Genomic DNA, 144,179 nt, shown 5'->3' with positions numbered 1-144,179 from the left:
GGGCATGTTAGCATAGGTTGTAGTTGATATTTAAAATTTGTCTGAAGTTGAAATGTGTTCAAATACAAATTATCTGTGTAGTGGGAAAATCGATTGGTATTAGTATAAACCCCACCAACATTAACTTGGCAAAACTTGTAAAGAAATAAGTTTGAATAGACAACCTTGCGTGGTTAGAATTTCATGTTTTCGACTGATCTTTCATTTTCAGTTATCTTGGGCTAAACCAAGTCTATACGAACGGCATACCGCATACCCATATAATAACAGCATGATTAAGGATTTGAGGGGCTAATCAGAGTGCTTTGGTGCTAAGGGGCTAATCAGAGTGCTTTGGTGCTGACTAGTGCTATAGGATGGCTGCTTGCATTTGCTTACGACATCAGTTCATTTCACCTAGCGAATCACAAATTAACATCACCATATTGAGTTCCTTTATTAGCTAGAGTACATCATTTATTCTCTTAGGCCATACCAAAATCGACAAAATGAACAAAAGACTGAAAGGATCTCATACCAACTATGTATGAGTTCATTGGGGAACTTAGGTGCAATTGGGGAACCCCTCAATCCCTTGAAGTTCGTGAATATTTTTGGGGTATTAGGTTAGGTTAGATTACAGTACTACACACAAAACCTGTATATAAAACAACCCAATCTTTCCTCTATTTCTAAACTTAAATTAATAAAGAAACAACGAAACAAACATACCCTTGGTGACAACATTTTGATTTTTCCCAAATCCATCTCTCTCAATATAGTTTAGAGAAGATTTCTTATTAGACTAGAATCAAATTAATATCAAGCAAGACAGACTTAGATTCAACTTTTTTCTAATGTTTGAAGCTCGGTAACTTATGTGGGGTTTGTAAAGGAATCTCATAAATCTTGAAAGTTGAAGTCTTTCTAAGTGTTGAACAAGGTGAGAATATTCTTGGGTCACCTAAATACAACAGCAAAACTCCAAATGACTTATGTTTGAAAAGTACTTGTAAAGTAAAGGTGTTAAAAACATCATTAGATTATGATTAAGAGTATTATAAAAAGTCAGCCCACAAGGAGACGACTGCTCACACTTCCAAAAATTCACTGCCTTTGTCAGTTGGCTGTCCTCTAAACTATTGAAGACTTTGTGTTCACCAACCTGCAAACAATTCATCCTATTCATCACATAGTGGATCCTGTGGTTTGTGATATTATTGTACCAACCAGGCAACTAGATATCCAAACCACCAACCAAGAATAGAACTACATTAGTACAATAGTACTCAAATTAAGGTTTAAGCATTTGAGTACTTGAGTAGCAAGATGAGGGAGAGGGGCAATTCAAGATTCCAAATTTCATAGTACACGAAGAAGGTGTGAACCGTATTTTGTATGAAGTTGTGTTCAGGACTTAAGGACATCTTTAACTTGCAAATTTTACTTGAAATCATGAACACGTTGTCATTTTTTCCCCAAGGGCGAAGCCATTTTCAGCTAATTAGCTCCCCGCAGTGGTAGTATGTGGGACATGAATGCCCGTCGAACTGGACCATGGTCTGGCGGCTAGGCACCAACGCCCGTCTTGCAGGAGGCCCAACACCCTGGGTCTAAGGAGAATCAAACTTAGAGGCCTCGTTCAAACTGTACTAAAGCAATGACCTAATTGATATTTGGTTCAGTGCGACCGACTGATGATGGACCACGGCATTAATTCGGAAGTAGTTCCCATGTTGAGTGTTTGTGTTATATATGGATTCACTGATCAGAAATAGTATGCTGGCAGAGTGTTTCTGTTATGGATCCACGGATAATAAATGCAACCCTGATTACGGGGCACTGCTACTAGTGCTATAATCCTATTATACTATTCTGGTAAGTTTAAGTTCTATAGTTAACATCTTGAAGAGGGTCTTAGATCACATATATCTAGTCAATGTTAGGTAAATATGTCATAATCGTCTGAGACATATATTCCCTTTTATGTGGTGTTTGTATCATTGTATGTGTGAATGTGTGTATCTGTGTTTGAGTGTCGTTTCCTTAAGATTTTAGCTGCCTCGACACTTGAGCACGTGCATGGCTTGCACCTGGTTTCTAAATGACAAACTTTTAAGTAAAATTTCTCATGTTACATTATTGTGCTTTTTTGTTTTCTGTCTGTTTGTTTGCTTCTCCAACTGGATGGTTTCCAATGTTCTTTCTGTGCAACTTGAGAGATTTTACTGTCTTACGTTTCACATGATCTGATGATCAACTGATTCTACCTTTTTTTTTGTTATGTGTCAACTGATTCAACCCATTTGATTGAAAACATTGAAATGAAAGAAAAACACTACAGCGGCCATATAATGTTTAATTTTAGTAGTTTACTACTTAGAGCATAACAGCAGATAATGTATGGAACTACGGATATAGCAAATACTAAAAAGAGCGCTACTGAGTTATTATGCACATATTACATTCCTCTGCTGCTCACCTGACTACAGCTCAACACCTTAGTCACAAGTCACAAGCACTAGCTAGCTAGCATTCTCTATGGATTCTCAACCAGCAGGAGTACCACTGTTACATGTGTGTTTGATGTGCAAAATGTTGATAGTATACAGCTGTGAAAGTGGTGATTATCATAATCTAATTGGTCACTGAAAACTACATTGAAAACATTCGATATATTTACGCAAAACAAAGTACATTGATTACTTTTTAAGGTCATATCATGATGAAGTGGCATTTATCAAACTTTACCAAGCCAAAAAAAGTATTTATCAAACTTCAACTATTTTACAACTTAGTTTTAAGTTTTTAAATCCAAATCCAATCAGCTAGTGCACGCATTAATCAGTGATAGTTTAGTGATTACTAGTGATGCATTTTACTACATACTTAATGGCTATCACTTCAATATAGGGACAGTAGCAGTGTTGTTTATATAAAGGCCAATGATTAATGTATAATGGCTGTATAAAGGCTATGATGTTAGAGTAAGCTTTGCATACATTGTGAGACTTTGTCACCAAAGACTGCTGTAAAATATCGTTAGTAGCTTAACCTCTTGCGTAGCTTATGCTAATCTATGCTAAATTAATAGTTGGAATGTATTTGTAGGTCTTGCATTAGCAAAAAGTCAGTTGAAGAACTTAAAGAGATTATATTAAGGATAACTTTAATATTGTATAGACAGTATTTCGACCCACAGAAAAATGAGTCGTTGATGAGTTTGTATGCTGCATTCGGTAGTGAGGAAAAAGCTTCTTATAAGCTTGCTTTGATTCTTTTGTGGGTTATGTGAACACAGATATCTATCAGAGATCTAGTTATAATTAGTTTTGACAATAATTTAAGCTATGGTTATGAACTAAATTGGATGAATGCACATTCTCTGTAACTCTCAGTGAGCTTTTCTTTTGTGTTTGAAAACTCAGGAAGATATCAAGTGCTTTAGTTAAGCTAAATGAAATATTTTCTTATTGATTTTGGTGGAGTATCTGCCCGCGAGTCTACTTATGTTTCCCACTTTTGTTTTGGCAGGCTTATTTATGTTTCCTATTGAGGCTATATACCCTTTCTAATGTAATTAGAATTTATTAGAATAATACATCAATTGGTTAAAGATTTTGAGTGAAAACAAAAGAGAGGGCAATCAAATTATGGGATAATCATTCCAAATGAGAAAGGCATAGAGGCTCACTTTCTTCCAACCTCATCATGTGTCATCATGCACCTTTGGACACTCTCACTTCACCCCCTTCCCAACTTTAACTTTTCACCGCCTCCCATAAACAAATAGTTTGTTATGACTGCACACTGATAGAGAGAGAGGGAAAGAAATCCATCACTTATCAGCTTATGTTATAACATTAGACTAGTAACTAAGCGGTACCCATGCTATTTGGTTTCCTATTGATCTCGTCTTGGTCACTACTATAGCTTGTTATCTTCTTTTCATGCTTCCAGTACTCCTCTGTGTGTCTTGTGGATTAAATCATTAAGGAATTAAAAGCTGAGATGCTAGAGAATATGGCAGGAGAAGCCATCCCTAATGGTTTCACTCAAAACTCGGTTGTTGTTGGATCCAATCCTCCCATCACAAAAAAGAAGAGAAACCTACCAGGAAATCCAGGCAAATATTCTCTTCTACAATAACTATCTTTTATTATAGTTCCCTTGTTTTCATTTATAGAGCTCTTACATATTTATTGTTATATTCATAGATCTTTAATTACATTTATGATCACTGATTCTGCTATGCAGATCCTGAAGCCGAGGTTATTGCCTTATCTCCAAAGACTCTCATGGCTACCAACAGGTTTCTGTGTGAGATATGTGGGAAGGGATTTCAGAGAGATCAGAATCTTCAACTACATCGGCGTGGACATAACCTTCCATGGAAGCTAAGGCAAAGAACTAGCAAGGAACCAAAGAAACGCGTCTATGTGTGCCCGGAGAAGAGCTGTGTTCATCATCACCCATCAAGGGCTCTTGGAGACCTTTACTGGTATAAAGAAGCATTTCTGTAGAAAACATGGAGAGAAGAAATGGAAGTGCGAAAAATGCTCGAAGCGATATGCAGTGCAATCTGATTGGAAAGCCCATTCCAAAACATGTGGTACAAGGGAGTACAGATGTGATTGTGGGACTCTATTTTCGCGGTAATTATGTTGATGTTTCTAGTAGCTTTTATTAATTAATGGTTCGAGTTTGTTTTAATGCACATATAAGTAGCAAGAATTGAAGATGAACAGAGATGGTTTGAATCATGTAGTTGGAGTGTTTTGTTTGTATGTTAAGTGACAGTGGCTAAGTGGTCCTCTCATCCCTCGATCTCTTCTCATCTTACTTCATATATTTGGCTTTTTGTGAGGAAAGGGGTGAAGGAAACTTATATAAGAAGTCAAATGCATTGTCGTCCTGATTCCCATGCATTATGCAACTCGATTGCTCTAATGCTCTTCTGATCAGGTTTCGTTATTGATTATTACAGCTGTTCATAGGATGAGGTGGTGCTTATTCTGACACCTTAATAAACATCACTATTATATATATTCATGCGGCCTTATTATCTTTTATCTTTCTCTTTCAGAATTAATGATATAGTTCTAAGTCTAATTAGTGTGTGTTCAATTTACTTGAACAGGAGGGATAGCTTCATTACTCATAGAGCCTTTTGTGATGCCTTAGCAGAAGAAACAGCTAGGGTTACAGCAGCATCTAACATCAGCAACACAATGAATACTGGTAACATGAATTATCATCTGATAGGAACTTCACATGGAGCTAGCATGGTACAGCATTTCTCTTCTATTTTCAAGCCAATATCAAGCAACAATGAAACAATTGATCAGACCAGACCAGGACTCTCTTTGTGGATGGATCAAGGATCCCGAGTTGGCAATCCTATTAGCAATAACCTCCAAGAATTACATCAAATGGCATCGGGAAATTCGGTGACAGTGTACTCTGATCCATTTGCTGCATGTTCAAATCCTCAACAATCAGATCATCATCAACTTAACTGGATGTATGGGAATAAGCTTTCATCAACTAATGCTGGAGAGTTGACAAGCACTTCACTTCCAATAGGTCATAATATTAAGGAAGTGCCCAGTCCTCACCTTGTAAGTGCTCCTTCTTTGTTTAGCACTCACCTCCAACCTCACCAACAAACAACTTCTGCAAACATGTCGGCGACGGCTCTACTGCAAAAAGCTGCACAAATAGGTGCAACTTCCACAGACCCATCATTCCTTGGGAGCAGCATTGGGATGAAGTCCAACAACAATTATGTTCAAGATGGAAACAAATACAATAATGCCTTGTTTAGTCTTAATGCAACATCGGATAATATCAGAACCGATCAAGAGAACTCGATAGGCGATTTCGCCTCATGGAATCAGTTGCAGACACACCCAGCAAAGCGCAGTAGAATTCAGAAGGATGACACAGAAGGAGAGCAAACAAGGGATTTCTTAGGAGTTGGTGTTCGGACCATGTGTTCGACATCAATGGATGGATGGATGTGAGTACTTGGATGGTTTATAAATAACATAAGTTGTCAATGGAATGCAGAGCTGAAAATAAAGTTGTGTTGGAGGGAGAAGACTGATTATATTATATATAAGAGAACTTTGCAGTTATAAAAAGGTGGTATGAGTGCTTCATCATGAGGGTTAAAAGATGTCTTTAGAAAATTATCAAGTGTTGTGTTGGAGGCAATGTTTTGAAAACTGAATCGGTAATCGAACTGATTTTTTTATTGAAATCGGTTCGAATTGATCTGACTGATTGATGCTTATTTAGCAAAACTTTTAATAAATTATATAATTACAAAATTGAAATGAATAAATACATGTTTCAATTTAATATTAATTGCTATTATAAATCAAAATAGAATTATTCTACAAGAAAAGCATAATAGCATTGGTTTGGAGTTTGGACTACCTTGTTTATTAGGTGTTAGGTTCAACTCTCCACATTATCAATTCAAAAAAAAAAAAATTATAATAAGGGCGATCTGGTTTTTCTCTATTTGGAACTCAGTTCAACCCCGGTTTAATTCAGCTTAGACTGAGGCCCAAGCAAAAAATTTACGTGTTCTGATCAACCCGATGTCCGGTCCAATCTGGTTTTCTAAACACTGGTTAGAGGAAGAGATCCATGCATATTCTCTCTTCAACCGGAAAACTTTTTCCTTTAATATACTTATATATATACTTGCTTTGTTTTGATAAAGGACGCCTAGACGCCTAGTGGGGGCAAAGCAAGTACCCCTTTTAATTAAACTCTATTATTGCATTGTATAATATCAATATCATGGATATAGTCTGTTCAAGCTGGACCATTTAGTTTGAGTGGTTAAAGAAAGTGGATTTGAGCTCACAACAGGGTTAACCTACTTGAATAAAATTATCACGCATACGCTAATGCAAATTTCTTCATATAGTATTCATATTGTTTGATTTTTTAATTTTTTAAAATTCTTAGTTCTTAGGCTTTATTTTTTATTTTCATTTTTACTCTCTACCAATCTCGAAATTAGTCACCCCCAAAAAACACACACACACCAAGATCCGACTGCTGCGAGTTGAAGCTTATTTGTTCATGTGAAGTAGCTTGATTATCACTGGATCTTGGTTTTCTGGGGTGTGTCTAATTCCACATTGCAACAATTAATGTGTCCTCGATAATATAATAAATAAATAAATATTAAAAAATTAAATATATATATATATATATATATATATATATATATATATATATATATATATATATATATATATATGGGTTTGTCTAGGGTGCCACTCTTAGAGTGCCACCCTTATCTCACTCTTCATTTGAGCCGTCCGATCTCGCCCTCTAGATCTCAAGATCTAATTCACCCAATTTACCGATATTTCGATATTTCATCATCTTCTCTAAAAAAAAAAACAAAAAACCGATCTTCACCAATACTCTACAGACCGATCTAACCAAAAAAAAAAAACCGAAATTTAGATTCTCTCTCTCTACGGCTCGGCTTTCTCGGCTTCTTCTTCTCATCATTTGGCAATTAGGTTTCTTCACTTGGTTTCTTCTTCTCTGACAGGTATCATTTGGCACTTCAACTATGGTCCACATTTGGTTATGGTGCTTGCCTATTAATAATGCTTTAATTGACACTTGGATTGTCATTATACCATAAAACCTTGAATTTTGATTTAATTTAGGTTGCTATGATTATAGTTATGATTAATACCCTCGTTTAAAGACGGGCGACAATTTCGTGAACTCGTCAGATTCTTCACGTCAGATTCGGCCGAGTTCGTGAACTCGTCAGATTCGCCGAGTTCGGTGAACTCGCCGTGATTCTTCATGCCGATATTCGTCCGAGTTTTGAACTCGGTCGGAGTTCGGTGAACTCTATCGAGTTTTGAACTCGTCGAGTTCGGTGAAGTAGCATATTCGGTGAACTCGCCGAGTTTTGAACTCGTCGTGATTCTCGGCCGAAGTTCAAAACTCTTTCGAGTTCGTGAACTCGGCGTATTCTTCATGCCGAATTCGTCGAAGTTGTGAACTCGCCGAAGTTCGATGAACTCGTCAGACTCGCCGAAGTTCGGTGAACTCGTCCGATTCTTCATGTCGTCGATTCTCGTCAGAGTTTTGAACTCGCCGAGTTCGTGAACTCTATCGAGTTTTGAACTCTTTTCAGAGTTTTGAACTCGCCGAGTTCGTTGAAGTAGCATATTCGGTGAACTCTGCCGAGTTTTGAACTCGTCAGATTCTCCGAGTTCAAAACTCTTTCGAGTTCGTGAACTCGCCGTATTCTTCATGCCGTGATTCTCGTCGAGTTTTGAACTCGCCGAGTTCGATGAACTCTATCGAGTTTTGAACTCTTTCGAGTTTTGAACTCGTCGAGTTCGATGAAGTAGCATATTCGTGAACTCGTCAGATTCGTCCGAAGTTTTGAACTTCGTCGAGTTCGTGAACTCTATCGAGTTTTGAACTTTCGAGTTTTGAACTCGTCGAAGTTCGTTGAAGTAGCATATTCGGTAAACTCGCCGGAGTTCGTGAACTCGTCAAAGTTTTGAACTCGTCAGATTCGCTATCGAGTTCGGTGAACTCGTCAGATTCTTCATGCCGATTCGTCGAAGTTTTGAACTCGCCGAAGTTCGTGAACTCTATCGAGTTTTGAACTCTTTCAGAGTTTTGAACTCGCCGAGTTCGTTCAAGTAGCATATTCGGTGAACTCTGGCCGAAGTTTTGAACTCGTCAGATTCTCGCCGAAGTTCAAAACTCTTTCGAGTTCGTGAACTCGTCGATTCTTCATGCCCAGATTCTCGTCAGAGTTTTGAACTCGCCGAGTTCGTGAACTCTATCGAGTTTTGAACTCTTTTCAGAGTTTTGAACTCGCCGAGTTCGTTGAAGTAGCATATTCGTAAACTCGCCGAGTTCGGTGAACTCGTCAAAGTTTTGAACTCGTCAGATTCTCGTCGAGTTCGTTAACTCGCCGTATTCTTCATGCCGTATTCTCGTCAGGAGTTTTGAACTCGCCGAGTTCGGTGAAGTATCATATTCGTGAACTTTGACTCGCCGAAGTTTTGAACTCGTCATATTCTTCATGCCGATTCGTCAGAGTTCGGTGAACTCGTCGAGTTTTGAACTCGTTAGAGTTCGGTGAACTAACATATTCGTGAACTTTGTCGAAGTTTTGAACTCTGCCGAAGTTCGTGAACTAGCATATTCGGTGAACTCGTCAGAGTTTTGAACTCGGCGAGTTCGGTGAAGTAGCATATTTGGTTAACTCGCCGAAGTTTCGGATGTTTAAGTTATTTACACCGCTTATGTACATTGGGATTTTGGTTTTTTAAGTTATTTATATTTTTAATTTTTTCGATTTATAGAAATGGAGATGAGACATCAATCAATATCGAAGAAGACGTTAGTTGGGTCTTCGCCTACTAAAGCCCCTCGCTCAAGGCACGCAAACATTAGATGCTCGTTATATAGGAATGACTTTTACAAGTATTGACGAGGCAAAGACTTATTACAAAGAGTATGGTCAACAAGAGGGATTTGAGACTCGTGGTTCGGACGACTTCTAAGCAACAAAATCAGGTGGATTTGGTTAGTGGTTGTTTTGGTTTGCTCACGGAAGGGGTTAAGACTCCTAAGAGAGATGAAGTCCGATCAAGAAATACATCAACTATCCGTGTGGTTGCCAAGCTAGAATTCGTGATAAGAAAAGAATGCATGAAGAGATATATGAGGAGGTCGTTGCTCATAATGACCATAGTCACGGTCCGGGTGACCCCATCAAGAGAATTTGCATGAAAACTAACAAACATATGCCCGGGCGTGAAGGGCGTTTGACCGAGATATTTAGTGATAAGCTTTTATCCGCATTGGGAAAGTGGCATCTGTTTTCCATGGAGAGGAAGTTGGGTTTACACGTAAAGATTGTTGGAACCATTATTATGGTTTGACCAGAAAGATGCCTAAAGAAGGTGATGCAACCGCCGGCGCAATATTTTATCGTAAGAGTGCCGAGGATCCCGGTTCTATTACGCTTATTGATTTAGATGAAAATGGGACTGCGGTGAACTTTTTCTGGGTTCATGGGAGGTCTCGATGCCGCGAGATGAATATTTCGGAGATGTTGTGTCTTTTGATACCACATATCGCATACCAATGTATATTCCATGCCTTTTGCCCCTTTTAATCGAGTCAACCATCATTATCGGTCGATTCAGTTTTGGGCGCATTGTTGCTTGATGAGACGTAAGATACATTCATATGGCTATTTAAGGCCCGGCTTGCAGCCATGGGTGGTCATCGCGCCAACCGCAATCATCATCGACCGGGGATAGAGCGATGGCAGCCATTGCCAAAGTGTTTCCTAATACTCGCCATCGCATCGTCTTTGGCATATTATGCAGAAATTCCAAGAGAAGATGTCATTTACCAAATTTGAGACATTGGTAACCGAGTTGAAGAACACTATTTCTTTTCGTGATAGGATTGTTGATTTTGAGAGAAGATGGTGTACAATCATTGAGAAGTATGAGTTGTCCGAAAATCCTTGGTTGACAGAGATATATTCAATGCGCGGAGAAATGGGTTCCTTGTTATCTCGGTGGCACCTTTTTTTCGGTATGCACACTAATCCGGGAAGTGAATCGATGAATGCTCATTATGACCGGTTTGTCAATTCGACGACCACGCTTATGCAGTTTGTACATGGTAATGAGAAGTCTTTGACTTTGCTTGCTAGGAAAGAAAGAGATTCGATTACGCGACCGAGCATAGTTCACGGATTGTGCCTAACGATGCTTTTTCATCCTTATGCATGTCGCGAAGGTCTATAATGATCTCAATATTCAATAAATTTAAAGAGCAACTAGAAAAGGCAAAGATGGAGTACAAAATTGATGGGGAACAAATTGACAGGTATGGAACCGGAAGCTACATGGTGAAATGGAGAGACCCGCTGAAGAATTCAGTTTGGAGAGTGAGTTTCGATAGAGGAACCTTAGAGGGAGACTGCGAATGCAAGTACTTTCAGTTTATGGGTTTGCTTTGTGGTCATATCTTAAAGGTTTTTATGCGCTACGAGATTGAAGAGATTCCAAACCATTTTAGATTGACGCGGTGGATGCAAAAGTCTAACACTTATAGAGCGGAGTTTGATACTGGATTTGTGGTCGGGAATGTCTCAAATGAACCTTTGAGAGTGGCTCATTCTATCAAGGTTGCTTCTCAAGTGGCTTACTATGCGTCGCATACTTTTGAGGGTTATTCATATTTTATTGAAAAGATTGGTGAAATGGCTATTGAAATTTCAAAGTTTAATGAGACTTCCTACAAAGGAGACGCAAGTTGCGAGAGCCTCGATTGCAGAGCCCGATACCTTCGGTTAATACATCACGGTTTTTTTATTTTAATGTTTAATTTGATATAAATTTAGTGTTTAATTCGGTGTTTAATTTGATATAAATATTTATTTTAATTCGGTCTTTATTTCAGCTATTGATTTTGAATCCCAACATTTCTCAAACAAAAGGGAGGGGGAAGAAGAAAGCGGATAGATGGAAATCCCCCAAAGAGATAGCCCTAAACAATTCAGGAAGAAAGTGTCACAGATGTGGACAGATTGCTAACCATGACTCGAGAAATTGTCCGGAGAAAAATAATACGTAATCTGTCGATTGTAAGTATAGATTTATTCAAAACTCTTTGATTCTAAATGTTCACTAGTTCTAATGATATTTTTATCTATCTGGCCATGGACTTCATTGATGTCTGGACTTGTTAAGAGTGGTTTAGATATGGCAGCCTTGTTAGAGTTTTATCAAGTGTTGTTAAGTTGAACTGTGTCGAGGGTTGTGTTCCATTGCATCATTCCATTGGATAGTATCTAATGTTGTCTGCTAGCTAGGCTCTAGATAGGAAACATCATAATGATAGACCGGTGCTTTTTTTGATAACTTCTTTCTCCTTTTTATTTTCAAATTTTAATATTTTGGTTTAGGTTACATTTGGGGAGTTTAATTAGACCGAAGTTCTAATCTCATTGATATTGTAGAAAAGAGAAGTATGGCTCAAGGAGAAATGGAGAATCTGGAGGCAAAGCTTTGCTTTAGGTAAAAAATACTGCCTACTCATCCGCTTCGTTTCAGCCCCTCGACTTTGCATCAATCGATCTTGATCTTTTCATCATTCTCTGCGGTTATGTTTCTGACTACCGCTACAGTTCCACAAGATGCCACAGTATCACTGCCACCTTGACTATGCACCATTCGAAGAAAGTGCGCCAAAATTGAGTTATTAGCTATAACGGAGAAATTGTCGTGAAAAGATGAGAGAGAAGAAGCGAAGTGTTGAAAGAAGGTGGAGAAGTTGAAGAGAGAAAACTTGGAGTGAAAGGCTTGAACAAGCCAAAGCTAGGTGCAGGCTATACTTGTTGCTAATTCATTCTGATGTGCTTAAATGTTGTAATACAGAACAATAATATTTGGGATTGCATAAAGCATTTTGATGTGCTTATTATAAATGTTACTGTTGTTACACAAGCGTGCCCACTTGCAATTTTGTTCCGTAAGTTGATATGATGTATTGATGCAGATACTATACCACCAGTATAATGCCAACGTTTGTCAACAACAAATTTACCTCAACTCATATGATCATCAATGAACATCAACACAAACAAACCAAACTGATAAATTGCCAAAACATCAACATCAACGATATGGACTTAGTACGGCGATATCGTTTGGATTTGAATTTGGATAAAAAAAAAAATGGCGGTTCTGTTTGGACTTTGTCCCAACGGCATGGCCAAACCGTTTGGACTTAGTCCCAAAACGGCATGGTTATTACCGTTTGGCCTTAGTACCAAACGGTGTGGCTATGCCGTTGGGGACAAAGTCCAAACGGTTCGCCATGCCGTTTGGGGACAAAGTCCAAACAGACACTCTATTTTTGCAAGTTCAAAGTCCAAACGACATGGCCCACCGTTGGCCTTAGTCTCAAACGGCATGGCCACACCGTTTGGAATTAAGGCCAAACGGTCTGGCCATGCCGTTTGGACTTTGAACTTGAAAAAAAATGGTGTCTGTTTGGACTTTGTCCCAAACGGCATGGCTGCAACCGTTTGGACTTTGTCCCAAACGGCATGGCCACACCATTTGGTACTAAGGCCAAACGGTGTGGCCATGCCGTTTGGGACTAAGTCCAAACGGTTCGGCCATGCCGTTTGGGACAAAGTCCAAACAGACAAACCATTTTTTTTTCAAGTTCAAAGTCCAAACGGCATGGCCACACCGTTTGTCCTTAGTACCAAACGGTGTGGCCACACCGCTTGAGAGTAAAGCCAAAACGGTGGCCATGCCGCTTGAGAGTAAGGCCAAACGGGCCATGCCGTTGGGGGACAAAGTCCAAACAGACACGCCATTTTTTTTTGCAAGTTCAAAGTCCAAACGGCATGGCCAGACCGTTTGGCCTTACTCTCAAACGGCATGGCCACACCGTTTGGTACTAAGGACAAACGGTGTGGCCATGCCGTTTGGACTTTGAACTTGCAAAAAAAATGTGTGTCTGTTTGGACTTTGTCCGAAACGGCATGGCTGCACGCTTTGACTTTGTCCAAAACGGCATGGCCACACCATTTTTGACGCCAAAAAAGTCCAAACCAAACACGCCATTTTTGACGCAAGTTCGAAGTCCAAACAGACACGCCATTTTTGACGCAAGTTCGAAGTCCAAACAGACACGCCATGCCGTTTTCTAATGCAAGTTCGAAGTCCAAACAGACACGACACGCCATGACGCAAGTTCAATTGCTAGATTACTACATTGCTGTAAGCATTTCAACCGATCAAGCAATGCATGGCTCATGCTCGCTAAGATACGAAATTAGACAACCAATTTGTATACAAGCATTACTTTGTTATAATGCTTGTATACAACCAATCAGATGGCTGTAATATTAAATGTTCCATTTAATATAATTGTAGCTAATTTACTCAGGTATAGCCGTATAGCGTATAGGACACATTTCTCTCTTTGAAAATTACCTCTTCTGAATATACTAAATAAGCCCCCGAGGAGAATGCCAAGCTTTCCGGATCATAATTTCAAGATGGTGACTGTTATGCTATCAAGGTCTTACTCTTATTCCTTGCCAATCTTATTAATGAATTCATCACATGAACAAGGTTGATAATGCCCCGTAATCCCTATACATCATTTGTCACTCACGGTTTAATCACCCGGAGATTGTGGGCGAAAGCATATATGGAAACATACATCCACGAGAAATAATTCAGTTATAAGACCATCGAATCGATTGTGATTACAAAACGGAAGGAAGAATTGTACTTCCATTATTTCAAAGTAAAACATATGAGTCCACAAAACTGAAGCAAAATTTTGGATTATCATATTTTTACATATTGATCAAGAACATAAAACCATATGGAGGTATCGGGTTACAAATGTCTTTATTGATAGAAGTGAAACAAAAGAACCGAAGCGATGCAGAGAAAATGAAACCACATTCACTGCAAATGACAAATGAGAGGACAACCAATAACCATTCAAGAACATAAAACCATATGGAGGTATCGGGTTACAAATGTCTTAACCCTTTTCTTTGGTAATTTACACGAATTTAAAGATAATCTTTGACAAAACCGAAAATAATGACTTCGACAAAGACTCTATCACACAACCTTTTCCCTACCAAATTTTACGCCTTTCATCATGCATATGCTATTATTATACCGCCGAGCACCCCCCGGTGCAAAGATCGCGATCAATTTCATCACCGTCCTCCATTTCGAAGCTACAAACAAAGATAACATAAAATTCAAATTTCAAATGCAAAATCATGATTTCTAAGATTTTCATATATATGCCATTGTCCAAAAATATCAAACTCATAGTTTGGGAAATTATCGCTCATGAGAAGTGGCAGGTTTCACATTGAGTAGACTAACTACACTCTAGACCCCTTAAATACATTAAGTAATTTCGCATCATGAGAAACACCATCGTTACATGACCTAATCAAGACTTAACACTATCATATTTAAGGATCGCGAATGACAATTTGCCAAACTAGCTATGTTTTCTAAGACCCTAGCAAGTCCTCAAACTTTGTCGTTATATGTCTACTAAGAAAAGATCCAACTAATGTGCTTAAAGGTGCTAAGTTCCTCCTTTTTAAGCATAAAACACTATTGTTGATGCCATTGAACAGTAGGGTGTCTATTTCAAACTCAAAAGTGGTGGTGCTAGAGATAACTAAATCATATGAAGTTAATAATCTCTATCTTTTCTCCAATTTTCCCTCTTCATATGTGTATTGTGTATGAGTTTTATCTATGTATATGCTTTCTTGGGGCCACAAGCTGCAATCCTATGCTCAACATTTTCAAGAGCAAAAAATGAAGCAATTGATGATACTAGGGAAGTGACTATATGGACACCTACATATAGGACAATGAGACTCTCCCATTCCACTCATTGCCCGTGGACACACCAAAAACAAGATATATGGCCACAAGCTGCAATCCTATGCTCAACACACCAAAAAAACAAGATATATGGCCACTAAACCCTAAACCCTAAACTAACCAAACTCAACATACCTAAATCCTATGCTCCTTCACGATATCGTCCGGCCAATGAACTTGCACCGGTCAAATTGTATGCCTCCATGAACTCGTTTCAGGCATCCTCGAATCTTGATCCCCACCCAATTGCAGGCCTTGATTGAGCAAGCGAGAAATTTCATCGACGACGGGGGTGCTGTCAAAATTAAAACACAAAACTACATTAGTATATACATTTACATTTATAAAATACCAAAACAAAACAAAACAAAACAAAATTAACGTTGTAAGATATTAACTCACCCGGATTATGATATGGAAGACTCGTAGGGAGTAGTGACTAAGATGATCGGGGTTTATCATTCTCATATGACTATTGTTTTCGTATTCAACTCATGTATCTACTAACACACTCCCATGGATAAGACGGAATGGGTCCGTTGTTCAAGTTGAATCAAGTGATTCTCGCCAATTACTCCAAAGAGGGAAGACGCAATATTAAATTTTACATCATACCCGCGTCCGAAGTAGTTCGCTACGAGCTCTTTTGGTTTTGGGGATCCGAGGGTACAAACTGCATATGACCCAATCGACGCGACAACCCTCGCAGAACATTGTCTTCGCTTTCGACATTATCAAGAAAGCATATAAATCCCTCGAAAAATGCTATTTCATCCACGGCCGTAGCTCGGACTTCAACATAGGGATACCATTCAACCTGTCAAATAGCATATGATCGAGGAAATTAATCATTAATCACATACTAATAATATTAATTAATAAATAAAACTATTTACATACAAAAATACTTACATCGGTACAAGTCATATTATCAATGGTGGCTCGGGTATACTTCAATGCAGCTGTTGTGCTAGCATAAAAAGATTGAGTAACGGAAGTACCTATTAGCACGGGACATGCTCAAATGATAGTCCTCATTTGGGTATGGCCTAAACACTGGAAGTACTCATAAATCCATGCCTACATTAATATAGACACCGAGTTAATATTGTAATAGATAGATAAAATTGACATTGAAAAGAAAAACAAAAAACTAATACCGTAGGAGAGTGAAATAGCACGAAACACCCTTCACCTTGGCACTTGTGGCAGTCCCAAGACCCCTCGCATAAGTAAGCCGGTAAGGTTGCACCCCACGCCAGAAGTCTCTCGATCTCGCAAATTTAGAAAGCGATCTCAGATAACAAACGGAACTGCAGTTCGGGCGGTCGGTGAAGGCGGTACATCCAAAGAAAAATAATGATAAGCCCTCACAAAGAACTGCACCTCTTTTTGGGTTGACGCCTTCTTCACAACAACCCCATTTTCATCACGTAAATCTTCATCTCTTACCTTCCCAAAGAAACTGCTTCATCAAGAAATCCATCCTAACTTTGGAAGTGAACTTATTGGATTTCATCTCCGTGATCTATCTTATCCATGGGTATGCCAAGATTTTTGTGGAGAAGTCTTTTTGTCTGTTCCAAGGTCAAATCAGTGTCCCCAGTCACTGCTTTGCCTCTGATCGGAACTCCTAAGAGTTGGGAAACATCGTCCAACGTGATTGTCATCTCGCCCCACGGCATATGAAACGTGTTGGTCTCGGATGCCACCTCTCCACAAACGCAGAGACCAACACGGGATCCCCGATGCCGTCAGATACACCTAAGACCAGAGCACATAAGCCGGTCCTTTGAAGCTCCACGTGAAAAGTAGAACAGTCTGAACACTCTCCTCTGATATCCCATTGTACCAACTTGTTGAGGTGCCCATGGCACTTCAACACCCCTCGCTCGCCTAAAACAACAAAAACTTAGTATTAATGTATGCACAAGTTTCGTAATACAAAATTTAAATACTAATAGACACTATATGATAATATTACCTGCCCCTCCCAAACATCGCGAGCTACGTGCACTGCATAGTCATACAATAGATGTGACACACGAGGGCCACCTCCATAAACACCTCTCTGGAACTCCAAGTCATTGTTGGACTTTCTCACAATATTCACTGGAGGTACAGGTACAGGGACTTCAGGGACTTCCTCGTCATCATCATCCTCCTCCTCCTCATCCTCCGCGTCCTCCTCATCCTCCGCGTCATCAACACCCTCTTCGTCATCTTCTTCATCATCACCTACAGCTACACTCTTCCCACGATCCATATTTACATCATCTACATCTACATCTTCATCTAAATCTAAATCTAAATCTAAATCTACATCTACATCTAAATCTACATCACTCATAATTGTTTGTTTTCTTCTCTTTTGATTTCCTAACTCTACACCACTTACTACATTACTGGGATCATCCGCTTTCCGATCCCTTCTATGGACTGATGCCGAGGTAGTTGTTGCCCTTTCTCTCTTTTTCTCAGGCTCCTCGCGACCCGAACTACTACTCCCCCCACCTAACAACTTCTTAGCACCCGTGAAAACACTTTTTGCTGCATTCTTCACATTCAGATTCTTTGTTCGAGGCATTGCTACAAAATAAATAGGAGTTAAAAATAAGACATTCAACTAATTCAAATTGTTGCAATACCAACGTGAAAAAACAAAGAACGAAATAAATGTGTGCATGCCAATCTATATCTAAGGTGTGCATGTATTTCTAGGCCATTTACTTTCGAGCTTGCTTGGCTTTCAAAATGGATTGAAGAGATAGACCTTCTTACGTTAATCTTAGGTGTTTTTGTTTAGTTGAGGAGGACTATAATGCAAAATGATCAGAAATGATGGCTGGAAAGGGAGGAGAAAACAATTCAAATGGATAGCATGCGAAAATGATCTACTATTATTATAAGAGGGGGCCCTCTTTCTTAAGTTATAGCATCGTTTGAATGGACGTAAGCGACAAGAGCTTGATTCCGACTCACTTACGTTTTGGATATGTCGGGCAAGTCCAATACGACAAAAAGAAAGAAGTTGGACCCCAAAGACCATTAGCGTTTGCATTTCATCTCAAAAAAGATGAAATAAGCATTTACCTTTTTTGCTTTGGCAAAGACTACTCGCCGCGGTAGACTTTTCTAGCTTTATTGTTTGGCTCTAAGCCTACCACTTTGAAAACCTAACCTTCGTTCGATAGAGCTAACCCCTTTGATATGAAAGTTTTCCAACCCACCCGAGAGAGGAGAGCTAGGAACCTAAGGAAATAAATTGAATTGGCTCTACATCATCCGGAACTAAATAAGCTTCGGTCTTAATTTCAATTCTAATCCGCATATAGAATTAGAACCGGGCTATCCCATGATCGCGGATTTGATCATCATTATATAGGCGTGAGAAACCACGCCTTATGACGAAAGGGGAGCATTATGTCCGATCAATACACCTCTGCAGCTCTAATTCTAATAAAGGGTGCTATGGAAGAAATTAGGCACTAAACCGAGGTTTAGCGGTGCTTATCACTCAAGACGCCGGACTCGGTCGCCGGTTCATTGGAAGATATTCTGAAAAGCTTAGTGCAAGTGTCGACCACTACACGAGCATTCCCTTACTCGGCAGAGCTTTTCAGAAAAAGGAAATAACTACGACGGATAATCTTCGTTCGGACTACACGCCAGATCTTTTCACCAAGAGCTTGTTCCGACACTTTGGCGATAAGGGAAGTACTTTGGAATGATTTGATTGGGACGCTTAGTGAGTTAATGAAGCACTTTGTTTGCATGGTTCCATCAACGCTTTTCTTGTGTGTGTTCCGAATCAATTCATAATCTATAAAGCTATAAAGAAGAGATGCCCCGTGAGAAGACTCCAGGCCACGAAGCTAACAAAAGGCTAAGGATACCCATTTAGTTGTTTGTTCTTATGCCGACTAAAGCTAGCTAGCGCCATAGCTTGAATCTCCCTAGAAATCCCCACTCGTGAGCCCCTTGACTTGGGTGTGTTAAGCATATTACTGGTTTCTTACCAAAGCCTTGGTTGGCTCAACTTTTTCTCTATCTCTAATTGCTAGACCAAAATCCCCACTTAAGCCTGCCTAGAATCTTGCTTCTGGGCTGCCCCTCTAGAGAAGTCGCTTTAAACCCCATCCCCCCTATAAGAGGTCGAATTGCTTATACAGCTAACCCGCTACCTCTCAAAGAAATCTGAGTACTTAACATTTTCGATCCCATATCGAGGAAGTGAGCCAAAATGAGCCATCAATACAGTATAGAATATATAGGACTCCCTTCTTTTTTCAGCTTAGCCACGTCGACCGGATCAATCCACTTTAGCTCAAAACTCTAATAGAGTTCAAAACTCTGACAGAGTTCACCGAATATGCTAATTCACCGAACTCTGACAGAGTTCAAAACTCTGACATAATTCACCGAACTCTGACAGAATTTAAAACTCTGACAGAGTTCAAAACTCTGACAGAATTCACCGAACTCTAATAGAATTTAGAACTCGACAGAGTTCAAAACTCGGCAATTCAAAAACTCGAATTAAATTAAACTCGGCAGAATTTAGAACTCGACGTGAAAATTTAAAACTCTGACAAAGTTCAAAACTCTGACAGAATTTAAAACTCTGACAGAGTTCACCGAACTCTGACAGAATTCAAAACTCTGACAGAATTCACCGAACTCTGACAGAATTTAGAACTCTGACAGAATTTAAAACTCTGACAGAGTTCAAAACTCTGACAGAATTCACCGAACTCTGACAGAATTTAAAACTCACCGAATATGCTAGTTCACCGAACTCTGACAGAATTTAAAACTCTGACAGAGTTCACCGAACTCTCAAAACTCTGCCAGAATACGGCATGACGAATACGACAAAGTTCAAGCTAATTAAATAACATTCAAACTTCAACGAAAATACCATTAAAGCATGAAGAATACGGCAACGAAAATACCATTAAAGCTAATTAAACTAAATACCATTCAAAGCTAATTAAATTTGCAAAATTATTACATGTACCCAATTTGAATAAAGGTTACCCAATTCGAATAAATTCACTACACAGAAGGTTACCCAATTTGAATAAAGTTCATACACGCGGTTGTCTAATGTTTTCTTCAAATACAGAAACTTGTTTACTTCCAAGTTTCTTGTTCCAAACAACAATATAAACAATTTCATACCCAATAAACGGTTAAACCAAGCGTTTTAAGCTTGTTTACTTGTTACAGTATTCACCCAATTTCGCGTTTTAAACAATTGCCAAGAATAAAGTTTACTAGGTTCAACCGTTTAAACAACATCCAACAATATACCCAATTTGTTGTTTACTAATTAAACAACAAATCAAACGAGAATAAATGTTGAAAATACCTTAATCCGAAGCTTGGTTCAAATTGGAGAAGAAGAAGCCGAGAGAGAGAGAGAACCCAACCCAATTTCGTGTTTTTGGTATTTTTTTGTTAATAAAAAACAGATCGGTCTGTTTTTTTTGGTGAAGATCGGTCTGTTTTTTTGGTGAAGATCGGTTTTTGGTGAAGATCGGTTTTTGTTGATTTTTTTTTTGGTGAAGAAGAAGCCGAGAGAGAGAGAGAATCTAAATTTCGGTTTTTTTTTTTTTGGTTAGATCGGTCTGTAGAGTATTGGTGAAGATCGGTTTTTTGTTTTTTTTTTAGAGAAGATGATGAAATATCGAAATATCGGTAAATTGGGTGAATTAGATCTTGAGATCTAGAGGGCGAGATCGGACGGCTCAAATGAAGAGTGAGATAAGGGTGGCACTCTAAGAGTGGCACCCTAGACAAACCAGATATATATATATATATATATATATATATATATATATATATATATATATATAACAACCACTATAAAAGAACAGTCTATAAACGTGTTTTAACTTTAAAACAAGTGCTAGAATCTATTGTTAGGGTTGTCATAAAAACCGATGTAGTTTTTAGAAAAGGACGGCTCGGGACATTTGTTATGCTTAAAAAACAATGATGACTTTTAACACTTGTTATTTAACGACGGCCTTCAGCCTTGGTTTCTTACAGTTCGTGGTCTACCTATTTAAAAACGTAAACAACATCCCATGGCCGTCGTTTTTGCACTATTAAAGGGAGATATTGGTTGCTTTTTTGTTATTTATTGTGCCTGCTTGTACCTGTTTTCCACCCATTCGAAAATATAAAAACAAATACTACGACAGAAACTAAATAAATGAAAACTCAATATCCCATTCATTTCATATTTCAAACTCAATATCCCAAGTAACATTTTTTTTCTACAAACAAGTCTTGAACTTGGAAAATAAAATTAAAAAAAAAAACAAAAAACAAAAAAACACAAAAACAAAACAAAAAAAAAACTAGTAAAGGTTTTAAGCCACATGCATGTCCCACTTCAATATCATTGAAGGTTCTTCCTTTAACTTCAAACAACTCACTAGTAAAGTCGATAATCCAACAATAACAATTCTCCCACCAAGATTTTGCAACTCACATATAGATTGACATGATGACGACGTTTCCCTTGGAGTTGTTAGTTGCCTACACATTGAATATAATGCACACTTGCCTACAACAAAAAAAGAGATGAATAAGGCAAAACTGTATAGAATCATGTCAAGTCATGTCAAATTTGTTAAGGATACACAAATGAGCTATGTCACATGTTTCCTTTTATGTAATATTTGTTATATATTCTTTGTTATTTTTTTCTTTTATACATAATTTGTATACCAAGATTCTTTATGTATAAGTATTACTTCCATGAGAGAAGAATACATCTAAGAGCATCTCTAGATGGATGCATTAAGATAATTCGCATTCTTCAAATTTGAAGAAATGCGTAGGAATTTTCGAAATTCCAACTCTAGGTGGACACATTCGTAGTCGCATCACCTGCTTGTTCGCATTCTTGTTCGCAAATTTGGCAATTTGGATGCGGATGCGGCGCGACATTACCAATATCGCGCGCCATTGCAAATGTAAGCCCCACAACTTTTTGACTTTGACAAGACACCACACGGCGCCAGATTTGACTGTGGCGCCACTCTAATGTCGCGTAGGGGTTTTTTTTCACTTTGCGGCGCCACTCCTAATGTCGCGTGGGTTGTTTTCAAATTATACATGGGCGACATTAGCAACTGTCGTAGCGGCGATCTTAATGTCGCGTGGGTTGTTTTTGGTAACCGAATTTGCGACCATCTAGAGTTGGTCGAAATTTCGCGACCAACTTTTTCATTCGCATACTTCAAATATGAAGAGTATGCTACCACCACCTAGAGATACTATAATTATCCTTCTCTATATGGTATCGGTTTAAAGTAGATTCTTCTTCGCTGAAAAAACCCTAGCCACCTCCTTTTCCGGCTATGTACTTTTTCTCTCTCTCTCAGCTTCTCCATTATCGGTCCAATCTCACTACTTAATTGGGTTTTCTCTCCGCTCGACGACGTTGCTGTTGAAAGGAAAGATTTATTTTTCTTCTTTTCTAATCGGTGGCTGTGGAATACCGAATATTTGTTTATCTTTCACCTTCGATCTGTCTTTTGGTAACATTTCTTTACTTTGAATCGTAACTAAAACATACTACCGTTCATTAACTTGTGCTGACTTGCTTAAGTACTTAATTATTGCTTGCCTGCATAGCTTATTGTTGGCGGCTGGTTTGCTTTGAATATTGGTTTGGCTTGGTTCTTATTGGTTGTGCTTGGTTCTTGTTGACTTTTGGTTTGATAAAGACAAGGTTCAATTCTGATTGGTATAATTTAAAGCCGTGAGGCTACCAATATTTACATAGCATCTTGCTTTGGTTCTCATTTGGCCTTTTATTAGAGCTTCTTTGGTTTATGAATAAAATCTGGACATCTCCATTGACGTGGCTAGTGGCTAGTGTATGATCAGTTTGTCACAGTTTCATCATCTCAACTATTTATTCGCCGTTTAACTGTCAATACTTTTCGTATACCTCGGCTGGACCTGATATTTCTGGACTTCACCGCTCAACTATATATGACTCTCATCACTATAGGAGGCCTCCCCAGCACTACACAGGTGCACCCGGTCTTGTTGGAGCGCTTCCAACTGTTGGATCTTGCAAACTTTGTCACTCAAGTGGGGATCTTGCTCCAAGTTGTCGCATATGTTGCCTTATTTTGCTAGATCTCAGAGCTCTGGCTCTCTGCACTCTGCTTCACGTATTAATTGCTCCGCATGTATATCATCAGGCTTATTTCTCCAGAAGCCCATATGCACTACAAGAGATGGGGGGCTTTTGCTATGAAATTATTTGCAACGCTTAGAAAGTGTAGCGGATACCATACACTAGCAACGCTTTTAAGTGTAGCTAACAAATAAAATTGGTAGTATCGGCAACGCTTTTAAGTGTAGCTAAAAATATTTCACATTTTTAAGTAAAATGGAAATGGTAGAAAATAATTTTAATTCCTTTTTTATAGTATCATCGACACTTTGGAGCGTAGTAAATAGTCAATTTTTTTTGCTACGCTCAAATGCGTAGCCAATACTCACCTAAAATAGCTTTGCCTACATTTCATTATTTGGTTGCAAATGACAAAGCTTTGGCCACGTTTTATTATTCGTTGCAAATGTTGAATAATTGGACATCATTTATGATTTTTTTTATCTTAAGTCCACTTTGAATTTTAATTTGAATTGAAGAAAAAACACGGGCTGACATCAACAAAATTTTCATATGTAAATTTAAATTTTCATATGTATAATACTATGTAAATTTACAAAATTTAATTTTACATACATAAATTGAAATTTTTTATAAAAAAATCTTATGTAAATTTAAATTTTCATATATAAAATAGTATGAAAATGTAAATTTACATAGGTAAAGAAAACTGTGTAATTTTATACTATCATATGTAAATTTAAATTTACATATATGATGACGTTAACCCGGTGTGTCTTTGAGCCGAAATTATTAATGAAAATTTGTCTTTGAGCCAAAATTATAAATAAAGATTGATGATGTCAACCCGGTTTTCTTTAAATTCAAAATTAAAATTTATGGTGGACTTGGGGCGAAATTATTATTGGGCTTTGTCCTTGGGCAGTAATCACTGATTTCTAGTATCCTTTGGGCTCGGATTTCGACTATGATAAAACTTTGTATAAATGAAGAAAAAAGACGGCAATAAGAAAGCCATTTGAAATATAATAATAATAATATATATATATCTTTTTTGGATGTTTATAATTAGGTTTTTAAGCCTAGAGGCTCGACATCTGTGCCCCTTATTATAGATAATACACTTCTCAATAGTGTTATAAGACCTGCCCCAGCCCGAAGGTTTGACCCAACAGTCTCCTAACCAGATTGGGTTTATTATCATATCATTTAAGCAATTAACCCAATGCTAAACCAATTAACTCGGGCAGTTCTCTGTTAAACTCGAATAAACTGCAATGTTAACCAGTGGGTCGAGCCAATATGGCTAATTGTCTAATTGTGCCATTTTTATAAATTCAAAAGGAAATTGCTTGCGAGCAGAGTCAAACCTTGGTTGAACTACTAACTTAGTGGCATCGTCCCTTCGCCGAGGTGACTCTCCAAGTAGGGTCTGATAACATTATTGCTTCTCGAAGCACCAAATTACGGAAATCATTCATTATATCACATTTGATATCCCATCCTGATTGATCGTTTACAAACTAAAGCTTTTAAGGAACTTGGAAGTAACTATAATCAGATATAATTCTTTCACATGCACTAAAAATTGACTCGGAAGGAAGTCAAGGAACTATATACACATAAACACACAGTAGATCACGTGTAATTATCTAAATAACTGGAAAAGTTTCGGTATACATCTTCCAGTAATTAAATAAATAAAATATTGTGAACAAGAATGAAATTAATTAGAATATAAATATTGATCTAATTCATTATTTTCTTTTAGATTAGTAGCAGGCAATTGAAACCAGGTCTTAGTGGCAAGATGGGAAGATGGACACCCCCATGGCTACCATTGCTTGCGTTGTAAATGCTACTTGCAACCCTTTTGTTCTTCCGCGCCCATTATTCATTACTTCCCGCCGCTCTTGTTTTCACTTGGCTTTATTTTTTTTTTCGGCCTATTTTTTTGTTGAAAAATCAAATGGAAAAATGGGGATAAGAAAACAAATGAAGTGAGTTACAAAAAGAGAAACAAAAAGAAGAACTAGTTAATAACACCGGCCTCCCTCTCTTCTCTTGAGTTCAGGCCCACACACTCTCTCCTCGGTTCTACTCACTCCCATCTCTCTCTGCTGAAATATCTCTTCTCATTTTGGTTTAAACATCTAAAGTCTAAAGCTTTAGATGGTTCTAGTCGGGGAAATTTAGGCGTTAAACATCCCAAAAGTCTAAGGGGTGTTTGGATCCTATTTATTTATTCTTTAAAAGTGTTTATTAGTGAAAAAACATTTTTTTGAAAAAATAAATGTGTTTGGTTTCTATTTAAAAAAAATAGTTTTTAAATCCAAAAAACACTTTTGGTCCCAAAACTTGTTTTTATGATAATTAGGTAAAACTTGTTTTTAAGTTAAAAACTATTTTTCTTTGGAAGGAAACACTTTTTGGAGCTAAAAGGCAAATGAACTCTCCAGGATGTTTTAGACTTTAGTGATTTATCCAATGATATCTTAAAATATATCGAGAAACAAGTGTGAAATCTGATTTGATAAAATAGATTTTAAGAAAAGTCACAACCAAACATGTTTATTGAAAAACTGTTTTTAGAATAAATACTTTTTCATAAAAGTGTTTTTTAAGAAAAAATACTTTTTTGAAAAAATGAGAACCAAACACCCACTAAAGCTTTTGGTTTTGATGATTCTAATTTGGTGATTTTTTTTTTTTTGCAAAGGCTGCACATTTTGGTTATATAAAAGCCGGTTTAGTCGGATCTCAAGCTAAGCTTTGTGTTCAGGTACGAATTGCTTTTGTTACCTTTATATTTTGGTAAACTAATTACTTTTACATTGTGGGGTTTGATTCCAGGAATATTTAGTTTTATTATTATAATTTTTATTTTCTTTGTGAGCTTGATATCAGGAAATATAGCTAATTGGGGTTTTTTTTAAGTGGCTCTATAACTACAAGGAAGATCAGGTTTGGCGTCTTCAACATTTTGCCGTAATTTTTTTTTTCTGGAATTTTAAGTTGATTGCTTTAATGGGTTTTGTGTGAAAGCCTTTGAACTGTTTTTAATTCAAAAGCTTCAAATTGTGTAAGTAGTTTGTGGAAGATGAGGAATAATGTTGGTATTGATTTTCTGGTTGGACTAAAGTAGTGTATGTTAGTTGTAATTGTTTCCACTTTTACATAGGGCTAAGGCCCCCCTTTATCTCCATCAGTTAAAAAACAGAGCTAGTTCCGTCCACATTCCACCACTCAGTCATTAACAGTTATTTGTAAGCATGAGAGTTTTGTATTTTTGTTTTAGATTTGTTTTCATTTCTCTTTACAAAATGAGTACCATCAGTGTATCAACCGAACAATCCTGGAGCTTCCTGGAAAATATTTCCTTTTATATTTGAGGACAATGAGTCTTTCTGAATCTATGTTTTATAGTCAAGAGCAATAAATATAGAAAATGAGATCTCTTTTGTTGTGACAGTGCTCATGGGCAGTATGTAAATCAATGCTAAATACACTTTTAAACTTGTTCGTACCATGCATCACTGTTGGTTCTCATTTTGGAGTAGATAATATATGATCTGACGTGGCCAAATTTAAGAGGTTTGCAAACGACACTCTCCATCCAGATGATCTCAAGCACACAAATCACATCTGTTCCCACTCATATCTAAGCACAAAAATTAATTCATCTCCTCTAGGCAACTTTAGACGTAAGGATGGGGGGACAGTGTTCGTGGCTGGTGCAACTGGTCAAGCTGGCATTCGTATTGCGCAGACTCTCCTGCGTCAAGGATTCACTGTTAGAGCTGGTGTGCCTGATCTTTCTGCTGCTCAAGAACTTGCTCTTCTTGCCTCCAAATACAAGGTTAGCGCAGCGCTTAATATATTTCAGATTAAGAGCTGTTCTGAATCAAACATCCCTTCTCGATATATATTTCACATTCATTTATCATTTGATTCCGCACTTGCTCAAAAGTTACAAGAAATTTCTTATGTTTAGTATTTATTGCCTTGCCTCATCGAGAGTAAAAAGAAGAGGCAAGGCAATAAATAATACTCTTAACAACTATAGAGTGAGGCAAGGGGGGAGGAGAGCAGAGGTTATTGAGAGACATGCACATGAGTCTGAACAACGTGCTAAGGAGATCACAACTTGTTTAGTTGAAATTGACCTAAGGTTTGAGGAGTTGCAGAGTTGGAAAGCTGCATCTGAATTGAAACTTGAATTTCTGATGTCGCAATTCGCCAGTTCTCATGTGGTAAGATTTAACCTACTGCATATTTTATCATCCATATTTTATACCACTTTGTTCCTTCTTTTCCAAACTTCGACCGTAGTTCCTAGCTAGTACCCCAGTAGCCCACATGTCTTTCAGAAAGAGAGGTGAGACTGGGCTGATATTTGAGATATTGAAGTTGGGGAAGAAAGGTGGTGGGCAACTTAATATTCAAAGTGGGAATTGGGTTATTGCTCTTTTTAATCTTACTAGTCATATGACTTTGTTTCTTCTTGAAGATCTTTGTTATACTTGGTGCTGATGTGAGTAGTGTGTGTTCTATTACTAAGTATATATTGCATATACAAGTTTGAATAAATTCACTTTAAGAGAAAATAGTATGGTTGTGTTAATAAATTTTAGAGTGTAGATTGACTTAATGAGGTAAGGTAGTAAGGTATGCCTTTTTTGGGTAAGCAAGTTTGAATGGTGTCTCTCTTTTAGGATTTACTATTTCAAGGTGAAATTAATGAGGAGATCACATATTTGAGTGAGTAGGAGTATAGAGTGACTTTCGAAAAATAGAAAATGAGAAAGTTGTCAAAATTAGTTATTGATAGAGGGGATGTTAATATATTTGTGCTTACAAGGAATGAATGTGTAAACTTACACCTATCTAGGTTAAGAGTATACCATTTCTGGTATTAGTTGAAATAGGGTAAAATTTTGGACCGTTGGACAGGCAAAGTGAGGTCTTAAAGGGGTCCCTATTAACTTAGTCTTTCCAATTTAAACTTATGTGGTTCCTTAATCTCATTATTTTTTCTGCCTTCTCTTTTTCTTTGGCTCTCTAATCTCACTATCTCTTTTCCAATTGCAGAGTTCAAGTCATGGGGTCTAATGTCTTAAAGATGTGAGGGAGGACTATGAGGTTCTTGGGAAGAATGAATGTTATGATTCGAAGTTGGACAAAATTTCTATGACAAGTTTAACGTCAACATTTTGGATGCATTCACAACTTTTTTGGGTTACATTTTGGATGTTGCTAGTGATAGTATTTTTGGATAAATATGGTATTGTGTATAGTATGTATGATGCATTTTGGGTGATGTTTAATTTGTGTATTTGAATTTGGAGAAGTGTATGACTTACGTTTATTTAGCTTATGGAAAAGTTTTGTTGGATTATATTTTTATTGTTTGCTACCAATTTCAAAGCAGGGGTAAATTAAAAGCAGGACAAATTTGTAAGGGCTTTTGCTATGCTAATAAGTGTGCCTAATGATGAAACAATATCTAGCAGTTCAAGTCTTTACCTACGCTTTAAAACATTGTTAAAGCCTGATATTGTATTAAACCACATACTGCTATGGCTAATGTGTAGCCAAAACCCTGAAACATAAAAACTTCCTAATCGTTTTAAAGTGTTGCTATTGTAATTTTATTTGCAACCCATAAAGAGTGTAGCAAATGTCCTATTTTTTTGCCAAAGCTCATACTTCAGGCTACGCTTTGAAGCGTTCTAATGTATTTCTATTTGTAGCGCTTTGAAGCGTTGCTAATGTATTTCTATTTGTAACACATGAGAAAGTGTAGCCAATAGTGTCTCTTACGCTACGGCTTGAAAATGTTGTAGATGGACTGCTTTAATTATCTTTGAAATGTTGCTAATGATTTTTCGGACATAAATATACATTTTATAAAATGCAATTGAAAATATTATCAACTATGCTTTTAGGTCTTTTCACCACGCTTTTAAATGTGGATAGAAGAAAGAGTATTAGCCACGCTTTTAACGTTGCCCATAAGCTTTTGTTCGCCACTATCTAGCGCCACTAAAGGCGTAGCAAATTAGATTTTGCTACGGTTTTATTTGGTATTGGCTACGCTTGCAAGCGTTGCTAAAACCCTCATTTCTTGTAGTGATGGTTATATTCCATAGCGAGTCTTATGATCATGCTTATTACTTGGATACGGGTGCCTCCACTCATATGATTGGCAACCGAACTATCTCCACTAAGCACACCATACATTGGATCTAACTTCGATGCTTCTTGGCAATAGTGATTAGCTCCCTATTACTTACATGGGTAACATGACACTTCCTATTGGGTCTTCTTAGTTTTGTCTTAACAATGTCTATGTTATCCTGTTAGAAAAATGGATTTGCACAAATCCATTGAGATATGAATGAGTAATTTATCTCCCAAGTTATCCCAAATTGAGATGAAATAGGTTTATCTTAAAACAAAGACGTAAAGTGAGAAAAACCTTTTGAAAAGAATGATTTGGTTCGAAATAGTGCATTATGTCGAAAAAAGTCGCGATCTTCGAAATGTGCACCTTTGGTTGAAATAGTGCATCATGCGAAAAAGGTGTGACCTTCGAAATAGGCGGTTGAAGCGATTAATTTTTATCCGAAAATGGTGTGTCATTTGAAACATGTGACTTTTCAAAGAGTTGCTTACTTTTTAAAAAGAGTCTGTGTGTTGTTTCGAAGAGGCACTACTCACCTATAAATAGTGGATGAATTTGGAGAAAAAGACACACCCGGATCACGAGTTCGATATTTCTCTTCTCTTTTTACGTTCTTAGTCAAATACTATGTTGTGTTGAGTATATAGAATTGAAGTGCTAGCTTTCTATAGAAGGAAATCCATTCTATCTTGGGAGGCAGTTTCCCATCAACTTTCAAGCACCGTGAAGGGAAAATCTGTCTTAAAGACATAGTGATCATCACTAGGAACCGGATTTAATAAGTGGTAAATTAAGTTCATTAGTTGAACTAAAAGGTTTGTTTGTTTGTTGAAATTAAAGGTTTGTTCATGATATATTTGTTATATCAATTTGATTTTTCTTGTTTACTTAACAATAAGTATATTTTTGGAATAAATTTCCAACAATCCCTTCTATCTTGCCAAAAACTTATTATCTATTGCTCGGTTTTGCCATGATAATAATGTATTGTGTGCATTTGAACACCACTTCTATGTCTTTGATAAATCTAATGGTTGTCTCCTCTTTCAAGGTCAATGTAAAGATGGTCTCTACAAACTACCTTAAACTTCGCCTCGAGTCCAAGCTTTACATGTGTCTCACCAATCTTCATCACTATGGCATAGTAGTTTAGGACACCCGTCTAGCAAAGTTATGTCTTTCTTAGGGTCGAATAAATTATTGTCATATGAGTTTAAGCACCTGGCGGTCTTTCTATAAAAGGGTGCGCTATGGGTAAATCCATGGCGCCTCGGTTTAAAATATCTAACAATATTAGTCTTGTTTCACCTTTTACTCTTGTCCACTCGATATTTAGCGTCTCCTATTGTTTCACATTCGGCTACAAAGTACTATGTTACGTTCAGCGATGATTTTACACGCTTTACCTATTTGTATTTTATGAAACATAAATCATAGGTGTTGATCATTTTCAAAATTTTCTTGCCCATATCAAAACTTCGATTCTCCGATACACTTCAAAATTTCCAAAGTGATGGAGGAGGGAATCGATAATAGTAACTTCAAGCAACTCTGCTCCTCCCTTGGCATCCATCATCGTTTTAAGTGCGCACATGCTAGAAACGAGAATGGTTTTAGCGAAAAAAAACATTGCCACATAAGCGATATGGCTCGTACTCTTTTGTTCATCACTAGTCATGTTCCTTTGAGTCATTGGGTTGATGCCATTTCTACCGCAATCTATCTCATCAACCATCTTCCGTCTCCTATTCTTGATTGGTCATCACCTTATTTCGTCTCTATGGAAAGTCCCCATCCTACTCGACTTACGTATTTTTGGTTGTGCATGTTATCCACATTTAGGAGCTTATATGATTAATAAACTTTTGCCAAGAACTCTTGAGTGTGTCTTTTTTAGATTGACTGCAGCATAAGGGGTACAAGTTAAGTGCTTTGACCGCTCTCTCGGCATAGTATATATATCTTGGCATGTCGGCTTTGATGAGCGGACTTTTCCTTTTCGGTCGTCTTCACCTTCGGGCTCTTCTCAGCTCCTACAGATTGGGTTCTTGTTCGGTACTTAATCCCGGCCATTGGGCCGATCCTCTCGGCCAAGTTCCTGTAGCACTCTCGCCATTGCTCTTCCTCCGGTGAGTGATCCGCTATTGTTCACCCTACAATGATTGCACTAGGTCCAGTACTTGCTCATGATCTTCCTACAGTGACTGTGCCACCTTTAATCTCTTCTCAGCCTAGTAATTATTCTCTGGCTACTAATTCAGACACTTCTCACCACCGGTATTTGTCGTTACTATAGAAGGGTACTCTTCTGATCCAGGGTCTGGACCTTCTCCTATTGGATATACTATGGTCACTGGTCACAGGGATGGCATTCACCGACTTAAGGGTTGCATTGATGGTACGGTGCGGTACCTTCTTCCTCGTGCACTTCTTTGCCCGGCTTACTTCCTCGGCGAGGAACCAGCTTGTTACTCCGCGGGCTGTTCGGTTTGAATGGCATCAGGCGATGACAGACGAGTTTAATGCTCTTTTGAAGAACAAGACATGGACTCTTGTCCCTCCTCCCAAGGGTGAGCTTATTGTACCAAACAAATGGGTGTTCAGACTAAAACTTAAATCGGATGGTTCTATTAAAAGCGACCTAAAGGCTCGGTTAGTGGTTAAAGGCTTTCATCAATAGCGACATTAACTATGATGAGACATTTAGTTCAATAGTAAAACCTATTACTATTCAGACAATATTGAGTCTGGCTGTATCTTATGGTTGGTCCTTGCGCCAATTGGATGTCAAGAATGCCTTTCTCCATGGCTTTCTTGATGTTACCATTTTTATGCGCCAATCACCTGGCTTTGTTGATCCTACTCATCCCGACCATATATGCCGACTTCATAAAGCTATTTATGGTCTTAAGCAGGTTCCTCGAGCTTGGTTTCAGTGTCTTAACACCTTTCTTCTTCATTATGGGTTTCTTCAGAGCCATGCAGATCTATTTATGTTTGTCTTTCGCCGCTCATCAGAGATAATGGTTCTATTACTGTATGTTGATGGCATTATTCTGGTTGGAAATGTTCCATCTCTGCTATCCTCCATCTCTATTCTTGGAGCAGAATTTGCGATTAAGGACCTTAGATCTCTCTCATACTTCTTAGGTATTGAGATCACCTATATTGCCAGTGGTCTTCATCTGTCATAGACTAAGTACATTGTTGATCTATTTTGGCGTTAGTTTATGACGAAATGTAAACCTTGTGGCACACCTGTGTGTGCCAAGTCTAAGCTCTCTACCTCGAGTGGAGACCCCTTACTTGATGCGACTGAGTATCTCCATCTTGTTGGCTCCCTTCAGTATTTGGCTTTCACTCGCCTTGACATTGCATATGTTGTTCATCACATTGCGCAGTTTATGAGTGCTCCACGTACTCTACATTTGATTACGGCTAAATGTATTCTTCGGTACCTTAAGGGTTTTATAGAGTGTGGCTTACTAATTCGTTGTTCGATCTCCTACTCCCTAGCCATTCGGGCTTATTTCGATGATCTTGACCGGGGGTGTCGGATTCCCACCGCTCTACCACTAGTTTTTGTGTCAATTGGGTTCCACCTTGGTTTCCTAGACTGCCAAGAAGTAACCCTTTGTTTCCGCGTTCAATGTTGAGGTTGAGTATCGATCTCTTGCTCATGTGTGTGCTGAAACTATTTGGGTCTCTCATCTACTGCGAGAGCTCCAATTGTTGGTTTTAGGCCCTATCACCTTTTTCTGTGACAACATAAGCACTACTTACATGGCTGCCGGCCAACCCAGTGTTTCATGCCCAGACTAAGCACATTGAGTTGGACTATCACTTCATTCAATAACGTCTTATTGTTGGGACTTACCGAGTCGGTTGGTTCCCTCCCACGATCGGCTAGGCGATATTTTTCACCAAAGGGCCACACAAGCCTCGTTTTCAACTTCTGCGGTCCAACCTTGTCTCTCCAGGTCAGTCGAGTTTGCGGTGGAGTGTTAAGGATACACACATGACATAGCTCATGTGTTTCCTTTTATATAATATTTGCTATATATTCTTTGTTATTTATTTCCTTTATACATAGCTTGTATATCAAGATTCTTTATGTATAAGTATTACCTCCAAGAAAGAAGAATACATCCAATTATATATCTTTCTCTACAAAATTAAATTAAATACTCCATTCATGGTATTATAAGCCTAATAACAAGTACTAAGTGTGCATATATTAAAGGATATTGATATATAACTATTTAGGTCTCGCTACTAGCATTCATAGTTCACACAAGCCGCGATTTAAGAAAGTGACACAAAGCTATGGATACTTTAGATAAGCGAGAACAACAAGTATCTTGTTGTGATATTGACCTGCACCAATTAAGTCAAAACTTGACCAAGCTCAAATTTCCTTCTTGTTCTTACACTTGAATCTTCCAATCACCCAATTATTTTAAAGTGCACAAGCATGAATACCACTAAACAAAAAGATCATGAATCATCCCATAGTTCATAGATGCACAAACTCCGTTAGAAAGAATTTAAGTAACTTATACCTAATCAGAAGTAGAAAGATCATGAATCATCCCATAGTTCATAGATGCACAAACTCCGTTAGAAAGAATTTAAGTAACTTATACCTAATCAGAAGTAGAGTTTGTAGAGAATTACATTTGTGACTATGGATCATTTCATTGTATAGCTTGCAACAAATTAACTTGTGACTACATTTCCATGTGCATCCTCTTCTCTTCGTCATTTCATGTTTCAAATCCTCAACTTGGCTCTTTTTCGGCCTTTCTCTTATATGGTTATGCAACTATGTGTATAGTCTTGGAGACACCACTGCCCAAGCCTATACCCTTTCCATCACTACACCAGATTTAAAAAGAAAAGACAAGACTACCGACGCTCTTTTTTGTCCTTTTGTGAGCACGCCCAACATGCGTCGTTGAACTCCCCGTGAACGTCGGATCACAACCCATAGAAAAAATAAATAAATAAAAAATCATCCCAAAAAAAGTTGTTTCTTCTCTCTCACAAAAATAAGAAAAATCTCGCTCCCAAATCACTCTCAAAATCCTCAATTTCTCTTCATAATATTTGATCGATCCTCAAATTGTTCTCTTCATCAAATCTACAATCTCAATCACATCAAATCTACAATCTCTTCAGGTAATTTCAATTATTTGATTTCAGTTATTATGGTTAAGCGATTAGGTTAGATTTTGACGATTTTTAATCCGTCAATGATTAATTCATATAATCTTCAAACATGTAATCAAATTTGAAATTAGTTAAACATATTAGTATTGTAATCATATTCGAAATTAGTGATTCATTGATTTGTCAGCTGGTTTTGCGTTTGGTAATGAAACCTAGATGCATAATTAAAAGTTTAGAAATTAAAAATGACCAAATTCAACATTGTGTGTGTTGATATTAGCGACAATTATTTGTTAGGCAATCACGTTGTGTAATGTCGTAATGCTAATGGCGATGTTTAGCGGTGGGAAATCTTTTTGTTTGGTGTCCTATGAGGAGGAGCTTTGGGTAATATGATAAAAATTAAAATGAAAGTTTTGTGTTTGGTAACTTGTAATCTGTTGATTTTAACCGTGATAATTATCTTTATCATACTCGATACCATAGTACAAAATATCAGGATAGGGTAATATATCGACTTCTGATTTATGGATATGTATCGTGGATATATCCCTCTATGTGGGGATATTTTACATTGGGGCATCTGTAAATATCCTGGATATATCGATAAATATCGACAAATATCAAGGATAATTTTTAAAATATGGTTTTGCGCATGTAAAAGAAAAACTCACTGAACCCAAGGAAATTGCTAGTTAATAAATAATTTCCAACGTTGCCTGGTTAATGTAATTATAATTATGTAAACACATAATTGGAAGTTCTTTTGTGTTTTGTGAATTATTGCAATTATTTAAGTATTAGTAAGATTGTAAGAAGCTAAAAGCGTAATAAATCAATAACAACAACAATGGCAAATTGACATAAGTTAACCACCTCTTTTAATGAAACCGGAAAAAGACTAACACAACAAACCCGGATACGGATTACCGAATACGGATACCATTTTTCCGGCATGATTCTCAAAAGCCTATGATCTTGTTTGCTACCAATTACTGACGAATTCAGTCATTTCAAATACAATTAATATGTTGATCTCCGAGTCCGTCACCCCTCGGTGATCACATCTTTACATGCTCTTGATGAGTCACAATGGATATGACATCCATCTTTTGAATTGCCCCTTCAACTTCGACTTTCTTGTGACATGTGCAGCGGTATACAAAACCTTGACAATCTTCAATCAATTTGGATAAATTTCAAATTCCTTTAATGGGTTGCCAAGAAAAGTCAAGCTTCAAGTTTCTTCCCCGCTCTAGCAATCTATTAATTCCTTAATTCCTTCTAAAAGTCGACCTTACATCGGTCACATACATATCGAGACATGAATTTTGTTTGTTCTTTCCAATTTCAACCGGGTTCAATATCAATTTGAACAATCTTAGCTCGGTGGCAAAAGCCTTCAATTTTATCATTAACCCGATGATCAAGTTTGGTGATATATTGTGATATCCACTATATCGTCGAAATATCTCGATATATCGATAAGTATCGGGGATATTTGCATTGGATTCTTGGAATATATCAATCCTATATTGTGATATTTATATATCCACTTTCAATTTCTCGATATATATCGCGATATTTTGTACTATGCTCGATACATCAACAGAAGACATTTGTATTTCTTTGTAAAGTTGGAGTATTTTTTGATAAATTGCCTCAGTAATGTGGGAGTTGATGAGGATCACTCCCCCTATATTTGGTAGCTTTAGAAAGGCAGTTAATTAAAGATAGTAGATGACCTGATGGGACTTGTGATACAAATCATTTCTTTTCGTATGAAGGCGGGTATTCTATGGACACTTTGTATTTAAACCAAACGACACATGTCAAGTGCCGACGGGTATCGACATAGTTATGAACAGAATGCTTATCGCCAAGTCACACGCTGTCCTTGTCCCACCAGCTTCGGATGCTCCGAATGCACATAAGTTTGGTTCTGAGGTCAAGTTCCTACTTAGCTTCATACAACATTCCATCGTGTATGGATTTGATGCCCACCATTTCTTGTTTGGTGTTTACCTGTGCTCACTGATATTGTTCTTGATACTATTATCCCTTTATGTTAGTTCATTTATCTAAATTTACTTCTTTTTCTAAATGCTATAAACATTGGTGGCATGGTGTTGAAATCATGTATACATTTAGTTATCGGTTAGATATATCATTTAAAAATTGCATGTCTATTAGATACACAGGAAAATGATGTACGAAAGAGATTTCTCATGATTCTGATCCTGTTTGTCCATCAGTTAGAGCATTATGCCTGAAATTTAGTTCCTGATATCAATACCAAAATATAGATTTCGATTATTCTACCATGATCCCCAAACTTGGTCAAATCACTAAAGAAAAAAACATACTTCATCTTGGGATATTGACATTAGTTTGAGTTACCTTGACTTTCTATTGCTATTAGTATGTTAGAAACTCAAGAAAAATTATATGTTACTTCTTGTTTTACTTAGTTTTGCTCGCATTTTGGATTAACTCTCTACTTTTTCTACCTTTTGAAAAGATGTCTCATGTTCTTTCTTTGCCTTTTGTTTTCAGTTTTTCTGTCTGTCCGGATCAAAGACTAGGAGATCATGCATGCGATCTCCTTCCAACAACATCTTTGCTTGTTCTAGTTTTCTTTATCGGGAGTGCTTTTGTTGCGACAGATTACTAACAAGTATGAAACTTCTACTTAACTATACTTATTGTTCATACCCATTGTTGAATTCCTTTTCCCTGAAAAAGTACTATGTTATTCTGGTACGTAATTGCATAAGAGGATATTCCACATATGGTTTGACATTAAGCCCCTTGTCTGTTTTTGCTTCATCTTAATAAGAAGGTTTCTTCGGTTGCAGTTTTGTAAAATATCTATTTGATAGGTCACTAAATGAAAGCAAGATACGTCAGTGGTTTCACAACCTTAGATTTACAAGCCCTTCCACTAAAATTGCCTTTGATTAACTACTTTTGTGACTAAAATTTACTGAGTTTGGATTGAATCTGCAGAAATTAACAAGATGGGGAGTACCTGACTTTGCAGAAGAATACAAGGTTTTTTATTTAGGAAAAAAAAGAAAAGAAAAAGAAGCTTGTAATAATGCTTATGGTTCTTATTAAGTTGCAACTGCCTGTAAGTTAAGTGAAAGTTTTCTTCCTTGGCGGTTTATAATATCTTTGTTGGTAGGCATTTAATAGATTAGTTTTATTCTTTCGTTGATGGCATGCTGCGATTGGAGTAGAAGTATTAGCAATATTGTAAATGTTGACTGTGTAGACTGTAGTTAACTTTCCATCTGATTAATAAAACAGTGAAAATCACTGTTATTGCGATTCAATTTCTTGGCAACTCTATTGACTATTCTGAATTAAGATCAATTTTGTTGTTGTTTGTTTGAACCAGAAAAATGCTAAGCGTTTCATGAATTTATTCGCCATTGCGGTTGGAATAAAGCAAAAAAAGAATGTGAACAAAATGGTAAAAAGGTGCTTGAGACCAACATGTTACTCCCTCTCGTTTAGGTTTGTATCTATTCTTTTTTGTGGTTTATGAATCTCTCGCACTTTATTTTGCAGTTTCCTTCAAGCGATTTTGTTATTATGGTTTTCCATTATGATGGTGTTGTGGACGAGTGGAATGACTTGGAATGGAACCATCGAGCGATACACATATCTGCTATTAATCAAACAAAATGGTAATTTTTACCAACGCGATTGAGTGAAGCTCTATTCTTTTGAATGTGCATTCTTGGATTTTGGCTTAATTTGACGTTTATGATCAACAGGTGGTTTGCTAAGCTTTTCTTACATCCAGATATGGTGGCGGAATACAATTATGTTTTTATCTGGGATGAGGACATTCTAGTTGATGAATTGGCAGAATGGTTGTGTGTATGTAGTAGGCTTTGTTATAGTTTGGGCTTCCACAAATTTTGTGTTAGGATAGAAATTGATCCAATTGAATATGGGCCTGTAATGGGCTTTCTCTGTATATAGTAGGCTTTGTTAGGCTATGATTCAGTAGATTTGGGGATAGAGAACTTTTATCGGCCCTAATTTAGCCTTTTTTAAAAAAAATTGAAAATATTATAAACGACACATGTGAAGTGTCCTAGGAAAAAAACGACTACAAAAAAAATGGGTCACCATCTGACACCAGGAAAGTGTCGTTTTTTCAGAAAAACATCAACGTCAAAGACCTATGTATAAATCAGTACAACTATCACAAATGAAAATTTTCTGGAAATCTATAAAATGATCGAATAGATAAAGAAGAGAATATTTTCATATTGATCACCGTCCTCAAACAGTGGTATTATTGGTTAGGACCAAATGGTATAACATTAAGGCTCCGTCTGGTTCACGGAGAAGTGGGGTAAAGAAAATGGTTTCCAGAAATTTGAATACTCAAATGTGTTTGGCAACCCTAGGAAAATAGAAAAGTGGAAAATAGATTCTCCGGGCATGTAGAAATGGAAGAAACCAACTTACTTAAAAATAAAATGGAAGTTGTTTTCTTTGTTTCCCTTCTCTCTTGATTAAGAAGTGTTAAGGCATAATATCTTCCGATTTAAACCTCCGCCCATCTCTACAAAGCAGTAATGTTCGCTGCTAATTGTTAGATCCTTACATGTGTTACCACGATCTGCCGCCATTATGGACGTCAAAGTTTACACACACAGGAAAAATGAGAAATTTTGGGGTTTCCAGGGGTGTGATGTAGTGTTATGCGAGGTTTGATCCAGTGGTTCGCAATACTGATCCACTTTTTGAGGGTTTTGCTATAGTGCTTTGCAAAGTTTGGTTGAGGGCTCTAGCGTAGGAGAGTAGGAGACAAAGAAATCATTTTTTTTTAACCAAACATACAAAAAGGGATTCACTGAAAATATATTCAGACAAAGTGAAATCCAGGAACTGAATTTCTTCTTGAAATAGAAATCTGTGAACCAAACACAGCTTAAGTGCCGATGCAACTTGAAGTTTTGGCAACAAAAACTGGACACAATAAGTTCATTCCACCACTACACATGCCTCTTAGACGACTATTATGCATAAGGTAAAGCCATACCAAATTATTATAGGTTAAAGCGAGAACAAATTACGTGAAATAACACCAAAAACTTGGTTGTCCAGTCTAAACTATTGTCTATGATCTTAGAACTTAAAATAATAAAGAAACTAGTGAATTTGTACACTCCACGAGCTTCGTAATCCTAAAATTAGAAAGATAAATATGTAAGACAAGGCAAGATTTTAGGAAAACTTTCATATCAGAACATTTGAACAATGACAAATTCAAGTCTTTGATGAGTACCTCCATCATTTTACACGCAAGAGTTTCAAGTGATAGATAACTGCTGAGTATGTATGTCATCCTATACATGCAAGCACTGTCATGACTTGATAGCAGCAACTTTAGATGTCTTAAATGACTTGATAGTAGTAGCTTCAGATGTTTTAAATCAGTTAATCTATCAATCAAACAGTAGGTTTTCAACTTGTCATTGCTAAAGTTTTTCATACATTCTTCCAAATGGTACACCAATTGATTATTTGAAAACTATGATATGTACACTTACTTTTTCATGTACAACCCTTATTCCTAATCTCATCCCAACTAGGAGTAATTATAGCGCGAACTTGGTAAAAATCCTAATTTTCAGCAAACTAAAAATTTTGACGCTATCTTCTAGATAGCACAACTTCTTTCCACACGTATCCAAAAGTGATGAGACTTTTTGCATTTAAAAGCTAACCCACAAACCTTACTCTTTCGTGTTTTACAAAAAATCTAACTCTCCTCCTAACTTTATGAAAACTGGGATCAAACACTGCACAGAAAACTGTTTTCTGACAATTTCTGATGCGCATAATTGTAAGCGCCCAATTTTTCGGACAATTGAATATTCAAATAAAAGAATTTGATCAAAATATTCAACCATTTAATAAACCAAGACGTGAGTGGTTTTGACTCACATGAGTCCAACTAAAACTAAAATATAAAACACCTCTTTGAACATAGCGTTCAAAGAAATTTCGACAAAATTTCCTCTGTATTTTCAATATTTCATAAATCTACAACCTGTCATAACCTGAAAATCAGATAATATACTTCCATTTAATATATTATAACCTCAGTCGTAAACCCGAATACTAAAAGATATATTGATTCGTGACACCGGCTACCTAACCATCTCGACAAATGCCAGTTAAATCAAATAGCTGCAGCGCCCCGAAACCGATCTTTTACCCAATTATCGTCATAACTTCTAATTAATGAATTCATAACTAAAGACAATTAACATTACACTAAATTATTACAAAATCACTTAAAGGGAATAAATTTAGAACAAGAAAGAGCTAAAAGAACCGCCTTAGCCAATCAGAGTACGCTTCACGTAAAATTTTCTTAGTGAGCACATACGCCTTTTCCTGTCTTCTGGGAGTCTGGTTGTCCCTGTCATTTAACATTTTCTAACACGCAACGGTAGATGGTTAACCAGTATATAATAATCAAAGTGAATTAAATTTATATGTAGCTGACAAGATTTACTTAACGGCTTACCTTTCCATTACATCGAAATGTTTGCCTTACGTTTTTTCTTTATAAAATTCCCAGCGTGCTTAATTAATTAACAAATATCTAAGAAAACACTTAAAGCGATCAGCGTTAATAACTATAGTTAGATATTATGTACTACTGAGATTAAGATCATGCTTAACACGTAGAATCATATGTTCAAACCAAATTATCTGATAATAACATATATAGAATAACCGATCCTTGTTACGAGGGGTTGGGGTTTTCCTATGGAATTGGCCGGGGTGGCCCTCATTACCCATTTAGAGATTAAGCCAATCGTAGTTTTCCTATTGGGGTGTAAGGTTCTATGGGAATGGATTAAGCCATTCAGAGAAGAAAGGCGATATGGATTCCTCACTCATGTTCTAATTAGGTAGCGTCCACTAATTAACCAATTCTCAACTTGAATCGGTATTCTACCTAGTATGTCACTTCACTTCTACTTATTCGAGGTTTTCCCAAATTTTCAAGCAAATGAACCAAAAATCTCCATACCAATAAAAGAATATTAATTCATACTATTCTAACTAAAATATAGTTACGCGAGAAAATCAAACAATAAATTACGCGTAGCCTGGCGTTAGCCCTAGCGATATGGCATATAAGTGACTTGCTCTTTGCCTAAAATGGCGAACACGGCGGCTGGTGATGGCCTAGTCGCGCCCCGTTGATATGGCTTGATGCCCCTGACCACGACGACGCGGCACCGGCGGCGGTTTGTTTGATCTTAATAACTATATATATATAAGCTAATAATTAATAATGAACTTAAGGTGAATTACACATATTGTACACTAAGAAGACACATACGAAATTAGAAGATATGGGTAGTGTCCAACATAAAGTATATTTGTTCAATACATACATATGATGCATGTCTATGACAAGTCTAAAAGTATGCACAAATTAAATTACTTGCTAACTAATGATTTTAGGGTTCACAATCCATTCAAGATAAACATGAAAATTAGGTACCGAAATTCTTCAGCCCGCCTATCTTCCAATAGCTCCTGATCCGTAGAGACCGTGAGTGCTCAAACCACATAATCAAAGTCGTTCCTCCTTTCCAATTCCCTGAGCACCAACTCTTTTTCCCCCTTAGTTCGCGAAGGTTTTCCCCTACTAGTACGTGGACTACAGGTGTGCTACTCTCTCTCTCCCCCCTGTAATAGGTGTCATCTCCTCACCAATTACTAAAAATTAGATCCTTATCCTCTCTCTTTTCTTTTTTTAGGACCGTAGGAGCAAACCCAATATATATGAACAAGCCCATATAATAGCATAAGCCTAAGTAACCAAACAAGGCCTATATAATAAAACAAACCCAATAATAGAACATGCTCAATATTAATATAGAAGGCCCAATAAATAACAAGCCCAATACAATAAATAGGCCCAATATAAAAATAACCATCAATGAAAAGCTCATAATCATCAAAGTCCACCAATACTAAACATTAAAACCCCGCCAATGACAAACTTAACCCCGCCAATGACCTAGTAATTGACCGGTTCCATTTTAATGGTCACAAACAATAAATTTGTATTATCTTTGGAAATTACCGCGTCAAATACCCATACCAACACTCGTCAACACTTAAGTTTCTACTTAATCACTAACTCAACACATAAAATGACCAGATTACCCTTCGTTAAAAATCTGGGTCATTACAGTAATTGTCAAGGTCATATCTCTTTCCACACTCATCCAAATTGAGTGAGGCTTGCTGCACTAGATAGAAGACTCTTTAAGCTTTCATTAGGTTTTGGCCTTGCACAAATCTACAAAGTATAGTGTCCTATACACTTCCTACAATACAACCTGTCCATAGTATATGTGCCAACAGTCGTCATATATTGAAGTCAGTTTTCATAATCTTAATCATGAGTATGAACTTAGGTAAAAAACATGAGATTGTACCTCTATAAGTCTAGATTCTACTGGTTTTGGAATCGACACAAAATAGTAAATTTTTTATTTTATTACCACATATTGCTCAGTTTCAGTCCCAGTTTTTACATCAAACTTCAACTTCAATTTTAGCATACAAAACGACTAGATATGAGATTTTACAAAACACGAAAGTTGTAGATATGTGTGTCTACATTAAACAGGAATTAGATTTATATACAAAAGATTGAAAACGAGTTTTCTATGCTTAAATTACCAAGAACAGTTTTGAATTCTGAAAATGAAAACCCTATAACAAGAATCCAATGAATTCACATCATTCAAAACAATTGCAGACCTATATAATGCTACCAATCAATCAATAAACACATGGTTTACTCACCAAATTCAGATGCCTAAGAAATCAAAGTGAAAACAAGCGATACACGGCTGCGGCAACAACACCCCAATTTGAAGTAGAAACCCGAAAGTACAAAAATTCAATCTCCAAATAACCTTCTTTAACTCTTGATTGTAAAATGAAAAGTTAAAAAGAGATAGAGAAGATGAATATGAAATTACAATTAAAATAACAACAATAATTAATAAGAGCGAACTGAGTTCTTCCCCTAATTACAATCAAACAAGCAACTTGAAATTCCAAAACAAGACTTTTGAAACTAAATTAACTAGAGAAAATCCACAAAAAAAATGAAACCTTGAAGAAGAAGAAGGGGGATATTCGAACTTGTCTCCTGAATCCTCATCTTGAATTCGACCTTTGAATCCTTAGCTTCAATCCTAAAACCAAAGAAGAAACGAGATTGTCTTATGAAAATCTCTATTTGTTAACAATTTGTCATATTATATCTCTATTTGTTGACAGTGTGTGAATGAATTTAATAAACAAAATCAGCAAAATTAAAATTTGTAAACTCAAAGTGAATTAATTTATAAAACAAAATGAATAATTTACACAACAACACGAATAATCAACTTAACACAACCACCAAAAGCGATCAACACCCTAGATTTCCATAAATAGAGAAACAAATTGAGATGAAGAAATAGAGGGAGTACCTGAGAAAAGTTGAGAGCCTGATCAAAGTCATAGATCTGGCCTTTGGTGTGGGGTTGAGGTGGAGAGAGATACTTGTGGCTTTGGTGTGGGGTTGAGGTGGTAGAGAGACAGCGGCGGCGTTGAGAACTGAAAATTTCTTTTTGATAGATTTTCTTTAGAAATCGGACGAGATTACTTTGCTTTTCACTGGGTATAAGGGTGGGAATGAGCCAAAAGAGAGTCCATTCACAACAAATGCAAAACAACAGCCTTTGAGTCCATTAACAACGACCATAAACACTCGTTATACAAACAAGGGCCATTAACCGTCCTTTTTGCCCCGAGGCAGGTGTCGTTTTTAGCCAAATTGGTGTAGTGAACCACCTCTACTGCAGTTGGACTATGTATTGATTTCGCAAATTCTCATTTCATTATTAGCTTACTCCACCCTCCCAAAAAATCACTTACATAAACTAGTGGTTCAAGCATATTAGAGTGGTTTGAGGATGTTGTAAGATATGATTGTCTGTTTGGGGATGTTATTGCTATATGTGATATATCCTGTTAGTGAGTGAGCTAGGTGTGAATCATTTTGAAAAATATCATGGATATTTACGAGCACTCTCGATCACTACCAAGTGGAACGGTGAAAGCTAAATCTACTTGTGTCTGAGCATCTATCCAAAAGTTCCATCACTCTATAACACTATGTAAAGTTGATCTAACTCATATTTCACTATTCTATGGTATTATATAAAAAAAATAAATGCATATAAGAAAATTAATTAATTGAATCCCAAAAATTTAAACTAATATGTAAGCTAACTATTAATAACATTTAATAATAGTATATTGGATTCAAAATATTTAATCTAAACTAATTACTTACCTGAGAATTAACCACTACACTCAACACGTGTTATGTATTGTGTTTAGAAGACACTACTTGCATATTCGTTGTGTCAGGCGCTTGAAATTGTCACTCGAAATCGTGCATTTGGTAGTCAACTATGTATGGATGTACCTCGATCAATCGATGCGGCATCCTTGGCTTCTTCAACCTCTTCATCCTTGCCAACTGCTCCCTCTACATTCTTATGTTCTTCTTCATCACCAATATCGTTTGTATATTGCCAATAGTCATCGACGAAAGGTTCAAAATTAGGATCCATTGTTTTGAAGAGAATAGAGGGTGAAAATGAGGAGAACCTTCAACCTTGGCTTTAATTCCCTTCCTTTAGCTGACTAGTGTGATTTTCCTGCCTTGCCCAAATACCCATTGGGGTATTGGGCTTTTATCCACCTTAAAAATGAGCCCAATACACCACCGCACGCGCATCAAACCTCTTCTTTTAACACAAAAAAAGTGAATCCACGCATTTCATTCCCTCTTTTGCTTTTTAAAATTCTCCTCTCCTCCTTCCTCCTCTCTCTATTCCCCCCACACTAAACAAAACCCTATAATAATAATAAATAAAAAAAAAAAAAAGATGATGCAAAAAATATTCAATCGTGGTACACCCAGTTCAAAAGAAAATAATGAAATGGAGACGTCGTCACCACAAAACCCTAGTACTAGCAGTTCACCATCATCGAATTTATTTACTAGTACTACAACTGGTACTGGACCGGCTAGACCATTAAGATTAGTTTATTGTGATGAGAAAGGTAAATTTCGTATGGATCCAGAAGCTGTTGCTACTCTTCAACTTGTTAAAGGTCCTATTGGTGTTGTTTCTGTTTGCGGCCGTGCTCGTCAAGGCAAAAGCTTCATTCTCAATCAGGTAAACCGGTTGTTTCTTTATTTTCTAGGGTTAGGGTTGTAAATTTTGCACTAATGAATGGTGGAAATTAATGCTGTAGCTACTTGGGAGAAGTAGTGGATTTCAAGTGGCATCGACACACCGTCCATGTACTAAAGGACTATGGATGTGGAGTGCACCTTTGAGAAGAAGTACTATTGATGGAACCGAATATAGTCTTTTACTTTTGGATAGTGAAGGGATTGATGCCTATGATCAAACGGTTAGTTGTTTCATTCACTCTTTGTAAAAGTTGTTAATGTGGCTGTATCTGATTACTTAATTCATTGTCTCCTCGCAGGGTACTTACAGTACGCAGATATTCTCCCTCGCTGTCCTTTTATCTAGCATGTTTGTTTACAACCAGGTTGGGCGTATCACTAATTCTTACTAATCTTTATTCCATCATGTAAAATAAATCCTACAAGCTGCTCATTTGGTTCCCCTTTTTCTTCTTTGGGTTTTTTAGATGGGTGGTATTGATGAATCTGCAATTGATCGTCTATCCCTCGTCACTGAAATGACGAAACATATTCGTGTTAGAGCCTCTGGAGGAAGGAGCACAGCATCCGAGCTTGGGCAATTCTCTCCAATCTTTGTTTGGCTTTTGAGGGTGATTATATCTTGCACCACACTTTTAGCCTTTCTTTAATTATTTCTTAGTCATATAGTTGCTCTTTATTAACCTAGCGAGTTATATTTTCACTTGTTCACATTATCGATTTGTAAATTTTTACTTTTGAGAATTCATCAAGTTATTGTTTGTTTTACAGGATTTTTATTTGGAATTAGCTGAGGATAATAGGAAGATAACTCCACGTGATTACCTAGAGTTAGCTTTAAAGCCAATGCAAGGTGGTGGAAAAGATATAGCTTCAAAAAATGAGGTATTATGTAGGATTAAATAAAATCTGCATGTGGAAATTTCTACACTGTTTGAATTTTGGTGGAGTGGAATTTTCATTTTTGGGGAAATTTTCCCTAGTGAAAACCTGACTTCTCTAGTCGCTTTATCGGATACTAAGCATCTGCCTCGTGTTGTAATTTTTTTAGTTGGACATATGATCCTCTCCCTTTTGGAGCAATTTTAATGCTATGTATGTCCAGTTGATGATGTTAATTTATTGAATATAATGACATGTAGATAAGGGAGTCAATTCGGGGTCTTTTTCCGGACCGCGAATGCTTCACCCTTGTAAGACCTTTGAACAATGAACACGATCTACAACGACTCGATCAAACATCTGTGAGTAATCTTTTTGTTTGTAATCTCCAATTATTTCTACTTTGTTAAGTTATATGAATTTATTTGGATTGTATCTACATCTCCTTATAAACCTATCTAAATTGTTTGTAGTTGGACAAATTACGCCCAGAGTTCAGATCTGGCTTGGATGCATTAACAAGATTTGTCTTTGAGAGAACTAGGCCCAAACAAGTAGGGGCTACAGTAATGACTGGCCCTATTCTTGCTGGTTTAACGCAGTCTTTTCTTGATGCTTTAAATAATGGTGCAGTGCCTACTATAGCTTCCTCATGGCAGGTGAGATATGGTTGATTATTCCTTAGTTACCACTTGACATGTTCCTCTAGATTGATGTCTTTGGCCTTAATGTTATGTGTTACATGGGTATGCTATGCAGTGGCCAATGACTAAAGCATATGAAGAAACTAATTTGTTCTTTTTATTCACTTTTTGGATTAGTGTAATGTATTTGGCGTCTTCTGTGGGAATGGTAATCTTCACTTGCTTTTCAAATTCATTGGAGGGAAAAGCTAAATAGTGTTATGACTATGTTCATTCTTGTATAGCTAGAGAACACAAGTGTTGATAGATATGTGAATACCCATTTATGATCTCACATTTGCTAGGTTTTAATAATCTTGGTAGGTTGGTACTTGGGAAGCATGAAGGTTTGCATGCGTGGCAGAAGCATAAGCAGTGCTGATATTGGTTTGCATCGGTGGATTTGATAGTTAAGGCCTTAGTTAAGCAATCTTCCCATCTAGCTACAAAAGAAGCAAAAAGCACCTAGCAAAAGCCTTGAAGACTTTGGACCACTGAAACCGAAAATCATTTTTTGACCAGATAAACTTTTTCTTGTGTAGCTGACATCAGTTAGCGGGGGGGGGGGGGGAGTGGGGGGGGGCGCATAGAAGTCAGGTGGGGCACGTGCCCTTGGTGAACTTCTAAAAGGGAACTAGTTCACTTGGATTAGTCACACAAAACAGCCTCACTGACCACCACCACTCAAACCACAAAACTAGTTAAGTCTCTCATTACCTAGACCACCACTCAAGCAGTGAAGCTTAAAAACCACTTCCTGTAATTCACACACAACTTATTCACCCCAGGTCCCACCATTCAAACTATCAAACACCAAGTGCTAATTAATCACTTCTGTAAATGGAGTTTATAGTTAAAGTTAATAATACAAAGTTGACTATTTTTGCATATGTTAAATCACTTGGTAGAATCCCATCAAAGTTCAATCTCCAAGCCATATTTTTAGAGGTAAACCAAGAAAGAGAAATAGTATTGTTAAAAAAGGTTTCTTCTGCTTGAAATTTTTGGAATGCTTCACATGTAATGTAAAAAATATTAGAAAAAATAATTTTTTTAGTGACATAATAATTAGCATTTTACTTTACTTCATTTTGATTTGGGGATTTTTTTTGTGAATTGGAGAATTTTTTTGTCTCCGCCACTGGCTGAGATGGCTTTAAAATGATGTCACTTACGCTGAGACAGCCAAGTAATTTGAGTATCTAGATGGAAAGCAGATCAAATGCGCCAGAAAACCACAAAAGCACATTATTACAGATGAAAAAAAGTTAGGTACTATTGTTTTGGGCTTCCAAAGGTTATCAGTGGTGGTATAAATGCACTCAAAGAATGTACACATCACAGCAGACAAAAAGAAAAACAGTCTTGAAAAGAGTTCTGGAACATTAGATGATTAGACCAGGAAGTTGAGGAATAGAGGCAGGAGTTTTAGCTGTAACCCTGTAGCCAACCATGATAAAATAGAAAAGTACAAAGGTTTGACAAAAAAGATACCTCCTTTGCTGGGATGCCACACTCTATTTTCACAGATCTGTAGGTCAAGAGGAACCTCAGCCTTTCAATTGGGGATGCTCTTCAAAGCCCATTCGTTCAAAGCCTCGCACAGAGCTTGGTCCAAGTCAGGGCTATCTGAGATCTAACCACGGAATCTGAAATAGGTTTAGGTAAATTTTTTTAAAACCTCAAAAATTCTAATCAGTAGAGCTGGTAATTGCGGGTGACTGATAGTTGAACTTAATGACTTGGTCCTTTTGATGCTACTACTTATTAATATTGAAAACATTTCCTACTTGAGCACTTCATTTTATATAGTTGAAATGAAAGATGATTTTGTTATTCTTTACTTCCAATACTAAAAGGAATTAATAATGGCCCCTTCTATTTTGGCAGTTTGTTGAAATGAATGTTTAACTTCTGTGTACACTTTTTGAGTTACATTTACTTTGCAGAGTGTTGAAGAAGCAGAATGTAGAAAGGCATATGACACAGCTTCTGAGGTTTATATGGCCTCCTTTGATCGCTCGAAGCCTCCTGATGAAGTAAGTATGCATTGTTTAGAGCTTCCTTAAAAAATCTTTCTGGTATCTAATGACTTATATTATAGGCTACCTTAAGAGAAGCTCATGAGGAAGCAGTTCAAAAATCAATTGCTGCATTTAATGCTTCTGCTGTAGGAGTTGGTTCGGTTAGACAGAAGTACGAGAAGCTTCTTCAGACTTTCTTAAGAAGGGCATTTGAGGTGATATTTAACGTCTTTTCCAGTAGATTTTGGCATCATTATGTTAAACCTTGAGCAGTTCATGAGGTTTTCGAAAAATAAGTCGAAAATTTGTAATGAACTTTCGGTCAAGTACTTTGAAGTTCATTTAGATAAATCATTTGTTGAACCCCCATAAAACTGATACTAAAAATTGAAAATCAGCTAAGCATGTGAACACCAAATGCAGATATTTATTTGACAAATACAGAAAAACCCAAAGGCTCATAATGAGAACCCCTCAGAGATTGATTTCAAATGCATTTTGACTGATACTGTGCACTTAAGGGAATACCTTAATTAGAAGGGAAGTTGATAATTTAACAACCTGATGTCATGTGAACTTGGACCAGTATTGAACAGCTGAGTACAGACCTTTGATTTGATAGGATTATATAAGATTTTCTAAGGTCCCACCCAAGCTCCTTTGGATTTATATTATTTTTAAATAGGTTACGCTATTGGCTGCATTGATGGGCCAATTACATTTCAGAATTAACCGCGTCAGAATTGCATCTAAACTCCTTTAAGCATGTAATAAAACGTCATGCAATGTCCACTAGCTAACTCGGAACAATGGATTTTGAATTTCCATCCTTATAGCTTTGCACGTTGTTCCTGTTGTGGCGATAACGATGCTCTACTTCTTTGTTGTGGCTTCTATTACATGACTACAACTCTATAATTTGTTTTTTTGATTTTAGTGGCCAACGATTTGCAATGTTTCTTTTATTGGTATCATCGGTACACATTTTTCAACTTGTCATTTGTTGATAAAGATTCCTCCGAATGTAACGTATATAAGTATTACATGCTACGTTGTCATATTATGAATCTTAAAGTCCAAATAAAATAATGACTTTTTAGCGAATTACAGACCCTATGTTTTAAATAAAATGTTTGGACCGTGGATTTGACTTGTTATTTATGCTCGTATGTATGGTCTTTACTATGTAATGTTGATAGGGTGAGTGTATAGTTGGAAAGCGCAGTTTAAATCGCATAAAATGCTCGTGCCTAAAATTTTTCTCCTAGAAACTGTGGCCTGATCTAAGTTAGTGGACCTGTTGTAATATTTGTGATGTTCCCAATCAGAGTTGTATACTTGAGCAATTGGAATCATGGTGATTAGTGAAATTCAAATTGTGAATTCTAAGGTTTTAATAACACTGCTACAAGCATCAGATGGTGGTTGTTATGGTGAATCAGAAGATTTTTTATGTCGTCCACAAAATTGCTGTATCATATGCTGATATTGAATTAAGTACTCATGTTGTCATTTGTTTAATCTGTTCACATTGCATCTGTATTAACTTGGTTAAACAAACAATGCAGGAGTACAGAAAGAGTGCTTTCATGGAGGCGGACGCAAAATGTTCAAACACTATACAGTCCATGGAAAAGAAGTTACGATCAGCGTGTCATGGACCTGATGCAAAAGTTGATTATGTTATTAAAGTAAGCCAGTGTTCCAATTCTTCACCTCCCCTGTTTGTGCTCAGTTATTATTCATTTCACATCCTGTACTTAGACAGCTAAGTAACTGATTGCTCAAGGGAAGATCTATGTGGAAAGATGCATGCCTGTGGTAACATACTATTATGCACTTGTGATTTCGTATACATACAGCAAGGTGCTCCTTGTTTCTTAGCAGCCAGCCAGGCCCAGCGTGAGCATGGTTTAATTAGGTTTACCAAGTTATCTGGTTGAGTGACTCATTTTCTTTTCTGAACTGTAATTGGTTTTATTTCCTTTAGAGAAAGTTGCCTTGGAAAGGTTTGAGATCATCATTTTGGTTGAGTGACTCATGTTTATTAGTACGATTTTGGAGGAAGCATTGTATTATGTTCAGAGCAACATATGCAAAATGAATATTATCATTCACACACTGATATTTGTATCTTAACTGAAAAAGTTAAAAAAGGATATAGTATCTAGCGTAAGTAGGACATGGGAGCCAAACTTTTGCAACAATAGCTCAAGATTGGAAATTCGTTTCATTAACCCATTCTGATACCGCCTAGGTGCATTGGTAGTTCTTAGTTTTCTCCCTTGTCATAGCTTTCCTTGACTCTTTTACCTTATTCTAACTTTTAGGCTCTGTGAGTCCAAGGTCCACTGACCAGTTGTTGGTGTTATATTGAAACCTTCATTTAATACCTGAAAGTAATCTCCATATTCACATAATCTTGTATTGGACCCTTTACCGGCTGTTAGTGCACCAATCATATAAAGTTTGCATCAACACTTTCATGTAAAATCCAACTCTGCATCTTTAGCGTAGCATCGACACTTACATTTTAAGTGTAAGGATCATTTTCCTTGCTCTCTAGTCCTATGAAACTCTGGTCTTTTTCTGATACCATTTTCTATGGTAGTTGCTTTATCTTTTGCATCGGTTGAGAATGTTGAAAGACCTTTTTTTGTTTCCAAATCGCCTTCTTTTGGAGGTTTTTATCAAGATATGAGTTTTATCTTGTGTGGCCATCAAAAGAACTTAATGTGATGTTGTGAACATTTAGAGGTTGTGTAACAATATTGTTGGGCAAATCCCTTTTCTTGCAAACACCATCTGATTTTGTGCTTGGTAGATAAATAATGATGATAGGATTGATAGGTATCATAAATGAGAGGGTCTATAACAATGATGTATGGCAAACACCATTGCCAGCAAACGCCATCTGATGGTGTGCTTGGTGGATAACAAACAATGATGGACATTTTTATCAAGGTATGAATTTTATCTTTTGTGTCCCATCAAAAGAACAAAATACAATGTCGTGTATGTTCAGAGGTTTTATAACAAGTTTGTTGGGTAAACACGATCTGACGGTGTGCCTGGTAGATAAATAACGATGTCTAAGTGTATAACAATGATGAATGGAAAACACCATTGCCCACAAACGCCTTCTGATGGTGTGCTTAGTGGATAAACAACGATGACAGGCAATTTTAGGAAGTAGGAGAAGTGAAAGATTCAATCAATCTTTATTGTGAGTGGTTTACATGGTTTTGGAGAACAATCATTTGTCGAGAAGATTGATATTGGAAGTAGGGATCATTGCTGGCAATACAAACACAAGTTATTATATGGGAAGATAGGTTGTATGGTCATACATTTCCTTCTTTATATGTAGAATTATTCACACATGAACTTATGCTTTGGTGCTTTACTTGTAGACAACTATAATATTTGATTGATTAAATCCCTTACGTATGAGGTGAGCAAGTGTGAGCTATTTCCTTAAAACTGTTATGGGGTTCAGGGTGGGTGTATTAGGGGTGATACTTGGTGGGTTTTGGTCTTGAAAATTAGCTACTTGTTAATAATTCAAGTGTTAATGTAATCCTTTTTCTGAGTATACTGATATATTATCTTTTTATTATCAATCAAAACAAAAACTCTCCTGTGATGTTCCAATCGGGAGTGAATTTTTTCTCTTAGCCCGTCATGGGTATACTTTCAATACATAGTTTGATGTGCACTCCAGTACCTCATTTTTCTATCTAATTTTGTTATGCTCTTTTGAAAAAGATCAATGATCCAGTTTACATGAGATAGCCTATATGGAGTGTCCGAATTCCTTGTTTAGGATATACCAGTTTGATATGTCAGATTTTTTTTAAATTATTGTTTGTTTTGTTTGGGGCGTAGTTTGTTGTCACCATACCGTTTATGTAGTTCTTTTCCTGTGACACACTAATATATCATGCTAAAAACTGTTTCTGTTAGGTTCTCGATGGTTTGCTATCTGAGTATGAAGCATCATCCCATGGTCCTGGGAAATGGCAAAAGCTAACCACCTTCTTACAACAAAGGTATGCTCTCTCTCTCTCTCTCTCTCTCTCTCTCTCTCTCTCTCTCTCTATCTATCTATTAATGTGATCAATTTTCCCAGTTTGGAAGGTCCGATACTTGATCTTGCTAAGAAACAAGTAGATCAAATTGGATCAGAGAAAAGTGCACTCATGTTGAAATGCCGGTCAATTGAGGATCGAATGGGATTGCTTAACAAGCAACTGGAAGCAAGTGAAATGAATAAAACAGAATACTTGAGGCGTTATGAGAATGCTATCAATGACAAGAAGGCTCTTGCAGAGGACTATATGGGCCGGATAACTAATCTACAGAGTAAATGCAGCTCTTTGGAGGAAAGGTGCACTAACTTAATGAAAGATCGAGACTCTGCACGGCAGGAGTCTTTGGACTGGAAAAGAAAATGTGACCAGATCTTGTCGAAGCAGAAAGCAGAAGAAGGCCAGGCTCATGGAGAAATAGCAACTCTGAAGTCTAGAGCAAGTGCCACTGAAGCTATGCTAGGTGCTGCTCGAGAACAGGCTCAATCGGCTCAGGAGGAAGCAGCTGAGTGGAGACGGAAGTTTGATCTTGCTGCTCGAGAGGCCAAGGCAGCTTTGGAAAAGGCTGCTACGGTGCAGGAGCGCTCAAATAAGCAAACTCAAATAAGGGAGGATGCTTTGAGGGAAGAATTCTCTGCCAGTTTGGCTGAGAAGGTGATCTTTCTCTCTCTCTCTCTCTCTGTGGCTTTTAACTATAGGCTTATTCTCCCTCCACAAACCAATTGCAGGAAGAAGTAATCAAGGAAAAAGTATCAAAGATTGAATATGCTGACCAGCGTCTGACAACTTTGAGTTTAGAGTTGAAGGTGAGCCTCTTTTATCATTAAGTATGTCATCTCTCTCCTCCGTCATTAAGTATGATTTTTTTGTTATCTTTTTGCAGGCTGCTGAGTCAAAATTGAGGAATTATGGTGTGGAAACTTCTGCCCTTCAACTTAAAATCAAGGACTTGGACGAGAAGCTAGAATCTGTTAAGGAGACAGCTCAATCATATGAGAGAAGAGCCAGGATAGTGGAACAAGAAAAGACCTATCTGGAGGAGAAGTACCTTTCGGAGTTTAAAAGGTTTGAAGAAGTCCAGGAGAGATGTAAAATTGCCGAAATGGAGGCAAAGAGAGCAACTGATTTGGCCGATAAAGCTCGTGCAGAAGCTGGGACTGCTCAGAGGGAAAAGAGTGAAGTTCAACGGGTTGCGATGGAAAGGTTAAACCAGATCGAAAGAGCTGAAAGGCAGATTGAAAATCTGGAGAGACAGAAAGCTGACCTGATTAATGAAGTAGATGGATTACGTGTCTCTGAAATGGATGCCGTTTCTAAGGTTGCATTATTGGAGGCCCGGGTTGACGAGAGGGAGAAAGAGATCGAGTCATTATTGAAATCAAATAATGAACAGAGGTCAAGTACTGTCCAAGTCCTTGAAAGTCTTCTGGAGAATGAACGAGCAGCACGAGCAGAGGCAAATAACAGAGCAGAAGCACTATCTATGCAGCTCCAGTCCACACAGAGTAAACTTGATTTACTCCAGCAAGAGTTGACTTCTGTTCGTCTGAATGAAACTGCATTGGATAGCAAACTCAAGACTGCTTCTCATGGAAAACGTTTAAGGTCAGAAAACTATGATATGGGAATGGACTCCGTCCATGATATGGAGGTTGATGATAGAAGTGGAGGGAGGAAGAGATCCAAGAGCACAAACAGTCCTCTCAAGGTTACACAGGCTGACGATGGAGGTTCAGTTTTTAGGGGTGACGATGATAACAACCACAGCCAGTATACTGGTTCAGAGGATTATACAAAGCTTACAGTGTTGAAACTGAAGCAGGAACTTACAGATCATGGTTTTGGTGCAGAGCTGCTTCAGTTGAAGAATCCTTGCAAAAAAAGGGATATTCTATCTTTGTATGAGAAACATGTTCTCAAGAGGTAGTGAAGTATCTAATATTTTAGTGTGCAGTGGGAATATGTATTCTGTATTCTAATTGGTAGTGATAGATCAACTTTGGTTGCCAAAATTGTTGAAAGTGTTCGGAAGGTTGGACTATCTGATAGTACCTTGCCTATTTACTCATATGGTTGTAATATCGGTTTGTTAGGAGAAGTGACAGTGAGATGTTCTTAGAGTCTTGAAGATTTTCTTTTTTGTACTTGCTACTTGTGGTTGGTTAGTTTATGCAGCGAGGTGATTGTTGAGATTGGTTGCTCGTTCTGTGATTGTGCTGCAAGCCGTGACCATCAAGCACAGTTCTTAGAGCGACCTTTAACAAAATCGTGTGAAGAATGTAAAGGATATTTTAACTCTTTACAGATTCTTGTAAATGTTTCCAGGTTACTTAAACTGCTTTGCTACTGTTTGCAGTTTCTCAAAGTTCTGTTAAGTTTATCTAGTCTAAAACTGAAACTGATAAATTTGTTTCTGTATTAATTTGACGATAATAGATTTAAAGTAAGAAATTTTAGTTTTTATTATTGGTAACAAATCTCCACATATGGTAAATCTGGGTGATGAGTTGTTGATTTATGATTTTATGGTGCTACTATTTGAGTTCGTCTACCCCGGGGATATCCTCATGGGGACGACATCGATCGTTGGATCGAAAATCAAAACAAATCAAAAACAAATTCACATCTCTCTTCCTTTTTGTTTTGATTTTCGGACCGTTAGATTTCGATCCAACGGTATCGCACACTCATCCCTATAGAGATATCCTTGGGGTAGCAATGGTATTGGCAACGGTATTTACGGATGGTTCTGAGTTAATAAGGATTTTACTATTTACTTATTTAGGGTGGTACTATTTCAACATGATAAAGTGAACACAAGATTTGACATGTGATTATGTGAATGGCACAAAATTTGACATGTGCATGCCTACTTACAATTTAACTCACTGTTCTTTTTTTCGACTCTTTAATTCTTTCAGTTCATTTCTATGAATGAGTCGAGGTCTCCAAGGTCTACTTCAAATGTATCGATTGGCCATTGCCTCTGTGAATGTGTCTAGGTCTATAAGGCTGAGTCTAATGGTTTTGGACTCTTCATCCTTATTCCTCAATTTAACCGTGTTTTACAGATATAGATAAGGAAAATGGGTTAAATGTTTTGGACTCTTCATCCTTATTCCTCAATTTAACCGTGTTTTACAGATATAGATAAGGAAAATGGGTTAAATGATTTTACGGGTATAGAATGAAAACCTCGACAAACCACTTCACTTCATCTGGCTCAGAATAATAAAGTAAGTCTTACCACTCCACTTAAACTGGCGCGGAATAGAAAAGTAAGTCATACCACTCCATTTGAAGTGGTTTGGAATGTACTCTGTATGATTGTATCTCAATAATACTCTCTATATATAGAGTAAATTACAGATAGAGAGTGAAAACCTCCTCAAAGTGTCAAAAAACTCTATCCAATCGGAATGCTAAACCGTAGGTAATAGACTATTAGTTGATAGAGGGGGTGGGGAATTCCCCATCTCGCTATCAGTTGATAAATAGCCCAGGCGACACTTGAACACACGTCTGAACAAAAGAAATGTTGGACGCCATTCGTCAGCCCCTATCTATTTCTAAAGTCATAATTTGAAAATTTTAAATTCGGACGACACTTGAAATAACGTCCCTCTTTAAATGTCACTTCATGTGTCATCCGAGTTTAAAATTGAACTTTTTTACGCTTCTCCATTAGGAACAATAGAGAGTGGATATTTATGGACTATATAATAATTTACAATTGGAGTTGTAAAATTATAATGACACCTAGATGAAGCCTATGTGGAGGTGTAATTTTACACCCCCCATTGGAAATGCCCTTAAAAATTATATATTATACACTTGCACCCCTACACGAGTGAATCCTGGTTCCGTCCCTGGTGATAAAGAAGTACCACAACCATTTGTTTTGAGGTTTAATTGTTGATGAAAGTGGAAGCTAACCATCAGTCAATGAGGAGACTGAAATCTGTGAACTTTTGTGTGTGCATGTGTTTGAGAGAGAGGTTGCAATTAATTTATTCCATAGACAAATCATCAATGATGTATCCAATAACTTGTAAGAAATTAAAACATAAGAAGTTACAAGAAGTTATATAGTACGAGTCATCTTTGTACACTTCCAGTCAGCATAAGTCTCTTTCCAAAGGGAGCAATGACCCCTCAGGGGCCCCTTGTACAAAGCCTGCAAGAGACCTACAAAAATTACGAAAATACTGTTATTATGTTCAACTTCCTACGTAAATCTCCAAAAGAATTAATCCCTCTTCGATCATTACAGTAACTTTTTCGGTTTTATTCGGATCCCGTCTCATTTATTTCTACCTCATAAACTTACCAAGTTGATTAACTTATTTTATTTTCGAAAGGCCAGAGTCTTGGTTTTGATCTACTGCCTCATTTGAAGAGAACGATATATGTTAACGCAGAAATGAAGATCCATCAGCATGGACTATGAAATTTGGAATGTGATTTTGTTGGTTTGCTCTATTATGACCACTTTGATCATAGGCGACAACTGAAGTACTATAGTAATCCACAAGGCCAGTGTCGTTAAGAGTTGGAACAACTTGTCCGCTTCGACGTTTTGAACTGTTAGGAAGTAAATCTTTCGCACTCGAGGTACATTGTCTAGGCTGTGTCTGGTAGAACACCTTTGAAACAACTAATTCTCCATCTCTCTCTTCTTCATTGTTACCTAGATGGTACTGATGCATCACCCAGTTTGTTTTCTCAGGCTTCCTTTGCTTGCCATAGTTTGTATAGAGAACAAGTATCTTCTTGTAACCTTTTGTTTTCCCACCAACAAAAACAGGTCTAGTCTTTCCTGTTTTATGCCACCGGGTCTCGCTTCCATCATCATCTGTTTGAACCTTCCTGCGCTTTCTAGTCCCTGTTGTGTATGCCTTCGAAGGTCGATGAAAGAAGTGGCGGATCAGCCCTTCTTTATTTGCCCCTACATATTCAAATCAACGCATAAAATGGTCTCTCCATACATGACGGTTTAATAATATATATATTCCATGCAAAGTAAATGTTCATACTCCCACCCGGCCACCCCCTCTCGAAAGAAAAAAGAAAATTAAATTAGTATAAATATAACATATGCCAAACTATTGTAGAAAGAAGCCGCCCGTAATAACCTTGAAACAAACTAACCAGTGTAACGCTTTGTAATGGAAGAATCTATCTACTTTACCTTATCTGTTTCAAGATTTGGTTTGGTAATTGGCTAAAATGAACAGATTATGGCTTCAGTTTTATAAACACAGTCCTTCATGATATATACAATTCCGTTCCTCATAACTTCATTACTAGTATTTAACATTTACATACATGGTGATTAAAACAAAGGGAAAAAAAAGTATGGATCTTCAAAGATCATCACCTGGTAGCTTCTCAGGATGTGTATAACAAATTCCGTCGTCTCCTTCAATGGTAGGAATAAATTCATCAATGAGAGGATGAAGCTTGAGAATATCAGACCGAACCTTTCCCTCTAAGTGCTCAAGAATCTCTTGGTCAGTTGGATCAAACTTAACTCCCGCTGGTAGTCCTGGTAAATTGTGGATTCCAGTCTGAATTCAATTCATTGAAAATTTATTAACAACACGATATAATTAAGGTCAAGTAAATAGTACTATTATTGTAGCACCAACAAGAAGATGATTAACATGATTACGACCTTTTCTTCACACTGGATCAGATGACCACATGAAGGGCATGCTTTGCTGTGATTTACAATAGATTTTTCTTCAGTAACAGGTCCAGAGGACGGCGATCTCCTTTCAATACCACTGTCTTCGTTGCACTCGTCATTGCACCATGCCATCTTTCCTTATATTGCTCTTATGCCCATCCCACAGTGACCCTTTTTCTCTTGTTCCCTCAACTTCTCCAAACTTAGCAAATCTTTGGGAGAAGTAACAGGTACATAAAGATACAAAAGAAAAAGAAGGGGTAAAAGAAAAGAAACTTGTATAAATATAAAGTATGTGAACCTCAGTCCTGTTGTTCTTGAGGTAAGGGAAGGAATTTAGTTCTCTTTCACTTTTTTTCTCTTTTCTATGATTGAGTTGAATCCCCCCACCTCTTAGTTCTAGAGAGAGAGAAAGAGATTCTACCTAGCTATTAATTACAGTACAACTACAAATAATCTAAATTTCCTAAAAATGTAAATGGTTGCTTGCATCTTAAGTTTAGCTATATTCATATATGTCTGTTTTAATTTGTATTTTGTTATTTTCGTAGCTATATACACAAATGGCATTGTATTCAAAAAATGAGTTTGACATCCATTTTTCATTGTACAAAGCCAGGTGGAATATTAGACCAAAACATTTCAACTTCCTACTTTATTAATTGATGGGGACATATACATCTTTATTTTGGCGCCCTACATACTAAGAAATTTAATTTATTTCCTCAAACCTTTGACTTCAACCTAGCTAGATTGACTTTGCATATTTGCCTCTTGAAGCCTTGTACTTCTTCTGCACATATATAGCATGACCAATTTTGATTGAATTGCACTATCAATGAATGTTCGGCTAGATCTATAATCAAGTTTTAGCCAATTACTTTCGCAATCTGCCATCAGATTAGTGTTAATTACAATAGTATATGATTAATAATGTGTATGTACAGTTTACTTATTATGTAAGGTTAGTTTATATGTAAGAACATTTCCAATAGGGAGTGTAAACCATATAAGATGTAAATCGCAGATAATTAACTAATAGATCGAGTGGAGAATTCCCCATTCGGATACAAGTAAAAGACTTGGGTGTCACTTGGAGTACGTGACACACGAGTATAATTAAAATAAGTAATTTATGATAATGTAAAATAAGCTTGGACGTCCCTATTTAATTTTAATTCGGAGTGACGCCTATGTTTTAAAGTTCCAAATTTGTATTAGTTTCCCTTTGATGATGTTCGTTGTAGATGTCTTTATACTATACATTAGAACAAGTCCAATGGGGTACTACTATATGGGCTGCTAAAAGCCATATAGCACCCCAAAAACCAAATAACCATTGTGATGGGGCTAATAGAAGCTAGGGTCTTAAATTTGGCTGGTGTGATATACCCAGTTAAATTTGTGGTCTTGTCTAGCAGCGGCTAGCAATAAGTTTCGGGGAGACGTTTCTGCTGTAGTACTTTTACTGTTCAATGGACGACAAACTACTTTCTGCCGTCTGTCACTATTAACGGTATTGTTTACTATTAATGTTCAGTAGATAGTGACAGACGGTAAAATGTAGTTTGCCGTCCGTCCACCAATTCCACAAAACGCTAAAAATAAATAAATCCCAGTAGATGTTTTTCATGTTTTGGCATATCAAATTTGACTGAGTTGCTAAAAAATCTAAAAATCCTAAGTGCCCCCTCTTTGGACTTGCTCTTATAGTGAATATAGTGTAGGGAGTTGTGAATTTTTAGTGGCACCTGTGTGGAGATGTTACTCTACACCCTCCGTTGGAGTTTGCCCTAAGGCTGTAAAAGAGCGCACATGCATGGTATTAAAAAATCACAGAAATTGTGATGCACTTTAAGATCATTCAGAATGTTGACAACGCAGTTTTCCAATAGCTATATGCCTATATTATGTATCTTATTAAAGTTCAGAGACATCTACACTGTGTTATATACATAAAGTTTTTTGAAGGATATCTGCAAGTACAGGTATTGCATTGCATGTAATGGTAGTTCATATTATTTTTGGTCCTTCATTGAGAATAGTATACACAATTAATTAATGTCTATGAATTGGATCGGTCAAACCTTAACTACATATACTGGAGCAACTACGGCATGGAGAAAAGTCAATATAGGGGCAGACAAGTGTGCGAGACATGACGAGAATTTAGGCAATAGAGCGAGTGTGTTTGTGGTGGGATGCGAAGCCAAGATTTCTGACCAACATCGAAAATCAGCTTAGCACCTAATTTTGCTTTGTTAACTACTGCATAAAGCCAGCTTGTTGGCCTTTTTGCTTGTTTGAAGTTTTGTTTTTTTTTTTTTTTTTTTTTTTTTTTTTTTTTTTTCCCTACTGGAGCAGTCTACAATTTTTTGTAATAGCAGGGAGGTAGGTCTCCAAAAACATAAACTAAAAAATGGAAGAAAAGAAAAGAGAATAATAAGAAAGAAAAAGATCGAAAAACTTTGAGTGGAGATAGGGCAACCTGATTGGTGAAGACGTTTCACCATTCTATCCAAAAGAAAGGTTTCTTGTTGCACATGATAAGTCTTCATGAAGAAATGAAATTTATTTATGGTGTTGGTTACAATATTTTTATTTTTCTAACATAACATATACTTGGAAATTTTTCATATTTCTTTTATGATGCAACCTTCCCTAGTGCCATGTATATCTTTTCACACACTCTAGGTTGACATTGCAGCCGAAATTTCTTTCTGCACTTATATTATGTTTGCTTCCATTTCAATTCTTCACGTTATTGTCCTCAAATAGGACTTTTGGATTTTATCTAAGAAAAAGATTTGGTAACTGACTAAAATTGATTAAATTGTAATCTCGTACTCATGAAAGTTGAGTAATTATATTGGACCCTAGCCCTTTTATGTACAAGTTACACATTTTAATGGGCCTACCATGAAAGTTAACCTTAATCCCAGTGTAGTGTTTGGTAAACCTATACATCAAAGTTGATGTGATATCTACCCTTATGCACGTTTGTACGTTTCTTGGTCGAATAACTGACGCCGAACTCAAGCCCGACCCAAAAAGTATTCTGAATAAAATTCAAACTTTGTTAGACATTGGCTGGCTACAGTACACAGGGTAATTGCCTGAATCGGCCATTCTAAATCGACATTGTCCTCCAACCGGCCATGCCTTTCAATTTTGACCAATTCAACGGATTTTTGATCCTTTTATCCTTCCGTACAACATTCTCTCTCTCTCTCTCTCCTCTTTGTACTTCTGATGTTGACATGCACAGTCATATCTATCCGTTAGATTCTCTTAGCGATACGTACCAGCAATTAATGACCGTTGGATTTCAACCTAGTAAAAATGAAAACGGACTTTAGCTATTGTGGGATCACGAACCAGTAACTTATGGTTCTACTATCATCAATTTCTGGTTTGTTTTTGTTGTACGGACATGAGACAACGTTCACCTTGATTTTTGTGCCAAACTATAAAAGTGTTTTCAAACCTCCAAAGGTTCTAGTTTTTTTACTTCATCTTCTTGGTTATCCTGTCCTTCGTGATTTTGGTAAGGTTTATCATGGAGGACAAGAACACAAATCTTGATAATGGATTTTTCTAAGGTTCATCTTCTTGATTATCCTCTCCCTCTACGGTTCTCATTGTTTATTGAAATGTTTTGAGCTTTGGTTTGTTGTCTTCAGTGTTGGTTTCTTTCTAGGTCGTCTTGGGTTTGTTTTTACGTAGTAGTGTATAGAGTTTTTTATGGTTTCCATAGTTGTGTTTACTATTTCCATATTGATTTTGTTCTACCCTTGTTCTTGTTGCATGGAGTGAAAAAGTATGTAATAGGTGAGGTGAAATTGAGAGTGTTTGATGTGTATATTTTCTTAGAAGGATTCATGTGTCTAGTGGAAAGTTTGTTGATGTACTTGATGAACAAGTCCCTTTCTAGATCGATGAAAAAATGGATTGAATACTTGAATATGATTCAAGGCATGATTCAAAAGCAGAAGAAAACAACTGAGCAGTCATTGTGGTGAGCTTGGATTGCCTTTTTTGGTTCCGTCAGGTTTTAGCAATGAAGACTCTTTGGATGCCACCATAAGCGACACTTACATGTACCATCAACAACTTGGGTTTGTTTTTATGTAGTTGTGTATAGAGTTTTTTTTAAGGTTTCCATAGTTGTGTTTACTATTTCCATGTTGATTTTCTTTTTGCATGGAGTGAAGAAGTATGTAATAGGTGAGGTGAAATTGAAAGTGTTTGATGTGTATATTTTCTTAGAAGGATTCATGTGTCTTGTGGAAGGTTTGTTGATGTACTTGATGAACAAGTCCCTTTCTAGATCGATGGAAAAATGGATTGACTACTTGAATATGATTCAGGGCATGATTCAAAAGCAGAAGAAAACAACTGAGCAGTCATTGTGGTGGGCTTGGATTGCCTTTGCAGTCACGGTTCCGCTAGGTTTTAGCAATGAAGACTCTGTGGATGCCACCATAAGAGAAACTTACATGTACCGTCATCAACTTGGGTTTGTTTTTACGTAGTAGTGTATAAAGTTTGTTTAAGGTTTCCATAGTTGTGTTTACTATTTCCATGTTGATTTCGTTCTTTTTGCATTGAGTGAAAAAGTATGTAATAGGTGAGGTGAAATTGAGAGTGTTTGATGTGTATATTTTCTTAGAAGGTTTCATGTGTCTTGTGGAAGGTTTGTCCAAGCGCATGAAATTGAGTTTTTGCCTTATCGGTGCGGGTTACGCGGGTTTTAGCAATGAAGACTCTGTGGATGTAACCATAAACGACACTTACATATACCGCCAGGTTTCGACAACTTGGGTTTCTTTTGAAATCCCACTTCCACTTCCACTTCACAGATCACCTTATGGAGTTTTGGAAATGTTTCACTATATAGGTTTGGGCATGAATAGATGTAATGGTATTTTGTGGTTTGTGAAACGGCCAGTTCATTGTGCTTGAATGTCAAGCCAAGATGGCATTAATGTTCATATGTTTTGTTTGTGATTATATCAGGTGTACCCTTATATCACTGTTGTTGTTTATAAGGAGATAATGAGACCCTAATAGAAAGAAATCTATATGGAAACTCAATAAGAAGAAAAAAGAAAAAATGTATTTAACATTCACAAAACTGGGCTGGACGTGTTATTCGAAACGGAGGTAATTGGCAGCGTTTTATGTACGATATATCAGCAACTGAAGCCATAAACAAGAACACAATTGAGACTATCAGGTTGACTTTAATATACACATATATCTTACGTACAAAATATTATTATCCAATAACAAGTTAAACAAAAGTTAACTTTGATAAGTTTATTCAACCCTTTATTCAATATCAAGTAAAGTAAAAGTGTAGCATTTAATAACACATACTGAAGTTGAGAAGTAGCATCTCAGTGCCATATTTCACCATTGTTCACACCCAACTTAGTTACAAGCTTGTCTGTAGTTCAATCTTTAAAAAAATTTCTTATACAAATAGCCAAAATGTTAGGAAGCTAGTCCCACCCTTTGTAAAATGACCAGACTCAAAAGTTGCTGATAGTTAGAACGTCTGAATATGTCTGCGTACTAAGATAAAAGCGGTGATATGAAGAATCTAGTTTGGGTGGGAAAAATCTTTGACACGTGTTAGGAACGATATGATAGCATTAATTATTCGCCGAACAGTTGAAGAAATGATGGGTTTTTAACCTTTAACTGGCACGTGTCGGTAGTAATATGTTTGAGCTATAAGGACTGTTCAGTATTTATTTTCAGACCAAAAAAACCGCCCAAATTGAATACCTTGAATCCCTAATTTTCTGACCATTTCCAATCTTTCAAAAATGAGAAAACTTAATTTGACTGTATGTCACTCGATAAAATGCATAAATTGTTCAAGATATTCACTACTGAAGAGAGGGAAGATTTTGAGAAGTCTTGCTTCGGTAAGTTTTTAAGCATTAACGAGAGAATGCACACCAATACTACGCTAGTGTATGCTGTTTTGGGACACCAAGTAGGTAAATTTTGCTACCGAATCGGTAAGAAGGATTTGGTGTTTAAAAAAAGTGATGTTGCTCTTATAATGGGTCTTAGTGTGAAGCCGGTTTCTAATTCATTCTACACGGCAGACATCAAGATCCCATCCCAATTTCGTGCAAGATTTTTTAAAGGAACCACGGTTTCAGAAACATAAATATTGGAAGCTAGAAACTTGGCAAAATCAAGTATTGGTGAAGAAAGTCAGAATGATGTGTTTAGGCTGAATAGGTTGTATATACTGTTGCAAGTTGTGCTTCTAGGATCTACTAGGACAGTTGATGGGAGGTATATTGATCTAGTCGAGAATTTAAATGCATTTGATAGCTTTCCTTGGGGCACACCTCTGTTTGAAATGTTGGAAGAGTCTTTGGAAGACATGTCGATCTAACCTGGTGAGTGTTAGAAAGGATTCTTTCGCAGTTTATGGTTATTTAATTTGTTTTGTTATTTGGGTATATCTTCACATCCCATCTCTTGGGGCTCGGAGACAAGTTGATGGTAGGTTCCCCAGAATACTAGATTGGGTAGACTTGCCTTCTAGAAACATACATCTACATACTTATCAGAAAAAGCTTCAACCTCTTAAGGGGAAGGCAGTGGTGTTGGAAAGTCTAGATCTTTCTGAAGGGGAACTGAATGAAGAAGTGCTAAAGGATGCTTTGGGGCAACAACCCATGCAAAGTGGTGTAGCAGTTTCAGGGACATACAATAATGAGGAACTTTTTCAAAGACAGGCAAAAGTAATTAAAGGCCTTGTAAGTAACTTGTTTTCTTTTGACATTTGAGTACTCACATAATCTTATAATGTTATAGAAGTTGTAATATGATAATGGAATTGCAAATGTTGTTAGGACCCATGTTGTTAATGAAACACTGATAATGTGTTGTTATTGAACTGCATGTTGCATCATTGTTTCATATATGAGGCAGTAATATGTTATGGTACCATGAGTGAGGTATTGTGAAACCATATATGTCAGCAACTACAATGTATACATAGTGAAGTGGGATCTTGCATGTTAAACCCAGAATGATAATAGGGTACCCATGATAATATATGGGTAACCAGTTTGACATGGTTACCCTTTTGACATTTGAAGTACTCATATAATCTTATTTAAAAGTTATAGAAAGTTGTAATATGATATGGGTACCCTATTATATAGTCTTGAATTGGAATTGCAAATGTTGTTAGGACCCATGTTCTTATATGAAGCACTGAGAATCTGTTGTTCTGGAACTGCATGTTGCAGCATTGTTTCATATATGAGTGAGCTATTGGGAAACATGATATGTCAGCCACTACAATGTATCTGTAGTGGTTTACAAATAGTGAAGTGGGATCTTGCATGTTGATCCCAGAATGATAATAGGGTACCCATGATATGGGTAACCAGTTTTTGACATTTGAAGTACTCATATAATCTTATTTAAAATGTTATAGAAAGTTGTAATATGATATGGGTACCTTATTATATAGTCTTGAATTGAAATTGCAAATGTTGTTAGGACCCATGTTGTTATATGAAGTACTGATAATGTGTTGTTATGGAACTGCATGTTGCATCATTGTTTCATATATGAGGCAGTAATATGTTAATGTACCATGAGTGAGCTATTGCTAAACATAATATGTCAGCTACTACAATGTATCTGTTGTGGTTTACAAATATTGAAGTGGGATCTTACTTATATTCTTTGTTATGTGCTCTGATTAATCTAAAACAGGTCAGTAAGGAGGTTAGGGTTGTTGGGGATATACTCCAGAGTGAAATAAGGAATGACATGGAGACAATAATTCAAGAGATTGCTCATGGTGGGTTGAAAGGTGGTATGAAAAGTTCAGAGGTTGAGGTTATGAAAGGGCTTGGAACAAGGGGTAGAACAAGGAGTAGGAGTAGAACAAGGAGCAGAAGTTTAGAGGTTAAGGTTATGAAAGGTGCTGATGCTAGAACAAGGAGTAGAACTAGAATCCCAAGCCCAAAGAAGCCAAGCAATGTAGGCTCTGATGCTAAACTAAAAACACCAACAAGGTCTTCCCAGAAGAAGTCTACCCTGAAGAAGTCTTCCCAGAAGAAGGTTCACTCATAACCTAAGAAAGGGAGTTCATCTGTTTCTAAGAAAGTTACCTTTGAGGTTTCTCCTAGTTCCTCAAATAAAAGAAAAAGAGCATTGGACAAGGATCAAAGCCTTGAAGTTGTGGGAGATACTTCAATACCTACTCAGTATGAAAGAAAGAAAAGGAAAGTGGTCAAAGTTTGTGGTACTCGAGTTTAGCCATCTAGGGCAAGAAAAAATGAGGCTATAAAGGCTAGTGAGAGGCAAAATTTAAGGAAAAAATATCAAATCAGTGAGAGAACAAGGGAAATGGAGCTGAAGCTTAAGGAAGTTGAGACACCCAAACAGAGAAGGAAGTTGATCCAGGCTGAGTCAGACGAAGATGAAGATGTTGCACAACAACAAAGAGGGCAAAATGATTTGGAGTCAGTTGCTGTAAGTGCTTTGCAGAAGATTAGTGAGGTCATACCCAGAGGGACATACCAAGAACATAGTGTGGAGCTGGAGGAGGACCTGGTGGGGGTACAGATTGCTATAGTACCTTATGCTGAATCTTCAATGCTTGATCATGTTCCCTTTTACTCTTCTTTGTCATCTGGGGATCTTGATGGGGTATTATATCCTTTGGTATCTGTTTTAGTCCTTTCTCCTGGTAATATTGATGGGGAAGCAGTCCTGAATAGAGAAATGGAAAAATTCAGTTTTGTTTCTCTATTGGCTAGAAGTGCAGAGCTCTCTGACATAACTGAATTGCCAGCTCTATCACCATCAGAAGGAGTAAGCACTGAACATGATGTGGCAGCTGTAGATAATGATTAGAACAATGATGGTCAGCATGATGCTGGTGATGTGGAGGACCCTGAGGTGGTACTCATTCACACTCAGATGGAGAAGGAAATGGATAAAAAAAGTGCAGAGAGTGGCTGTAGAAGAAGGAGGAGGGAGAAAAAACTGGGAAAAGAAAGTACTAGTTTATGGGAAGTGAAGATGGGAAAGGACTGTGACTCATTAATTAAGGTTGCTCTATCATCAACCTTTTACAAGAAAACAACTACCACAGGTGAGATAAATGTTGTCAATTATTATTGGAGAAAGTGTAGTAGGAAGAAGAATCAATAGAACTCTCCAGATATGAGAGTTTTTGGGTATGATCAAGTTATTTCAGTGCATAATTTTCATTCGTTATATGGAAGACAATGGGTGGATGGTGAGGTAATGAATCTACCATTAGTAATTTGCTCTAAAACTATCAGCAACTTGGTATTAATGTGCAAAGTAAACTACTACAGAAAGTTAATTGTTACTAATTCCTATTTGATTATTTTATAGGTTCTCAGCTTATATGTCAAGCTATTGATAAGGTGGTATAAGCAGCACTGTAAGGAACATGCCATTCCGGAAGATGATCGAAGTATATACTGTTGTGGAGGATGTTTACTTTGCTGTGAGTTCTCTATACTTTAATACTAAGTTTCTGTTGAAGCTTACTCACTAATCTTACTTAAGTTTGATAAGCTTAATCATCACTTTGTGGATGTAGATGAGAGTATGGGATAATCAAGAATAAGCTACAAGACCCAAGTTTTTGAGCTGCAAGCCCAGAGGAAAGAGTGGTTAATGGTTTGTACCATACAGATGAAATTATGAAAGAGTATTTGGACCCCGTTGATGGAAGGATTAGAAATCAACCGCTTTTGATCTGAGGGTAAGGGAGTAATTGTACCTCTTCAAGTTCATGGTAGTCACTGGATTGTTGACGTCTTTAACTTTAAAGAGATGAAAGTGTGCACCTATGATTCTCTTGGTGGAAAGCAAATTTCTGATGAATAACTAGCTTTGGAGAGAATGATTCCTTATGTGCTTAAGTGTTGATTCAAGCTCCACTGTTGATTTGAACATACCATGGGCTCGTGAATTTGTTAGTGTCACACAACAACCAGATTCCAACAGCTGTGGGTTATATTGCCTGCCTTTATTGATAGTCTTCTTAGAGGTGTTCTTGAGAGGGTAAACAATATTGACATGCAACCATTTAGAATGCGGCTGAGGATTGGAATGGACATTATATCCTGTGGATTAAATCCAGATGAAGTGGGAAGAGAACAAAATTTGAAAAGAGGTTGATAGAAGAAAGTCAGCACCTAGCAGCTACTGGGACAGAGGTACTGAAGCAAGTTGACATTGGCATAGAGCTAGAGAGTGAAGCAGATTCAGCTGGAATTGACAAAGAGCTCAAGGATGCTGAAGCAGCTACTGAGATAAAGGATGATGAAGCTGGAAGTAAGCAAGTGGACAAAGATGTTGAACCTGCTACTCTGAACCAAGTGGAGACGGAGCAATGCTAACAAAGTGAAGCAGATGCAGCTACAAGTGAGGAAGTGCAGGAGGATGTTGAACCTGCTACTGAGTGGGTCCAAGTGGGGATGGAGCAATGCCCACAAAGTGAAGCAGATGCAGCTGTATGTGAGAAGGAGGATGTTGAACCTGCTGCTGAGTTGGTCCAAGTGGAGGCTAACCAATGCCAACAGAGTGAAGCAGATGCAATAGCTGGAATTAAGCAAGTGAAAGAGGATGCAAAAGCTGCTACTGAGGACCAACTCAACATTAAACCAGTTGAAGTGAATCATGATGAAACAGCTGGAAGACAGGTACAGCTGCAGGATGCAGAAAACAACAAAGGTAAAGATGCTGAAGATGGGTCTGTTGACTAGCAGGAGAACATAGTTGAAGATAAGAACTAGGGGACATCGAAATGCTCTCATTTTCAGATGTTTGTTATTATTCCGTTATTATTTTGGAACTTATGTGTCTAATTTCGTAATGCTCTGTTATGATAAACATAATATTTTGAAGTCAGTGGTTTGTTAAGATAACGTATCTAAACAATAGACAAAACACCTAAAATTAGTATTTGTTTAGATAATTTTCAAGTTACAATCCCAAGTGTTTCAATTGAGGCGTTAATTTTATAGTATTTTTTATAGTATTTGTTTTTTTGCTACCTTACATATTGATAACTTCATTAGACAAAACACCTGCAAGTATAAACAACAAAATACCATTACATTGATTCCCAAATAACTTACATAGTCATTGAAAGGCAAAAGAAAATTCAAATAACATTATTTTGAAGGGGTTTGAACTTAGTGGTTTGTTTAGATAATGGCCCTAGATAACGTCTCTAATTTTCAAGTTACAATCCTAAGTGTTTCAATTGTAGCGTTAATTTTATAGTATTTTTTCTAGTATTTGTTTTTCTGCCTACATATTGATAACTTCAATAGACAGAACACCTGCAAGTATACCCAACAACAAAATACCATTACATTGATTCCCAAATAACTTACATAGTCATTGAAAGGCCCAAGAAAATCCAAATAACATTACAAGATTAGTTGCTGATAGTACTTATATTTGTCGCTGATGGTTAACTCAAATGTTGTATTCGTTGGTAAAATCAGCCGGAACCCCAGCTGAAAAGTCAATCCAAGCAACATCATCTGTCGCATTAGGGCAGGTTGCTCTGTTGTGTCCAAGGGCACCACAACGGCTACACCTTCTCCTTTCCACTAGCACACCCTCTCCTTTAGAACGTTTCCTCTTTTTTTGGGGCCTGCCAGGCATTACCTCATCTGTGGGAGGACGAACCATGATGTTGTAACTTCCCCAATGCCACTGTTCTTTGCCCTTCATCAGTGTCCAATTCTCTTGATAGGTATCCATCATCGTTTCCTTTGAGTAGCACGGCAGGCAGAAGTCATATACACAAAACCGACCATTGTCAATGGCCTTCATTGCATGGTTGCAAGGAATACCAACTTGTTGAAAAAAACCACATGTACAACATTTTTTTAGTAGGTCAACTGTATTCGTGCGCCCTACGCTGGTAACTGAGTATACATACTCACTAGCCCTTATTGTAGTGAACGACCGACTAACATAACGAGAGGAAATGATTACATCCTCAGTTGATTTCGTCAGCTTTGTCTTTAGCTTCGAAGCCATGACCCGATAGTCATAAAAGTACCTCATAATGTTCATTCGAATACCATTTAACAGAGATGTAATTGGCATAGCTCGCTTAGGCATAATCATCTTATTCCAACTCTCGATATGATTTGTATAACAAATTCCATACCTTCTCATTTCAGCATAGGCAAATGACCACTGTTCCTTCAGAATCTTTATTATTTTTGCGTAACCTTTACTATCACTACACCAAATGCGACACATGATTCTCACAAAGTCAGCTTTATCATAAGTTTATGCAGCGGCCTTAACTCTCCCTTTGGTGTCTTCTTTGCTAACATTGTTGGAGATATGTTGTGCACAAAAGCAATGGTACACATTTGGAAGAATTTTTGTCACTACCGGGAGAATGCTTGTATGCCTATCTGATAATAGAACAAACTTATATGTAGGACCAACTACAACATCTCTGAGTTTTTGAAGAAACCAATCCCAATGTTCATTATTCTCTTTTGGGACTACACCAACTGCAATTGGAAAGCAATGACTATCTCCATCAACAGAAAGAGCAGTTAGGATGACAGACTTGTATCTGCCCTTCATGAAAGTTCCATCAATCATAATCAATGGACGAAGGCACCTTTTGTAGGCACGAACAGTTACGCTATAGCTCACAAACAAACACTCAAACCTGTGCTCGCTTGTTATTATTATATCAGTGTGGTAATCTGGATAAATTTTCTTCAGTTCTTTAAAATAAACTGGCAGCATCTGGTATGATTGACTGAAGCTGCCCCTTATCTACATCGAAACAAAATACACCAGCTCAGGTTACATATGCCTAATAGTTACACGCCATGACAGATACAAGTTAATTGAAAAGATGATACATGTTCTTTATAGCATACTATAAAGAATAATTCGGTGTACATAGTATACCCTAAACATAGAATTGTACTAAGACTTTATATATTGCTACTAGTTATCCTCATAGTTGCTGATAGTTACAATAGTACTCTGACCTTTTCTAACGCAATTTCTCTGGCTCTCCACGCAACTTTATATGTCACATCAGTTAGTTGTGACTGTTTCACCTCCAACTGAAGGTTCTTTGAAGTCAGTTCTTCATTGTCCTTAAGCTTGGACATAACAATTTTTGAAACCCACTTTGCGTCTGCTTGTGAATTTTTAGAAACATCCTTATCTTGTGCACAAGTGTGTGCATATCTAAAAGTTATAACCACCCACATATCAGACCCAGTTGCAGGTTTTGCATACAAATGAAATGGACAGTTAGTTGCCTTACACTTGATTACCAACTTTTGGGAGGTAGTATTGCAACGACGTAAATCAAACATGTGTGCAATTGCATAAGATTTCACGTCTTTCACAAGATCATCTCGAGTGGCGTAGTGCTGACCTACTTTAGGGGGTACAAACTTCAACCCCTCATTACAAGGATTTACAACCTCACTTTGGTTCGTAGTGGTTTTTGGACTATGAGAACCACACAAAGGATCATATCCTTGACGTAGGTCTTCAAAATTCAGATCTTTAGCACCAATAACCCTAGCATCAACCATTCCCTCCAATTCGAAATCAATCTCACCTTCCTCATTGCCATCATTCACAACTGTCATAGGTGTGTCCCCCTACAAATACTCTTGACTTCGATTCGGAGTCGACCATATATCGCCATCATCACGATCGTATTCTTCAACTTGATCATCTTCATCATCTTCAACTACCATAACTTCACCTGTAACAGCATCTTCATATTCATTTTGAAATTCAACATCCTCATTACTTCGAGAACTGCCGATTATGTTTTCTTGAGGAATGTCAGCTGTATCAACTAAATCATTTAGTATTTGAGCTTCATCTTCATCTTCATTTTGAAATTCAACCTCCTCATTACTTTGAGGACTGGCAATTATGTATTCTTCAGGAATGTCAGCTATATCTCCATATGGATTTTGAGAATCAAACTTTTCATAGTTTGGTTGATCAGCATCTTCAATACCAGTGGGATCATCCTCTGCATTATAATAGGTCAACCATTAGTGCACGGACTATCGCGACTCAAACTATAATTATCCCCTGTAATGTTTATACTGCTCACCTTCAATGACAATTGGAAGAGGTATCCTTTCTTCTATTGATTTGCAACTACCAACTGCACTTGAGCTTCCCTTTGAGAACAAATCTAAAATGGTTACTAAATGTGAGTAATTGAACAAACATTTATGCGTAACTAACATATTTACAGGTGTACTACTTGTTCCCCATCCCTCACCTGCCATGACCTTTTCGAACGTCTCCAAGCTATGTGGGACATTTTCAACGACATTTTCATTTTCCACATCTTGCAATTGACGAGTTGTAGTTGAAGGTTGTTCTAGCGGACTGTCTGGGGAACACAACGTTTATAACCATCAGCAACCAAACCATTTACTAGAACTAAGAATAACTAAAATGAAATTAGTGATTTACCTATTGGTTCGTCCACAAGTTTAAATTGATTGAAAGAATATATTTGTCGAGCTAGCACTTTTTCTTTCAAAAAAGATTGTTTCCTTGGAGAATCAGTAATTGGAATTTCTTCATTGAGTTTTCTTCTTAATACAATGTTCTCCACCACTTGATCCAGGACAAACACTCTTTGGCAGCAAAGAAGGTTTAAACGACTCACTACAAACTTGTTTCTTCTTCATACTAGGAATTCCATAACTTGATCCAGGACTTACACTTCTAACCATTTCTTGTTTAAATAGCTCACTACTAACCGGTTTATTCTGCACTCTAGGTTGTCCACCACCTTTTCCAGGAGTAACACTATTTGTTTTAAACAGCTCAGTACGAACTTTTTTGTTCTTCATAGTAGGTTGTCCAGGACTTGATCTTCTAATTTGTCCTACTCCCATACCACATGGTGTGATGACGATTGCTTCATTGATAACCCAAACTTTCATTGCTTTCGTTGGAGTCTTCTTCTGTTTCTTAATCATGTTCAAGTAGTCGGTTTCTTCATCGATTCTACAAGGGGACTTGTTCATCAAATACCTAACAGAAAAACCCAATCTTATGCGCGATGACACAACTTCAACATGACACATGAATCCTTCAAAGGGAGTATCCACATCAAATACTCTCAATTTCACCTCACCCCCTATATACTTCATCACACCATGCTTGTCAGATTTCATCTCGCCATCATAATAAATAAGAATATCGAATGAACCTGAAAAAATACAAAGTTAGCACAATAAAAAGTAGGAGCTTTTAATAAAACGACAGTAAAGTTCTTTCATTTATTGTTCTACATTTATGACATTGTATAACCCTTGTATAAATACCATAATTATGACAACAAAATCAACTTGGAAATGGTAAACCACCATGGAAACCTTATAAAAAAACACTTACACTTCTACATAAAACTACAAAGAAGCAAACCGAAGCATAAACCTACATAGAAACAAACCAACACTAAAGACAACTAAACAACATCAAAACTGACCATTATCGAGGTTTGAGTTCTTTTCATCCATGACAATCCTTAGAAAAATAAAAAAGGAGAAGACAGAGTAGAAGATCAAAAAAGAAGAACCCAGAGAAAAAAGTGTAGCTTTGGAGTTTTGTAAAAACTTTTTGAGGTTGGCACAAAAAATGAGGTAAATATTGTCTCGTCTTTGAATTGCAAAAACAACGTAAAAGTTGCTGATAGTAGATCCATAAGTTGCTAGTTTGTGATCCCACAATAGCTAAAGTCTGTTTTTATTTTTGCTGGGTTGAAATCCAACGGTCATTAATCGCTGGTACGTATCACTAAGAGAATCTAACGAATAGATATGACTGTGCATGTCAATATCATAAGTACAAGAGGAAAGAGAGTGTGTTGTAGAGGAGAGAGAATGTTGTACGGAAGGGCAAAAGGGTCAAAAACCCGTTGAATTGGTCAAAATTAAAAGGCATGGCTGGTTGGAGAACAATGTCGATTTATCATGGCTGATTCAGGCAATTACCCTAGTACAAAATATAGTGAGAGAATTCAGCAAAAGATATATAAATATCGTGATAAGTTTAGAGATATATACAACTGCAAATACCTGTGATATTTCAACGATATTTATGATATTTTCAATATTTTAAGATATATTTGGCGATATTTTGTTCAAATAACAATTTTATTTAATATTTACCATTATATTTCAAATAAATATAAATGATATATCAAGAAATATCTACGATATTTGTCGATATTTTAGATATATCCATGATATTTGCATATCAAACAATATAAAATATCCTCAAATTAAAGAGGGGGATATATTCACGATACATGTCAAGAAATTGAGTGTCAATAAACACCCATATCCTAATATTTTGTACTATGGGTTGGGCCGCAGTTCGCTCATTATTTATTCCGCCAGGTCTTAGCTTTGATGGAGCCAAAACCCAAAAAATGGCAGCCTTTTAAATGATCCATGAGACTTCATAGTTTTTTTTTTGCAAGCATGTTTTAAATGAGATTAGTAACTCGGACCAAGGCCTAATTTTTCGAAATCGGTCGATATATCAGACCCTTCAAAAAATGAAATATATAGGAAATATCAATATATCGGTGGATATATCTCTTTTTGTTGACCGGCCAAATTTTTTGTGTCAATATATCGAGAAATATCAGAAATATCATCGATATATAGCGATATATATATCATAAATATTGGAACAATAAATAAAAAATCAGTCAAAGTCAACAAAGTCAAAGATCAAAATTGGATATATCGAATATATTGATTGATATATATCAATATATTGAAAAATCCGATATATATCGGATCCAAATTGTGTCAATATATCTTTCCGATTTATCTCAATATATCCATTTCAGACCCTTCAAAAAACTAAATATATCGCCAATATATTGATATATCGGACGATTTTTTCGGCCATGACTCGGACAACTCAGATGCTAGCGGGGTTTAAAAACCCAAATATCTAGTATTATTTACCAATAATCAATTTTATATACAAGAAATTGGGTCAAAGGCCTATTTTCGGGTTAAAATCACTATATAGGACGACTAGTGAAATCACCCTTTACCTATTATGACAGATTCCAAAATGAAATTAGTTAAGAAAACCATGTTTGAGGCTAAAATAATCTGCAGACAAATAATATTGACCATGCCATCTTATAATAATTTATTCCAATTATACCCTAATGGTTATGCACATTGAACGTGCATATCCCATTAGGTAAGCACACTAATAGGACATGCACATGCATGCATACTTGTTCAACATGCAACACTAAAAAGAAAGAATAAACATATCTAGAAGGAAAGTGTGGGGCCCACAGGGTCTTCATCTTACAGCTCTAACAGTCTAATCCTATTTTCTGGGCTTATGACGTGGACGAATGTGGGGTTATCTAGTGGATATATGCTATTTTAGTGATCTCAAACAGGCCCATAGGATCTCCAGCCTTTTTGTTTCCTTCTCCAAACACCGCCGTCATCACTCTTCGCCTTCGGCGCATGTATCTATGTCGTACGACACGGGCAAATACTAGTATTCTATAAAGAAGAGCAGTGTGGGGCCAACAATCTAGCAGCTCTAGATCTTCCTCTCTTCTTAAGACGTGGTAGATCTAACATTGTTCTAAATTGGTATATCCAACTTGATGGGACACTCAACATCCAAACCCATTTTTAAAATTTTAACCCCCCACCCACACACACACAATTAGTTGATGGGTATTTATCTTGTGGGCCTGGTTCTCTATGAGTGGGTCGTAGAGTCATCAAGTGCTGCTGGTATGGGCATGGTTCTCTATGAGCTTATTAGCCTGATTCTCTACGGGTTGGGGGCCTTCTAATAGGATCCGACACATTGGAAAAATACATAATGGTTTTCTTCTTCGATCGGTGCTTAAAAGTAGTGCCGCAGGCGCTGACCTCATCTGTGCCGAAAGGCACAGACAATCCTAGTAAACGTATATAACAAGACATATGTGCATGTTATGCAAACTGCATATGCATACCTCAATATGTATGCACACTCAATAGGTATGCACATTGAATGTGTATACCCCAATTAACACTATCAAATCCTATCCTAGTCTTTGTAATATATATCATTAGCAAATTGAAAAACAAGAGGGGGGAGCGAAGAAGAACATATAAGATGACACCAAGTTCTTTGCCTACTTATTCCTCTTTTCTTCATATTGTTTGTTTCTTGTTCTTGTTCTTTTTATTTATGTTTTCATTTTTTCAAAAAATAATAGAATCCTTACTACATTCTTAAAATGAGTTAAACCTTATTGACCTGCAAACCAAAAGAATTTAATTAGGTCACAACTTGCATTGGCATGAGGAATTAAGCTAACAACTAATCTTTATGTAGTATAATCACTCTTTCACTAGGGGGCCTTGAGGTTTTGGGTACCCAAGACAAATTTTGCAAGTGGGGCCTTTATACCGATCAATTTCACAAAAATAGACAATTAAGATTGCGAAAAATTTGTCAGACAAGTTTCCAAAATGTGCAACAAGTTCCTATATGGTGTGGACCAGACATGAAGAACAGGATGCATCATGCGAGTAAGAAATGCACAAGTTTTACTAAGAAAAAAGGAGGATTAGGAATAATGGACCTCAAATTATGGAATATTGCAGCATATTGTGGTATAATATTCAAGGTGGTTACTAGAGAAGAGAGCTTGTGGGTTCAATGGATATGGAATCAAAATCTGAAAAAGAAGTTCTTATGGACAATGACCATACCTAAAAGAATGTTCATGGGTTTGGAGGGGAGTTCTTGAGATGAGAAGTATAGCAAGGAAGTTTATTACATACAATTAAGGGTGACTTTAGATCGGATAAAGGGCTTTTCGGAAAAAAATTCAATTTTTTAGGATGACAATATCCTTTCCACATCCAATCCAATTATTTTTTTGAATGACAATTTCTTTTCCGAATTCAGAAAGATTGAAAAATCAGAAATTTTTGAAAATTTCAAATCGCAAAATTTGTAAGTAAATCGGAAATTTGAATTATATAATCGGATTCTCTTTTAGGAAGATGGGAGAAAAGAGACATGTACTAGAATGACAATCTTGATTTTTAAAGGTGTGAGAGAGACGATTGTTCTACTTTATCTAGGGTTTTATTTGGTTTGTAAACTATATGTAGTTTTTATTTAGTAATTATATGAAATAGGCTGCTAATATATCTTAAAAATCAGGAAATTAATCGGAAATCGGATCAAGATTGGATTTTGTAAACACATCTAATTATGATCCAATTATTTTTCGGAAAAATCGAATATTGGAACACAGATATCCTTGCCAAATTTAGAAAAATATCGGATTGGAATTTGGAAAAATTGGGTTTTCGGAAAAAAATGACACCCCTACATACAATATATCCACAGGTGCCGAAACTCTGCTATAACACGATATCTAGTGTATGGATGCACCTATGAAGGAAGATAACACAGCTAGGAATGTCTTCTTTTTTCCAATTAATGGATCCTACAGTAAGTGAACTTATCACAGATGGAGTATGGAATCACCTAGTTCATGATTTGCCACAAAGTGTGCTTAATTAAGGCAAACATCTTAACAACAAATATCAACACCAACCTTACTGAAGATCCTCTAAGTGTTGTTTGTGTAATATCTCAAGAGAGAATTCAAAACACCTTTTCTTTGAGTGTTCATATACTAAGGAGTTATGGAGGAGTGTTAAGCAACAAATAGGTCTCAATGTACATGCTCCTTACACTAATAGGGAGTGGATGCAACTTATGAGAATTATCAGTCAAAGAAACTCCATGGAAGCTGAAGTGTATGTACAAAGTGTACATTTGTGCAATTGTTAGTTATATATGGAAGGAACATAACTTGGAAGATTGAGAACCTTTGCACAAGATTGGCAAGTGGTTAAAAGTAGACTTATCAAGGACATGGGAGTCTACTTGCAATGTCAGTGAAATGAGGTGAAGTATTCAGACGAGCTGTAGATTTTACTGGAGAGATTGGGTGTTGTCTTTGAGTATATTGTTAAAGTTCCAAAACAATGTATATGGGGGAAACCTCAAAGAGGGATAAAGAAGTTAAATACTGACGGATCACTAAAAGATTATAATGAAAATATTGGTGGTATAACTGGAGACTCAAAAGGCGTAGTACTACTAACTTATATACTAGAGCAGGAGGGTTAAGTTCAATTTTATTCCAAGAACTGAAAGCCATTTTGGTAGGACTGCAGGGTTGCTTGAAGATTCAAATACTCAGAGTTGAGATTGCCTCTCAATCGTTGAGAGCAGTTAATATTTTGAAGGGCAAAGAAAGAGCCCCATGGAAATGTGAAGATATACCTATGGCTATAAGAGACCTACTGCACCTATTTGAAAATGTTACCTTATTCATTCATGTATTGGCTATATATGTGGCAGTAAAACCTCTAAGGGCAGAGTTCGAATTTGTTCACCAACAACTTAATTTGCTGTAAAAGCTACCAACGTTCCTAGTTCCCCACGTGTCTTAATAATACTCTCTTTTTTAATTTTCATTTTTACAAAAATTAATTAAAGAAATATAACCCAATAAACTAAAAAAAGAAATAACGATTTTCCTCAAGATTTTTTCCCAAAACATTGTGTACTCTCTCTCTCTCATCTAGCTTCTTCTCCTCCACACCTCTTCTTCTCGATTTCGGATTTGAGCCTAGATTATGATGGCGAACAAATTCGGATTGAGCCTAGATTATGTATCATATGTATCGTTTGCTTCCACTAGTTGCAAATAAAATAATAATTTTGGCACCTCTATCTCTTTCCTTACACTCTTCTTTGAGGTTTTGATCGATCAACACATGATTCTGTATATTTAATCAAGCAGGACCTCTTAGTTGTAAGATTTGTATCATTTATACTGAAATTGATGTACAATTAATAGCCCTTGGTCCTTTGATATACGAAAGTTAAATTGATACTACCTTATTAGCAATGTGTTAGTAGTTCTTTCACTTCCTTTTCTTCAGGCTGTTGTTCTTGTTGTGTTAGTAATGTATTTAATTTTGCCATATTTTTAGTATCGGTCACAATAATCAGCTCTTGATATACTTTGACATTTAGTTCAAGTTTCATTTAATTCATAGTTCCTATTTCTTACCTATATGGCTATATCTGGTCACCATGACACCAACATGTTTGGGTCTAAGCACATCTCTCCGCTTTTAATTTCACTCGGGTTATACCGTTCAGAAATGAGTCCCGTTCAAGATGAAATTCATTATGAACTCACTTACAAATTGATTCAATGAACACACTTAGAGACACCAAATCCGTCATACTACGTGGAATTTTCAAAACAATAGTCCAAAAAAGGCTCAAAACATAAACATAGAGAACCATAAACCTATTTTTTGTGTTTTTTAGCTAGAAAATATATGAAGGTGCTAGAAAAGAGGTATTTTTATTCTTTTTTGGATTTTTTGACATGTAGAAGGATAGAACGAGTGGAGAGAGAGAGAGTACGCATTGTTTTAGGGAGAAAATCTGGGAAAAAATCGTTATTTCTTTTTTTGGTTTATTGCATTATATATTCTTTTAATTAATTTCTATAAAAAAGAAAACTAAAATGAAAGTTTTATTAAGATACGTGGGGCACTAGAGTGCTGGTGGATTCCACCAACAAAAGTGTTGGTGAACAAATTCGGACTCCTAAGGGCTGGGGATGGCTATTTTCTTCCAAAAATTCACTAATATACTATTTTATATATAATTAAGGTTGGGTCATAATCTCTTGAGACTTGAGAGTTTCCAAAAAGAAAAAAGTTATGGCGTTGGGTTATATTCGTTTCTTTTAGATAATATTATATTATTCTTCCCTTCATTATTAGTTTAGCAAATTACAATGTGTATATCTACATATTTTATGGTTTTTAAATTGGTGGAAGTGTGTACTAATTTTACTAATATATATATACTAATTTCTGTCATAATAATTATGAGGAACTAATATACATAACCAACATATATTATACACGTGTCCAGCACAACTCGTCACTATATCAAGACCTGCCAGGTCACTCATCATACCAAGACCTGCCAGGATACTCATATCATGACCCGTGATATGCAACTAACCAGGTCGCTTATACCAAGACCACAACCAAGTCTTGTAATGCTCAAAGATAGAAAGGCAGATGTTACAACAATTATGTAACAACAACCATGCACTTTATTGCATCCTCATTAAAGCTCATTCAAGACCACATTAAGCAGAGGGGCTATAAAATCAGGAGGAGACATCATCTAAAGAGAGAGAGCTTCTCCACTCTGGAAGGGCATGGCTTCTTCTCCACAATCAATCCATTTTCCTATTCAAAGGACCAATCAATAGGAACTACGTCAAACTTGATTCTAGTTCACCGAAGAACTGGATACGTAGGCAGCTCGCGTCTATCGCAAGCTCAGTCAAATCCACAACTTAATCCCATTATCCTAAGTTGTAAGACTAATTATAAAATCTAGTCTTTACATTGGCGTCGTCTGCAGGTTGAAGTTCTTGAGAAAACTACACTTTTCACTTGTTATTCTCAAGCCCACGAAGCATGGTGTTGGTTGTTCTCAAATAATCAACCAAAGAGGCTTGCTTGCCATAGAGTTAATCCATTACATGAAAGATAAGTTTTCCTTATCGATCGCTTAATATTTCATAGTTTCATACTACATAGCCTTTTGAGTGGGTTTTGTTATGGTTCATGGGAAAGGCCAAAAGTTCAATTCATTTTTGAACAATCTTGTTTATGTTCAATTATTATATTCAACATAGTCATGAATTTATACAATTATCGCCTATGTCGCATGAACAACAGTTTGAATATCATTTGCATATTCATTTGCTTACCAGTACCTTTATTTTAGTTACAAAGTTTTGCATGGTGGCGTTCAAGATAGATTAAATACTATTGTGGCTATGGCCATGAGTCCATAACCTCGTTTGGAAGTTACAAAATTTCTTGAGTCATGCATCAAATTTGCCCGATGCTATTAGCTAGGTCGCTGGTGAATATATATCTAGATGGGATCCATTTAATTTCTTCTCACCAGTTACAGAAATCAGCATGACTCAACTCCTTTAATCACTAGGCCATTTGATTGGCTAAGCTGACTTCCCGACTAAATAGCGACCACCTAACAGATGCAATTTCTAATTATGTTCGAAGGTTACAGTACATAGTTGGAGGCTTTCATTATTTTGTTGGATCCTAGGTATTAAGGCTTATAATGGCGGCTTGGTTACCAACTCTTATGCGCTAATTCAACGTACACTTTTGGTATTGCATATAATTGATTTGTCTAATTATAACAATAACACTTCTGAGAGATCAATGTGACTCAACTCATTTAATATGCCACTAGCCTAGGGGCTTAAGCTCACTACCCTTACGAATGGTATTCATCTCCTTGATTGCTCTAGATAGAGTGGTCACTAATTAACCATGACTAGCTACAAACAACAAATGATATTGCTTTCGACCTCATCGATAGATCGCCTATACCAGCGACAATCTTCTTGGTATAGCTAGAGCTATGCAGGTACTATCATTAAATTGCTATGTCTATACGTTGACATCTTGCGGCTTAATGGTGGCGAACTAAGCGAGAGACTTAACTGCAAGCTTCTTGAATTAAAGGGCATTCCGGGACCTTCAAAGGGAGAAACCTTTGAACTACTTGCGGCGTTCTCCACTCAAAGTTGAAGTAACTTGGTTTATTTGGCTATTACCGGACCTTCATTATTGAACTAATTTTTTTTTTTTTTTGTAGTGCAGTTTTCTATATATACATATAGATTGCAAAAAGCGAAGAAATCAATCATTAGTTCCCAGCTACATTTCTTGGTACAAATATACGTCATGTTGCTAGATAAAGGTTCAACTCAAGTTGAATATTGTCACCCAAAATAGCAAAGAATCAAGTTATTCTTTGGACCACTAATGGATACAAATCCACACACTTGCATTTTGAAAGTTCATCACTTTGTTGATCGATATCTTTGGAGGTGAACAAACTTTCAATCCATTGCAAGTCATTTCGGATTGTAAAGTGGAGGTTTCGCTCTCGCTCCCTAAAGGATTGATTTATTGCGAGGATAATACAGCTATCTTTGGTCTTTGACTACGAGCGGGAGATTTCGATCTATCATAAATCGATGGCACTCTGAATGGGAGCTCATAACAACCATATCGCCAATTGATCTAGTGTAGGTCAATCAAGCTTCAAGCGGGGGCTAGTCACGACCATCTCGGTAGGGCTAGTCATTACCATCTAATTAAATAGGTTCAATTTAGTTATTATACTTTATGCATCTCGAATTACTACGCATCTATGGTATTAGCTCACATTTTTCAGGCCAGTCAAGCTCCCAAATTTGGGGGCTAGCTATAGTCACGCCAATTCAAGGCTAGCTATCAGCTTCGACCTCGAAATCAAAATGCTCACTCGAGAACCCCAAAAGCGCTTACTAGAGCCTTCCGATCACTTTCGAACTAAAAGCAGCTCTGAGAGCTATTGTTGACTTTGACGAAATATTACATGACTTTGTTCGATATATTAATCGATATTTCCGTATAATATAATGACATTTATTATATAATCGGCCTTATATTTTTCATATATATATCGACATATAAAACAAAATTTTATTTGGTCACAAAATCAGATATATCAAATATTTTCGATATATATTGGTTTTAATCAACGATATATTTTCAATTTATTCAATATTTTGATCATTGGAAGAGACAAGGGACAAAGAGGGACCCTTATATTTTTAGTTTATCACGGTAAACTTTTATATTGAATGGTAAATTTGGCATAGTGGAAGTGTGTTTTGACTTGTGACTTCTATCCGGTAGCAATCCTCCCCGATTTATTTTCCCTTTTAAATTTGGTCTAAAAAACTTAAAATACTGAAAAATTTGTTGACGTGGGGTTCGAACACAAATTACTTGAACTGAAATACTTACGGGCCGTGTTTTGCAAAGCGGACCGGATCCTTTAAAATTAAGATAGAAATAAAGACATCTTTCCAGGATGGTAACTATAAAAGCCCATATAGGAGCTGCATTGGAAGCCCATTTTTACATTGGTCCCTCAAATTTAAAGATAGAGAGGCTTATAAAGGCCCATTGGTGATGCCCTTAGCCCAATCAGGACAGTGTCGGTTTCCGGATCTTCCACGTCAGATACTTCAAAATTCCAATCATTATTTCGGAAAATTCAGCGAAATTGAAGTCTACTCATCAGAAAAGATACCACAGGTGTAGGCCCACAGGATTGGACGTCAAACAAATTACCATGCGTCCGTTTCCACCAGAATCTGATCGTACAACATAACAAACTATTAACCGTCAAACCGACCATAACAAACTTTCTGTTAATTTTCAGCTCACTCCCACTTTCTTTCTTCTTCACTTGAAAAACTTCCACCATCAACACATAAACCTTTCACTCTGCAACAAAAAAAGTTTCAATCTTTCAAGAAAATAGGAAGAAGAAAAAATGTGGGAAATTGCAAAGAAGCTAAGTATAATAGTGTTGACAGTTTCACTAGTTCTTTCACTTGGTAATCAAAGTGGAGAAGAAACAAGCAAGGATAATGATGTTGCTGATACAAGTTCATCATCTTTTTCTATACTAGTTCCACCTTCTTTTTTCATGGATTACTCCTTCGTTTTGTCTAACAATGACATGAAGATTACTACTACTTCTTTCAAGAATGAGCTCAATCTTGAATATGATTTCTATCGCGATACTTGTCCACAAGCTGAGCAGATTGTTCGTTCGATAGTTCGATATCTTTACAAGAAACATTCTAAGATTGCTCCTGCTTTGTTGCGTTTGGTGTTTCATGATTGCTTCATTCAGGTACTTTTCCTTCACTTTTCTCTGTTATTCTTTAATGGTCTTTTGTTATATTTGTCAAATTTTGTCATGTGTTCTTGTTGTTAATTGGTAGTGAAATCTGATTTGGGTTGTTGACTTGTTGTTTTTTCCTTCTTCTGTATATGTTGCACATTTCTGTTTGTTATGCCATGATTAAAAGTTGTAAAACATGGGTTCTTGATATTTTACTTAGATTTTCATATGTGTTCTGTATCTTTGTATTGAATTTCGACATGGACACTCGATATTTTGATGGGGAGTTTGTTGCTTTTGATAAAATGGGGATTGGTGCGCGCAGGGGATGTGATGCAAGTGTTCTATTGGCATCTGTTGATGGAATTCGGTCAGAGAAAGACACACCACAAATGACACATTGCAAGGTTTCAATGTAATCGACATGATAAAATCGAAGATCGAGGACGTGTGTCCTGCAACAGTTTCTTGTGCTGATATTCTTGTTCTTGCAGCTAGAGAAGGAATTGCTATGGTAATACTTTTGAGGCATTTGATTTATTTCTAGTTGATATTTTTTGGTTCTTTTCATATATTTGCTCATCTAAGTGTATATGTTGAAAATGTAGGCTGGTGGTCCTTATTATCCTTTGTATACTGGAAGGAGAGATAGTCTTATGTCATTTCCAGAAGTCGGGGTATGAGCTTCCTTCTCCATATGATGATCTTTATAAGACCCTTACATCTTTTTGCTAGTAGGGGATTTGATGAAAGGGAGACTGTCAGTATCTTAGGTAATCCTATTTTTCTATCTTATATTTTCTGTAAGTTCTCTAGTTGATTTGTAGAAATGTTGTCTTAAGATAATTGCTTTCCAATTATCCCATTAGAACTTGTCTTGTTCATCAGTTTCTTCGATTAGATACTAGTATTCCTGTTTCCTAAAGAGAAATCAATGATGTTGTCAATGGGAATATTAAATGCATGTGCTTGGTATTGCAGTATTGGTTGTTACATACAGTCCTAATGGAACTGTCATGGTTTGTTCGTCAGGTGCTCATAGTATTGGAATAATTCACTGCCAGTTCTTCCACAATCGTCTATACAACTTCGCAGGGAGTGGTGGACCTGACCCTTCTCTTGAACCAGGATTTCTGAACCAGATGAGGTCGAGATGTAATAACAGTGGGGATTTACCAGAGGAACCTGGCATGAATATGGACTATGAGGGGACAACATGATCAGGGTTTGTTACACACTACTATAAGAGATTGGTGGAAGGGAAGGGAATTCTACATGCTGTTCAGCAGTTGATGGCCAGTGAAGCAACTGCAAGCTGGGTTCAAACCTACTCATTAGATGGACCACTGTTCCAGCGGGACTTTGCTCAAGTGATGATCAAGCTTTCGAGCCTTAGAGTCCTTACAAGTCCACTGGGTCAGATCAGACTCAATTGCTCTATGGTTTCCTCTGAAGGGCTATGAGAAGACGAATTTCTGCTTCGAAGTTCATGTCTATATTTTTAGTTCTTTTGTTTTGCTTTCCAAGTATGAAATGTAGAAGAAATTTTGATGTAGCTTTTCTTTGTTCAGTTAGTTTCAGCAGGAAAACTCATTCAACACTGTTTCCATACAACCGGGACCAGGTTTTTTGTTCTTCAGAGATTTGCAATAAGATTGGAACTAAGTTGGCACACTTGGTTTAAGACATCAGAATTTGTATGCATGACACATGATACATCAAGCTCTAGGACCAATGAGTCACCATCCAGCATTTACAAGATAACTGTCGTAAAAAAACATTATATTGCAATTAACGCCTAAGTAATAACTTACAGTCACTTTCTGTTATCCAGCATCTAAACTTTAAAGTGTCATAAGATAGGTAGAAATGCAATGCCAACATTAAAAGTCGCATAAATTATATTTATCTTGTCACAAAAAAAGAAGGCCACTTAAATGTTAGGGCCCTAAATGTTATACACGGAATTCCTTCTATACAGTAAACATAATTTTCACACCCTCATGACACTTCTGATCGCTTTTGCATCTGCATGACAAGATAGTAGCAACTTATACAGTTACACCTATCAGAGCAAGCAAAATTTGACAGCGTTTGCAATGTACAGACACGGAATCCCTATACATAAATAGTATATTAAGAAAGGCTTTCACTTTGCTTCTGTGATTGTGTGAGAGGCAACAACTTCTTATACATACTTGAAGCAGCAAAAGAAAAATCGGACATGGCTCGGAAAAGTTCAGGCAAGTGAGTTTTCAGACTCCCTAATGACTTCTCCCTCACCTGCCTGAAGTGCTTCTGGTAGGCTTCTTCCTCCCCTTTCAACCTATGCGTCAACATCTCAATTGCAACCTGCCTCTCAATAAGGGGGTCTTTACGGTTTACATCTTCAGTCCTCTCCGGGTCCATCGCATCAGGTGGTGTCCTGCGCTCCATGTACTTTTGGTACCAATCCTCATATGCTCGGGTCTTTTTTGCTAGTTCTTTCCTGGTATCTTCGCATTGAATCTTCAGTTTCACTTCATCCTGCTGATGCAGCATGATATTTTTCATAACGGCAGAAAAGCTATATATTGCACTACTCGCAAGCTGATCTGGTAGCCTCTCAAGATTCTCATGCCAGACATGAAGAAGGGCCTGAACTGGGGGCTGTTGAACTCTTGGTGGAGATGAGACCTTCTCCTTTAAGTTGCTCTCAATTGGGATGAGGTTTAGCTTTAACCAACTGTTGAGAGTTACTATGCAATGTTTCTGATGTGTCATGAGTTTCCTAAACTGTGTGTGCCAATCTTCAGCAACCCCCCACAACTGGATAGTCCGCTTGTGGTGGTCCTCACTTGTTTCCTTTGGGGAATCAGAGACATCCAGTGATCTCAGATCTTCAACAATCTTCATCTGTGCTCTGTGCTGAGTGTTCATCGTCTCCCACATTCTAGCCATCCTGTGATTCAGATAGCAAACAATTAATCGCATGCATGACTGAAGAATGTTTTTTAACCCACTCTTTTGAGTGATCAATACCAGAAATTGTGTAATTACTACCAACACGAATTGTATATATATCACTTTCAATTGCTTCTCTCCATGAGATGTAATGAAAGCCTTAATTTATTAATAATTTCTAAAGTGGTCTGGAGCAGTCTGTTATAATCATATATATGTCAGGCAATACTAACCTCATCCTTTTAATGTTTGAAGAATGTTAAACCAACGAAAAACAATTCTCAATGCTTTTTAGTACTCTTCCAAACATTGACTCCTGTAACAAAATTATACTTAGTAATACTCGTATTGCTGACAATACACTCATGCATAATTCCTGATCGATTTCACAAATATCATAATATTTAGCGAGCTATATAATTTCTCAATTCTGTCAGAAGGTACTTATTCGATCTAATAGAATGATTTTGCAATTTAATAAAGACTTACAAATGAGCAATATTCAACATTAGAAACCCATATGATATCATGTGGAAATTTTTGAGATATTGGCTAGAAAACAACCACATGGCTGGGCGACTTTAAAACACTTATAACAAGTATAATCTGTATATATATATATTTCTTTTTCTTTTCTTAATGAGCTAACTTTTGTATTAAAAAGCTGTAAAAGAAAGAAAGGGTGGCTATTTGCAAAATAGTGTTAATGTATTTCTAAAGAAAGGAATACATTGAACACTAAGTTAAACAAGGGTAATTGCATTGTTGTATATGCATTACCACCTTGGGGACAAGCTAATCAAAGTTATGATAATGCGAAAATAGGGGGTCTCCCATTAATGTTAAAATATATAAAAAATAAATAAAATAAAACTTTTCATTTACATTTTACCATGTTGATTTTACTTGTTGATACTCTCTTTCTTTCTTCATGGTACATCACTTGAGATAATTAAAAAATAGTTCTACAAAAACACAAAAAGTAAAATATCAAATGACTATCGATATTAACAAGAGGAGCAGAAATCTAATATTACTTGATTTATGGGTACACTTAATGTAGTGGGAGTACAAAGGAAGATGAATTTGTACTGAACAAAATTGGCCACAATAGAAAGGAGCTTGCAGACATGGGAAGGTAGGTAGTCCACAACCAAGTCGTGGGTCCAGAAATGCTTAACAGTTCATTAGTGAGAAACAAGTAAGGTGAATAATTAGATTTTCAAGATTATCTCTGCTAAGCAACTTACGCATCAACAAAGCGAGACAAGCTTTGGGTACAAATGATCATCGCCAGAAGCATGCTATCTCTGAGACTGTTGAATCCATGGATTGCATATCAACGATGTATCTTGTATGCAAATGAGCTACTGCTGATTTTGCTTTCTCCAAAGCTTCAGAATGGGTTCCATGCTTGTTTAAACTTATTGAGAAAAAGCAACCTTTTAGTTGATACTCGAAGTTTCATAAGCTCTCCTGCCTGCACAGAATGATTTTCCACTATGCACATTAGCAAGTAATTTGAGATACAGAGGATGTAACAAAGTGGATAATAAGATAATTAGAGGAGTATCCTACAAGCATACAAAGCATGAAAGTGGTTAAGGCATTGAAGGCCAATCCCATTCTTCTCATGGCTTATGTTTAGTACAGGAAGGTGCACACTATACACACGATCCATTCATATGCTCGGCCCCTTCTTTAAACCACTTTTTTAGGATGAGAAACAACAATTGGGGAGTCATGGAACATTTAGCTTCTATAAAAAGTTAATTACATATTGGGGTACTTAGTTTCATCGTCTTCGATAATGAAACAAAATTTGCTTGTTGAGCTCTTTTGCAAATTTGTTAGACCATTTTTCTGTTATTTCACTAAATAGCCATCTGAAACGAAATCAACACTAAGAGCAGCTACTCAGAAGATCTCATCTAGGGGAAAGGTTAAAGAAGAGGATTGAGAAAATAGAAATGCAAGTCAACACACCTTGACTTCATCATAAAGCTTTTTCTCCCATGCTAGCAACTTATCCAACACAGAGGCTAGAGATTCATGTGCATCAAAATCGTCATCATTTGCCTCATTCATATTCTCTAAACCTTTGATTGACCTATTCCAAGTAATAACACGCATAAGTCTTGCGGAGTGATCGATGTGCCCTGCAACATATTTTGCACTTTTCTGTCAGTGTGAAGCCAGATATTTTTCTGTTAATCAGAAGAAAAGCTAGTAACATGTATCTTTGCATAAGAACCCTGTAATGGAAAGACTTCTAAATAGGGATGCAGTCTCCAGAAGCTAAACTATACAGACTTTATCATTCGATTCTATAGCTGCATACTGGACTACCAAACCATACATGATAAGAAAAACTTTTGGAAACCAGTGGTATGATATTATCCAAATCAACTTTTCTATTGATAGTTTTCCAAAAGCTATAACTCTCATTTTCAAACTCTCTCCAATATCAGATCCAGACAGCACATGAATTATTAATCTTTTTTTCATTGTTATTCTTCTGTGATCCCCTGCTTCTTAACTATTCCAATAACAACAACATTACACCATTATCTACTTTTCATTTAACTTCACCTTGATAAGGTCTGTTTTTTCCCATGTTGAAGATAACATGTTTAATCACATCTACAAACAGATAAAATGATTTACATGGATATGATCCCTGAATTAATTGACCCAGGGGCAGTGTGAAAAATGAGGAAGTAACAGGAAAACTTCCAAGGAACTGAATGAGCAATCATAAAACTCTATCCATTCAAGATTAAAACGAACAGAGAGCAGATGAATTATTAAGAGACCAAAACAAAGAAACATCAGAATCTAGGAGTCTAATCTCAAAGTTGAGGGATCGGTGTTCACTGAGTAGCAGCAGCAAATAGAATAAAATGGAAAGTAAAGGCTCTAAAGGACGGCAAAAAGAAATCGATGTTTACTTGGCTCAGGGGTAGTCAGAAATGATAAAGGTGAGATGTGTACCTTGAAGGTATACTTCAAGATGTAGTAAAATTCCCACTCCAAATTTAACGCTAATAAACTGCATGCTAACACACACCTACATATTACTAAACCATGAATTGCATCTGAAGACAAAGCTCCCAAGCCTCAGCAGATTGTTAGTCAATTACTCAATTTAGTAATGTCACTATATCGAACAAAAACAAAACAAAACATGTTAGGAATAACAATAATAACCACTCTTCTAAGCTATGGAACAATGGAAAGGATATGTGTCTCCTCTCCACAAAGGCATGAAATATTCAGCAGTACTAACCTACATAATCCTGAAATAATGTAATGGAAATGGAGGGACAAGGGACAACACCGTGTGACTGTGTCCAATTAAAAAAACTCCTAAAATTGGAGTGCCCTTGTAAAAATAGCTAGCTTCTAAATCAATCTAAATGGACAGCCTACCATGGAAAATAGGATTTATATTTCAAGAAGTTCAAGCATTGGATTCTCACCAAGACCTTTACCAAAAACATAAATCTCACCTACAGCAATCAAAAACACAAAACGAATTCAAATGGGTTCAAGCCAAACAATCACGTACCTCGATTATCAGCAAAATTAGAATGGTAATGCATTCGATTTGCCTCGAGAAGCTTCGACACTTCATAAGCACTCTCAGAAGCCTTAAGAAACTTATCATCCAGCTCATTTAGTATTTGCAACAAATTAACATTACTCGAGGCAACAACCACTTCAGGCAATTTCACTTTCTTCACAGCCTCAATCACATTCTCTTCTCTAAACACCTCAACCTTAGGACTGCTACTACTAATACTTGCACTAGTACTACCAATATCCATATCAATTTTCTCCGTTCTTTTAAGTCGATCCTTGTACTCCTCTTTAGGCACTCTACTTTCCTCGGTTTGACTTAAAGACGGTCCAGGTATATCATGTACAGGAGGGAAAAAAAAGTAATCCCAAGTATTATCCTTATTCTCAGGTGGAGGGGGAGGTGGGGTTGGTTTACTCGGTGGTGGGGCACGAGGCGGGGACGGAGGTGGCACCACTTCCTCGACAAGTCTCGCAGCCCCACCGCGCATACTACCGCCCCCACCACGGCTTCCATGTCGACTATGTCGTGGTATTAAATGATCATCATTATCGTCGACATCATCATCATCATCTTCTTCTAGAATGGTGTCAGTTGGTTTGGACTGAACTTTGGGGATAACGAATTCAGGCATACTAGTAGCACGAAGAAGGGGTGGTGGTGGTGGGAATACAAGAGGAGGTGGAGGTGGTGGCAATGGTTCAACAGGTGGTGGTGGAGCAGTGGAATGAGATGTTGCATGATGAAGATCATGTACTTCACCTATTGCATAGTCACTAAGAGCTGCCCCGGTGTTTTTAAGTGACACAGTGTATGCTGAGTGACTGCTTGCAAAATGATTGCGTGCACTTACTGCTTCTTTCATGAATTGTTTTCTTTCTTTGCATCTTGTTACTGCTTCCTCGTTTTCGATTTTTTGATTGTGTGCACCCCATAGAGATTTGCACAAGAGAGAGAGAGAGAGAGGGTTTTGTTGACTTTTGGAATTTTGGAGGTAAATGATGAGGAAATGAGAGTTATTAGGACGGTACAATTTAACTGTTGTTTTGGGAGACTGCTATATTCAGGAGTCGGCTAAAGTTGGGCCTACTGCTTCTGCTGTAAAGTTATAAATTTCGGCACAGCCCCAAACTCCAATAATGCGGCTTCTTACCAGCAAACTGAAAAGTCCATCGTAGCACTACCACTTTCAAATGTGAGATCGGCACTATCATTTTTATTTTTCCCTAAGTGATCTTTATTAAGATTTAAGAGGGATAGCACAAAATTACAGTAAAAAGCTAAAAAGTAAAACAACTAATGAGGACCTCACCTGGTTAAAATAGACAGCAAAGTACCCCCACAGAGACCACCACCATCACTCTCATACTTACTGAAGCCTAATTTTAGATGAAATCAGTAATTTTTTTTTTTAATGGTGGAGGGGTTTTATCACAGTATTTCTGATATATCATCACTCAAATTTTTTACCAAACGTTTGCTAGTTAAGACATTCTACCAGTCTAAACCACCATAATATACAGAGTCAGTGATATTTATGTGGGCATATATATATTTTTTTGGGTCAAATAATGTGGGCGTATTGGTATTTGTTGAAACACTAGGAAGTTAGTCTAGTTGTCCAAGATTGTGTGCAAGCCAAGCATAGGATTTGGAAGTGGCTTGTTTTTATCGATAAACTTTGCAAGAGAACATTCTCGAACATAACAAGATAGATTTTGGCAGCAGATGGTTCGACATATCTGACTACCCAGCAGTCCAGCTGCACACCAACATTCCTCACGTGTACAGTTAACCGCCAAATGTTCGTAGAAGTCTTAAAAAAAAAACACGTTACAACCTCAGCCACCTGTTTCCTCAAAATCCACAAAAAAAGAACACTTCTTCACTTCACTTTGACATTAACGAAACAAGCCCACACCCTTTCCTTTCTTCTCATTCTCAACAATGGAGCTATCTCTAACCCATGTATCTCATTACAATCAAAATTTTACAAAGGAGTTAAGTTGGAAAGAGAGTGTAAGAAGTTGTCAAGTTTTAACTGATTCTTCTTCAAATGGTATTCCAAGATTGGATTTTTTAAGACACTTTCGGGTTTCCGCTGTAAACTTGAAGTCAAATGAGGAAACTTTTGCAAAGGAGAAGAAACAAAAGGTTTCTGTTAATCCTGTTTATACTCCAACTCCTCCAAATAGAGAACTAAGAACTCCTCATAGCGGGTAAATTTATTCATTGTTTTTTATTACTCAAACATATTGTGTTATTATTGGATTGGGCAAAGACTAGTACTTTTTTTTTGTTTTAGCTTGTCAATGTGGAATTTGAACTCTTATATGCCAGTAAGTAGGTGTAATGATCTTATGGAAATATGAGTTTTGAATAAATGGTATGTTTGTAATTTGATGTGATTTTTATGAAATTTATTTGGTTGTTGGGGATAGGTATCATTTTGATGGAAGTACTAGGAAATTTTTGAAAGGGTGGTACTTTAAGGTGGTGATTCCAGAAAAGAGGCAAAGTTTTTGCTTTATGTATTCGGTTGAGAATCCTGCATTTCAGAAGAAGTTGAGTACACTGGAGCAGGTGACTAATGGTCCAAGATTTACGGGAGTCGGGGCTCAAATCCTTGGGGCAGATGATAAGTACATTTGCCAATTCTCCGAAGAATCTCAGCATTTTGGGGAAGTAAGTTTCACGTATCAGTAGAATACATCATATGTCTTCTTAAGAAGGCATTTAGTATGATACTTTAGATTTTTAGAAGTTTTTATATGATTTTAATTTTCTTTTAATATTGTTTGTTTAAGTTGAATAATAATGGCTCTTCTTGCATTGTTTAGTTGAGTTCATTAAATACGATGAATCAGAACAAAACCATAGCCGTACTGTTGCAGTCATCAAATTGAACCGAGTTAAAACTATTTAGGGGAGTCTTTAGGCACACTCATTAATTATTATTTTTGAGTAGCTACTTCCAAGAGTGTTACTTGAGACTGTTTTGTGGCATTGCTTAGCTAGTGCATTTTCAAATAAAGAGGGTTTGCTCTATGTTCCCATTTTTCGTCTCTAATGAGGATTTTGTTGGGGGATTTATGAGCCATTTATTACATTTGAGATTTACTAAGTTTTTAGTAGCTTTAGTACCAAAACTACAAATGTCATATTTTAAAACCTTTTGCTTTGTTCGATGCAGTTGTATCATGCCATAGAAACAGGTTCTAAACTTTGGCTGGTTGTTCCGTAACAAATTTTTTACTTTTTATTTTCTGTTTCAGTTCAAGTTGGAAATTAGTATCTTTAACTCTTTATTTTTTATTATTATAATTAATTTCAAACATTTTTAGTTAATCCTTGGTTGATGCATAGGTAGGCATGAGCTGATATTGGGGAATACTTTTACAGCTGGGAAAAAGTCGCCTCCTCCAAACAGGGAGGTCCCTCCTCAGGTCAATATGTTCTGCACTGAATTTTAAACTAGTAACTTACAAGATGTTATAACTTGATAGTTCATAGTTTTAGACTTCTGTATTTGAGAGTTTGAAGGACCAGCTCCAATTCCAAACTCACCACATCAACTATGTAAGGTCAAACAACTTTGCATCTTTTACTGAATTTTCTGTACGCTTAAAAGTTAAGAGCATGTGTTATAGCTAATATCAAAAAAAGGAAAATGCCTCGTTTCTGTGACTGCTTATCAGAACAATCACTGTGGTATCCTACATAAAATTACTTTGTGGTATTCTTTGTCGAATGACTTTCTTATGCAAAGCTGGATTTTGAGTTCCTCACAAGAATAAATTGAAAACTGGCAGATGGGCCTCTGTAGTAGCATTCTGCTTCTTGCAAAACACTTAATTATGTCTCACCTGTGAACAACTAAAAATCTTTATCTTATATCAGTTTAAAATGTCTTTCACTCAAACTAAGCTATCAGTGCTTAGCAATCAAATCTAAATTTTTGTTACTGGCCTATTTATATTGTTTGTGAAGTAGGAGAAAATAACATTTACATAACCTCCTAAAAGATGCATGTAAAAGGAATTCAATTCATATTCTATACGTTTTCAGTGTCATTCTTCCCCATTTTGTAACTCTCTATTTTTGTTTTCCTTTTTTTAATGATTGTGCAGCTTAACCTGACTTGGTTGTTTAAAGAATTGCAGCTTGTTGTACTTTATTCTTACCATTGAGCTATGAGGTGTCTCGTATAGTTGTATTGCTGGAATTCAACTTGAAAATTCTTCCATATTATAGTGTAATGTGCCAACTGTTCATAATATCTTGATTCACACACATTAGAAACTTCTTCGTTGTTTGGTAAATGTGTTTCCAACTTTCCATGTCGGTGCTAAATTTTAGGTGTTCTTCATCAATCATTTTCCTCAATGATTTTGATGTAGGATTACTAGCCCCTCTTTCTTGTTAGAATTCCTTATGCTTGTGCTAAGATTATTATTTTCAAATTAGAATTATTACTTATTAGGAATTTAGAATATTTAGTATTTTCTATTTAGAGTTTAATTAGCTTTAGAAGTCTAGGTTAGATTTAGAAGTCTACTTTCTTTGTTAATCAAGTATGGTTTATCTATATAAAGAAGCCATGTAGTTTAGTTATTTGAACCAATTATCAATTATCAAACTATCAAATCTCCAAAACCTATTATACTTTTCTCCCTCAACTTCTACAATTCTTCTATTTAATCTTCTTCTTCCTTAAATCTATTCCCCTTTTTGAAGATCTCCATCTTTTCTTCCAAATCTTTGTTATTCCAGATCAGATTTGGCCAGTAATTCCAAATTTTTCTGATATTTTAAAAAATGAACTAAAAAATGGAAAAGATTTAAGTATTCTAAATCATGCAAAATACTCTATTGTGATCTTTTATCCAAATGAGAATCTACACTCACTTTTCTTAGAAGTTAGTGGATCTTGTAAAGAGCCTTTACAAATAATTACAAAAGTTGTTTGTTTTCTATGTATACCACTATCCCTGGATCCTGATGTTTTCTGTGAATTTTTTTTCTTAGGAATTTCGTGATCGAGTTTCAGAAGGTTTCCAAGTTAGCCCATTTTGGAACCAAGGATTCATTCAAGACGATGGCAGGTATTTTGTTTAGGTACACTATAATATTGGTATTAGATAATTCGCCATTGGGTCAACATCGAATTTTTATTCTAGTAGCTGTTTATTGGGATATGTCTTTGTTTGTCGAGGAACCGGTAAGCCTTATGGATTAAAGCTCATGCATAAGTCTTTTATAACGAGATGCTTCTACAACTTTGATACGATAAGGTTTCTATACTTACCTGACTTGATTCACACGAGTCGAATCTGAAATTGGGATCAGAAGAGAAAACCAATTCTCTAATTCAAACAGCTTGATGTGAAATATGGCCTTGAAAAGCTCACAGGCATAGTGCAAACTGTACACCTTTTGCATCCATTCCTTGATCCGGGTGTAATGTGCACAAAGCGTGTTATTGAAGCCTCATTTTAGGGTGTCCTTAATCGGTTAGATAGAAAAATCTGAATTCCTCATATCATGCTTTAGTAGACCGCAGTTCAGGGTGTGCATGTTTGATATTAGAATCACCTTTAGAAAGAAAGAGGAAGAAATACATGGAAAAAAAAAAGACGAAAAAGAAGAAGAAGGAAAGGAAAGGAAAGAAAAAGGCATTCTCTATATGACTGTGGCGACACATATGTCCATGTCCTTGTTGGATTCATCTATTGCAGGGCTGTCTTTCCTGAACTCTTTTGTTCAGTATCAGCTAGCATGGGAATCAGGCTGTCAGTCTTTAAGAATTGTTGTACAGGATGTTACATGAATGACTAATGAAAAAAAAAAATGTTATGCTGTATACCCACTTTGTTGAGATTCTTTACCCTTAGGCCTGAGGTTTTGCATCTAGGCTGTTTTGAACAATTTGAATCATGGAAAAGCTTTTATTTAGCAAATTTTCATATACTGTACTATATGTCAAACTTAAATAGTGATCTTGATTGGGATTAGCTTTCAATGGCAGAACAACTTATGCAGAGACTGTTAAGTCGGCACGTTGGGAGTATAGTACTCGTCCTGTTTATGGCTGGGGTGATGTTGGTTCTAAACAGAAAGCAACGGCAGGCTGGCTTGCAGCTTTTCCAGTGTTTGAACCCCATTGGCAAGTATGCATGGCGGGTGGGCTGTCTTCAGGTATGGGTGATTATTTCTCTCAGCATGTACATGTTCTTATAAATTCATTAACAAGCTTGTTGGTTGCCTTGCGCGTGAGATTTGTACATGAAAGTTGGGTCTGGATCTTATCTTGATTAGGATTAAGGTTCCAGTATAAAACATCTTTATTGTGTCAGTATATGCTGGTGTGATCCATTTGCTACTTGTTTGCAAGTCCTATAAGTTATATACTTCATCAGTTTTGGATATACTATCAGAAAGGGTACAAACAACCTGAGCTACTGGTGAACATTTTGGATGTCCCCAGTAATTAATCTTCTTGAATTGAACCATATTTACCAACCTTACAGGAGTGTTGGTGCATGAAATGCTGTTAGAAAAATATTATTTTCTTTTTTCTTATGTGTCTCTCCTCCTGAAGGGAAAATATGTAGTTTGAAGTTGAGAGCTTAAAGCTGTATATGTATATTCTGATCTTTGGAGTAGAGTCTCAATTTTTGAATTTGCATTCCAGGTTGGATTGAATGGGATGGAGAATTGTTTGAATTTGAAAATGCACCTTCTTACTCAGAAAAGAATTGGGGTGGAGCCTTTCCAAGAAAGTGGTTCTGGGTAAACTTCTATGTCAATTATTGCTTTTACTATTAAATACAGTGGAATAGAATTTTTCCCTGATAAAAGACTATGAACACGGACAGATTAGCTTATTCTGGATTTTATGGACTTAATGTGGATTGTTTTTTCACCCACTTCATGAAACTTGCCTTTTTTTCCGCTGATGGTAGTACTAATAGTGCTCAGCAAATGAGTGTTGTAAATATGAAGCTGTTAAAGATCGCTGGTTGGTAAACAATGGAAACTGAGAAAGGGGAAAAGAAGAAGATAAAGTAAAACTGACAGTGTGGTCTGGTCTATTGCAACTAGTGATACCAAAAATTGGCATCGTAGATAGATGAAGGCTTTGTTTTTTGACTTTTTTCATGGTTAGTGCATGTATGCATGCATCTCAGGGAATATTGTCGATCCCAGAATCTATTGAAATCTTTCGAATCATGGGGCTATCCTAGATAGAGCAAGTGTCAATGAATCCAGCCACCCCATTGACCTTTGATTCTTTCTATTAGATGTTTCTTCTTTAAAAAAAATGGTTGATTATTCTTACACCTCTTAAATCTTGTTCCATATCAACCTAGTGATGGATCTTATTACAGAGCAAATTATATTTTATCATCATCCTTGTAGGTCCAGTGCAATAATTTTGATGGTGCAGATGGAGAAATCGCTTTGACTGCCGCTGGCGGATTGAGGGAACTACCTGGTTTGAACACTTTTGAAAATGCTGCACTGGTAAATCTGTTCTTCGAACAAACACACTTCTAAACAACCTTGCCATCCTTGCTTCGTGTTGTTCACTCTATATTCATTTACCCAGAACTACTGGTTTATGTGCGGAATTCTAGTTGTGAGAGCTTCATTGCCTGAAAATATAATATTCTTCTGTTAGTTTTCGTTGATTGAGTCCTATATAGACCAGAGAGACAACCTCTTGCTTTCTTTCTCTGCAGTATATTATATGTACTGCTATCATGCTCATTTATGATATAGTAAGTTTGATATTGTTCATTTGCGAACTTTCATGTATAGCATGTATTTTGATGTGGCAATGCAGATTGGAGTTCACTATGGTGGAATTTTCTATGAATTTGTGCCATGGAAAGGTACTGTTAACTGGGAAATTGCTCCATGGGGTTACTGGCATATATCTGCAGATAATGAGAGGCATAATGGTAATAGGCTTCTTTAGTAATAATATTCCAGATTATGTAAATATATATCTGCAAGTGCTGAAAGAAGTATTCACAGGCTTACTTTATGCAAAATTGATGAAATTGAGCTTAATATTGCCTTCATGTTTGATATATTGGTGATGGCATTTGTCAATAAGTTTTCCCAGTATTGTGAAGTGATTAATCCCAATATGTTGTTGAATAAAAGGATCCATTTTAACTGGCAGGTGGAATTAGAAACGACTACAACGGATCCAGGCACTACATTACGTGCTCTACATTGAAGCTGGGCTTGCCCCCAGCATGCAAAGATACTTGTTTTGGTGATTTAAGATTAAGAATTTGGGAGAGAAGATATGATGGTAGCAAGGGCAAGGCAAGTCCTCTTTATCAATTAAGGCCCATTCAACCTATTCTCATCCTAGATTCTACTCCTTCAAAACATTTGTCCCACTTTTATTTTGGCTTGTTAAAACCAGGGTATTTGGTGTTGCCAACACATGGCTTTCCCATACCATTAGATTGTTAGTTTTTTTATGGTTATCAGGCATATGTTTTTAGTCCTTTGATTGTTTTCCAGTTGGGTTTCTACAGATACAGTAATGTATACATTTCTTGTGTTTACAGACACTTCATTTCTTATTTGCTTGCAGAATATTCTTGATGTAACTAGCAATATGGCTGTGGTTGAAGTTGGTGGAGGACCATGGTTCAACACATGGAAAGGCGAGACCTCTTCCCCGGAGCTACTAAACCGTGCAATCAATGCTCCCGTGGATATAGAAGGAATTCTCGGTTTCATTCCATTTCTCAAACCCCCGGGGCTCTAGTCATATTTGTTGGGGTGGAATTCACTCCTTCGTATACTGAAATGAGTTTTAGCTTTTCATTTATATGTGAGCAAGTCAATTGGACAGTCTCAAGTATAGATTGTTCTTATTGTTACTCCCTCACTGTTACAGCACATTAGATTTCAGGCTTTATGATGATCACTAACAGACTTTGTCGATTTTGTATATTTAGTGAAATCGCTTTATGAGAAAAGGAAACAATCTTTTTTACTGTCCCTTTTTCTTTCTTTTTGACAACTTATCAAACAGAAATGCCTGAATGGGATTGATCAAGTAATCAGTGCCTTGCAAGTTGTAACTTCAATATCCGGTGGTAGTTGGTGACTTGGCAAATATGAAAAAATAGCAGTTATTTCGTTCCAGTTTCTAAGTATCAAATTGTGTTGGCATTTGCCGTTAGGATATTGTGGGGATCAGGCCTTCTTGCTCACATTCATTCTGGCACAATATGGCGTTTAATCTAGTTGGGGTGACAGAGACTTGCAGCCATCACAAAGTAGGTCTATAAGTTGGTGGGCTATTTGATAAACCTCAAGTTTAGGATCCCAAATTTTGCTCAGAGCAAATTCCTTTTTTCACTATCTCTACTATTTTTGTTGGAGATTCCAAGTTGCCAGATCAGAATGACAGATGACAATTATTGAGACACAAAATTATTGGGATGTATGGATTTGCATACAGAGTAAACATATGTTATACACTTGTACTGGATGGTCGAGTGAACGTCAAAGACATATTCGTTAGTTGGGAGTCTATAGTTGGTATTAGGTTGTGCTTAATCAGAGTTCATGCTCTTAAAATTGAATGACATTTGACCAGGGTATTCATCAACTTTCTCTGAGAAATGAGTCAGATGATCAAAGTATAGTACGAGCCTACGAGGTGTACTTTACAATGTATTGTTCGAACCTTCGCAGAACTTTCATGTCAACTTGTCTGTTTATAAAGTACAGGAGTAAGAAATTTCAGAGAAATTTCATGATCTTGTCTTCTTAGTTCGCATTTATTACTTCAGGCCCCCGAACTCATAAAACACTGACACTTGCAGTGTATGTACCACTCGTTTAATTTGTAGTTCCCTTTATTTAAAAGGGGCGGAATGGTTGCAAGGCATTATATGGTCTCTCATCTGATAGTAAACAGTATGTGTAGTCTTGGGGTCCTTGTATTGAGTTATTTAGTCTTCATTTCAATGTCCATTGGGGCTTCTCAAGCTGAACTCTCTAAAGATGTTATGAAAATGATAAGGAAAGTGAACAAGGATGGTCCTTATATTGGTGTGCTTGTTCCAAGCAGTACTGAGCTGCAACCAATTTTTAAGTCTTCCAGTTATCAGCCTGGTGATAGCTATCTACACATTGATTGCGCAGGTTTTGCCCCAAAACCTCAATAAATTTGCTAATCCATGTTGGGTGTAATTAAACCTGAAAAAGGTTTATTACGCAAGTAACTCGTATAATCGTGAGTATTTTGGACGTGGTGACAAGTCTGACGACTCATGATTTCGCGAGTTTATTTGATATATAATCGATTTACATGATAGTTTGTTCAGCAGTTGAGTTTAAAATATGGTGATTTTCATTTACATTACTGTGTGTGCCCAGTACCCAAAGAAGTAAAAAACCCATCAAAACTTGATAATCTACTATATTTAGCGAAAAAATCAGATAATCTACAATAGTGAAGAGGTAATGGATTGTTGATTTCATGGTTACTGATACAGTAATACGACATATTGACTTCACCAAAAGTAAGCCTGGTGTGAGACTTATGCATGGGTAAAAAAAATGACTAGAGGTCCAGAAATTTTTTCGGTATGCGAACTGTGGCCCGAAAGAAATAAATATCGCCAATGGAAGTGATTAGTGAAACTTGAAACCACAACAACAATCTGAATTTGTGTTCTAATAAACAAGTAACCATTTCATTGAGTTAAATCTTTGATTTGACTCTTCTCTTATATATATTTATGTTTTCCTAGTGTAGGAAGGAGATTTCATTTTGGAAGAATTGAACATAAGAGAGCAATAATTACCATGACAGGGAAAGGAATGGTTAGTAATTTATCGAGTTTTGGTTTACTATATAGTCTACATGTTCCTTGCATTTTATTTTTTGCTACATTTTAGGTTCTCCCCTACCCTTTCTCCTTGATTTGAAGTATATTATTTCGTTTACAGATGAATGCAGCTATTACAGCACTGATGATGTGTAACTTTTTTAACCTATCTGCCGTTCTTCACTATGGACTAGCTGGTAGTGCAGATAAGAACTTAAATCTAGGAGATATAGTAATTCCTCAATTTTGGGCGCACACAGGTCTGTGGTACTGGCAGGTATCAGCATTACGAATAATCTAGTTTTTTTTTTTTTTTTGCTTTTTTTAAGCTGTTTTAATGTGCTGATGTATAACGAGGGCTGGTTTTTGTTAATACATAGTATATTCTCTGTATATGCATGTTTTGATGTGTGCAATTCGTTTGATTTAACCATAGCTTTGTAATGATAAAATATATCATTCTGTATTTTGTTGATTTCAACAGAAGTACGGACAAGGGCCTAATGATGCACTCTCATCTGAGGAAGACGGGGATTTTACCAGAGATTACGGGTATCTGAATTTTGCAGATTATACCAGCAGCAACGACGATACACATAACAATTTTCTAAACAATGTCTGGTTTCAAGCTGAAGATGTTTTCCATTTTGATGGAGCTCCGGAATCAAGAGATAAAGCGTTTTGGATTCCCATCACTCAGTCATTCTTTGAACAGGCAAAAAAACTAGAGGTCAGACAACAAATTCACGAACAATGGAGACTGAATTATGTATTACTATACTGACTATGATTCCTATTTGGTGATGCAGGGCACGGCACTAGAGGATTGCACAAACACTGATAGTTGCTTACCAAGAACACCTAAAGTAGTGACAGCGAGTCGAGGGAGCAGTGCAAGCATCTATATCGACAACATCGCCTACAAGACTTTCTTGCATTCCAAATTTCAAGTGAGCCTAGTAGACATGGAGAGTGCTGCTATTGCATTGATAACTCATCAGCAAAACATACCTTTCATAGCATTTAGAGCTATAAATGGTCCTGCTGAAGAAAGTTCTTCAAAATCTATGGACACCCACATCTTCTTCAGTCTCTTCATTGAGAATTGTTTGAAAGTTCTTACGAGTTTCGTCAAGATCATGAAGGAACCTTATGTGAAAAACTTAAGTGATCTCAGAAATATTTCAGCAAGTTCTCTTAGATCACCTCTATGAAGAAATTTGGGATATTCCTAAAGATACGTCTATGACTCTATGTATTTAATTTTCAAATTTTCTAATACAGACTTCTCTCTGGAGCATTTGTAATTGATCCATTTGTGACCTGAACATGAAATAAGTGTTTATCGTTGTAGTTTTTTTTCTATAAGGCAATCTATTAATCAAAGACCATTAATACTGAGTAGTTGAGAATGCTCCCAGTGACCCACGTCAGCCCCCTTTTTTCTCTGGGACTGACACATCAGATTTTACCTAAAAAAATGAATTCTACGCCCATATTTACGCCCTTTTTTTGCGAATTCAATTGTTCGTAGCCCATAGATAAGTAGATAAAAACCTTTCTTAAATCTTATCTCAATTCTTAAATTTTATCTCCATTCTTAAGCCGTTCTTAAATCTTATCTCATTCTTTTTCATTTTAGTACCGTGTTTCAAATCAAAGGCTTAACGTGAATCTTCAAGCAATCTTACAGGAATTGTGAAGGCAAGAGAAAGGATGGGTAAACATATTATTCATGATAATCTCTCTCTTATTCTCAACAGATAAGAAACAAATTAAGGCGTCACATAAAAATTCCTCTTATCGAAAGTAAGTCCATCCAAAACCATTATCAGAATCATTCAAAGGGAGTGAAGAGAAGTCTCTTCATCTATTTGTTCGAAACATAGATGTAAATGACGAGTTTGTAAAGGACATAGATCTATGGATGAGGGCCCAAATAGTTCTCAAAGCGTTGGAAGTGAGGATGAAAGAGTTGATGTTGAGGAGAATGGTTTGGATGAAGAGCAGAGCCTAAATTTTGAAGAGATGGAATCCAGAATCAAGAAACTTGAAGATGATCAGCAGTAATACCCATGCTATTTTGAAAAAGCCAAGAAAATGCGTATTGCAATTTTCTTTTCTGGAAACTGATGGAGCGGTAAGTTTGCATAATAATGGATTGACTATACTCTATAGTGATATTAAGATGTTATTTTATAGGTACAACTCCAAACACACATGAACCCTTGGTGAAAATCTTTCATTACTTAGATATTTGTTATCTATCTTATTTCACAAAAGCTCTCTCAATTCTCTAATTTCACTTGAAATTTCTCAAATGATGTTTATATGATAGGATAATTTGCATTTCACCATTTGGGTCGTCGAAGCTTAACTTATAATTATTACAGTGATTTTTTCGGAGTCCCAGTTGGCCCATGATAATCTCTAACATGGGTGATAAGCAACTGACCATAGGAGTTGGTCAACAAAGAAATGGTTATTTGCGTAGACGTTGCTAAAAGTGTCAATGGTGAAAGATTACCACTTGAGCCACCAGATTTGAACTTCGAGTATGTTGCAAACTTCATTAGTGCAGGTGATGGATCGTGGAACTAGGTTCTGGTCAATTGAATACACAATTGAAAATTGCTCTATATCTTTCATAAGGTCTCCGCTGGAGGATAAGATTTGGGGATGGCATAATGCAGGTGAGTTCACTGTTAAAAGTGCTTATAATGGGTGTTTTCATTTAATTTATCTTGGATTACCTTTTGGAAAAGTAAATGAGTAATTGACATCATATTATCGTTACATATGGAATCACAGAGCTAAACTCTAAGTAGACGTCTAGAAAAACTCTGACAGCAATGTAGTCTATAGAATTACAAGTACAATTTCTTGATGACCACTATATCATTTACTTTTGAGTGTGTGTATATTAATTATGTGCTAATATTTCGAAACAGGTTCAAGCAGTTCTTTCATATTTAGGAGGAAATGGATCACAATAAATCTTTCCATCATAGTAATATATGGTAGTTCGATTCCTTCCGAGCTCAAGGAAACCTTTGCTATATCACCTTTTTACTTTGATTTTCCTCCAAACTAAAAGAGCGAGGATTGGACAATAAAACTTCGACATACTACCCATAAAGTGGTTGCAAAATGAGGTAATTAGAAATTACTTATGAGCTTTATGTTATTGGGGGTAGTTGAATATCACCTAGAGTTTTAAAAGTAAAGAGAAAGAGATGATTTGAGGAAAGAAAAGTGAAAGAGGAGAAAAATATAACAGAAAAGAACTACCTTGATTATATGTATGAGACCCATATTGCATATATCGTCCAAAAAAAAAAAATACTAGCTTGATAAACAATAAAGCCTTCCTGCCTTGAAATTTCTCATCACAAAGAACAAAGACTCCCGAATTCCCATTTCTTATATTCCTCAAAGATTTGCCATTTAGGAGCATATGTTTCCACTTGAGTTGTTGGAAATCCAAATATTTGAATTTGTCCGTTTTACATATACTTTGATTTTGTTAGTCACTTACTCAATACATAGACGTTTTTAGTTGTTAAGCTCCAAATCTGCAAGCATACTCAAGTATTATTTACCATCTATTAGATTTCTATGTGAAAGATTTATGTGTGAACCTTACTTCTGGATTAACTAAGCTTTTTAATGCGATGAGTCCACATAGATTTGTGTGTGCAAATGCAGAAGAACGGACTGTAAATTGAAGGGACATGATAGGAAACCTTAGGTTGCTTCAAGTAGATTGCTTCTCAAACATTGCTTATTTCAATTCACACTTTTGAAAACATGAACTCCCTCTATATAAATATGCATAGCAGTTGATGTATACTTAGTGATTCTGGTCAGTCCACCTTCTCATGTGCCTTGGCTTCAAAAAACCACATTCGTTAATAGCTCAAGCTCTTACAACATACAATTAATGTATGATGTTGTAGGAAAGAGCATCAAGATATGAGCAGGTGTAGTAAAACTATTAAAAGTGGCTTTCACGTTAGTTTTCCATTGGGTTTTCTTCATGGTGCTAGAATTTGATTCGATTCTTTGTGCTGAAAAATTCACGATTTACTTCTGTATATTGATTGCCTTGAGTAACCAGCACCAGGTCCGGGTGGAGATTGAATCTCTTTATGATGGTTTGGATTTCTCAGAACCACTAACCCGAGCAAGATTTGAAGAGTTGAACAATGACCTATTCAGGATGACAATGGGACCTGTACCAGAATTCCCAAGGTTCAACAACTCCTTAGGGATTACTTTGATGGAAAGGAGCCAAACAGTGGTGTTATTATCAACTCATCATTATTGACACAAGTCCACTTCCCAGCACTGATCACAACCTTTCAAGAGCTGAGGTCAGATTGAGATTATGTTGTCGTTTCTATCTGGTTGCAGCCACTAGAAAGCCATTCGTTGAATGGTTCCTGTCTAATCGAATAGCTTCATTCTTTTTATCCTTGACAAGAATCTTATAAAACTAATGATCACTAAACATTTGGCTTTGTGAACCCTTATCTTTTTCTTTTTCAGAAACAGAATATATAACATGGGAAAAAATTATATGCAGGTATTCCCACTCATCAAAACTCTTACATTCAACATAATTTGCTCTCTTTTGTTTGGGTTGGAGCATGGAACAAAAAGAGAGAAATTGGTGGAGTGGTTTGAAGAGATGGTAGAGGCCAGAGGGCCTGTTATCAGTCCCAGTGAATTTACCTTTCACCACCTTCAATCGCAGCATTTGGGCAAGCTCAAGGATTCAAAACATGATCATGGACATCATAAGTGAAAAGAAATTGGCTGTAGAGGAACAAGTGGTTTCTCCAGACCAAAAAGACCTTATCACTAACTTACTTAGCATGCATAGAGAAGACAATTCAGCATTGCGATGCACTACCTGGTCACCCGGTTCACATGGAAGTTATGCTTGAAGGTGGAAACATTGTAGAATCATTCGATTCATGTAAACATCCGAACTGAAATCAACGTTGTGGTTAAAAAAGCACTAGCTGTGTTCAAAGTTCTTCAACCGAACATTTGATCTGTAAATTCCTTGCGATGATTTCTAGCCAGGTTCTGGAGCATATGGCTGAAGAAAATGGATCTGTAAACTTTATGATGATCTACGTAGTACTTAAGACGCAAATACTAAATATTAAAGCAATCTACAGTGTTTAGTTATTAGTACTCTACAGCGAGTTATTTATACCATGCATAATCTGGCATAATTATTGAAGCTTTATTTCAAAGTTTGCCCTCCGAGGACGAGCTGCAAAATATAGTAGACCCACTATTGACTGACTGCTAGCCGAATTACAATTACAGAGGTAGATAAATAGCTAGGACGGTTAAATGTAGGTTGCAAAAAAAAAAAAAGTTGGCAATTTAACAAAGTTTCCCGAACTGGAGCGTTAGTGGTTCAACATCCTATTATGGCTGAAATACTGTTTTGGTACTCTCTTATTAGTCTCTTCTCCTTGGCTTTAGGCAGAGCTATTACAGTAGGCTACAAAGCAAAACATAGTGATAGTGCTGCTGGAAATGCAAAAGAAAAGCACAAAAAAGCTTCTTGCGCTACCAGTTAACAAAATAAAGAGGAGACGAGTCAACTTACGTTACCCTTCATGTCAGTTAAAAGAAACAAAGAAAAATACAACCAGTCCCATTAACTACAACGCTGTAAAACTTTGGGAATCAGAAAACTAAAGTATAAAGGACCTTTAGCATAGCTGTTGGGGTAATTTTGAACATCATTACAGAAATTTGGTTTTCATTTGATACAATTCCACTTCGTTCCTTCAGTCTTGATCAATGACTAGAACAAAAAATCTGCGCTCCATATGCAACTAACACTACACTACATGACTACAATTAGCTTACGAGGATTCATTTAATCTATTGAAAAACTAAGGATTCATTTACATTAGCTTACGAGGAGGAAGGTCAGTCAATACTCTGTCAATGATAGGTAATGCAACTAATGGCAGATAACGGTAGGTAATGTTCTATTGTAGTTGTTAATAGTTTGATAAAAGTAAAAATAGTTAATCGTGAACTATCAATGTAGCAGGTCCGGCCGCAGGCGGACTAATTGGCTAGTACTACTAAAAGGCTGTCCTTTACTGTGTGCTCAGCGCTCCACGTTGGAGAAAGCAGTTATCCTACCAAATCCGAGAAAGCAGGTATCCTAAACCCAAAATAACACACGGTTAAAAAATCCCGAATAACTAATCCTTTTGATTTCACTTCTTTGATCCCAAAAGCTGCAACGCTTCATTTTAAACTTACTCAGTCGCTTCATCAGTCTCTCTATAAAAATGGCCATTCCTTCATCAGGTTTACAGACTACAGCGGTTGTCGTAAAAATCAGGAAAAAGATAAACTCAAAAGATCAGTCTCTCTCAAAAGATAAACTCAAAAATCGAAATTTTTACTCTCATCCCAAACCCTTAACTCCAAAAATAGTCCTAAAACAAACGCGTGGTACAAAATGGAAGAGGCAGTTGTTGTTTCTTTTCCAGACTTAAACTACATCTCAAAATGGAAGAGCACCCATCCGTGGGAGAAGATGAAAGAAGATATGTCCCCACACACACACTATCTCTCCCATGTCAATTTCTTCTCCTTATTCAATAGTTTCTCTTTTGAATAAACTGTAGAATGCGGTGTTCGAGAAAATGCTTACCAAGATTTTACAGCAACCTTTTCAGTACTTACTTGATGATTGATTTTTGAGTTCTATGTAATTGGGATTTTACAATTGAACAGTGAAAGTTTTAACAGAGGCTTTTCGAATGGCGAGAGACAGGTTTCGTGAGGATGAATTACTAAATGTTAGATGCTGCCATTATGGTTGGAAACGGCTCAGAGAGCAATGAAGGTCGTGATATTATTGTTGACAGAAAATACTGGATTTCAAAGAATAAGTCAAGTGTATAGAAAATTTATGGCTATGCAGTACCCAATTTTGTTTCCTTATGGAGAAGATGGATTTACTGTTGGTATACCATATAGTAGTGTTCAAAATAATGTTATAGACTCCAGGAAAGAGTTAATGAAGGTCAGACTTTGATTCTTGGAGGACGTCTTCGCCAACAATTTGTGGTCGACGCTTATGCATGTATTGAAGAAGCTAGGTTATGGTGGTACAGAAATAACCAAGCAACGGTTAGAGCAGAGCTGTACAAAGGATTATTGGATGCGGTTGTTGCAGGTGATACCACACCTGCCTCTGCAGGCAGAAGATTCATACTGCCTTCTCCATTTACAGGGGGTCCTCGATATATGCACGAAAATTATCAAGATGCCATGGCTATTTGTAGGTGGGCAGGCCCTCAGACATGGGAGACAATTTGGTCGTGTAAATGCAGGTAATCGTATTTATGTTTAAACAGATATGTTTGTTACAAAATTGCTTCAAAAATTATTGGAACTTCATTAACATGTTATTAATTTTATATTTTTAGTGGTATACACGATGGAATTTCAAAAGAGGGGGCTTCCACATGCACACATTCTACTGTTCTTACATCCAGCTAATAAGCCAGCCAGCATTTCAGATGTAGATAATATAATCTCAGCAGAACTGCCAGATAAGACGAATGATCCAATTGGATATGAACGTGTTGTCCAATTCATGATTCATGCACCGTGTGGCTATTTAAGAAAAGATGCACCCTACACGAATGATGGGAAATGTTCTAGGCATTTTTCCAAAGCAGTTATGTAGCGAACCTGTAATTAATGATGAAGGATTCTATGTGTACAAAAGATGCAACGATTCGAGAACGGCTTTAAAGAAAGATATCGAACTAGACAACAGGTTTGTTATATCTCACTCACTGTTGTACTGTTATATCTCACCCTTTGTAAGTTTCTTTTGTGCTTATGCACTTTTCCTCGCTTGAGTGAACTCTTCAACTATAAACAGGTATGTCGTACCACATAATCGAGATTTGGTTGTTAAGTATGAGGTCCATATCAAAGTAGAAATCTGCAACCAAGGAAGATCGATAAAATACTTATTCAAATACATAAACAAAGGTCAAGGTAGAACTACTATAATAGTTGAAGAAAATTTAGCCAGAACTTCTTCTGATGAACAAGTTGTAGTTCAACAAGTGGATGAAATCAAGACATATCTGGACTGTAGATACATATCTGCTTCTGAAGCCAATTGGAGAATTTTGGATTTTCCTATTCAGTTTTGCTACCCAGCGGTTGAAAGACTCTTCTATCACTTGGAAAATGAACACACTGTAATCTTCCGTGACAATGAACCCACTAAATGTTATTGCAAGAGAAAACATTGAGAAGACAATTTTTACAGAAAGGCTTTATACGAATTCATTGATTCTAACTCTACTAAAGCGCTGTCCTTTCGTGTTTTCTCAGTGTTCCACGTCACCATTTAATTTCTGTTTTTCAAAGTAAAAAATAACCGCAAAGTATAAAACAAAACAAAATAGCTCACCGTTTCGCTCTCTCTCAATTTATTTTTCAGGTGTTGCAACGCTCAAGATAAAACTTCTCAATCCCCGTCTCTGTAAATGCTGTGTTTATGAAAAGACAATAGATTTATTCGTGTTTATGAAAAGACAATAGATTTATTTATAGCAAAGGAACATCAGCAAGTTTTAAGGTACATATTTTCTTAATTCCATTATTTCTATATGCTCTGTTTGGTTCGATGTATTTACATGCAATTGCACCTAATTCCATGTAACCACCCACAAAACAGTGTTTGGTAGCAAAATGCAAATAGGCGGTTGATGCAACAAGTTGCAATTACATGCACTATATAAGTAGTTTCCATGACATCCACTTGCAGCCAAAAAAGTTGTGTAAATAGATGCAAACACAAGAGAGGTGTTTTCTCTTATTTAAGATGTGAAAAAAAGTAGTGGAATAATATAACTAACTTTATAAGATGTGAAAAAAAGTAGTGGGATAATGAGGATTGCTAGCGTCCTACCTCTTTAAAGGGGTAGGACCATCCTAACCCGCACACAAACAAAATGTAGTAACTTGGTAACGTCTCAACTTTGTGGGTGTTTCCAAAAAATTAGGAATAAGTCGTATCTTCTTCTTCTCTCCTCTCTGCCCCTCACGTCTCTCATTTTTTGCTAGCAAAAATAAATCGGCACAATTGCGTGTAAAACTAAACGAAATTGAACAGGCACAACATAAACTGCCAGAACACACACAAGAAGTTTAAGTCATATTTTCATGGTAAAACAAAGATTGGTTAGTTATCAACTGGTGGGGTTAATATTCTCAAGAAATACAATTTCGTGATTATTGGCAATTAATTTGAAGCACCCATTAAATTTTCACGTTAACTACTCTATCATCCACTCACGAAAGTGTAATGTTTAACTCCATGAAGAAAGAAAAAGATGAAACAACCAAATCGAATCGGTCCACCCAAAAATACCAAAACTATGTAAAAGTATAAAGATGAAATTCGATGATGTTCAAGAGAGTGTAGTTTAGTGCTTGAGTCGCCACCGAATAAAACTGGATTTGGTTTTGGTTTAAGCCGCTGGTGGAGGGCGTCCTGAAGTGGGTCAAATGTGTGGTTCTTATTGTGTTGTGTTTTGGTTTATACTTTGAGAAGATGAGTGAGTTAACTCAACTGATCTAATGTTTTTGATTGGTTTAAGGCATAACTTATTAAAGAGGTGAACCAGTCATTTCTTATGTTTGTATGCGGGTTAGGATGGTCCTACCCCTTAAAGAGGTAGGACGCTAGCAATCCTCGTGGGATAATATAACCAATTTAACATCCTTTTGTCTTGGGTTTAGTAAATTGGATGCAATGCAATCAGATGCAATACAATCACATGCCATTTGCAACTATTTGTCATTTGCAAGTCGGTACACCGAACCAAACAGAGCATATAGATATTAACTCACCGAAATGACCAAACTATATGTTTGAACGTCTTCACTCTGTTAACAGAATATGTCATCTTCAACACTCAACATCAGGATTTGTTTGTCTTCTTCTCCTGATTCTTATAGTTTCGCATTCTCTCTGTTCGGTTAAATGCTAATCATTATTTTGAATGATTTTCTTTTTCTTCGCCATTCATGTCGACTTGCAGAATGAAGATATTCTTTTGAAATCATTTGAGATATCTGCAAATACAATATACTCATTGGCCTTTTTGCCATCGTTAGATTTCTCCTCAGAAGAACGGTAAGTACCCCCTCCCGCCCTTTCTTTTTACTTTCTAATTATTCATTAAAGGAAATTTATAGGTTACAAAACCATTGGCTGTAAGTTCACTTCTTTCTCCTAATTCCTTACTCAATTTTTGTATTTTCTTACGCTATACTCGGAATACAATTGATTTTCTTTAGTCTATACTCTGACTTCTTATCATCCCTTTATATAATGGTGGTTTCCTTAGTTCTATAGCGCATTTGAGTTAATTCTTTTATGTTTAGCTTTTTGTCAGTTTTATCATTTGATATTTGTGTTTCAATATTTGTTTATGAATCCAGGTTGCTTCAAGTAGCAACAGTCTATGTTACATGGGAGGAGGCAAGAAAGTCAAGATTCGTTTGAAAAAGTATACTTGGGCAGAGTCTCAACAAAAAAAATTCTTCAGGCACAAATGATTACTGTTACAAGGGAGGAGGCCAGAAAGTCAGAGATTTCTTCACAAAAGTATTCTTAGGCAAAGATACAACAAGAGGAAGGTTGAGTGTCTATTCTTAAATAAAAGGTCGAGGCCGAGTTTGTATTATTCTACGCCTGTGGTTTGTTTACATTCACATACTGTTGTTCATCCGGATGGTACAAGTACACCAGCCACAAGCTAGACACATGGTTGCACCTTTGCAAATGAGGAAGTTAATGTGTCTTTGCGAGATGAACAATTTCATAGATATTCACAGAATAGTGAAAGGGACTCAGGTATGGAGAATGGGTTTTTGACTTTTTTCACAATGAATTTTATATATAGGTAACATATAAATAACTATAATCTTTATTTTCATTATAGGCCATCTGTTGGGGACGTACTATTTGGGAACATAGGATCAAATTTGTTGTCATTGTGGAGCATTTGCTTGGTATGAAGAAAGGAACCAAAAGGCGAAACGGTCAAGTCGTCCATCTTTTTCGATCTGCTGCCAAACAGGTTGGGTAAACTTTTACAATATGGCAGGGGAAGAAGGACGCAGGAATTCAGTAGAAATATTCGCGCTTACAATATGATATTTGCCTTTACATCAATGGGCGGGGAGGTTGATAGGAAGATAAATAAAGGCGGGGGGACCCTATGCTTTTAGGCTAAAAGGGTAGAATTATAGGCTTGGACGCTTGGTACTTTAATTTACTACCAAGTGAAGGATATAAACCCAAGTTCGCACAGCTATACATACGTGATACATAGAATGAGGTACAAAACAGACTGAATTCTTATACATATGTGATACATAGAATGAGGTACAAAACAAGCTGAATGCATTCAGAAGAGATGATTGGGAAGGCAACTTAGATCTTGAAATTGTTGAAGGTCTTATAAAGGTATTCAATGACAACAATCATCTTGCACAAACTCTTAGAATGGCACGAGATAGGTTTTAACAGTGTGATTTTTTGGATGTTAGGTTGCAAATTATTGGAAGTCATTGGAGGGATGCAAGGCAATATAATTGTCCAACTTTGTCTTAGGTTGCTGCTATTATGGTGGGCAACGGTTTAGAACACAATGACGATCGGGATATTATTGTTGATAGAAAGGATACCGGCTTGAAAAGAATAAGTGTTTTGTATCCAAATTTTATGGCTATGCAATATCCAGTACCGTTTCCTTATGTGGAGGATGGGTTTATGGTCAAACTCCCCTATCGTAACACTGGAGGAGGAGGGACTTCTAAGCGTAAAAGTAGCATGAGAGAATTCTATGTATATAGGATTCACAATAGAGGCTTAACGAAGGTCAGACGTTGATTTGTTGAGGTCGGTTGTTTCAACAATATGTAGTAGATGCTTATGCTTGCATTGAAAAAGATCGCTTATTTTGGTATAGATATAATCAATCCAAAGTCAGAGCAAAGCTATACAGTGGACTGATGTATGTAGTTATTACAGGAGACACTACAGCTGCGGAAGAGAGTCGTCTTGCCTTCAACATTTACAGGCGGCCACGGTATAAGATACAAAACTATTAGGATGGCATTGCCATTTGTAGGTGGGCAGGCACACCATATCTTTTTATTATATTTACCTGCAATCCTAATTGGCGTGAAATAAGAGAGGGATAGGCGGACATAAGGCAGAAGATAGACCAGATGTTGTTGCACGTGTTTTCAAGATGAAACTGGATGCACTTATGAAAAGCTTAAAGCAGGGTTGGGCGCTTTGGTTGGGTTATTGCAGGTATTACATAATTTCTCTTTTATATATTTACTACACTTGCACTTCTTAAGATAGCATACTATATTAACAGTAGAATTTATTTTCATGTTGTGGTATACACAATAGAATTTCAGAAGAGGGGATTGCCGCATGCGCACATCCTATTGTTTCTTCATTGTGATGATAAGACAACTACCATTGCAGATATTGATAACATAATTTCAGCAGGACTACCTGATAATACAACTGATCCAGTGGAATATGAACATTTTCAGTTCATGATGCATGGGCCATGTGGATTATTGAAGAGTGATGCATCTTGCACGGTGAAGGGAAAATGTACTAAGCATTTTCCAAAGAAATTTTGTAACTTCTTTTGATGATGTCGGGTTTGCTCTTTATAAAAGAAGAAACGATTTGAAAACAACTACGAAAAGTAGGGTTCAGTTGAACAACGGTTTTGTAGTGCCCTATAATAGAGACTTGGTTATAAAGGTTGATGCTCATATCAATGTAAAAATCTGCAATCGGAGGAGATTTGTGCAATATTTATTCAAGTATATAAACAAAGGCAGTGATAGAGCTACAGTTGTGGTTGAAGAGAATTTGCCTAATGTTGTGCCAGCGGAACAGTCTACCGTTCAAGAAATGGAATAAATCAAAACTTATCTTGACTGTAGATTTGTATCTGCTCACGAAGCATGTTGGCGAATATTTGATTTTCCGATTCAATTCCGTGAATCGGTTGTACAGAAACTTTCCTATCATTTAAAAGATAAACATATTGTTATCTTCTGTGATAGAGACCACACAGTTGATGTAGTCACAAGGCCAGATGTCGAGAAAACTATGTTTACATAGTGGATGTATATTAACTCTTTGTAGGAAGATGATAGGGAACTCACTTATGTCAAATTTCCAATCAAATGGGTTTGCCACGAGGATGGAAAAATATGGACAAGAAGGGAAAGTGGGATAAAAATTAGAAGATTATATCAATGCCCATCCAACATCCGGAGAAAGATTTTATTTTCGTTTGTTATTAAATGTTGTTAGAAGTCCACGGTTCTATGATGCTAGCTATATTTGAACAATAAATGTTGTGACACATCCTGCTTTTAAATCGGCTTGCTTAGCTTTGGGATTGTTAGAAGATGAACAGGAATGGCATGAACGTTTGGTCGAGGTAGGTTCTTGGTCTACAGGCAGTTCTTTGTGTGAATTGTTTGTCACGCTTTTATTATTTTGTGAAGTCACAAATCCAGTTGAACTTTGGAGTAGGCATTGGGAACTGTTGTCATATGATATTTTGCATAGAGAACGGAGGGAATAAGGGGATCTTTCTTTGCAACTTAGTGAGGCTGTAAAAATTTTGGTGTTGAGAGATATTGAAAGAATTCTGAGTGGCCATGGAAAAAAACTATAAGACTTCTACATGCCATCACCAAATTCTTTAGCCTATCAACAACTGCATAATAGATTGTTGAGAGAGGAACTAAGTTTTGACAGAGATCTTCTTGCATCTGAATTTTCTCAATTGCACAATGGGTTTAATACTCAACAAAATATTGTTTTCAATGCTGCCGTTGAAGCTGTTTATTAAAAAAAAAGACATGTTTTTTGTCTATGGGAGTTGAAGAACAGGAAAAACTTATCAGTAGAAGACAATAATATCAAAGTTACATTCTGAAGGAGCCATAGTTTTGGTGGTGGCGTCCTTGGGGAATAGCTTCTCTTCTATTACTTGGGGAGAACTTCACATTCAAGGTTTAAAATTTCGGGCATAGCTGATGATAATTCATGTTGCAACATTCCAGTTAATTTACAATTAGCTCGCCTAATACAGAAAAGTAGCCTCATAATATGGGATGAAGCTCCTTTAAACCATAAAAAATCCTTTGAGGCAGTTGATAGAACTTTAAGAGACTTGCTGCGTAGAATAAATCCTAATTCAGAAAATAGGCTTATTGCGGGATAACAATTGCTTTCGGTGGAGATTTAAGACAAGCTCTTCCTGTGTTTAGGAATGGAACCCAAGAAGCAATTGTTGGAGCATCTATAAAAAGATCCTACATTTGGGAGCAGTGCCGAGTTTATACATTTACCATGAATATGAGATTAAGAGACACCGGAATTGACAGTGTTGGTGCGGAATTGATGCAAGAGTTCAGAAAATGGATACTGAGACTTGGAGATGGAAAGTTGCCTGCAATTCGGATGTTCGAGGATGAGGATGAACCATGTCGTCGTGTGATGGACTGAAAATATTGATCAATAATTCTAACAGTGAGCAACTGGGTTATACAAAAAGTATTGTTTACAGAGAGGTTTTCAATAATTTGCCTACAGGTAACGCATTAGATACAGTACAATGATTTTTAAATGTTTCGTTTATGAGCTTGACAGCCTAACATTGTAATATTGTAATACTACATTCATGGATTTTTTTTGTTTTACAGGTTCTGGATGTAGTGCCTAACTGCCTACAATGAACAATCACAACCCTCACATTTATGAATACCATTGGGCTTCGTTTGTTTTGTTTGAAATCCCATAATATGTCTCAAAGGTATATAATTAACGTTTTAGATATTGTAATCTTTCTTGAAACTTATAGTGAGGCTTCATTTTTCGGTAAATAGCCTATGAGTCATCAAATACTGAATTTCTGTTGCTTGCAAAAACTCTGGGGATCTGATTTCAAATAGTGCAAGAAGACAAATAGTATTGGATTTGATTAAGTGACAGAAGTATTAGAATTTTGGAAAAAGTGAGACCCATATGGAAATCGGGATGCAAGAGACTTATACTCCAATGATGTGGTGTCTTTTTTTGGTTTGTCATACGGTGCAGAACTAAACCTATGTGTTTACACAGGTTATTAGTCACTCATCATCTTGGTTAATTATTATTTTTCACCCAGAAGGCTGAAATTTTTTATTCCTTCGCAGATGGCTGAAACCTTAGGATCCTAAGGTGTCACCCTCAGAGTCACCTTTACGATCCTGAAGGTGTTCAATATGATGCGGATCTTGAGATAGCTTGCTTTAATGATCTCATTCAAGAGGCTTTGGTCTTGCTTTGTGGGGAAGAGCACGAGCATTTTCTTCGCCTATATTGTCGCCTTACAATTTTCGTCTAGGGTGTCTATTGAAATTCTATTTATATAATCTGAAAATTTTATTTGTCAAGTTCTATATGTCGTCTAATGAAATATAATTAGAAATCAGGTGACATAGGATCATTGACGCAATACAACTCGAGAGATTGCCAGAAGTTTACCACGAGAGGATTCCAATCATCAGTGAACGAGCGCCTGGTGTTGTATATAAGGCACCCCTCAATTCTGGAAAGGCAGTCGCGATCAAGAGATGCATTGAGATAAACCAACTCAATCCCATCAATGACTACTTCAACAAGGAATTAGCGGCAAATGTGGATCGCTCCTAAAGTTATAATTGATTAGACTTAGGTCCTTTTGTTCTGCTGCAGCGCAAGACCACTCCGCCATTGTTTTCACCCTTGCAGACACTATACTTTTCACAATCCATTGTTTATAAAATATGTGTGGTGCTCCAACATCATTTCTTGGAAGGTAGTGGAATTATAACATCTTTCTTGGTAATTAGTGAAGTTTGCATTTCCTTTTACCGAATACGTTCAACTATGTTGCCTGGTCTGACAGTCTTTACTTTGTAGAACATTTTGACCGATTGACCCAAAATTTAATTTCAAATAGGTTTAGTATGAAATATATTCATTAAAAAGGTACTTTGAGATACCATAGCATCCATATAGTCTTCATTTCAATCAATATTATATATATATTTTCAATAATTAATCAATAATACTATATACGCCTGTTACTCTTCTGTGCTTACGTAAATGTTTACTCTACTAATCCAAATAGACTGGTCCGTGCAACGCACGGGTCAAAAGACTAGTTTAATTACTATATGTGACTACCGTCCTCACCTTCAGATTCCTTGTCCCACCTTCTTTATAGACCTCATTTTTGTGCGGCCTGAAGTTCTACCTACTTTTTGAGTGCAACCACTTGGAAAGCGATACGGAATCTTACCTGTGCACACTGAGGCCCAAATTGCAAATTTGCTAAAGAGTAAAGAAGCAATACGAAATTTTACCAACACACTAGGGCTGGAAATGGAGCGGGTTCGGGTCGGATTTTCACTCAAAACTCTTTACCATATTAGGATCCATCCAGATTCGGGTCGGATTTTGAATATCCATATCCATTAAAAAACACAAAAAAAATACACTATTTTAATGATTTTCATATATAAATGTACGATATAAATTAATTTTTAAGCATCAAAATATGAATCTTATTAAGATGGTTTGGGTTCGGGTCGGATTCTACTCACAAACATAGAAACCATACCATATCCGGTAAAATGGATTCGGATTCGGGTTGAAACTCGTACCATTTCCAGCCCTACTCTACACACACGTAGCCCAAATGGGCAAATGTAGCTAAGAGTAAGTCCAATGGGGGGCTATATGGGCTACTAAAGGCAAATATAGCACCCCAACCACAAAAATGTCATTCTAATGGGGCTGCTAAAAGGGTCTTAAATTTGGAAAGAGTAAAAGACTCAGCAAAAGTTAAGACTTTCGCTAGCAGCTGTTATAATAAGTTCGGGATACGGACGGCATAGTTTCTGCCGTCCGTGTGTTAAATTTCGACGGACAACAAAAACTGTGTCGTCCGTCCAAAAAAATTTCAAAAATAATGGACGGACGACAGAAACTATGTCGTCTGTATCATTTAGCACTTCAAAACAGACAATGCGATTGGATTGGTTTTTTAATTTTGGGGAGCCAAATTTGGCTTGGCAAACTAAAAGGCTTGTGTGGCACTTATGTGCACTTTTAGCACCCCAATTTAGCAGCTCTCCACAAGTCCAATGGGGTGCTATATGGACTAGCAGCTCATATAGCATATAACACCCCAATAGGCTAGCAGCTCATATAGCACCCCCAAACACCAAATGGCCCTTCTAATGGGTTGCTAGAATGGTCCTAAATTTGGTTAGTGTGATATATTTTATCTAGCCAAATTTGTGGCCATATCTAGCAGTTGCTAAAACTAAATTCTAGGAGACGGACGTCACAATTTCTATCGTCTGTGTTTTAAATTATAATAGACGGCAGAAATATTGTTCACGATTACTACTCACTTTTTACTATTCAATGGATGGCAAAAGTTTACTAACAATCATGCTTTTTCATGGATTCAAAACTTTTTTTGTGGATTCAATATTTGTGTATCAAGCATTTGAAGATCATTATACAGTTAAAAATTAACAAACAATTGAAGATCATTGTATCATGCACTTTTACTACTTAACAACAAAAGACACCTCGCAAAACATAAACCTGACCTGAGATATGCCCCGACTCCGACAACCTAAGTTTATTAGCATGCATAGTACAAAATATCAGGAAATGAGTATTTATCGATATTCAATTTCTCGATATGCATCGTGGATATATCTCTCTTTGGAGATATTTGATATTGTTTCACATACAAATATTGTGGATATATCCAAAACATCAACAAATATTGTGGATATTTATTGATATATCATGATATATCATTTATATTTATTTGAAATATAATAGTAAATATTAAATAAATTTGTTACTTATACAAAATATCACCAAATATCGCTAAATACCCCAAATATCATCAAAATCTCATTGATATTTGCAGTCTTATATATCTCTAAATATATCGCAATATTTATGTATCTTTTTTTGAAATCTTAATACATATCGCGATATTTTGTACTATGGAGGCAAACGTCTTTTTTCATTTTTCCTTGCAACAAAAAAAAACTAGGTAATATATCTTTTTGCTCTCCCTCTAATTCTTTTTCTTATCTCTTTATTTCTTTAGAAAACCAAGGGTTAGCATACGAAGGGTTTTCACAATTAAGACCTTTAATTAATTAATTAATTCATAATCCAACATGGCGGCATTAAGACCTTTTCCACGTGTCTTGAGTCTTGACCCTCAATTTATACCCCTCAAATCGAATCACAGCCACGAGTCAGAAACTGAGCTGTTTTGTTAAGTTTACAGTGAGAGGGCCACTTTTGGGCTTTTGCCTAGGGCCAAGTATTGTCTTGAGCCGGCCCTGTTTCCATGCATTATGTTGTCACCTTAAGCTGTCTTGCAGTGGCTCCAAGATCTTTCCAATTTTTTCAATGCCCACTTCATGTGTAAAACAGCCCTCACCCTGCCCGCCCGACCCGACCCATGGGATGAAAATGCCTTCAAAATGAGGCCCTTACACATTCGTGGGCTGCGCCTACCCGGCCCTCAAGCCTTTAAGGGGAGGGTAAGAGCCTAGACTTTGAAACTTAAGCCCTCCCTTAAACCTAGCCCTCATTAGGCCCTCAACATTTATTACATATATTTTAATAAATTTTTTTACAATATATTTTATTTTAGCATTAATATGCTAAAAATTAGTTAAAATTAAGTTTGTCAACCTTATAATTTCATTATAATATTTTATGAAATAAATTTAACTGATCTTAATTAACTAATATAACTTTAACAAGTTTTTTTAGTAGTTTGAAGGTTTAATTGTGAAGTGCATTTGATTTTATTATCATTTTTAACTAATGTTTCTAAATTTATTTTGTAAATCAAATGTATAACATAGTATCCGGCCCTCATGTTTGGCCCTCAAGCTCGGCCCTTCAAGCCCTCTCGAGAAGGTTGAGGAGCGGGTAAAGGCTTAGAGATTTAAGCATTGGCCCAACCCAACCCGACCCTCGAGGTAAATGAGGGTAGGGCTGGCCCGACCCTCAAAACATGAGGGCTTCATTGTTTGAGGGTCGGGCCAACCCGACCCGACCCATTTGACACCACTAAAAACGAGTTTAGGGATCGAAATCTTTTTACAAAATCACAAAAATTTTAAAACCTAACTAAAAATCCACCAATTTTATAGGGAAAATACTTGGTCAAGCTGGATTCTCTAACTTTGTACAAACTATGCAACTCAATGGCTTGATTATAAATTGCTTGCTTCTCTAATTGGCAGTTGCCAAGTTCTCATGAACTAATTGTCATTGGTTCAGGGGCTTTATTGAGTTGAGCTCTCATGTATTGTGAATGGAGTCTTTTCAACTCTCACAACAAGTAATTGGAGGAAGACCCTGATTTTCTCAGTTTTTTTTTTTTGGTCTTAAATCCACCTGATTTTGAATTATAAATAAAAAGTGTTAGGCAGTAAATAATCTATAAATTGGTTCCAAGGCCAATTTTCGAGTGAAAATAACCCTAAAAACCAATTTCCGAGTGAAAATAACTCATAAGGACAAATAGCCCGGATTTGAAATAAATATTTTTCGATTTTACCATTTCTGTCGCTTTACTATGAACAATGAGTGTTTCATACCTTATATTGATGTATGAAGAATGATTATTCATACCCAAATAGGTGAACGTACCTCATACAATATATTAATGTATGAACAATGATTGTTCATAGCTCATGTTGAGGTATAAACAATGATTGTTCATACTCCAATATGTTCTTCTTGATCATACATTTATGTTGAGGTATGAACATTGATTGTTAAGTAGCTCATATTGATGTATGAACGGTGATTGTTTATACATATACCCCAAATAAATATGAACAATGATTGTTCATACTTCAATATGTGTTATCACTTATCATACATTATGTTGAGGTATAAACATTGACTGTTCATACCCCAAATAGGTATGAACAATGAATGTTCATAATTCATGTTGAGGTATGAACAGTGATTGTTTATACCCCAAATAGGTATGAACAATGATTGTTTATAGCTCATGGTAATATATGAACAACCCAAATAGGTATAAACAATAATTGTTTATACTCCAGTAACTGTTCTTACTGATCATACATTATGTTGAGGTATAAACAATCATTGCTTGTTCATACCTAAAATCATACCCCTAATAGGTATGAACAATAATTGTTTATACTCCAATAAGTATTCTTACTGATCATACATTATTTTGAGGTATGAATAATCGTTATTCATACTACATATACCGGGTCGTTTCGATTGGGCCAGGCCGGGCCGTTTATTATTTCGCGTTAGGAGTATACTTGACTTTTCATTTACCCGAACCGTTTATAATTTCGCGTCAAGGTATACTTGTGAGTGATTTAAAAAAAATAGTTTTGGGAGTTACTTTTTCCCCTGATATGTCCGGAAAAGTCACTCAGCTCCCTGCTAAATAATTTTAGATTAACTTGTTAGGCCTAAATTTAATTACGGTCAAGGGCACTGGGGCTTTATCCTTAGGCCATAACTAGATTTTGGACCCGGGCATACGCCCGGGATCTATTAAATATTTTGTGTGCTGAAAAAACTTTACAAAATGTCTCACACAAATTTTCGAATCAGAATATATTTTTATTAAAAATAAATCAAAATACGATAATGAGCAGCGATTATGGTTCATAAGTACTTGGAAACTAAGGGATCAAATTGAGATATCATATTCACTTTGTGGTTTAGGATATTAATCCGTAATTTTTAAATAGAATTATCTTAAACTCGGTCTAGCTTGTATAATAGTTTTCTTAGATTTATAGTGATTTAGCGGCAAATTTTCGAATCAGAATATATTTTTATTGAAAATAAACCGAAATATATTAATGAGCAGCGATTATGGTGTATAAGTACTTGGAAACTAAGGGATTAAATTGAGATAACATTTTCACTTTATGGTTTAGAATATTAATCCATAATTTTCAAATAGAATTATCTTAAACTTAATCTAGCTTGTATAATAGTTTTATTAGATTTATGGTGATTTAGCTGTAAATCATCACCATTCAAATTTTATGTACTAATGTGTACAAATCACTAAAACAGATTGATTATTTTCATATCATCAAAAATACACTACTCTCATTTGAAAAGATTTATCACATGAGCGTGTCCTATGAGCGGGTATCATTATATTAAATTATTCTAAAAAAATATTAGCAACTATGCATAACTATGAAAAAATAAAAATTATATTAATTACTCATTTAAATTTCTTGCACCATTCTCTATAAAAAGGAAGCACCAAACCTTGATAAAACTCATTGACTTCTTTTTATTGTTAGGTTTAATAATATAAGTTTGATTAAAGTTTTGTGAGAATGTCCAATGTGGCCAAAATAATATTGAAGTTTGCTTGAATAGCAAGACATTCCCAATCACAATAAAAAAAATTATAATAAATACTATTTAAAATGCAAAACTATATTTGTCGAGACATTTATTCTCTCTACATATAATACAAATATGTTTTAGAGTTATTAGTTCAATGCATTTGCATCAAGTTTTTGATTTTCCATTAATTATATATTCTTTGAGATTAGTTTAATGTAGTACGTTGCATCCAGTTTCTAATTTTTCATTAATTATTCTTTAAGGCTAGTTCAATGCGGTTGCATCAAGTTTCCAATTTTACATTAATTATTATTTGAGGTTAGTTCGGTTACAATTGTATTCACTTTATGATTTCCAGTTAGTTATTCATTAAGGTTAATTCAATGATTGCATCCAATTTTCGATGTTTCATTAATTAGTCTTTGAGATTAGTTCATTGTATTTGCATCCATGTTCCAATCTCCGTTAATTACTCTTTGAGGTTAGTTTAATACATCTCGTATCCGGTTTACGATTTCCTATTAATTGTTTTTAGGTTAGTTCGATAGTTTACAATTTCTATCTGGTTTACATATATGTAAGGTCTGTTTTTATAAATTCACTTTCGTTTTGGGTTCCTAATTACTTTCGTAATTATTCATGTGAGAAGGTTAAAAAAGTGGACATTTATGCTTTGAGGTCAGTGCGATGCAGTTACATCCGACTTCCGATTTCTAGTTAACTATTTTTTGAGGTTATTTCAATGCATTTGCATCCAATTTTTGATTTTCCGTTAGTTAATCTCTGATTTTAGTTTAATGCAATTGCATCCAGTTTTTGGTTTTCCGTTAATTATTCTTTGAGGTTAGTTCAATGCAGTTGCATCCGATTTCCGATTTTATGTTAATTGTTTTTTGAGATTAGTTCAATGCATTTGCATCAAGTTTCCGATTTCCCATTAATTATTTTTTGAGGTTAGTTCAATGCAGTTACATCAAATTTATAATTTCTCGTTAATTATTCATTAAGGTTAGTTCAGTGCGGTTTCATCCATTTTTCAATGTTTCGTTAATTAGTCTTTGAGATTATTTCATTGCATTTGGATCCAGTTTTCAATTTCCCGTTAATAACTCTTTAAGGTTAGTTCAATGCATCTGCATCTAGTTTCTGATTATTTATGCTTTGAGGTTAGTTCGATACAATTATATCCGGTTTCTGATTTCCCGTTAACTATTCTTTGAGGTTATTTCAATGCATTTGCATTTAGTTTCCAATTTTCCACCAATTATTCTATGAGGTTAGTTCAATGCAGTTGCATTCAGTTTTTTATTTTTTGTTTATTATTTTTTGAGTTAAGTTCAATGCATTTGTATCAAGTTTTTGGTTTCCCATTAATTATTATTTGAGGTTTGTTTGATGTATTTGCATACTATTTTCGATTTTTCGTTAAATATTTTTCAAAGATTTGCATCCAATTTCTAATTTCCCATTAATTATTCTCTGTCGTTAGTTTAATGCAATTTGTATAAAGTTTCTAATTTCCCGTTAATTACTCTTTGAGCTCAGTTATGTATTTGAATCCAGTTTTCGATTTCTTTATAATTATCTAATGTGGTGTGTAATACCAAGTTCTACTGATCCATCTGTAGTGTCATTGCAAACATGACATAAAAGTAAATTATGCTTAATTTACTATGTGGGATCATCGAAGATTATTCAGTTTTCGATTTTCAGTTAATTATTCTTTAAATTATGCATAACTCACTATATGGAATCGATCTTCAAAGATTATCTACTTAACGGTGTTGTTATATTAATTATTCTGAAAAATATTTTGCAAATATCTTAAACTATTATATATTAATACTATATTTATCACTAAACCAAATTTCTTATAATGTGAAAACCTCACTCTCCATTAAAAAAAAACTTGCATTTGATAAAATCCTTCAACTTCATTTTGTTGTTTAATAATAGAAGTTTGATTGATGTTTTGTGAGATTGCCTAATAAAGCGAAGTTCATATATATTGAAGCTACTTGAATACGAAAAGATAAAGATAAACACCATTTTAAATACAAAACTATATTTATCGAGACATTCCCACAACATATAACCCAACTATGTTTTGAGGTTAGTTTAATGCATTTGCATCTAGTTTCGATTTTCCGTTATTTATATTTTTTAAGGTTAGTTCAATGCGGTTGCATCAAATTTTCAATTCCGTTATTTATTTTTTTGAGATCGGTTCAATGCGGTTGCATCCAGTTTTCTGATTTATCGTTAATTATTCTCTTCGGTTAGTTCAATACATTTGCATCAAATTCCCAATTTTCTATTAATTGTTCTTTGAGGTCGGTTCAATGCATTTGCATCCAGTTTGATTTTCCGTTAATTATTATGTTAGATTAGTTTAATACATTTGCATCCGGTTTCTTTCTCATTATTTATTATTTGATAAAGTTGCATTTGCATCTAGTTTCCGATTTCCGTTAATTATTGTTTGAGGTTAGTTCAATGAGTTTGCATCCAGTTTCCGATTTTCTGTTAATTATTTCTTGAGGTTTTGCATCCAATATATTTTTTGAGATTAGTTCAATGCAGTTACCATCCGGTTTCTGATTTCTCATTAATTAGTTTTTAAGATTAGTTCCACGCATTTGCATTATGTTCCCAATTTATAATTAATTTTTCTTTGAGGTTAGTTCAATGCAGTTGCATCCAGTTTCCGATTTCCCGTTAATTTAATCTTTGAGGGTGAGCTCAATGCATTTGAATCCAGTTCGATTTTTCGACAATAATTTTTTGATGTATTTGTATCCAAGTTTTGATTTTCCATTAATTATTCTTTGAGGTTAGTTTAATACAGTTGTATCCGTATTCCGATTTTCTATTAATTACTTTTTAAGATTAGTTTAATGCTTGCATTTGCATTCAGTTTCCGATTTCCCGTTAAATATTATTTGAGGTTAGTTCGATGCATTTGCATCCAGTTTTCCGTTCCCCATTAATTGTTTTTTGTCATTAGTTTCATTCAGTATTATATATATTTTAAAATATTTGTCATTATTGCTTTGCTGTAATTTTTTTTTTTTTTTTATTATATATTTTGTATAATTGTTTTTAACTATGTTTTGAGGCCATGTTAAGGATATATTCGAAATAAGTCGGTGTTTTATCATAGATACTAAAATTGTATGATTTGTAATAGAAAATTAGTTTATACAAATCACCTATTTTTTAGCATTTTTTTATTTGATCAAATATATAAGAATTGGAACACTAAAAGTGTTTGATTCGTAGTAATAGAAAATTACCTTATACAAATTACCTATTTTTTTAGTAATTTTTTTTTATTTGATCAAATATATAAGAATTGGAAATACACCCAAACTCTCCAAATATAGGAATTAAAAATACACTCAAACTCTCCAAAGATGTTCCATGTGCGTGGGATTGTAGGCTATTAAAAAAATACTATCTTTCATATTAGAGTGTCACATATGATAGAAAAAAAGGCTAACTCTCATATTAGAGTGCCACATAAGAGAGAGAAAATCCTCCTTTAAAGGTCTCTGCTTTAGTATATAGACTATATTTTGGACCCGGGCATACGCCCGGGATCTATTAAATATTTTGTTTGCTAAAAAGGCTTTACAAAATGTCTCACACAAATTTTCGAATCAGAATATATTTTTATTGATAATAAACCGAAATACGTTAATGAGCAGCGATTATGATGCATAAGTACTTGGAAACTAAGAGATCAAATTGAGATTGCCTCTTCACTTTGTGGTTTAAGATATTAATCCATAATTTTCAAATATAATTATCTTAAACTCGATTTAGCTTGTATAATAGTTTTCTTAGATTTATGGTGATTTAGAGGCAAATTTTCAAATCAGAATATATTTTTATTGAAAATAAATCGAGATACATTAATGAGCAGCGATTATGGTGTATAAGTACTTGGAAACTAAGTGATCAAATTGAGATAGCCTCTTCACTTTGTTGTTTAGGATATTAATCTGTAATTTTCAAATGGAATTATCTTAAACTCGATCTAGCTTGTATAATAGTTTTATTATATTTATGATGATTCAGCGGTAAATCATCACCGCTCAGCATACGTACTAATGTGTACAAATCACTAAAACAGATTGATTGTTTCCATATCCTCAAATAATACACTACTCCCACTTGAAAAAATTTATCACATGAACGTGTCCTACAAACGGGTGTCATTATATTAAATTATTTAAAAAAATATTAGCAACTATGCATAGCTATGAGATATGAAAATTATATTAATTACTCATTTAAATTTCTTGCACCACTCTCTATAAAAATGAATCATCAAACCTTGATAAAACTTATCGACTTATTTTTATTGTTAGGTTTAACAATAGAAGTTTGATTGAAGTTTTGTGAGAATGTCCAATGTGGCGAAGATAATATTGAAGCTACTTGAATAGCAAGGCATTCCCAATCATAATAAAAGAATTATGATAAACACTACTTAAAATGCAAAACTATATTTGTGGAGACATTTATTCCCCCTACATATAATACAAATATGTTTTAGGGTTATTAGTTCAATGCATTTGCATCAAGTTTCTGATTTTCCATTAATTATTCTTTGAGGTTAGTTTAATGTAGTACGTTGCATCCAGTTTCCAAATTCTCATTAATTATTCATTGAGGTTAGTTCAATGCAGTTGCATCAAGTTTCTAATTTCTCGTTCATTATTATTTGAGGTTAGTTCAGTGCAATTGCATCCACTTAATGATTTCCCGTTAGTTATTCATTAAGATTAATTCAATACAGTTACATCAAGTTTTTCATGTTTCATTAATTAGTATTTGAGATTAGTTCATTACATTTGCATCCAGGTTCCAATCTCCCGTTAATTACTCTTTGAGGTTAGTTCAATACATCTGCATTCAATTTTTAATTTTCCATTAATTGTTTTTCTAGGTTAGTTCGATAGTTTACAATTTCTATGCAAATTGCATATATGTAAGAGTCTATTTTTATAAACTCACTTTTGTTTTGGGTTCCTAATTACTTGTAATTACTCATGTGAGAAGGCTAAAAAATCGGACATTTATGCTTTGAGGTCAGTGTGATACAGTTACATCCGACTTCCGATTTTCAGTTAACTATTTTTTGAGATTATTTCAATGTATTTGCATCAAATTTCTGATTTCCCGTTAGTTAATCTCTGATTTTAGTTTAATGCAGTTGCATCCAGTTTTTGGGTTTCCATTAATTATTCTTTGAGGTTAGTTCAATGTAATTGCATCCAATTTTTGATTTTATGTTAATTGTTTTTTGAGGTTAGTTCAATGTATTTGCATCAAGCTTTCGATTTTTCATTAATTATTTTTTAAGGTTAGTTCAATGCAATTACATCAAATTTATAATTTCCCGTTAATTATTCATTTAGGTTAGTTCAGTGTAGTTTCATCCACTTTTCAATGTTTGCCTAATTAGTCTCTTTGAGATTAGTTCATTGCATATGATCCAGTTTCTGATTTCTCGTTAATAACTCTTTAAGATTAGTTCAATACATCTGCATCTTGTTTCTGATTATTTATGCTTTGAGGTTAATTCGTTACAACTATATATGGTTTTTTATTTCCCGTTAATTATTCTTTGAGATTATTTCAATGCATTTATATTTAATTTCTGATTTTCCACCAATTATTCTATGAGGTTAGTTCAATGCAGTTGTATCGGTTTTTTTTATTTTATGTCAATTATTTTTTGAGTTTAGTTCAATGCATTTGCACCCAGTTTTTGGTTTCCCATTAATTATTATCTGAGGTTTGTTTGATGTATTTGCATATTGTTTCCTATTTCTCGTTAAATATTTTTCAAAGATTTGCATCCAATTTCTAATTTAAGTGTTAGTTATTATCGACATTAGTTTAATGCAATTGCACCCGGTCGGTTTTCAATTTATAGTTAATTACTTTTTTGAGTTTAGTTTATTGCATTTGCATAAAGTTTCGATTTCCGTTAAATACTCTTTAAGCTCGGTTATGTATTTGAATCAATTTCCAATTTCCAATTTCCTTTTAATTATCCATTGTGGTGTGTAATACCAACGCGTCTCTCGATCCATTTGTAGTGTCCTTGCAAACATGACATAAAAGTAAATTATGCTTGATTTACTATATGTGGGATCATCGAAGATTATCCAGTTCGATTTCCCATTAATTATTTTTTTAAATTATGCATGACTCACTATGTGGAATCTTCAAAGATTATCTACTTAAACAGTGTTGTTATATTAATTATTCTGAAAAATATTTGCAAATATGCATAACTATTATATATTAATATTATATTAATCACTCAACCAAATTTCTTATGGCGTGAAAACCTCACTCTCCATTAGAAAAAAAAAAAGAACTTACCTTTGATAAAACCATTCAACTTCATTTTGTTGTTTAATAATAGAAGTTTGATTGAAGTTTTGTGAGATTGCCTAATAATGTGAAGTTCATATATATATTGAAGCTACTTGAATAGCAATGAGTTCCCAATCATACGTAAAGAGATAAGATAAACATCATTTTAAATGCAAAACTATATTTATCGAGATATACCCACAACATATAACCCAACTATGTTTTGAGATTAGTTTAATGCATTTGCATCCAGTTTCTGATTTTTCGTTATTTATATTTTGAGGTTAGTTCAATGCAGTTGCATCCAATTTCCAATTCCCGTTATTTTTTTTAGATCAGTTCAATGTAGTTGTATCCAGTTTCTGATTTCTCGTTAATTATTCTTTTCGATTAGTTTAATACATTTGCATCCAATTTCCAATTTCCTGTTAATTGTTCTTTGAGGTCAGTTCAATGCATTTGCATCCAATTTCTGATTTCATGTTAATTATTATGTGAGATTAGTTTAATGTATTTGCATCCAGTTTCCGATTTCTCGTTTATTATTTGATAAAGTTGCATTTGCATCTAGTTTCCGATTTCCCATTAATTATTGTTTGAGATTAGTTCAATGAATTTGCATTCAATTTTCGATTTCCCGTTAATTATTTCTTGAGGTTAGTTTAATACATTTGCATCCATTTTATTTTGTGAGATTAGTTCAGTACAATTGCATCCGGTTTTCAATTTCTCGTTAATTATTTTTTAAGATTAGTTCCACGCATTTGCATCGTGTTTCCAATTTATAATTAATTTTTCTTTGAGGTTAGTTCAATAAATTTGCGTCCAGTTTCCGATTTCCCGTTAATTATTTCTTGAGGTTAGTTCAATACATTTGCATCCATTTTATTTTTTGAGATTAGTTCAGTGCAGTTGCATCCGGTTTTCGATCTCCCGTTAATTATTTTTTAAGATTAGTTCCACGCATTTGCATCGTGTTTCAAATTTATAATTAATTTTTCTTTGAGGTTAGCTCAATGCATTTGCATCCAGTTTCTGATTTTCCGACAATTATTTTTTTATGTTAGTTTGGTGTATTTGCATCCAAGTTTAGATTTTCCATTAATTATTATTTGAGGTTAGTTTAATGCAATTGTATCCATATTCTAATTTTCTATTAATTACTTTTTAAGATTAGTTTAATGCTTGCATTTGCATCCAGTTTATGATTTCCCGTTAAATATTATTTGAGGTTAGTTCGATGTATTTGCATCCAGTTTTCGGTTCCCTATTAATATATTGTTTTTTGACGTTAGTTTCATTCAGTATTATATATTTTTTAAAATATTTGTCATTATTACTTTGCCGTTATTTTTTTTTTTCATTTTTCTATTATATATTTTTATGAGGTTATTTTTTGTATAATTGTTTTTAACTATGTTTTGAGGCCGTGTTAAGGATATATTCGAAATAAGTCGGTGTTTTATTATAGACACTAAAATTGTATGATTTGTAATAGGGAATTAGTTTCTACAAATCACCTATTTTTTAGTAATTTTTTTTTTATTTGATCAAATATATAAGAATTGGAACACTAAAAGTGTTTGATTCGTAATAGGAAATTACCTTTTACAAATCACTTATTTTTTAATAAATTTTTTTATTTGATAAAATATATAAGAATTGGAAATACAATCAAACTCTCTAAATATAAGAATTAGAAATACACTCAAACTCTCAAAAGAGGTTCAATGTAAGTGGAATTGTAGGCTATTAGAAAATATTATCTTTCATATTATAGTGACACATAGGAGAGAAAAAAAACTAACTCTCATATTAGAGTGCCACATAGGAGAGAGAAAATCCTTCATTAGAATATATAAGAATTGGAAATACAATCAAACTCTGTAAATATAAGAATTAGAAATACACTCAAACTCTCAAAAGAGGTTCAATGTAAGTGGGATTGTAGGCTATTAGAAAATATTATCTTTCATATTATAGTGACACATAGGAGAGAGAAAAAACTAACTCTCATATTAGAGTGCCACATAGGAGAGAGAAAATCCTTCATTAGAGGTCTCTGCTTTAGTATATAGATAATAGATCTCTTAACTTGACAACTAGGGTTAGTTAATGGGCTTTGTTCGAGTTGGACCTATTTAACTTATTTAACTGAGAAAATATTTTTGAAGGTATTATGCGTACTTTCTATGACTTGTATCATTGTACGAACTCATTTAACTGGGAAAATATTTTTGAAGGTATTATGCGTACTTTCTATGACTTGTATCATTGTACGATACATGACATTGTTGACATATTTTTTTTGAAGAAGCCATCAAATCAAACCACGTCCAGCAGCACTACAGCTGCCCATATTCTACAAGCGAGCGTTTAAGTACCAAACAACAATAAATTATGGTCCTTGCCTCCTTGGTAATTGGGTGGGTTATCAATCCACCGAGTTGACTCAGCGCAATTCATATTCTTATGAAGGGTGGTTTTCATTTTTTCTCAGTGCAAGTCCAATGTAGGTGGGCATGTGGCTAGTGGAATTGTGTGGCTAGTGGAATTGTTTCTATGTGCATCACAATCGGTTTTGCTATCACGGGTGGTGTTGTCAAATATTCCTTGAGAGTAGAGAACGCTCGGTGGCATTGATCATTCCAGGAGAATTGTTCCCTTTTCTTAAGGATTTGCAGGAAAGGTCGGCACTTGTCTGACGCTCTCGATATGAATCGGATTAGGACGGCCACCATTCCTAACAATTTATGTATTTGTTGTTTTGTTTTTGGATCGGACATATCTAAGAATGCTTGAATCTGGTTTGGGTTCACTTCTATCCCTTGTTGGGATACTTGATACCCCAGAAATTTCCCGGAGGACATGCCGAAGACGCATTTCTCTGGGTTAAGCTTCATCTGAGTTCGAGTCTAGAGAACACTTTTTCAAGATGGTCTAAGTGATCTCCAGATTTCTTACTTTTTACAACCATGTCGTCTATGTAGACTTCTATAGTGTTTCCTAACATGTCCTGGAACATTTCGGTTACCAATCTTTGGTAGGTCGCTCCCGCATTCTTTAGACCGAATGGGAGGACGTTGTAGTAGTAGATGTCATGTTCTATGACGAATGATGTTTTCTCTTGGTCTTCTTCGGCCAGAGAAATCTAGTTGTAACCACTGTAGGCGTCCATAAATGACATGAGTTCATGGCCAGCAATTTGGTCTACGAGCTGGTCAATTCTTGGTAAAGGGAAGCTGTCTTTAGGGGTATTTTGATTGACGTTGGTGAAGTCGACATATAGGCGAATTGTGCTGTTCTTTTTTGGGACTGCTACTATGTTAGCAATCCATTCAGGGTATTCCACCTCTCTAATGAAACCTACCTTTTTTAGATTGTCGATCTTGTCATTATATGCTTTTCTAAACCTAAGAGATAGTTTCCTAGGTCATTAGCGAACTGCTTAGCATTGGGGTTCATATTTAACTTATGGCATCGACACATCAATATATGTACGACCAAGCAAAAACATCTTTATTCAATGATAAAAAACTTACAAATTGTGCCTTGAGAATAGGATCAAGGTTGGCTCTTACATAAACAAACTTGGGGTCATCCTCCGTTCCTAGGTTGACCTTTTCCTTCATCTCGGTCTGGGTAACCGCTTCGGTGGGCTGGGCGACCTCTGGTGTCTTGGTCCCCTATGATGTCTCCTCCGCTTGTATAGGTGGAGTGACTTCTGGGCGCTAGAGTCCTGGAAGGACGTTTTCTGCTGAGCCCCCAGTGTTGAAGCCTACCTTTTTTAGATTGTCGATCTTGTCATTATATGCTTTTCTGAACCTAAGAGATAGTTTTCTAGGTCGTTGGCGAACTGCTTAGCATTGGGGTTCATATTTAACTTATGGCATGCAATATTATGATCGATTCCGGGCACATCAATATATATACTTGTGCGTGGGATGGGGGTCGCTTGTGAGGAGAACTGGTAAACCTCCTGGAGGGCGCCTACTCGTCTCTTTTTTTCTCTGGAGTACGTGACAGAGTCGTCCTGGAAGGTGATCATGTTGATTGTTCTATCAGTGTCTTTGTCGGTCTTTGGATGGCGGCGCTTCGTGGACGATAACGCTCATTTGAACGTCCTCTAGCGTGAGAGCGGGCTCTGTTGGTTGGTCGTGGTAGAGTCCGGCTTCGCTCCCTGCGAGTCATGAGTTTGTGGCGCAGGTCGCCATCAGGTATATCAGTGTAGTGTTTGATATGCCCTGCCTCGATGAGGTCTTGAAGGTAGCTCTTGAGCCCCCGGCATTCGTTAGTCTCGTGACACTTTGCTTTATGAAAAACACAGTACGACTTTCTTGGTGTGTCCTCTGGGAGTTTTACCTCAGGTCGGTAATAAGCCGTGTTTTTTATCTTCTCCAGTTTGTAACTTGGAGATCTTGTAAGCACAGCGAAATCTCTTTTGCTTTGGTTCCTGGTGCTGGTCGGTTGGCCCTATTGCCTGGGACGCTTGTTGGAGGATGGGGTGCATGTTATCCGAGATCGCAGCAACCTCGCCTGCTGTCTTCAGCCTTTCTTTCTTGAAACCTTCGGCAAGTTTGATGTATTTCTCCACTCGCGCGTACAGCTCGGCAAGTGTTTCAGGGTGCTCTTTCATAATGAAATTTTGAAATTTGGTTTGTTACAAAAATTTCAAAGTCTTTTGGTATATCCCTTATCGTTGCAAATTTCAAACATCTATTTGGAATTTTGGATATATCGCGTTGTTTATCGAATCAATAAATTTGGATGCGATGAAACATCTCGATGATTGTATTTGAAATCAAGGCCCAAAATATCGATATCGATCAATATATCGGTGTACCCAAAAACCGATATATATCGGATATATCTATTTTTTTGGTGACCATTCCAAACTATTTAAAATATCGGAAATATCGGACATATAATATCGGAAATATCAGAAATATATCGGAAATATATTAGAAATATCGGATTTATATTAAATATCGGATATATCGATTATATCGGCAATATATATCGTAAATATCAGATATATCGATTATATCGGCGATATAAAGTTTTATATCAGAAATTCCGATATATATCGGAAAAAAAAAGAATTCTATATTCGATGGATATATGTCGGAAATATCGATGTTGGTGTACTAAAATACCGATATATATCGGCGATATTTTGGTCCATGTTTGAAATGTCGAAAGAGGTCAATGGATGGGCTGTTGCATGGTGAGGGTATTGATGTCTTTTCCTATACCCGTCTCTTCATCGAAAACAGGGGCTTCTTCTTCCAGAAACAATTGAGAGAAAAAGAGTTGCATAAAAAAAAAAAAAAAAAAAAAAGTTGCCTTCTCCCAATTCATCAAACCGTCATGAGTCCCCCCTATATAAATAGCTCTCTACTCCTTCCCTCTTCCTTTCCTCTTCCTTCACCAAGAAATCGAAAAAAAACAAATGGGGTCTGGGCGAGTCAATCGTCTGAAAAACAAAAAATCCGAGGGACCATTTCCTTGTTGTCACGAGGTTTTCGATTTCTTTAGCCAATTGAAGAATCACATCAAATCAAAGCACAATCAATCAACAATCTGCAAAACTTGCAAAGTTGTTTGCAAAACAACATCAGAGGAGAACGCACATACCGAAGAGACAACCCACTCGAGAAAAAATTAATCAGCTTGTTTCTTTTTCTTTTTTTTTTTTTGTTTTGTTCTTTCTGTGTAAGTGAAGTGAAGTGGTTTATGTGATTTTTTGATGAGAATGAGTGTTTTGTTACCATTTAATTAATAATGATTACGTGTTCTTTCTTTTCATCTCTATTTCAGGTACATTTAGTTTTTTAGTAATGGCTTCGTCAACTTCTTCATTAGTTCGAGCTCAATCTTGATTATGATTTCTGTTGCGATACTTGTCCCCAAGCTGAGCAGATTGTTCGTTCGATGGTTCGATATAAGATTCCTCCTGCTTTCTTGCGTTTGCTGGTTTATGATTGCTTCATTCAGGTAGTTTTCCTTATCTTTTCTCTGTTATTCTTTAATTCTTTAATGGTCGTTTGTTATATTGTCAAATTTTGTCTTGTGTTCTTGTTCTTGGTAGTGAAATCTGATTTGGGTTGTTGTTATTTGATTTGAATTTCTTTTTTTCCTTCTTCTATATGCTGCACATTTCTGTTTGTTATGGCATGATTAAATGTTGTTAAACATGGGTTCTTGATATTTTCATATGTGTTCTGTATCTTTGTATTGAATTTCGACATGACCACTTGATATTTTACTTAGATTTTGATATGTGTTCTGTATCTTTGTATTGAATTTCGACACGGACACTTATATTTTGATGGGAGTTTGTTATTTTTGATAAATTGGGGATTGGTGCACACAGGGATGTGATGCAAGTGTTCTATTGGCATCTGTTGATGGAATTCGGTCAGAGAAAGACACACCACCTAATGACACATTGCAAGGTTTCAATGTAATCGACATGATAAAATCGAAGATCGAGGAAGTGTGTCCTGCAACAGTTTCTTGTGCTGATATTCTTGTTCTTGCAGCTACAGAAGGAATTGCTATGGTAATACTTTTGAGGCATTGGATTTCTAGTTGATATTTTTTGGTTCTTTTCATGAATTGAATTTGCTCATCTAAGTGTATTATATGTTGAAAATGTAGGCTGGTGGTCCTTATTATCATTTGTATACTGGAAGGAGAGATAGTCTTATGTCATTTCCAGAAGTTGGGGCGTATGCATATGATGATCTTTATAAGACCCTTACATCTTTTGCTAGTAGGGGATTTGATGAAAGGGAGACTGTCAGTATCTTAGGTAATCTTACTTTTCTATCTTATATTGTCTGTAAGTTCTCTAGTTGATTTGTAGATAATTGATTTGCAATTGTTACTTTTTCCGATGAATCCTTCGTAGAACTAGTCTTGCTCATCAGTTTCTTTGACTAGATACTAGTATTCCTGTTTCCTAAAGAGAAATCAATGATGTTGTCAATGGGAATATTAAATGCATGTGCTTGGTACTGCAGTATTGGTTGTTACATACAGTTCTAATGGAACTGTCATGGTTGTTCATCAGGTGCTCGTGGTTCTCCATATGATGATCTTTATAAGACCCTTACATCTTTTGCTAGTAGGGGATTTGATGAGAGGGAGACTGTCAGTATCTTAGGTAATCCTATTTTCTGTAAGTTCTCTAGTTGATTTGTAGAAATGTTGTCTTAAGATAATTGTTTTCCAATTATCCCGAACTTGTCTTGCTCATCAGTTTCTTCGATTAGATACTAGTATTCCTGTTTCCCAAAGAGAAATCAATGATGTTGTCAATGGGAATATTAAATGCATGTGCTTGGTATTGCAGTATTGGTTGTTACATACAGTCCTAATGGAACTGTCATGGTTGTTCATCAGGTGCTCATAGTATTGGAATAATTCACTGCCAGTTCTTCCACAATCGTCTATACAACTTCGCAGGGAGTGGTGGACCTGACCCTTCTCTTGAACCAGTATTTCTGAACCAGATGAGGTCGAGATGTAGCTTTCTTTTGCTCTATTGCTCTATGGTTTCCTCTGAAGGGCTTTGAGAAGACAAGTTTCTGTGTCGAAGTTCATGTCTATATTTTTAGTTCTTTTGTTTCGATGTAGCTTTCTTTGTACAGTTACTTTCAGCAGTTTGTACACTGTTTCCATACAAGTGAGACCAGGTTTTAATGTTCATCAGTGATTTGTAAATAAGATTGGAACTAAGTTGGCACACTTTGTTTAAGACATAAGAATGTGTATGCATACGTCAGCATCATTCATCAACTTTATTCTGATGATACCACAAAAAAGAAGGCCACTTAAATGTTATACATGGAATTCCTCATGGTGATATTGGTAAGACCCTCGTCCTTCGCTAGTAGGAACTTTGACGAAAAGGAGATTACAGTCTCTTAGGTAATCCGACTGTTCTATTAAAAATTTCTGTATGTATCCCATCTCTAGTGATTTGTAGAAATTTTGGTTGAACTATTAACAGAATCAACGGAATACATATGAGCCATGGATACAACTTGTCTTGTTCATTGGTTTTTAGGTTAGTTGATACTATTCATGTTCTACTGAGTGATTATTACAGGCCTAATATAACTGTCAGTTGTTCGTTATGTGTCAGGAACTTGGATCAATTGGTTGTTTCTCAATTTCAAAAGGTGGATTTTTTCTTGCTTAACAGAAGAGCTTGGTCTGGTACTTGCAGATTTCATATTGCAGTCACTCACTTGGGTAGTGTGGGCCTATTGAGTTTTGTGAACTTGCAAGCTAATCAGGGGGATATAGTGAGTAGTGAGGGCCATTACAAAATACTCTCGAATGTAAATCACCAATGGCCAGTTAAAGTAATTTCTATTAGCAAAATATTATTATTTATTAAACATATTACAGGATACATCCCATTACAAATAAAAAAATCATTAGCCTAGAGATGGCCTAAAGAAAAGCGGTGGACAAAAGAAAGAAATAATATCTTCACCTACGTAAAAGCTCCCAAATTTCTGATTATCAAAGTCATAGAATCCCATGTTATGACCACCACCATATTCATAACATTCTTCGTGATCATCAGTGAAGTAGATGTAGTTAGCCTTGAATCCTGGGTACTCAGATGTTGAGATAGCGAAGGAAGAATTAGTTCCTATAAATATTGAGTAGTCTCCAAAATCACTCAACACAATCCACTTCTTAGCATCAAAATCCAACTTGTAAACCTCAAACCAATCTGTTACATAACGACCTGTATCTTCAGGAGCATTCTGATCTTGATCAAGACCCCGAGCAACCAAGTGTAGATGGCCAGATATCTCTACCAAATAAAACCTGTCGCTCAATTCTATATCGTCTGGGGGTGGCAGAAAATCTATTGTTTTCGGAACGGGTTCATTAATTTCGCAAATCCTTAGTATCCCCCCGGCATGAATAGCATAAAATCTTCCATTAAAAAACAAGATGTCACTGTGTGCCTGTTGCGGAGGACTATCAATTATCGTCCAAGTTTCGTCACCCGGACGAGCAAATGCCAATGAATTAAATTGTGAGCAAATAACCATAACTATACAATCATTCTCAGAATCAGGCATACTAGATGACATAACGAATTTAAACACAGCTATCTTGCGCAAGTGACTAGGCTCAATATAGTACTCACTTTGGAATGGGAAAGTTCGTTGTGGTGGAAGAGAGAGTTGAACTCGCGTTAACGGATTCAAAAGATGAATATTGAGATCAAGTCCAACTGTCAAAAGCCATCCAAAGGGTGATCCAAAACACCTGCTCCCTTGACACTCAGGCAAGTAAACATTGAAAGTTTTTCCGCTTGAAAGACAGACAAACTTTCGATTATTATTGTGGACTTGTTCACCATCACTATTATTCTCATCTCTTTCTGGAAGCATCAACCATGGGGTGTACGATTTCTTATATCCAATTTTAAGTGATCTCCATGTTTTGCAAACTGCACCAAATCTAACATGATCATCGATGTCATCTAGTCGTTTTCCAATTACCTCGATAATATCTACAGGGATTGAATCCATGTCTATATCTTAAGAATCCAAATAAATTAAATAAGTAAACAGGAAGCTCCTTGAATTCTTACCTTTTAGAGTCCCAAACAAGAAGAGAGAGGTGATCCAAATTCTATTAGAAGTAGGCAAGGCTCACGTCATCATAACCGATTTTCCCGCTGGCCACTGCTTGATACCAATTAGGATTTTAGCTCCCCTCTCTCTCCAGCACCTCAATTGATTAAATTGAATTGAAATTTTAACGAATGAATTCAAATCGCCTAAGGAAACTCTTCGGCTATCAAATCTTTTGTATTTCTCTCTCTGTCCAATTCAATTTCCAATTCAACAAAACACTTTTCTACTACTACTATACACACGTTTTCCACTTGCGTCCTCACACTATCAACTACTACTAGTGATTCTTCACATTGTTAATTGGATTGCCTGCTGTTTGATATAAGAATGAAACATGAAAACTTCTCCGACTTCTCCGTGGAATCTCAAACAACATCCCACTCTTTGTTTCCAAAGCTATTACTGTTTGAACAAGTTGTAATACAACTGACAGAGAGTAAATTGTTAGCGAAAAAAAATAGAAAGAGTCAGTGTTGATTTTGTATTAATATTTTGTATTAAATATGAGAAGTGTTCTACTAAAAGTAGACTTCTCTATGCAGTTTTAGGAATTAAGTTCTAATTGATTCATTCCAGGATGCATGTATTGTCCAGGCCTAGTTTTAGGTCCCCCTGAATTTGTTCAATCTCGATACTCATTCTCAATTGATGTTTAATTCTGAACTAGTCAAGATGGTAACATGGTCGTGTGGTTTTATATATTCAAAGTGTAGTTCGTCTTGTTGGTAGTAATGGAGATGTATAACAATCGTATTAGCGAAAGAGACATGTTTTTATTGTGAGCAGAGCTGATGAGCATCTTTTACTCACCTGGACAGAATTTCGCCAAAGATTTGATTTACAGTATTTTCCACAAAGCCTTAGATCAGCAAAGACTAGAGAGTTTATGGCTTTGAAACAGGGTATGATGACAGTGTTTGAGTATGAAACTCAGTTTCACCGATTATCACGACTCGCTAATCGGGTCTATCTAGATGAAGCCGAAAAAGCCAGACAATTTGAGGAGGGTTTAGCTGATTACTTGAGGCCACTTGTGAAAACTCGCGAACACAAAACACTTCGTGAGGTTATTGACACCGCTAGAATTTTGGAACAAGATCATATAGATCATCCAACAACTATAGACACTAATAAATATGAGGGTGGTGACAAAGGAAAGCAAGTTCAGCAGTACCATCAAGGACAACACCATCAGAAAAGGCAGAAAACAGGAGCATCATCATCGTCTACTGCTACTGCTACTGCTAATACAGAGGACAGGCCGCCATTCTATGGTCATTGCTATAATTGTGGAGACCAGGGCCATGTTGCTAGGGACTGCAAGAAACCCAAAGTGCGCCGAAGTAAACATGGACAGAATGGGCATAGACAGAATGGAAATAGGCAGAATGGGCAGAGGCAGAACGGATATAGACAGCAGGGATTCCACAGTGGGTACGGAGGTGGTCAACCCGGACAGGCTATTGAGCCAGCACAGGGACAAGCGTATGCCTTAGCACCCAGGGAGCCGATTCCTGCCATACCGATGCAACAAGTAGCTCAACAAGGACGAGCTTTTGCAGTTTTATCTAGAGATAACGGAGCAAACGGAGCAGTAATAGAAGGTATATTTTTAATCCATCGTAGACATGCCAGAATACTTTTCGATTCCGGTGCTTCTCATTCGTTTATATCACATACTTTCATGCTTGGGTTGGCTATTGTTCCTGATATGCTAGTATTGCCTTTAGAGGTTATAACCCCGTTAGGTGAGACTACTATACTTGACCGAGTTTGTAGGCAGTGTTCAGTCAGTATGGATGATCTAGAATTACCTATTGACTTGATTGTATTATGCATGTATGACTTTGATGTGATATTGGGTATGGACTGGCTTTCAAGTTATCATGTGAAGTTAGACTGCTACATGAAGACTGTGAGTATTGAGCTCCCTGGACGAGAGCCGGTGGTCATTACAACAGTTAAAGGTAATGATTTAGTAGATGCTTTTTTAGCTTTTTTGGAGGATGGAGAGCATGGTGTTGGAGTGCCACCGGTTGACAGTATTCCCGTGGTGGCTGAGTTCTTGGATGTCTTTCGAGACATTCCAGGTTTGCCCCCTTCTAGGGAGATTGATTTTTGTATTGATCTAGTCCCGGGTACTACTCCTATTGCTCGAACTCCTTATCGTATGGCACCTACCGAGTTGAGAGAGTTGAAGGCCCAAATCCAAGACTTGTTGAAACAGGGTTTTATACAACGTAGTATATCTCCTTGGGGTGCACCAGTTTTGTTTGTTAAGAAGAAAGATGGTTCGCTTCGGTTATGTATTGATTTTCGTGAGATGAACAAAGTTACTATTCGTAATAGGTATCCTTTGCCTAGAATAGATGACTTGTTTGACTTGTTGAGGGGAGCCAAATGGTTTTCTAAGATTGATTTGCGGACAGGTTTTTATCAGTTGCTTGTTCGAAAGACAGATGTGTCTAAAACAGCTTTTGTGACTCGATATGGCTCATTTGAGTTTTTGGTTATGCCTTTTGGGTTAACCAACGCACCAGCTTTCTTTATGGATATGATGAATCGAGTTTTTAGACCTTATCTTGATCAGTTTGTAATAGTTTTTATCGATGATATATTGATTTTCTCTAAGACCCGCGAGGAACATGTTATTCACTTGCGAACCTCACTTCAGACTCTTAGAGAGCACCAACTGTATGCAAAACTTGAGAAGTCACGAGTTTTGGTTGCAGGAAGTTAAATTCTTGGGCCATGTGGTATCTGGAGGGGGTGTTTCTGTCGATCCCTCAAAAGTTGAGGCAGTGCTGAATTGGGAACAGCCTACTTCAGTGACTGACATCCGGAGTTTCTTGGGATTAGCTGGGTATTACCGACGATTCATTAAAGGTTTTTCTAGTATTTCATCTCCTATGACTCAGTTGACTCGCAAGGGAATACCGTTTGTGTGGAATGAACGATGCCAGCAAGCTTTTGATACTTTAAAGACCATATTAACTACAGCTCCAGTGTTAACTATTCCTCAGAGTGGAGTTGGCTATGTTTTATTCACAGATGCATCACATCAAGGTTTGGGATGTGTACTAATGCAGGATGGTAAAGTGGTGGCTTATGCATCTAGACAACTAAAGGTGCACGAGCAAAATTACCCTACACATGATTTAGAGTTGGCAGCTGTTGTGTTTGCACTTCGGATTTGGAGGCATTATCTATGGTGAGAAGTTTGAAATCTTCTCAGACCACAAAAGTTTGAAATATTTATTCTCTCAGAAAGAATTGAATATGAGACAAAGACGATGGATGGAGTTGCTTGAGGACTTCAGAGTCTCAATTCAATATCATCCTGGCAAAGCCAATGTTGTTGCTGA

The 144,179-nt window shown here is 36.3% G+C and overlaps 9 protein-coding genes, 6 long non-coding RNA genes and 2 pseudogenes across 27 annotated transcripts; 11 read left to right on the top strand and 6 right to left on the bottom strand.

Annotated features, from left to right (window-relative positions):
• Window positions 1–3,854: 3,854 nt before the first annotated feature.
• Window positions 3,855–6,244, top strand: LOC147507524 (zinc finger protein MAGPIE-like). Its single transcript, XM_086600232.1, is given in 4 exon segments — window positions 3,855–4,105; window positions 4,237–4,475; window positions 4,477–4,634; window positions 5,120–6,244. Coding segments are annotated over 4 exon segments (1,398 nt in total). The 5' UTR covers window positions 3,855–3,990; the 3' UTR covers window positions 6,006–6,244.
• Window positions 6,245–11,409: 5,165 nt separating this feature from the next.
• Window positions 11,410–12,299, top strand: LOC147507523 (uncharacterized). The gene is made up of 3 exons (XR_015216196.1): window positions 11,410–11,668; window positions 12,044–12,101; window positions 12,212–12,299. It is a non-coding gene; the product is annotated as an uncharacterized LOC147507523 (long non-coding RNA).
• Window positions 12,300–26,212: 13,913 nt separating this feature from the next.
• On the top strand, window positions 26,213–29,047 carry LOC147507522 (uncharacterized). 2 transcript variants are annotated; one of them, XR_015217694.1, is made up of 5 exons: window positions 26,260–26,431; window positions 26,557–26,613; window positions 27,122–27,243; window positions 27,342–27,508; window positions 28,741–29,047. It is a non-coding gene; the product is annotated as an uncharacterized LOC147507522 (long non-coding RNA). The 2 variants fall into 2 exon arrangements; XR_015217693.1 differs by lacking the exon at window positions 27,122–27,243 and having other exon boundaries at window positions 26,213–26,431.
• Window positions 29,048–43,933: 14,886 nt separating this feature from the next.
• On the bottom strand, window positions 43,934–45,242 carry LOC147507521 (uncharacterized). Its single transcript, XR_015217692.1, has 2 exons — window positions 44,563–45,242; window positions 43,934–44,283 (listed from the first exon to the last, which is right to left on the bottom strand). It is a non-coding gene; the product is annotated as an uncharacterized LOC147507521 (long non-coding RNA).
• A 696-nt stretch (window positions 45,243–45,938) lies between these two features.
• On the top strand, window positions 45,939–56,361 carry LOC147507520 (uncharacterized). The gene is made up of 14 exons (XM_086600230.1): window positions 45,939–46,326; window positions 46,406–46,567; window positions 46,646–46,711; window positions 46,814–46,957; window positions 47,118–47,231; window positions 47,489–47,590; window positions 47,702–47,887; window positions 49,861–49,950; window positions 50,016–50,150; window positions 51,504–51,626; window positions 53,902–53,987; window positions 54,068–54,680; window positions 54,755–54,832; window positions 54,910–56,361. The coding sequence occupies exons 1-14, from the start codon at window positions 46,033–46,035 to the stop codon at window positions 55,951–55,953; spliced, it is 3,237 nt and encodes a 1,078-aa protein (XP_086456356.1). The 5' UTR covers window positions 45,939–46,032; the 3' UTR covers window positions 55,954–56,361.
• Window positions 56,362–58,312: 1,951 nt separating this feature from the next.
• On the bottom strand, window positions 58,313–60,279 carry LOC147507519 (NAC domain-containing protein 73-like). Its single transcript, XM_086600229.1, has 3 exons — window positions 59,704–60,279; window positions 59,407–59,596; window positions 58,313–58,974 (listed from the first exon to the last, which is right to left on the bottom strand). The coding sequence occupies exons 1-3, from the start codon at window positions 59,848–59,850 to the stop codon at window positions 58,439–58,441; spliced, it is 873 nt and encodes a 290-aa protein (XP_086456355.1). The 5' UTR covers window positions 59,851–60,279; the 3' UTR covers window positions 58,313–58,438.
• Window positions 60,280–71,244: 10,965 nt separating this feature from the next.
• Window positions 71,245–72,045, bottom strand: LOC147507518 (uncharacterized). Its single transcript, XM_086596289.1, has one exon. The coding sequence runs from the start codon at window positions 72,043–72,045 to the stop codon at window positions 71,245–71,247; it is 801 nt and encodes a 266-aa protein (XP_086452415.1).
• Window positions 72,046–72,075: 30 nt separating this feature from the next.
• LOC147507517 (uncharacterized) lies at window positions 72,076–73,421 on the bottom strand. The gene is made up of 2 exons (XM_086596288.1): window positions 72,804–73,421; window positions 72,076–72,582 (listed from the first exon to the last, which is right to left on the bottom strand). The coding sequence occupies exons 1-2, from the start codon at window positions 73,419–73,421 to the stop codon at window positions 72,076–72,078; spliced, it is 1,125 nt and encodes a 374-aa protein (XP_086452414.1).
• An 11,855-nt stretch (window positions 73,422–85,276) lies between these two features.
• LOC147507516 (putative Peroxidase 48) lies at window positions 85,277–87,407 on the top strand (annotated as a pseudogene).
• Window positions 85,580–138,909, top strand: LOC147507509 (putative Peroxidase 48). Its single transcript, XM_086600225.1, has 6 exons — window positions 85,580–85,601; window positions 137,017–137,131; window positions 137,511–137,699; window positions 137,798–137,951; window positions 138,213–138,305; window positions 138,545–138,909. Exons 2-6 carry the CDS (start codon window positions 137,069–137,071, stop codon window positions 138,715–138,717), a joined length of 672 nt encoding a protein of 223 aa, XP_086456351.1. The 5' UTR covers window positions 85,580–85,601; window positions 137,017–137,068; the 3' UTR covers window positions 138,718–138,909.
• Window positions 87,601–93,185, bottom strand: LOC147507515 (protein ALTERED PHOSPHATE STARVATION RESPONSE 1-like; annotated as a pseudogene). The gene is made up of 4 exons (XR_015217689.1): window positions 92,240–93,185; window positions 90,655–90,827; window positions 89,919–90,148; window positions 87,601–88,666 (listed from the first exon to the last, which is right to left on the bottom strand). The product of XR_015217689.1 is annotated as a protein ALTERED PHOSPHATE STARVATION RESPONSE 1-like (transcript).
• Window positions 95,611–100,235, top strand: LOC147507514 (tocopherol cyclase, chloroplastic-like; the record flags this gene model as incomplete). The annotated part of the gene is made up of 6 exons (XM_086599571.1): window positions 95,611–95,697; window positions 97,280–97,356; window positions 98,280–98,449; window positions 98,946–99,043; window positions 99,674–99,778; window positions 100,101–100,235. Coding segments are annotated over 6 exons (672 nt in total), but the record flags the coding sequence as incomplete, so codon positions are not given.
• On the top strand, window positions 100,515–101,286 carry LOC147507513 (uncharacterized). Its single transcript, XR_015217688.1, has 2 exons — window positions 100,515–100,594; window positions 100,872–101,286. It is a non-coding gene; the product is annotated as an uncharacterized LOC147507513 (long non-coding RNA).
• Window positions 102,173–104,481, top strand: LOC147507512 (bark storage protein A-like). The gene is made up of 5 exons (XM_086600222.1): window positions 102,173–102,439; window positions 103,056–103,123; window positions 103,250–103,405; window positions 103,613–103,858; window positions 103,938–104,481. The coding sequence occupies exons 1-5, from the start codon at window positions 102,187–102,189 to the stop codon at window positions 104,340–104,342; spliced, it is 1,128 nt and encodes a 375-aa protein (XP_086456348.1). The 5' UTR covers window positions 102,173–102,186; the 3' UTR covers window positions 104,343–104,481.
• LOC147507511 (uncharacterized) lies at window positions 104,551–108,339 on the top strand. The gene is made up of 4 exons (XR_015217687.1): window positions 104,551–105,268; window positions 105,522–105,821; window positions 107,249–107,504; window positions 107,717–108,339. It is a non-coding gene; the product is annotated as an uncharacterized LOC147507511 (long non-coding RNA).
• LOC147507510 (uncharacterized) lies at window positions 109,252–119,257 on the top strand. 11 transcript variants are annotated; one of them, XR_015217683.1, is made up of 10 exons: window positions 109,252–110,519; window positions 110,616–110,971; window positions 111,653–111,790; window positions 113,259–113,353; window positions 113,662–114,076; window positions 114,165–114,691; window positions 114,775–115,105; window positions 115,259–115,546; window positions 115,730–117,874; window positions 117,985–119,257. It is a non-coding gene; the product is annotated as an uncharacterized LOC147507510 (long non-coding RNA). The 11 variants fall into 11 exon arrangements; XR_015217678.1 differs by having other exon boundaries at window positions 115,652–117,874; XR_015217686.1 differs by having other exon boundaries at window positions 114,775–115,126; window positions 115,751–117,874.
• Window positions 138,910–139,502: 593 nt separating the features above from the next.
• LOC147507508 (putative F-box protein At5g55150) lies at window positions 139,503–140,706 on the bottom strand. The gene has a single exon (XM_086600223.1). The coding sequence runs from the start codon at window positions 140,704–140,706 to the stop codon at window positions 139,588–139,590; it is 1,119 nt and encodes a 372-aa protein (XP_086456349.1). The 3' UTR covers window positions 139,503–139,587.
• Window positions 140,707–144,179: the final 3,473 nt, after the last annotated feature.

This window comes from Coptis chinensis, chromosome 3 (assembly GCF_015680905.1).
Source record: "Coptis chinensis isolate HL-2020 chromosome 3, ASM1568090v1, whole genome shotgun sequence".
Classification (NCBI taxonomy): Eukaryota; Viridiplantae; Streptophyta; class Magnoliopsida; order Ranunculales; family Ranunculaceae; genus Coptis; species Coptis chinensis.
Note: the sequence above shows the minus strand (reverse complement) of the source record. Positions and strands in the feature narration are given on the sequence as shown.

Excerpts from the sequence above, each read along its gene's own strand:
- LOC147507520 (XM_086600230.1), top strand. The coding sequence starts at position 46,033 with ATGATGCAAAAAATATTCAATCGTGGTACACCCAGTTCAAAAGAAAAT. Across the intron at positions 47,591-47,701 it reads AACGACTCGATCAAACATCT|TTGGACAAATTACGCCCAGA; the intron begins GTGAGTAATCTT and ends AATTGTTTGTAG. Across the intron at positions 53,988-54,067 it reads ACCACCTTCTTACAACAAAG|TTTGGAAGGTCCGATACTTG; the intron begins GTATGCTCTCTC and ends CAATTTTCCCAG.
- LOC147507519 (XM_086600229.1), bottom strand. The coding sequence starts at position 59,850 with ATGGCATGGTGCAATGACGAGTGCAACGAAGACAGTGGTATTGAAAGG. Across the intron at positions 59,597-59,703 it reads TGATCCAGTGTGAAGAAAAG|ACTGGAATCCACAATTTACC; the intron begins GTCGTAATCATG and ends AATTGAATTCAG. Across the intron at positions 58,975-59,406 it reads ACATCCTGAGAAGCTACCAG|GGGCAAATAAAGAAGGGCTG; the intron begins GTGATGATCTTT and ends TTGAATATGTAG.
- LOC147507518 (XM_086596289.1), bottom strand. The coding sequence starts at position 72,045 with ATGTGTCGCATTTGGTGTAGTGATAGTAAAGGTTACGCAAAAATAATA.
- LOC147507517 (XM_086596288.1), bottom strand. The coding sequence starts at position 73,421 with ATGACAGTTGTGAATGATGGCAATGAGGAAGGTGAGATTGATTTCGAA. Across the intron at positions 72,583-72,803 it reads GAGAAATTGCGTTAGAAAAG|ATAAGGGGCAGCTTCAGTCA; the intron begins GTCAGAGTACTA and ends GTTTCGATGTAG.
- LOC147507512 (XM_086600222.1), top strand. The coding sequence starts at position 102,187 with ATGGTCTCTCATCTGATAGTAAACAGTATGTGTAGTCTTGGGGTCCTT. Across the intron at positions 102,440-103,055 it reads TCTACACATTGATTGCGCAG|GAAGGAGATTTCATTTTGGA; the intron begins GTTTTGCCCCAA and ends TTCCTAGTGTAG. Across the intron at positions 103,859-103,937 it reads AACAGGCAAAAAAACTAGAG|GGCACGGCACTAGAGGATTG; the intron begins GTCAGACAACAA and ends TTGGTGATGCAG.
- LOC147507509 (XM_086600225.1), top strand. The coding sequence starts at position 137,069 with ATGGTTCGATATAAGATTCCTCCTGCTTTCTTGCGTTTGCTGGTTTAT. Across the intron at positions 137,132-137,510 it reads TTTATGATTGCTTCATTCAG|GGATGTGATGCAAGTGTTCT; the intron begins GTAGTTTTCCTT and ends TGGTGCACACAG. Across the intron at positions 138,306-138,544 it reads GGAGACTGTCAGTATCTTAG|GTGCTCATAGTATTGGAATA; the intron begins GTAATCCTATTT and ends GTTGTTCATCAG.
- LOC147507508 (XM_086600223.1), bottom strand. The coding sequence starts at position 140,706 with ATGGATTCAATCCCTGTAGATATTATCGAGGTAATTGGAAAACGACTA.